At 36.2% G+C, this 121,896-nt stretch overlaps 7 protein-coding genes and 1 long non-coding RNA gene across 12 annotated transcripts in view; 4 read left to right on the top strand and 4 right to left on the bottom strand.

Moving 5' to 3' along the window:
* The first annotated feature begins 218 nt into the window (after positions 1-218).
* LOC139977093 (sushi domain-containing protein 2-like) lies at positions 219-25,301 on the top strand. 2 transcript variants are annotated; one of them, XM_071986134.1, is made up of 20 exons: positions 220-437; positions 1,464-1,588; positions 2,600-2,683; positions 3,918-4,048; positions 7,107-7,203; positions 8,324-8,461; positions 10,220-10,388; positions 10,972-11,235; positions 12,039-12,336; positions 13,434-13,745; positions 14,726-14,991; positions 15,484-15,633; positions 16,186-16,341; positions 16,846-16,994; positions 18,284-18,410; positions 18,720-18,983; positions 19,961-20,149; positions 21,257-21,445; positions 22,225-22,366; positions 23,043-25,301. In XM_071986134.1, exons 1-20 carry the CDS (start codon positions 368-370, stop codon positions 23,197-23,199), a joined length of 3,477 nt encoding a protein of 1,158 aa, XP_071842235.1. In that variant the 5' UTR covers positions 220-367; the 3' UTR covers positions 23,200-25,301. The 2 variants fall into 2 exon arrangements, with proteins under 2 accessions (XP_071842236.1, XP_071842235.1); XM_071986135.1 differs by lacking the exon at positions 22,225-22,366 and having other exon boundaries at positions 219-437; positions 23,043-23,214.
* A 6,442-nt stretch (positions 25,302-31,743) lies between these two features.
* Positions 31,744-35,020, bottom strand: LOC139977627 (uncharacterized). Its single transcript, XR_011796613.1, has 3 exons — positions 34,510-35,020; positions 33,670-33,966; positions 31,744-32,513 (listed from the first exon to the last, which is right to left on the bottom strand). It is a non-coding gene; the product is annotated as an uncharacterized lncRNA (long non-coding RNA).
* Positions 35,021-35,335: 315 nt separating this feature from the next.
* LOC139977092 (sushi domain-containing protein 2-like) lies at positions 35,336-57,469 on the top strand. Of its 2 annotated transcripts, none has more exons than XM_071986132.1 (20): positions 35,336-35,552; positions 38,831-38,955; positions 39,269-39,352; positions 41,081-41,214; positions 41,834-41,930; positions 42,640-42,777; positions 43,651-43,819; positions 44,400-44,663; positions 45,809-46,106; positions 46,457-46,768; positions 47,512-47,777; positions 48,636-48,785; positions 49,549-49,704; positions 50,243-50,391; positions 52,795-52,921; positions 53,427-53,690; positions 54,270-54,458; positions 54,771-54,959; positions 55,586-55,727; positions 56,527-57,469. In XM_071986132.1, the coding sequence occupies exons 1-20, from the start codon at positions 35,483-35,485 to the stop codon at positions 56,681-56,683; spliced, it is 3,480 nt and encodes a 1,159-aa protein (XP_071842233.1). In that variant the 5' UTR covers positions 35,336-35,482; the 3' UTR covers positions 56,684-57,469. The 2 variants fall into 2 exon arrangements, with proteins under 2 accessions (XP_071842233.1, XP_071842234.1); XM_071986133.1 differs by lacking the exon at positions 35,336-35,552 and adding an exon at positions 38,082-38,156.
* A 146-nt stretch (positions 57,470-57,615) lies between these two features.
* On the bottom strand, positions 57,616-69,084 carry LOC139977094 (carbohydrate sulfotransferase 15-like). 2 transcript variants are annotated; one of them, XM_071986136.1, is made up of 9 exons: positions 68,897-69,084; positions 67,368-67,459; positions 66,739-66,969; positions 65,590-65,827; positions 64,375-64,491; positions 63,575-63,731; positions 62,576-62,744; positions 61,583-61,727; positions 57,616-58,640 (listed from the first exon to the last, which is right to left on the bottom strand). In XM_071986136.1, exons 2-9 carry the CDS (start codon positions 67,377-67,379, stop codon positions 58,453-58,455), a joined length of 1,257 nt encoding a protein of 418 aa, XP_071842237.1. In that variant the 5' UTR covers positions 67,380-67,459; positions 68,897-69,084; the 3' UTR covers positions 57,616-58,452. The 2 variants fall into 2 exon arrangements, with proteins under 2 accessions (XP_071842237.1, XP_071842238.1); XM_071986137.1 differs by lacking the exon at positions 67,368-67,459.
* Positions 69,085-71,789: 2,705 nt separating this feature from the next.
* LOC139977095 (uncharacterized) lies at positions 71,790-83,604 on the top strand. Its single transcript, XM_071986139.1, has 7 exons — positions 71,790-72,043; positions 73,603-73,716; positions 76,163-76,582; positions 77,337-77,431; positions 79,534-79,684; positions 81,386-81,607; positions 82,702-83,604. Exons 1-7 carry the CDS (start codon positions 72,019-72,021, stop codon positions 82,878-82,880), a joined length of 1,206 nt encoding a protein of 401 aa, XP_071842240.1. The 5' UTR covers positions 71,790-72,018; the 3' UTR covers positions 82,881-83,604.
* A 2,687-nt stretch (positions 83,605-86,291) lies between these two features.
* On the top strand, positions 86,292-93,414 carry LOC139977096 (alpha-N-acetylgalactosamine-specific lectin-like). 2 transcript variants are annotated; one of them, XM_071986141.1, is made up of 5 exons: positions 86,292-86,457; positions 87,614-87,727; positions 89,026-89,205; positions 90,537-90,761; positions 91,645-93,414. In XM_071986141.1, exons 1-5 carry the CDS (start codon positions 86,433-86,435, stop codon positions 91,824-91,826), a joined length of 726 nt encoding a protein of 241 aa, XP_071842242.1. In that variant the 5' UTR covers positions 86,292-86,432; the 3' UTR covers positions 91,827-93,414. The 2 variants fall into 2 exon arrangements, with proteins under 2 accessions (XP_071842242.1, XP_071842241.1); XM_071986140.1 differs by having other exon boundaries at positions 88,996-89,205.
* A 16,137-nt stretch (positions 93,415-109,551) lies between these two features.
* LOC139976970 (uncharacterized) lies at positions 109,552-115,461 on the bottom strand. Its single transcript, XM_071985889.1, has 6 exons — positions 115,260-115,461; positions 114,603-114,746; positions 113,011-113,091; positions 112,357-112,560; positions 110,578-110,802; positions 109,552-109,759 (listed from the first exon to the last, which is right to left on the bottom strand). The coding sequence occupies exons 1-6, from the start codon at positions 115,330-115,332 to the stop codon at positions 109,578-109,580; spliced, it is 909 nt and encodes a 302-aa protein (XP_071841990.1). The 5' UTR covers positions 115,333-115,461; the 3' UTR covers positions 109,552-109,577.
* A 1,092-nt stretch (positions 115,462-116,553) lies between these two features.
* LOC139977472 (uncharacterized) overlaps positions 116,554-121,896 on the bottom strand; it is an 8,090-nt gene continuing 2,747 nt past the window's right edge. The window contains exons 4-6 of the mRNA XM_071986819.1: positions 121,516-121,788; positions 119,811-120,035; positions 116,554-119,053 (exon numbers count right to left, since the gene is read on the bottom strand). Of these exons, the coding sequence (XP_071842920.1) occupies positions 118,872-119,053; positions 119,811-120,035; positions 121,516-121,788 (680 nt within the window). The 3' untranslated portion in view covers positions 116,554-118,871. The remainder of the gene's footprint in view (positions 119,054-119,810; positions 120,036-121,515; positions 121,789-121,896) is intronic.

Here is a 121,896-nt window from a genome sequence, read left to right as displayed (position 1 = left end):
CGCAATGTCTGGATTTGTTTGCTGCAGAGCGATGACTCGCTAGCGCGCAGTGTTTATTCTCTAGTTAATCATTAAACGACGCGCAAACTTGAGCCAATTGCTTGCAAGCTCTAGCGGTGACATAAGGTAAAAGGAATGAACATGTTTTTGCCAAAACAAAAGTTCGAAGTCCATTTTCAAGCTTTATGATACTAGTTAGCTTTATTAGACTGTGGTGTCGATTTGTTTAATAGTTCAGTAACGGATTTCTGCGTTATCTCCATAGGAGAATTCTAAACTGTGGTGTACGAGAGGGGAAAAAAAGGCGCGTTCGAAAACGGACAGACATTTTCTGATGCATTTAAAGTTTTCGTCTTTTTGAGTCAAAATGGAGAGGCCTGGAGTGGCCATTACTTTTCTAATACTTTCATTTTTTCTCGGTGCAATTACAGCTGTTGGTGAGTATATACAACTTTTGAAACGATCTCACGAACTATATATACTTCAATTAATATGGCGTCATCAATGCATGCGGTGTATGTTAACGATCGTGTTTAATTGGGCGGGAGTGTATATTTCATAATCGTAACTGCATTTGTGCCTGCAATTACTCACCGTTTCGTATATAGGCCTACTGCATATATAATAAATGCTCTAATGGGTGGACCTAGAGGGCTGGGAGGGTTGCATACTGTCCCCTTCTGACGTATTTGGCACTAAATATTATAGCTATACATCCATGGACCTATATAGGCCTAATTTGAAATATAAAATAGATCACAATCCTAGTTATAGTGGACACAGCGTAAAAGCTTTCACGCGTGTTTTTTAAAGTTTAAATTGATGTTTTCTTATATATACACGTCTATTTTGGAAGTTCTCTCGGTATTTAACGATGTTGTAATATATATGAAATATAAGTATAGCCTAACACAGTCTTGTATATGAATTGGAGGTTTGCACGTAGGCCTATACATAGTCTCGTCCAGACGACATCATAAATTTAAATAGGGGCCTATATATGTGAAACTATATATAACGGCTCCCTGATAATTAAACAAATATTTTCAATATAGGGGGAGATTTTTTTCTCCATTGCTTACTACTTCCATACCATTATAATAAAATGCCGAATGAAGTAGATAACGATTTCAATCTAATATTTTTTTCCATTGAATTACACGCGATAACTAGGCTACAATGGATCTTATTGTTATCGGTACACACGAATGGCAGTTACTAGCTTTTTGTCAGCATGTATTTGAAGGCGCGGGGGGGGGGGTTATGACAGGGCGGTCAGGGGGGTGGGGTGGAGCCAGATGGATTAAATCGTCACAATCAATTGACACAAGAAACAAAAATGTTACACAAGTTTGGTAATTGAGCTAAGAATCGATTTTCTGAACACTTAGGCTGAGTTCAGCTGTGTTGCCTGATATATTCTGTAAGTTTTACTTTTGTTTTTTTGTTGGTCTTATTTTCAGAGTTTTATCGATATGGTGAAGATAATCGAGATCGGTATTTACCAAACCAGGATGACACATACTCGAATGAAATATTTCTCAGATTTGGGATGCCATTTTATGACACCAAATATTGGACAGCTTATGTAAGATCAATTCTATACTTTTTTGTAAAACTTGAGAGAATTATCTTTTGATAACTTTGATAACAGTCTCATCTTTGTATTGCCATATCTTCTTTCATTTTCTTCTACATATTATTTCGGTTGCTTCCGTTTCTCTCCCCACCCTTCTCCCCACCCCTCTCCCCACCCCTCTCTCCCACCCCTTGCCATATTTTCTCTTAAGGTTGCACTTGGCATAACCAGAATTGATACCCCTATTTTTAAACGTTTTCTCTGATTACCTTTTCATATCAGTGACAATGTTATGCTTCTGGTATCTCTACATGTTATCTTTTCTATAATTATTATAATATGAATTATTTTTATATATCTTCTATATTGTTTCACCATGTATGCATATTTGTACTGCAACATGCACTGTCTTGCTAAATAAATGCATCGAGTCGAATTCAGTGATGTAACGAGTCCTGAATGGATTTACTAAATTTCATAAGTCAACTGGCTCGAAGAAGTTTATGAAACATTTCCACATAGAGATAATACAGTAACCCAGAGTCAGTAAGTTAACTCGAGGCAGGAAAGTCACTGTTAAATGAATCGAATAGACCTTAAACTGAACTGACGCGTTACCACTCTGCATGTTGAACTCCAAAACTATTTCAGCGAGAGAGTATATGTTGCTGTTTTATGGATGTAACTTTACACTTGATGCAGTTTACTGCGTTGGAACCGTACGTTATTTTTAGAGGGGGCAAAGCCCCTTTAACCCTTCGTAAGGCATTCTTAGTATGCCACGAACATATTTTAAAGTGTGACATTTAATGTAGCTATGACGTATTATCTTTATATATATATATATATATATATGTATGTATATATATATATATATATATATATATATATATATATATATATCTATATATTTATTTATTTATTTATATTTATATGATGCATGTTTCTGGTCTCATCAATATGGTAGAAACCATTTTAATTCCAAATATAAATATTATCCTATTCTAACTTCAAATACAGGTGAACGAGAACGGTATTCTCTCCTTCAAGAATCCAGTTAATACGTTTGAGGAAACCCAGCCAAACTTTCCACTTGGCCCAGACGTAAGTGTCCTCGTTTAATATGAATCAGTCGCTTTGACTGTTTAATATTGTTCTATCGTTGGGTAGAGTATGTACAAGCGGATTAGCCATAACGTTGTCATGGTGATCAGGAGACGAGATGGGGCTAGGGTTAGGGGCATGTGCACCACAGTCTTGATAACAAAATACATGAAAAGTGATTCTTTAGATGTCTCCTGTTTGGTTAATGAACAGTGCCATTTACCATCTATATATATTTTTAAAAGAAAGTGCCCCTTTCCGTATTTGACAACTTTGCGCCTATTGTTGAGAAATGAGTAAAATACAATTAAGAAGTACCCTGTTGTGGAAAAAGCATTCAAATATTACAGGTTGTGTATACATGAATACACAGATGATCCATTTTTGTCAGGTATTTTTGAGATGATTTTGTGGTGTTCCCGCTCGAAATAAAGTCAACTGTCCCGCTGTCCCTTGAAGTCCTACCCCCCCCCCTTCCAGAAAGTTAACCGCACGTGTACGTCATTATATAGAGAAGACTGTGAAAGACTTGAAATATGATCTATTAAATTTATCTAAACCAAAGAGGAAGTAAACATACTCTAGTATGATTAGTGTAGTTTTGATTATAGAAGTATGATTAGTGTTTTGTACCAATTTCTGTCCCGACAGTGGAGTCAAGTTAGCGTGGAGGGGGAGGGGGAGGGGGGGTTACTACTGCCCCCTTTAATCCATAACAGTTGATTTGAGGTACAACAAGCAGTAGCAGGCCCCTCATACGGATCAGATGCCTTATACCAGTTAGTAGAATTAATTTGTGGAAGTGCAACCAACTATTTTGTCTTTTAGACACTCATAACGTAATTATACATGATAAAGTTATCAAGTTGAGGCAACAATAATTAGGTACGAAACGAAATCGAAAGCGAAAGGTTTTTGCTCATAAATAGTATTGAAATGATTGAAGTGGGATGTTCACCCCCGGAAGAGTGTCCCCTACTGAACCATTTTAACCCGACTACGATGAAGGTCCACCCTTGCGCACGCCACTCCCCTTTCCCACCCCCCCCCGAACTCTCAGTGATAACTTGCCTCACTCTTTAAACATGATATTGATATTTATGATATTTATGATATTGGTGTATAAGTGCCTACCTATTGCATAATTATATCATGTTTTGATTTGCTTTCTTCACGTCCTGCCAAATATGAATCCATTTTCAAACTTTTGACTTTTCTATTTATCTGTATTTAGGAGGATGGATCTGACCGGATCTTCATAGCGCCATTCTGGGCGAACGTTGACCTCGATAACCAGGGATATGTTTACTACAGACAATCGACAGAACAGGATCTTTTAGAAAGGGCGAAGGATGAAATTCATCTGTAAGTCGAAATGTTATATGTATATATGTTACTTCGTTTCAAAGTCACCACCATGCATGGGAAATGTGCAAAAAAGGTAACTTATTAGTAAGTCGGATAAGACATTCGCGATGGTAGGGAACATTAATGTGATGTAAGTGCGTTTTGTTGTCTTTATCCCTCTCCCCCACCACTCCCCTGTCCACACCCACCACACGTTACTAAACTTCCTATTCTTTACTCCTGTCCTATACCGATATTACCTTCGCCTATTCTCTTACCTCTTTCTTACCTAAACAACTCTTCACTGCGACGATAAAGAGGGTGACATTCCTATGCAATCTTACCTCTTTTATTATATTTTTTTTATCAAATTGCAACAGTAAGGGCATCGTACTCCATTCATTCGTTCATCCAGGTATTCATTTCCAGCAAGTTACAACTTATACAGCATTATAATAGAACAAAGACTATAGTGTGTTCATATATAACTGGTATTACCTGTTTTACGTGCTGCTGTTACCTTTTATTGTTGTTGAACAGAACTAATAATAAACTAATGGCATGCTGTCAAACTTGGTCTGTAACAATCTTGTAACAAAACTAACCACAGCCGTCATAATATTCTTAACAATCGCTACAAGTGATATTTCTGTTAAGATGTGTCACACCCAGTTGGGACGATGTTTTTTTTTCTATACTGTAGTGTTATGTCCCGCTTTCAGAGCACTTGTATTGTCAGTACGAGCAGTATGAATATCATGTTTCTATCAGATCAAGGTTAGGAACTGTTTATACTGACAATACCAGTGCTTTGGGAGCATGGTCTTGTAGTACAGTTTAGATAGGTATTACTATTAGCATTAGGACATTGTCCCAACTGGATGTGTCAATTAGGCAATATGAATATTGATCGGTTTATGCTTGTTAGTAATGGGGTGCGCGATGGGCTATTCACTTAACTGCTAAATGAAATAAACTTATTGAGAATTCATCACTGAAATAACATCCAGGGGCGTAGCGAAGGGGTTTTTGTTGGGGGCGTGTGGAGAATTTGATTTGCCGACGGATCTGGAAGTGGTGACTGAAATGGGGGAGGGGTCTAAGGGTAGGGGGTCTACCCCTCCCCTTTAGAAAATTTTTAGTTTTGAAACGTCCTTAGATGTAATCTGGTGCATATTTTAAGTCAAATTTGGCACAGAAGAAGCTCCCGTTCTCCTTTTCTCTATTCAGCTTTCCTTCTTTCTTCCCCTTCCGCTCTCTTCACCTTTTCTCCTTTTGCCGACAGACCCAAAATTTGCCGACAGCGACCAAATTATTGGGGGGGTGTGACACCCCCCCACACCCCCCCCCGCTCGCTACGCCCCTGATAACATCTTAAAGTTGTGTTTCACTTGATATCATAATCTCACTCAAGTATAGACATTTCGTGTGAACAGAATGAACGTTAACATTTTCTCACAACAGAACGATTAGTAATATCCTCATATTATGCACAACTATAGGCCTTGTGCTCGACAATTATCAAAGTTATAATTTGGCTTCCGGGTAAACATAAGTTGTTACTCTCTGTACAGTGGACCTGAAAAGAAAGCTGATAAGTTTATGTCTTTGTGTGTTCCTATTGCCAGATTTCGTCGGACTGCATACTTAGATATAACCAATATGTTCAAAGGAATAACAATACACGTTGCATTTTTATTACATATAAACATGCATGGTGAAAGATACGTTGATATGCTGCACAAACAGACGGTTGCTGTGGGCAATTACACCTAATGAACATACACACATATACATGTATACATATATTGTGTAAAGTCACTCGAGATATGGTGATAAGGAATACGTGGTAGTGTGTTATTAAACGATCAAGGCTGTGTCTAGTGTAAAAGCTACAACATATTAAAGCAATATACCATTAAACTTGATCAATCAAAATACACCACTTCCGTATCTACAAACAGTGGCGTGCGCAAGGGGGTTGTGGGGAGGGGTGGGGGGGGGTCTCCCTCACCTCCCATCTTCATCCGGAGAATATATTTTAAATTCAGCCGGTGAATAGTTAGATCATTGCTATACGGATGTACACCACCTTTTCAACCAAATACAAAACATCAAAAGTGGGAAAAAACACAAGAGTATTTATTAGCCCAACCCAGCATTTAGAATTAACTAGATATATATTGTAGTCCAAATATGCCTCATATTGCATCATTTGACGTTCAAAATTAGAAATGTAATATCTTTGGAAGGAATAACTATACATACACGTTATACTTCTATTACATATTTACATGGTGAGCGATACGTGTGGACAATCACTCGAGATTTGGTGATAAGGAACATGCGGTAGTGCGTTATAAAACGATCAAGGCTGTGTACATAAAGCTATAGCATATTAAAGTAATATGACATTGAGATTGATCAATAAATATGCACCGCTTCCATATCTACATACAGTGGCGTGCGCAAGTGGGGGGGGGGAGGGTGGGGGGTTGTGTCCCGCACATTCCACCGTCAGCCGAGAGATATATTTTACATTCAGCCGGTGAATAATTAGATCACTGCTATACGAATTTACACCACCTTTTCAACCAAATGCAAATGCAAATGCAAAAATAAAAAAAATCAAGAGTATTATTAGCCCAGTCTTGCATTAAGAACTCATTAGCTCTATTTTTAGTCCAAATATGCCTCATATTGCATCATTTGACGTTCAAAATGTAAATGTAATTTGTATGGGGGTGGGGGAGGGGGAGTGGAGGACGCAAGACACTCCACATATTAGTCGGTATCAACGATTACAGGGCTATACTCCTCCTCCTTAAATTCCTTCATTCGTCTGTGGATATTCCATATTGGTTCAGCACCTATTTAAAGCTAAATCAATCGGTGCAATTTAGAACTTGCCCCCTCTCTTTGTTAAACTTTTAAGACGTCAGTTTATTGTATTCCTGTATAATTAAACGTGCATTTCATCCTACGTGTTGGGCTCTTTAAAGAATGACTAAGAATTATTAGAACTTCAAATTCCTTTCCTATTCCTTTAAACATTCTTTTCCATGCTACTCGACAGAGCCTTTGTAGAGAGGATGGACTTTGAACCCAAATATTTGCTGATAGCTACTTGGTTGGAGACTGGCTTTTACGGAGAAGCGGGTAGTAACCATCCTGTGAGTCATTACACTAACTTTGATTTTTTTTGGCTTATTGCAAAGAATGACTCAACAATAATTATAATAAAAATAATAATAATTAAAAAAATGGATATTTGAATGTGGCTAAACAATAACTAAATGCAGTGCTTTTCTATATGTGAATGAGTAATGGAGAAAAACATTATATATATATATATATATATATATATATATATATATATATATATATATATATATACATATATATATATATATATATATATATATATATATATATATATATATATATATATATATATATATATATATATATATATATATATATATAAATGCACATACAGATATACACAAACTTTGTTCGTTTCAAAGAGGATCGTGTGTAAGTGAGTAAATGAAGTTCCTTTCTTGGGAAATTTGTTACAACATCGAAGCACCAAATCAGCACCCGCGTTTGACTATGAATGTTACATGGTATTGATAACATAACTTTTGCAGAACCTCGCATGTGTTATGCATGGTTTCTTCTTGATAAAAGTTTGACAATAAAACTGGCTTCTTAGAGTTATTGAATTTATAATACAATGTATTAAGACTACTAGTATTACTCTTGGTCAGAACTATAAAGACACTACCACCCACCCCTATTTACAGCAGCTTATACATTTCGCAAAGTTGGAAGCTTGATTCTTTAAATTAATAGTGGAATTTAGGGACATATTTTTGTATTACAACCTTTATATTATTATGTATGCAAATCAGTTCTGTTAATTACCTATGCAAATATGCAAATCTATGAGCATTCCAGACATTGAACGTAGTGTAAATTAATTGATCTTGAAAACTGGGATATTAGCTGCACCTGCTCCCCTCCTATCCCATAATATTCATATTCCCTGTCACCTATCCCATAATTACCATGCCCTGTACGGTCATACGTCATCAACACTACCGACCATACCCAAATAAGGCTAAAATCGTACCCTCACAAAAAACAAAGGGAATACAATGCGAATCTACTTACATCATTAATTACGAAAACCACATAAGTATATTTCTCCCCTGAATTGATAAAGACTCTAATAGGAGTATATGCCTATATGTGGATGTCTGACTCTACCATTATTTCCTATTGCAGCAAAACAGCTTTCAGCTGGTTTTGGTTACCGATGAATTTGAAACGTTCGCCATCTTTTTGTATGATCGTATCGAGTGGACCACGGGTATCGAGAGTGGTGGCGATAAATTCAACGGTATTGGAGGCACACCGGCTCAGGTATGATAACCACTGTTTTTATTTTTTATTTTATTTATTTTATTTCTCCCTTACAATGCTCCTGTCAAATCCTGCGATTTTCCATCTACCAAATTGCAGAAATTGGTATCGTTTTAGCATTGCGCCCTCGTACGCGTACTCATATCCTTCGGGGTTAGGGGTTGGGGGAAGGAGGTGGTGTCTGGGTATACATGAGGGGTTGTATAGGTGAATAGGCAAATTCCACCAATGCACGGGCTCACTTTGTTCAATGTTACTTTGAGTACTAGGAACCCAGGCAAACGTGACGTGAGCGGGTGGAAGGGAATGAGGGCATGTCCAGGGGGCGATTTTCTTTCCCCAAACAGGTTTGCAAGTGTGCGTAAATAGTCGTTCATGATTGGTCAGAAAAGTTACGTCACCACCATAGAAACCTTCACTTCGAGGTTCTGCATCCATTTGTTGCAACGAAGATAAGACCGGTCAAAATTACCCGTAGCTTTTCGTACATATATTAAGATATGTTTGGAATTGGTTTAGACATATTTAGCACACTAGTATTGTATGATCTACTTTGATCGAAGTTTTCTGGGAAGGCATTAATCGATAACATCGCACAGTGAATGTTTCGTACAGGGTGCATCACACATGAGCTGTAGGCCTATATGTATTATAACTCTGTACACAGTGCAGTGACGGAAATATATCATATTATACAACACCTAATTATATTCCGGCCATTTGATTGGTCAATTGCTCGTCGATTGCATGCAAAATCCGCTCTATTGCACTCTATGAAATAGAACCATGTGTTATACTTTTTTGATAGCACCTTTTTCAATGGTAAGAGAGCAGAGAAACCTGTCTGTTCAAAACAATATGTTGCATGAGTGCATTTTACATCCAATTATATCCAAATTTGAAGGTGTTGTATAAAACAAATAATGAATGGTTTCTATTCGTGCAATAGTGCAAATATTTCATTCGTTGTGAGATGTAATTTGTTCCATTCAACTCGGCTGCGCCTCGTTGAATGGAACATTCCATCTTTTAACTCATGAAATATTTACACTATTGCACGAATGGAAACCATTCATTATTTGTATACTATACACTATACTGTTTTGCGTATATTCACTCAAGACTCGTGAAGTTGCTTTTAGTGTAGGCCTACCCATTCCACGAAACGAATTCTGATTTCAATAGAACGGCTCACGAATCGTGGATCACGTAAACACGAACCAAATAGAATGTAGCGTATGTATCATATAAGTGAGGTCAACATGTAATCCAAGCATTAAAAGTAAAGTTAGGGCGTTTGAAGGGAAACCCCTTAACTAGACTCAATCAAGTGTCAGTGTGTAACTCAGTATATGTCTTCGAACTTCCAAGCGATGGTCATTATTGATGCTGACGTCACGAGCAATCTAATTGAGCTGAAAACTCCGTAATTGCAAACCTGTTTGGGAAAAAAAATTCGCGTCCAGGGTTTCATTTAGGAAGCCCGGGGAAATATAATAATGCTTACGGAAATTTGATGGTTTCAAGAAGGGGCCCGCGACTTATTTTTCCCTTGGGCCGGGCCTGGCTTTCGAGGCCACTGGAACAAGGAGAAGTAGGAGCACTGTATTTTAGGTGATGATGGTACGTGAGACTATAGCCTGCATAAACAACAAGTCAACTCTAAGAATAAAATACCTAAATGTTCGTCGAAAAAAAAAACAATTGATATTTCTTTCCTTATTGTTATCAATATTGTTTTCTTACTCTCATTTTTAGGTCGGGTTTAATGCAGGAGACGGACACCGATTTTTCCCTCATATTTACTCCAGAAACCAAAACAACCTCTTCCGTCTACCAACTGAATCAAACGTCGAAATTATCGGTGAATGGATTTATCACATTAGTCGCAGAACTGGTGTAGATGATGGAGGCTGTACTGGAGCAGGTGAAGTTTCTTTTTTTTGGGGGGGGGGGGGGTTTCTTATTTGGTAGGGGAAGCATTGGCGAGTCTACCGAGGAAAGGGGTTGGGTAGCACCTATTTGAGGCCTAGCCTCAAGACCGTTCAGTTACATACCACTGGCTACTGGCCACCTTTTCCTTGTTTCCAACTTGCTTCCCTTTGATTTTGGAGGTCTCTTGTAAAACCGGGGCCCTGAGCCTGTGTTCAGCTGGCCAAAGTTTAAATTCGACCCTTGGTATATGTTATGTGGTGTGAGTGTCTTTATTTGTTGAAACGGTACTGCCAAAACTATGAAATTTATATTGAACATATGTATTTGTTAGGTGAAAAACGAAAAAAAAAAATCCATTAAAAAAACAAACTACGATGTAAATATAATGCAAATATTTTATTAACAGGAGTGATCAAAATTAAACTTGCTATCGGCCAAAAAGTAAAAAAAAAAATCTAATATTTCTTTTAATGACAATGTTCATAACAAACCTATCTGTTGCACCACCCCTCCACTGTCTCCCCCATTCTTTACTTGTGACTAAATTGGTGTGACGTCATCGGTCTGATTCGCAGGTAATGTTAAAACGTACCCCAGATACGATTCCATGTTGGGTCGTAGTTGGTTATACATTGGTGGACCCTGTTTCCAAGGTGATGACGAAATCTGGCTGAGATATGGCACAGAGGAGGACCAAATTGCTCTTACTAACTGTACCTTCTTGAGCGCACAGAAGGCCTACTGCGTAACTCCTACCTTCTTTCAAGTGGGGAGAGTACCCATCTCACTGACGCGTAACTGGGGGTATACTTACCCCTACACGGGACTATTTGACATTGGTAAGTCAAATGTTTATATAAAATGGTAGATTGTTGGTATTCACTGTTAGTTTTATCGACATAAGTTTTACAATGCAACACATGTGGAATTTGTACTTGGTTAACTGATAACTATAGAAATGGAAGGATGACCGATATTTGGTTGTTTTCGGTTTCTATGTCCACCTTCTTTTCGGCCAAATGTCATAAATCAAGCATTTTTAACAATAAATAGCCCCGAATAATGAAAGTATATCGTCGAAGTTGAAGTAAACTGGTCAGAAGAGAGAAAAAAGAACAAACATGAAACATTTGAATCTGTCAAATGTCCGGGTGATTGTGTTCTCTCACGTGTACAAGTTTTGTTCTAAAAAAAAAATAAAAATAAAAAAACAACTTATCCTGCACCTTGTAGCCTATATCGTGTTTAGATTTCCACATAACCTGCTGTGTTGTTGGTATAGAAAAATCCAAATTATGAAGATGTTTAAAGCCTTCAAGTGATACAAGAATGAAAACATATAATACTTTCAACTGATCTCGTAACACTGAAATACAACAAGAATTATGTGCCAGACTTGAATTACGAGTAGGCTACAAACACATGAATGCGAAGAGTACATGATAATTCCCATGGGTGTGATGATTACGAGTGCAATGAATATTCATGAATGTACTGTATACATATAATCACTTAGAATGTCTCATTAATGAGCTATATGGCTGTGGGAATTAAATTATATGTAATTATTATTAATACTTTAAACATTGAAATTTCTTATCTTTGTGGACTCGTTGGGGTTTTCACTCTTTTATTTTTGTAGTAAACATCGACTCGGTTCCTCCCCGAACTACTCGGTTAAACCCTGACAGTGATAGTTGGTTGAGGGCGGACTTCCCCCTCGTCATCGAATGGGATAATTCACTCATCAACAATACAGAGGTTAGAGTTGACATATTGGTCTACCAGGAGAAGAATGGTTACCCAGAATGGAAGGAGATCGAAGAGGTGGACTTCATTGCCCCCAACACCGGCCGATACGAGTGGATCGGTAGGGCCGATAATGACGTTGTGGAAGACAACGCTGTTGGTGTTATCAGGATAACCAGACGATTTAAACGGTACGAATTAATCAAGAGATTTACCGCAAAGGATCATGGGATTGTAGACAGAGTGATTCAGTTCTCATAATTGTAACATGTAAATGTTTATCATATAGAGTGATTGATGTCCTGGGGTACAAAGTGAATATATGCATGTTGTATCCTTACCGTATACCCAACAATAAAAATAACATAAAATCTGTTATGACACGACGAAAGTTTAAGCGTGATGTTGAACTGATATCGACCCTTGAACCTCAACAGAGCCACCTTTGGTCCCATTCCACCCATTACAGTTAATCCCCATACCCAATACAAGAAATCCTACGTAGACCTACATGTGTGAAATGTAATACCAAACATGCAGAGCTCCCAACTGACCCGCAAGTCGCAGGTTGGACCCGCATTCTAACACTCAAACCCGCTGACCCGCGCAAGCGTCCGAAAAACCCGCAGTGTAATTGTCGAGTTAACATAAAAAATTGCATCAAATTTTGACTTAGCAACCATCATTTCTGGAGCATTTAGCATAATAGAGTATAAAACCTCCTTTACAGCATCATTTGAACCTCAAATTAGCCAATATTTTTTTCATTGGGGCGAGCAGCGAACATTTTCATGCCACGGGAAAGAATGAATTATCACCTACTATTCATTTATTGATGTTACACACACAAAAATGCATATTTCTCAGAAAATTTTGGGTGACAAAAGCCTTTCTAAGTGCCACCATTTTACATGTAGGCATCACCAGGATTCCAAAAGAATTCAAAAGGGGAGGGGGACACCCCCTCCCCTTATTCCCCCTACCACAGGACGGCGATTCGTGGCATGGACCAGCATTTGCCTTCTCAAGAGTTGGGAGCTATGAGCATGGCCACCCTCAGAGCGTTAATAATCTTCACCTCTATATCAAAAAGTTATTAATTTATCTCATATTGATCATTCTATAATGAATATGAAGAGACTCAGTATCACTCAATTCATTTGAATTAATTGAAGCGTCAGTACATCCGTTGGAAATACATGTAGACCGGTTGCACGAAACAAAAATACACTATAATGATGCATATTATCATAGAGATTCTTTTCTTTTTTCTTTTGGTGTATAACAGAGAACAGATCGCACTTTGGAGTGACGTCCATATCCTTGGTTATATGTTGAACGACAAGTACCAGCGAGACCCAGTAGCATGGTCAAACCTTCAGTGTGAGAGATGGTATGAGGAACGCCAAAAAGAACCACTCTATGATTTCGAACAGGACCTGTACCCATGCCCATGTAATCTCTCACAAGCTATCGCTGACAGAGGACGTTGGAAACCAGCACCATTTTGTGACATCAGCAAAGCTGGAATGCAAGACCGGAATGATTACTGCCGATACAGAGAAGATATACTACATTGTGTTATTAACATCATCCACAGGTGAATATTGTTTTATGTTCTTCAGCCAGGGTCGTTGACAGTGTGGTCTGGCGGGCCAGTGGCGGAGCGTCCATACAGTCAGACCCCTGACGGACTCAAATGGACTGCTGGCGCCCTTTTCAGCTTTTTACCACTTTTTACTTATTCTCAATTATTGACTTTTTTATTGCGCTCTCATCTACCTATTGACATTTGTCACATTATCTGCAAATTAGCAAGGTCCGGAAAGGGTCATTTCCCGGCGATCTAGGGAGTATCTTTACTCAAAAAATGTCTGTACGCTCAGCGCCAACCTGGGTGGCGCTCCGCTTAGATAATGTCGAAAGCGCCCCTACAGACCATTCTCGCCCCCCTGACCAATACCCCTATCTTGACCCTGGCCCATGCAAAATGGGTGTTGGGAGGGGGGGGGGGTTATGTGAAGACGTCAGCTTTTCTTTACGTATACTGTATGAAAATAAGAAATCATTATTATTTGTCCTATATTTCCAAGGCCCTCTTAATTCACCCTACTTGAAACCATGGCCGCCTTATTGAACCCGGACCCGGGATTTAACTCTTTCCCGTCCTGCCCTATTGTAGTCATTCACTTACAAAAAGATTTCGTAGTAAATCTAAAAGTGAAATGTTATATTATTTAACAAAATCAGGCCTTTTAAAGTCTTCTTAATTTTTATACTTCGGGATTTAATAAAGTGACAAACAACAAACAAACAAACGAGCACTACATATAGAAAAAGAAGGAAAGAAAGAAAGTTAAAGCAGAAGCAAAAACTAATTACAAAACAAAAGACAAAACCAAAAATAAGACATCGCACATAGCCTTCGCAATTCACTATACAAATTGAGTTAGTACCACTATGGGGAATCACATGGTATAATATCATCAATGAAAAAAACAAACAAACGTTCAACGATAACAACAAAAAACATGCATGATATGCTTTTTATCATTTGCCGATCTTTGTTCTCACTTACAGTCCGCAAGGCGCAGATTCAGTGTGTTGCTACGACAAGTTCGAGAACCTCGTATATGCAGGAGATAGTTGGGAGGGTAGCTTCACACATCGAGTTACTGTTAACGGTATCGCTCCTTATCGAGAGAATAAAAAGGTCCCAACCCTCTCCTCCTGGATCCATGATGGCATACCCTTCTTTACCTGTTGTATCTGGGGAGATCGATGTGAATACTACCAAGAATTCAGACAAACTCGCGATTGTAGAATGTACGACCCACCAAGAATAGGTAAGTAATACACTAGCCTAACGTACTATACATCCCTGCTTCCGACGGAGCGGATCCAGTGGTCTTGGTGGGGTGTGGGGCTGTACACGTGCTTCTTTTCAGCTCCACACACACTCACGCGCGTGCGCGCGCCCACACACGCAATGGCACATAGTTATTAGCACAACTTTACGTTCACACCTATTTATAGATCTAATTATAGCCTATAATCTAAGTATGCCTCCGAACCCATCCTCATTTCACTTCGCTGCCTGAAGGCGGATTCAACGACCACAGGGTCAAAATATCTCCTTTATAACGTCCTGGATCCGACCGCCCCATTGTTGATCTCTTTTCTTTGCACAAACCTTCGTTGGCATGTTGATCGGAGAAATAACATTATAAAGCAAATAAACTTTTAGACGTTTCGATATTATTTGTTTTCCTTTTCAATATGTTGATATTTAAATCGATTGTGACTGCATATGTGCATTTTTAAACTTTGTTACCTAGCAACTATTTTTGGTGATCCCCATGTGATCACTTTCGATGGATTGGAATACACCTTCAACGGTAAAGGAGAATACATCCTCATGCAAACACTGGACGCATTGACAGAATTTGAACTACACGCGAGATTTGAACAAGTAGTCGATTACGCGGGTAAGTTGGTACTTAAACAGTGTTGGCCAACAGGCGTGGAAACACATACATAATATGATGATGATGATGATGATGATGATGGTGGTGATGATGATGATGATGATGATGATGATGATGATGATGATGATGATGATGATGATGATGATGGTGATGATGATGATGATGATGATGATGATGATGATGATTATGGTGGTGGTGATGATGATGATGATGATGATGATGATGATGATGATGATGATGATGATGATGATGATGATGATGATGATGACGATGACGATGACGATGACGATGACGATGACGATGACGATGACGATGACGATGACGATGACGATGATGATGCCGATGATGATAAATTCCTAGTATTTCAAAGCAGGAAGAAACCAGAAGTATGATTGATTTTACTTGAATGGATTAATATTCATGGAGTAGAAGTGAATAATATGCCGTAAAAGGTTAATAAAAACATTGAGGTTTTCGCATAACTGGTTAATATATCCCTTATTTCATTACTCAATAAAATCATTTGCTTTTTCCCCTCTCTATTAATTAAAGGAAACAAGATGCCTGCCACTATTTTGACGTCCATAGCGATGAAAGAAGAAGATCTGGACATCATTAGGATTCTACATAGTGAAAGAACCATTCTAGAGGTCATGGTACAGTCAGAAATATTAGATATACAGACACAGCAAGAACTTCAACTGGATAGTGAGTACCATTAATAACGCATAAACTACGGTTAATCTCCTCCAATATATTACAAATAACAAGACAGAAAAATAAACTCACACACATTTAAAACAAGCAATTACGATGTATAGGCAGCTGTATGGATAATCCTGTATACCATGAGGTAATGTTAATGTTACCTATTACCTATCATCCAACATCCTCGCGTTGTTACTAGCCTATATCAAGTTCTCCACAATCCTACCTTGAGGTAACGTATGTTAGTATAGCCTGTTCCCTTTCATCCGCTTGCATCCGGCACCGAAGATTTCAACCCACCCACGTCCTGGCTTTGGGTTTAGGGAGTTGTTGCAGTAGCAGTGTGTCTTAATATCAGGAACTATATAGACTACACCGTTATGCCACAGGTTTCAGTATGCAGCCGGGACATTGAACTCTTTGGAAATGAATGCAAAACGTTTTGTATTGTTCGCCAGATTGGAAAACAAACAATTATAATTTTTAATATTCCCCCATTTTCAGACGGTGTGTTCATCACATTCCCAACGAAGTATGAGGATGGTAACACCACTCAAGTCGTGATTACGTTCCAGGACTCCAAGATTGGTATTATAGTGAACGGAACTGCAGAAAACATGGTGATTCGAGTAATCATACCAAAGGAATTTAAGGTAAATAAAGTACACTCAATACGTTGCTAAATTGTTGAATTACAATGGAGAAGGGGCAATTCCTCTTAATTTTGGACACATTTTACACAAGAATATGAGAAGTAATGCAAAACTATATGATATAAAAAAAATCAGAGTCAGCGGCAGTCTTTCAACAATTGATATTAATCATTTTTTTATAAAACAAAAATCTGCCTACATCTATTCCCTCCCTGCTTTCCATCTTCCTTTCTATATTATCGTCGTCACTCATGACTGGTAATTGATGACACAGCTCCGACAGACGTTTGATTTGGATTAATAATTAGAACATGCAGTGTTTACATAGTGTAATGAAGTAGCGCCATCATATCCTGATCACACAATTTACGCGGCATGTTCTGTTAGTGTTTGTGATCGTCGGTTTTTCGACTTTTGTCAATTATCACCTGCAGCTACACATACCACCTGTAGCTACACATACCACCTGCAGCTACACATACCACCTGTAGCTACACATACCACCTGCATATACACATACCACCTGCAGCTACACATACCACCTGTAGCTACACATACCACATGTAGCTACACATACCACCTGCAGCTACACATACCACCTGCAGCTACACATACCACCTGCAGCTACACATACCACCTGCAGCTACACACACCACCTGCAGCTACACATACCACCTGCAGCTACACATACCACCTGCAGCTACACATACCACCTGCAGCTACACATACCACCTGCAGCTACACATACCACCTGCAGCTACACATACCACCTGTAGCTACACATACCACCTGCATCTACACATACCACCTGCAGCTTCACATATACCACCTGTAGCCAGGGGCGTCGGAGCCGATTTTCAATAATTATGACAGCAAGTAGGCTAAATGTGACTACTCTGGCATGGCAGGGGTCTTGTTTTCAAGCTCGGGAAGTGCCATTTCCTGCAATCTGGGAGGCATTTTTTCAAAATTTTCTCCATTACGCTACGCGCCAACCATGGTGACGCGTAGCGTAGTTTGACCTACCAAACGTTCCCCCCGATAATTATGATAGATGGCCACACTCTGATCTGCCGTACCAATCCCCAAATAGCTTCCGACACCCCTGGTAGCTACACATACCACCTGCAGCTACACATACCACCAGAGCTGGCAAGCCAGAACTCCCTTTCCACGTGGTACGTTTAGTTAAGGAAGATTGGCCAACGGCTGGAAACTCAAGCAAAGCGTTTGAGTTTTATTATTTAAAAAAAATAAAAACACGAGCCTATTTTCCTTTTTCTTGTTAGGGACAAGTGGAAGGTATCCTTGGAAACTGGAATGACGACTACAGAGACGATCTGACGACATCTGGAGGGACAAGAGTTGATTACGATAGTGACGACAACGAAATATACGACAGATTTGGAAAATCTTGTAAGAGAATTTTCGAATGGGTTTTGTAAATATTCTTTATGATATAATGCAATAAACTAAATGTGGTTACACTTTTGTCTATTTATACAAACAGAATAATTTGCGATCAAATATTAAACGCGACGATCAAACTTTAAAAATTAAAAATAAATATATATGACAAACGTTCGGTTCTAGTCTTAAATCGGTGGTTTTGAACATTACCAGATCATTTCGTTAACGCAGCAACCACTCTTTTCTTGAGCATTTTACATTACGAACGCTGTTTTGCAAATTATGTCAACACGATTGGCTTTTGCTTCTTCACAGGGGAGATTAAAGCTGAAGACAGTTTGCTATATTACGATCAAGGGAAAACTCACGACTATTACCAGGACAATCAATTCGTACCAAACTTCGAGGCACCGCCCGGGAATCTCCCTCCTGGGCTGACGGCGAGTGACGTCGAACGAGTTTGCGGTGGAAATGCGCTTTGCGAATATGACGTCAGAACCACGGGCAGATTAAACATCGGGAGATCGACTATGCAGGCTTATGAAGACTACTGGTTTGCTCATAACAATCTTGTCCCAGGTAAGTATACTATGTTACAACAATTTTCATATGATATTAGTAACATGATAAAAACGCGAGTATATATAAGAATGAAAACAGGCCGTGATGAGAATGCTGGTTGCTTGTATTGAAATAGCTGCAGGGGAAACAATTGTGCAGAGGGGAGAAGTAATATAGAGTGTTATCAATGAAGGTTAAAAGGGACGCAAACCTTGCAACCATCATCTTTGTGATATGACAGAAATCTTTGTGAAGAACAACTCCATTCCACCAGCTAAAGAAATCTTACTCCGTTAGGGAGATATAGCAGTTCAAAAGCCGTGTCTGGGAGCTGTAATTTATGTAAATCTGTGACGTCATAGTGGCACTTTAGGAAATGAGACCTTTGTCTTTCTCGGTGTTTTTGCTGTCCTTTTCATATTTTGAAGGTAGAAAAGATAGAATGTCAATAGTGTTGTCACTGAAACCTATGCCAAACTAGGTCATGAAAACAACGTCAATATTTTAGATTCATTTGCCAAGCCGACCTCCTTTTACAGCAAAAAAAAAAAAAAGAAGAAACGTCAAATCAAAATCTAATCACATGTGTTTCGATGATGTCATCTTTAGACTTGATCAAGTCTTCAACATTGTGTGTAATAGAACATGTTACATCGGTGACATCTCCCAAAAACGGAATAAAAAATGTTCTTACCTGTTGGGGATGTTTGTTCATGACAGGTATCTCAATCACATAGACCGATCATTATATAGTTGGGGTTATGTCTCCTTTAAGTAGAGAATGGAGAAAGGCAGACAAAAGCGACATAAGGACGAAAATACAACAAACCTGGGACTGTGTTTGAACATAGAAGTGGAAAGGGAAGGGGAAGGGGGGAGGGTAGAGACAATGTGTGAGTCGTTGCTTGCTTTGATTTCATCGTATGTGGTTCGTTATGAGATGAACGGAAGACTTCCGCTCTACATTCACACCATAATTTGTTTTGTTTTTTTAGTAACCACCTGTCGATATTTCAAGACACCCAAGAATGGTACCAAAACCTTCTATAGGGAACGGAATCACAATGTAGGATCCGAAATCGAATACAGCTGCGACGAAGATTTCATTCTCCTTGGTTCCAATTATAGAATTTGTCAACCAAACGGAGAATGGACTGGAGATGCTGTTATAAATGATTGCGTGGGTGAGTACAATAATGTACTAATGCCTTTTATACATGCAGTCCAGGGTATGTGACACATATTCGAGTTCAATACAATCATGAGCGCTAGCTCGTGTGTTAGCTCAGGAGTGTTAGCTCAGTGGTTAACGCCGGTGCCTTTCAGTCATAAGGTCCCGAGTTCGAGTCACTCCTAAATTAATGTATATATGTCGTCCAGTTACAGAGTTGTTGACAATTGACAATTCATAATCATGAACGTTTAATATGAATCTAAGAGACTGACTTCGGTCAGCTTGCGGCATTGATAAGGCAATGATAGCTTCTTCGTGAGTTCTTGCTTGCAGGAGGATCTAAAATACATACATACATACATACATAAATACATACATATTTGAGCGTGCGCAGGGAAACAGGGCAAGCGATGGGGGACTCATTCCCCTGGAAAATCAAAACTAAAACATTGTGCTCTTTCTTTAATAAAAATATAGCCACCTTCTATATCGCTTCATAGAGATACATAATTGTATATGGTGAGTTAATGATCAATTTATAAATAAATATAGTTAATAATTAATGGATAACCCAGGAAAAAGGACAGCTCTCAAATAAGATTGATTCTGTTTATTGGTTACCCGGTTATTTCTTTGAACGGTTGGAAATTGGTATCGCCCCAGCCCCGCTGTTCTATTTTTCTTTGTGTTTTTTAATCGGAACAGAAGGTCATGCTGTTTGCTGCAGTTACGCGATATATGTTACTTACAAGTCAATTAGCTGCAAATATTGGGAAAGTTTCCTTCCAGGTTCTCCGATTCTCCTTACAATTGCTTCCAGACAGAGATAATAGGCCCCCACATACATGTTTTAGGGAGATGGGTCGGTGTGGGGGGGGGGTAGGTGGGGAGTGAAGACAGGAGTCTGGAGAGTTCTTTAGAAAGTTAAATGCAATACTTAACTCCTTAAAACATAACAAAGACGAAAAATATGTTTAGAATTCAATAGTTGCTCTTTCATTGAAGTAAACTTTGGATTACTTTTGTTTCAACATTCCAAAGGGGGTATTGAGTGGTTTAATATAGACAACCAAAACTTCGAACCAACACTTTTAATGTTTGATTTTTTTTTCGACAGAGAGTTTGATATGTGGTGGGTTAGACTCACCCGAGCACTCTGCCATTGATGTAGTTAGACCATACTCACCAGAGAATATGAAGGTCAGGTACAGTTGCGATGAAGGATATAAAATCTTTGGTCCGGAGGAGAGACGATGCGACGTCGAATATGAAAAATGGCGACCAGTTAGGGCACCCGGGTGCTACCGTAAGTTTTGTTACTCATTGCCTTTTGTCTTTCAAAAATATAAAGATTGCAAATTTCAATTTCAACTTCGATTGAAACACCTTGTATCATTTTATATAGTTATTAGTATGTCATCATTGTAATAATTATTTCATCGGCGACGTAATAAACCACGGGTGTAAGTATCTGGTATTATCTGACGCTTTGAATAATTAAGTCACGTTTATTTCTCATTAATTGATTTATTTATTACATCAATGTATACCTTATTATTCTATGTATATTCAAAATATTTAAATCAAAATTTAATTCAACGTAAACCTCTCAGTATGTGATACTACTCTGTACAGAAAAAAAACAAAAAAAACAACAACATTAAGTCACATTTTATATATCATAATAAGTTAATTGATGTATTGATTTGATTACATCCAATAGAAGCTAGCTGAGGTTAATATTTAGATGCATGTTGTAATACGTGAAAGGTTCAGAATGGTTAGACTGGATGTTAATGCAACTAAAGATTTCAATCTGATGAAATTAAAAAAATCACCATAAATCTAAAGTTTGAAACAAATTTCAATGAGAAAAATGGATCCAAAGAAAAACTCCATTGTGGCATGGGGAACTTACGTAAAAAAAAAATCGCTCCTATATATATATATTTATATATATATATATATATATATATATATATATATATATATATATATATATATATATATATATATATATATATATATATATATATATATATATATATATATATATATATATATATATATATTTGTTTCCACCAGGTAACCTCAGTCCTGTCGAGATCTCCATGACAATAGTCGGCGCCATGTTGGGTGTGGTTATTATCGTAGCGCTTGTTATTCTGATATTGTTCTCTGCGAATAGGAGAGACAATAAGAAGAAAGAAACCAAAGATAACAAAATGTAAGTCTAGTCATTGACTTTATGAAGGATGCCTTTAGGCAGACTTTTAGTTCTGATATATAATATTCTACGGAAATATGAGAAAAAATTGTGCTAGAAATGCTGCGATCTATCTATCGATCGATCGATCGATCCCTCCCTCCCTTCCTCCCTCCCTCCCTCCCTTCCTTCCCATCTAACCATTCTAATGGTCTGTATGTTAGCCTATGTATGTATTCCAGCCCCTGAATTTGACTAATTGGTTTGCGATGTTAGGGATCATTTGCCCCAAAATTAAAAGTGGTATAGAAATACAAAATTGACTGATAGCAGCGAATATTCAAACATATCACACTTAATTATGTTACTTAATATCATATTTCAAGCATCTTATAATATTTGGATGGACAATTTCCTCAAAAACGTAGAAATATTTCTCAAATGGGGCCAACTACGACAACTACTTAATTTGTTTAGCAAACGGAAGGATAATAAAGATTATGTGTCTATCCGGTTCCCGAAATTTATTGGCCGAGACACTTTTTCGTATAAATATTAGTCGATTGTAAACAGAACCAAGTTGGACAATTCTGGGCCGCTAAACTTTGGTAAACAACAGTGAATTGTTTCACTGTCATTGTGATTGTCTTTTCACTGCCATTGTTTCTCACTCCAATATATAACATTCTTGCGACAGGTTTGAAGAAATCACCATGAAAGGAGCCAGTCCAGACTTTATTCCAGGGGTCGATGACGTTGGAGCTCAACCACATGTCTCCCTCAGAGAAGAACAATACTCACCGCCTAGAGATAGCAAAGTGACACCCTCTGACTACGCAGAGAGCTGGGCTTGATCAAGTCGTTTTTTACATATCTTTCGTTTGTCGTTTGGACAAAAGTTTTCAATATTTTCTGATAAGCGTTTCAGTTTCATCTCTTTCTATGGTCTTCTTTTATTGCTTATAAATGACTTCTTGTACCAGACCATTGTCTGCCTTTTAAAATTTAGCTTTTATATTACTCTAGCAGAAACACCCATTATTTTTCGAAAATGGGTTCTAATGTTTAGACTTGATATTTTCTGGTTTACAAAAATGTAGTTCATTACAAACCGTTTCAACTTGTTTTTGCCTTCTGGATATACATATGCAATTCATTCAACAAGTATTAATTGTTTTAATTAGGCTATATGATGTATTGCTTTAATTGATTTAATTTCATGTATATAGAATGGATCAGGATTTAATATGTGGATCACATTCTTAATAAATAAATTTCAATGTTTTCTTAAAGAAAACCAAAAAGAGACAGAGATGCGCTTTTTCTAATGCACAAGCAATACACTGCTATAGTCGAAAATAATGCTTCGATGTTATTGTGTATAAAGAAATTCCTTACTACTTTTCCATAATTTACTGCGTATTCTTTACACTACCTTTACATTACCTATACTTATTCTAATCAGAAAGTTAAAACGCAAAAGAGAAACTTTGGATGTTTTGATATTAACACACAGACTACGAAATGTTTAACCTCGTTAGTGAGTTCACTTGCTAAAGTTCACACTTTTAACCTATTCCACGCGTTCAACTATATGTGACCTGTTGTCAGCCTATCCATCATTGGCATAACGTGTGTTAGCTTGTTTGTCATGTTGCAGTATGTAATAAGGCCACATTTTGTCTTAATGTTATCTTAATACTGTTCTGATCTGATTTCTCAACGCGAAAAAGCTTCTGTATGAAAAGATTTTACTCAAGAAAACTGAGTAAAATCTTAAAAAAAAATATTAATAATGTTAACATGGCGAGGGTTGCATTGGGGAAAAGCGCTTTTGTATTTCTTTCACGTGTGTCTTATCAGATAGAGAAAATTGTAGTAATTATTAAAGAAGATCTCAGTTATATGTATATTAAATTGTGATTAATTATGTTTCTAGCATAATTTAATATTCTTAATAGTTTATCAGTTGACAAAAGGCGTTTTGTATTCATTTATAAAGTATATTATCAGATATATACAAACTTGTGATAATAATTCAATTAGTCATTAAAAAGTTTTCAGTTTTCAGTAAATTAATTTAATTGTAATGAAAAGTAGTGATTATTACATAATTTAACATTCTAAATAATATAGATATCATTGGCAAAAGAGGTCTTTGGACTTCTTCTATAAATTTCGTCTAAAATACACCATAATAGTATCTTTCCATTTGTTTCAAAATACTCAATTATTGATAATAATATTTCAGTTACTGTGTAAATAATGTGAGATTATCACGCATTGATTGTTTGCTATAACGTTCGCATGGCAGTGTAACCTATACACCATCGTTGTTCACCTTCTTAGCAGAGGGAAGAATGTTAAGTTTCCGTATATGAGGTTTGCATATTGGTTTATCGACACAGGCGGAGATATGAGCATGATAAAGCAGAATAAATAAACTATATCTACAGATGAGCAGATGACTGCTTGAAATCACGTGTAACCATTGCAAGGTCTACATTCACCCGATTTTCAGTTACAGCCTCATTTTGTGGGCAGAATTCCAAATTCCAAATCAACTTGTCAAAGTTGGTGTAGAAGGAGAGGGTGGTTGTTCGTGGTGGTTGGAATAAGGGGGAGGAGTGGGCCATCTCCATCACTTCCCATCATATGGTTGTTTCTTTGAAGTTGACATGAACTATCTCTTTCAGCAAGAGCGAGATATATATCTTCTTAAGTTAATCTGCATTGGATGCAGCTTACAACGTATAGATGTCATACCGTTTACATGGTTAAACTCATGAATATATGTCTAGAGATGAACGTATCTGGAAATCACCTCGTATGTAGATATGGTCACAGTGTCATTCTTCTTCGCCAGTTATGAACCACCACTCCATAGTGTGAATTATGTACTCATGATAAGGATGTATAACATGGAAATAATAACATCTAGATGGAAAAATAACAACAGCTTCGTTTGGACTTTTCTGTTAAGCTTGTTGTGATTTCTTAGTTTGCATATGGATATAAACCTCGTTTAGCCTACAACAAATTCTAGCTCTGATCTCCTCTCCTTTTCTTCATAGCGCCATGGTTCTCTTTCCTTCATCATATTAAATCTACCATGTCTGCAGACCTCCCCCCCCCAAAAAAAAAAAAAAAAAATTCAAATTATGTTTTGGTTTGCAAAATCAATGTTACATCTTCTCTGGGTTTGTTTGTCTGTTTCCAAGCGCCTCAAGCAGATAACTATTTCTGGATAGTAGCGCTTGATTTGTTTCAGTTTATTTATTATTATTATTATTGTTGTTGTTGTTGCTATGAACCATATGCACGGAACGCGTTTCGGGATTGTCCTCGGCATGAATTTTCCTGCCGTTCTTAAAGTCTGCTCTATCAAAAAGCTTGCAAAGAATTTTCTTTGTGCCATTTGTAAGGAGTTTACTTGAATTTGAGACTAACTGCATAGACGATAAATATGAGCCCCACAACTCCATCGCAGATAAAAGCAAGGAATATGCAAGTTTAGAGATGTTTTAGAGTTTATTAATATATATATATATATATATATATATATATATATATATATATATATATATATATTTGTAGTATTTGTCGCAAAACCATTCACGAACTTAGCCAGCAAATTGATTCTAAAACCAGAAAACTGCAAAAAGAACTCCCCAAGAACGAGTTCGAAAGAAAGCTTGACTCCATCTCCAAAATTTGCTTGAACCTCTCGCATACCCTAGCTTCAAGACAATGTGACAAATTGAAGAGGGATAATGTCACCCAAAGAGTTAATTCTTCTGGTGAAACTCAACTTGAAACCTCAAAAAGAACCAGGTCTCGCAGATTCCGTCGGAAAGAGATACATACCGCATGCAACACCACCAAAAGTGCAGTTGTTACCATTGATTGCCAACTCTCGGCAGGAGAAACAAACCTACTCTCCAAAGGTCTAAAGTTTTGCCCTAAACCACGGCAAGTTAACGCTCAGAAACTTTCTCTTGACCTAAATCTGTTCTATCGACGCTTACGTCTCCGTGAATTTTTTGCCGACGAAAATGGCAATAACACCACGCAACAAATCAACGACTTGCATTCCAATTTTAAGCCAAAAAGCTCGTGGAATCCACCCAAGGCCCATTGTGCGCCTCTTGAATAATTTATTTCGGCCATTGAAGAGGATGTTAAAACACAGACCTCCGCCCCAGACTTCCGCGACAATCTCAACAAAACTGAGAGACAGGCCATTCACGAACTCCGGAAGCGCGATGACATTGTCATCAAGCCAGCCGACAAGGGTTCTGCAATTGTCGCTATGGGCAAACAATTCTACAGAGAGGAAGCCAACAGACTACTCGGCAACCCTCAACACTACAAACTCCTAGATTCTGATCCTACTCAAGAAATCACACAAAACGTGAAAAGAGTCATCCAAAAGATAGTCTCTAACGGTTCCATTGACCGCAAGTTAGGCAAAAACCTCCTGGATAACGACCCAAAAACTGGTCGCTTTTATTTTTTGCTTAAAATTCACAAAGAAGGCAATCCCGGGAGGCCCATAATATCGGGTAATGGTACAGCGACTGAAAAAATTTCCAAATTCGTGGATCTCCTCATCCAACCTCTTGTTTCGGCCCTTCCGTCCTATGTGCAGGACACTACGGATTTCATCCGAAAAATTGGGGAAATAAAAAATCTTCCCTTTTCAACTCTGCTAGTTACCTTGGATGTGTCTTCGTTATACACAAATATCCCTAACGAAGAGGGCATTTCGGCCTGCACAAAAGCATTCAAACCGAAACGTGGCAAAACCCCCACGAAGAAAGAATTGGCCGAATTACTGCAACTTATCTTGACCAACAATAATCTGGTATTTGGCAACAAACACTACCTCAAAATTCATGGCACCGCAATGGGTACCAAAATGGCACCGTCTTTTGCCAACATCTTTATGGGAAACCTCGAGAAAGAATTTCTATCTCGACAAAACTTGAAACCACACACGTGGTTACGTTACATTGACGATATCTTTATGATATGGACCCATGGTGAGGCAAATCTAAAACTCTTCATTGATGACATAAACTCGTTTCATCACACTATCAAATTCACTGCTGATTTTTCTGGACATGGCGATCACTTCCTGGACACCACTGTGACCCTACAAAATGGTTCACTCAAAACAGACTTGTTCAATAAACCCACGAACAAGCACAACTACCTCTTACCAAGCAGTTGCCATCCACGACACTGTACCAAAAATATTCCGTACAGTCAAGCGTTGCGCATTCGACGCATTTGCTCCTCTGAAGTCGATTTTGTTTCATGCACTAAAGAACTGTCACAACACCTCCTAAACAGACAGTATTTTCGGGGTACTATTGAAAATGCCATCAAAAAGGCTAAAAGCAAACCCCGTACCGAAACATTGACGTACAAAACTCGTCAAACCAGTTCCAAAAGGGTACCATTGGTTACTGAATACCACCCTGGTCTCCCACCACTGGCCAATATCATTCAGAAGAATTTTCACCTACTTCAAGGCACCGAACGCCTGAAATCAGTTTTCCCAGAATTACCTGTCATCGCTTTTAAAAGACCCAGCAACCTACGGGATATCTTAGTTCGGGCATCCTTTTGGGATGACACCCCATTAGGGGAAAGCAAAACAGAAACCACAGGATCATCGCCCTGTACACAAAATTGCAAAACGTGCTTACTTGTCGATTCGACCGGGGCCTTTCAGAGCAACCAAACCAAACGCACGTTCCAAATTCGGCACAAAATTAACTGCCTATCCAAAAATGTCATTTACCTCATCTACTGCAATATTTGTAACTTACAATACATTGGAGAGTCAAAAAACACTCTCAGAATGAGAATGACACAACATAGATCGGCGATTAAAACAAAAAAGATCTACCAACCTGTTGCAAATCACTTAAATCTCCAAAATCATTCAATTGAGAATTTGCGTGTTATTGCCATTGACCAGAACGATTCTTAGACAGATAAATCTAGGAAAACGAAAGAAAATTTCTGGGAACTAAACCTACAGACCACGGCACCTTTCGGTTTAAACATCAGAAACGATTTGCCGTTCCAGATAAACCAAAACAATTCCTTTACAATTACGACGGAATCGGATTAAAATAATCCGACGCGGATTAAAATAATCCGAATTTCTAAAACTTCTGCTCAATTCAGCAGAAATCTGTATGTCGCTTTGCCTTTACAACCATGCCGACATCTTCTCTATAAATTAGTTTCAATTCCTGCTACTCCTTGTCACTTTCGGTGATCATGCACTGAAGAAGAGCTAGTTTTGCTCGAAAGCTCTGCAAAAACCAAACATTGGCTGTTTTACTTCCAATCACTTACCTAATTCAATTATTGCATCTCACTCGAGATCCAGCCTTTCTCTAAATGCAGCATAACAGTTTAACAGTTTTTCCGTTATTCCTATATATATATAAATATATATATATATATATATATATATATATATATATATATATATATATATGCGTGACTCTAAAGTACGTTATCAAAGTTCATAGTACGCCATCTTTTCCAGAAATCGGACGTGAAAAAAGCGGCAAGTAATATCGGTTATCTATAACGTTATATCCTTTGAGTATGTTAACGGCTCTGAAATAATACAACAAAGCTTGACGAGGGATGGAAGGGGAGGGAGAGGGGGTGGGTCAGGAGTTCTACATTATGGGGCCTGGAATCACTTAGAGGACTAGGGGAAATTTGAACGGGTCTTGGGCATAATATTTTCATAAAAAAGACGCCGATTGGACATGATAACATGCCCGCTGGTGTCGTACTCTTTGACAAAAAATGTCAAAGCTTCTTTAAACAATTATAAATAAAAATTATTAATAAAATAAAATTTATAATATAGAACGTTTTAGTAAAAATGTTTGTGAACCTATTTATATATTTATTCCCTCTTACGAATAGAAATGAAATTCACGTTTAAAATTGACCCAAATGGTACATAATTTGAAGCAGGTGATCGGCCATAGTGAATCGACCTTGTTTTGTTGCATACTGTAGATTGCTTGGTGTTTGATTAAATTAAATTAAAAATTATTCATATGTGTAAGTGAAAATTGGCTGGGAAATTTGAAACAACATTCACAAAGAAAAATTATCATTTTTTCTTAACTATAAAAAGGAATTCCAGCGAGTAACATCATGCTTACAATCAAACTTCACACCAATCTAACCAACTAACATCTATTTTTCTATTTTGCATAACATAAAGACGATATCAAACACCTCTGGCCCATACGATAAAATAATACAACAAATATGAAAAAACCCCAAATAGATATATATTTTCAACGAAAAAGTGCTTTCGGTTTTCAAAGCAATTGCTTGAGCATAGAATTGAATAATTATTTTATTGTTTTAAAGTCATATCCAACCCCATTGATTGATACGCTATATACTTCTGCTTTAACAATATGAAATGTGGGCAATAATTGGTCAGTTACATATCGAAATAAGATTAGATTTTTTTCTCCATTGGGGTAAAAAATTGAACAAAATGAATCCCCCCTTTTCATTTAGACAAATACAACTTTACGTTTATAAGCTATGCGGGCGGCAATGTTTGCACACCCAACAATTTCAAATCATTACGTACTAAGTACTTTAAAGGTTGTGTGCATTCATCTTATCTTAATCTTCTCCGTAACGTCTGTTGCATAAGGTCAAGATGCTCTCTTTTAGGCCGTCTTCCATGTGCCAAAAAAGTGCTTAGTTTTTGGATTTTGCTCAATTTTTTAGGGAATACTTGATTTGAGTGAAAATGAGTACAATTTGATATAAAGTTTGGTTTTCTGTTTGTTGGCAGCGACCAAATGTGCACACGGCTGTGCCAAGAACCAAAATGGCGGCTAGCTGCCCATATATGGCTATGATGAATTTGGAAGTTTTTTTTAATAGCCAGGGTGGAAGATTAGAGTAATATAAAACAATCCCTATGAAGGGTCTTCTGGAGAACAAAAAGCCCACCAAATTTGAAATTTGTCCGATGCTGACTGGGGGAACAATTAACAGAAAACCAAATAGAGGGCGCCCTTTACTAGTTGATTAGACTTTTTAAGAAAATCTACCGACCTGTTTAAGAAACAATACAGAGGTTGTATGTAATAACTTATGACTGAAAGTTACATACACATGTGAAATATGGTATCATAGAATATTCAATGCTATTATGATGACTTCAGAAAGTCTTGCTGTTGCCAAGGTAACCAAACATTTTGTTGTTTTTGAGGATTGACCAGAATGAATGTTAGCAGCTGTGATATCTCTATTTCTACATGAGCTAGTGACCTCGAAACTTGGTAGGAATGTGTTTTTCTTGATTGAGACCAGTTTCATTACAACTTTACTTTGTTTTCTGTGGTACAAAGAGATATCTGGTGGTCAGGAATTAATGATCAATACACATTATAGAGCATATGTTCTCAAGCTGAAACACATCAAGGCTGCCCCTGGTGGAAATTTCAGTTGAACTTTTGAACTGGGTTCAACTGGAATTTTCTATACGGAAATTGGCCCAAATTTGAACTAGGTTGAAATGGGTGAACTGGGGTTCCCAACTGGTTCAACTATGTTTTACTGGATCCAACTGTTTCAACTATGTTTTACTGGTTCAACTATGTTTTACTGGGTTCAACTATGTTTTACTGGGTCAACTATGTGTTACTGAACTTACTGGGGGTCAACTATGTTTTGCTGGGTTAAACTGGGTGAACTATGTTTTACTGCTTATATTTTTAAATAGTTTGAACTGGGATTCTCAACTGGTGTTATCTACACTTATATAACACCACACTATAAGAAGTTTTCATTTTTTGTAACAGTAGATCTATATTGTATGTAAGGGTGTTAGCCACTGAAAATAAATGTTTGTTCTTGATCAGGGAACTCTGGGTTTGGTGTGATGACCTAACACAGAGCAAGACACATAAAAAATGGAGAACTCAACTGGACTGGATCAAAAGATATTATAATTATGAATAACAACAATGTACAGTTGATCTGGGCCCAGTCAAAGAATTTAATGAAACAACTTACAGTTGTGAGGTGCGCACCCCAAAAAAAAAAGAAATACACTTAATTTAAAAGTCTGTTCTGGTGAGTTGGCCTGCTGGTGACATCAAGTAATCTATGACCTCAGATCCTCTACGACATCAGATATTCTACGACATCAGTATAGTTGAACCCAATGAATGGTATTATGAAAGTGGGATTCCAACAAAAAAGTATCCTTTAATTAATATGAAAAAGTGTTCCAGGGTATCCTTTCAGTAAAATACTGTCAATATCCTTTGTAGTAAAATAATGTCCTTTATAAGTGATGGTGTCATGGATATCCTTTATTGTAAAATAATATCCTTTATAGTAAATAGTATCCTTATAATAAATAGTGTCCCAGACTGTCAGTTGAATATCACAACTTCCATAAAATAATAAGGCCTACAGTAACTTGAACTATGTAAATTAAGGTTTAAAACAAACTACTGTATCCAGCCAATAAACTATCTTTCTCTTCTTTTACAACTGCCTTGCTCAGATACTAATAGCCAACTCCCTATACCCTCACAAAACTCCTTTTGTTCCTAAAATATATATACACACAGACCCCATTTCCTGTGAGAACTAATTTCCAGGAAGAACAAGATAGTTGCCTTGCAACCCAGAAGAGAGAGTTGTTATTAAATCAACCCTTTTGCTGCCACAAGACAACATACAAATATACTGTACAAATGTGTAGCCCTCTGTACAGTGAGCACTGCACAATGCACTAATAAACAAGTAAAACTATGGTACAAAACAAAACTTTATGTAAGAGCTGACCATCTTACACTGTACAAATGAAGCCTCACTTGAAATAAGATTGATAGTTTAATCATATGTTCATAATGTTCAGTGTAGGGCATCCTCACATTTGTAGCATATACGTGTATGCTGTACACTACACCAGGCTAATGACTTTTGCAAAATATGTTATTATATGCCGGTAGAACATTCTGTAACCTAGACCTTGTATCAGATGAGGAAGAAGCCAACTTTGATGATCGGAGAAGTATTTTTCCCAGAGGTTCATCAATTTCTGTTTGGTGATCTTCTTCAATAGAGGTATCTAGATTTGAAATCAAATTAAAAAAATGTAAAACTATTAAAATCCCTCAGGATACCTCCTCTACCTGAGAGTGACATACAGTTGCTTTGTTGGGTTGATATGTTTTTTGTGTATGACATTCCTATGTTGAGTTGGAACAATTCCTTTTCAGAGATGTCTGTGAGTGACAGCTTTTCTCACATTTTATGTGGGCCCAACAGACACTGACTATTCGTTGCACAGAAAATTATTTATGTCTTAGAAATGACAGCATGACACATAGCACAGTGAAGGCTCACTCAATTTAGAAAACATACAAATGATCTTTATCAATTTCAAATTATGCCATCCTGCTAACAGATTAAAGCTAAAATAATGATTGAACATCCTTTTTGTTGATAGTCATAACAAACTAGCCTCATTTTAAAATTCATAAATGATAACAAGATGTCAAATGGTCTTATCTTCCTTCATTTCACCTAATGTTTTCAAAATTCATATCAAACTGCACTGTAGGTTTTCTAACAATTCTTCAATTAATTCCTAATTTCATGTGTAGTCAGATAAACTCATTTAACAAAATCATGCCTTAGAGGCAACTACCTTCAAGACATGATATCTAAATACCAGGATAAAGCATAAAAAGAACATTTGGGAATAAAACAATAAAAGGCCCTTTTTGCTCACACTAAATCTTCTAGAAATCTGCAATACTAATTGACCACGTATTCACATACCAATGTAAATTCAAGCAGTTCAATTACATTGTATGCAAGGGAAATGAGCTTTTAAAGTTCCAACAAGTGAATTGATCCAAGAGGTGTTACATCACATCATTAAAACAATTTGTTTGTGTTTATTGACATGTTTCTGTATTTCATTACTGTTTAATGGTAGTCTGTATTAGCCCCAAATTATAGCATGCTATAATTTAGAACTACAAGTTTTCAAAAAATCCTTCCCTGTGGGTCTTTACTTTCCAATTTGTTCTTAGACATACTACATGAGCACACAAGATGACTGAATGTCCTGGTGAGGTAAATTTCTTCCAGGGTGGTAATAAAAAAAAGTTAAAGAATTTTGACCAAAAGTTACCATATTTGAAAATGAGGCTTATTTGTGATCAATACAGCATACCTTTAACTCATAATAAAATGCATTTTGACAAACTTCCTACCTTCAACTGCTTTATGTTGAGGTAATTTCATCTGTCGTTTCTTTGCTCTGATAATATCTGTTTTGTTGGTAAAACCCGCCTAGCATTCACGATGGTAGAAGATGTCCTCAGAGCTGTCAGGCTGTTCTTTGCAGGGGGATAGAACTTCGTGAGCAACATCACACTGTGGGCCAGATAATTTGCACCATTCCTCAGCACAGGCAATAACTTTAGACCAACTGATTGGGGTGAACCTTGTTAATGGCCCAATCTTCCCAGCACAATGGACTGCACATTTTGTGAGAAGTCATCATCAAACTGTTAGAGAAAATAGCAAAATAAAACATAAAGCTGGAACTTTACTAGTTCACGCATTCATAACCATAGCTAGTCGATATGGAGTAGTGAGGCACAGTGGCTGCTTTCCTGGTCCATGGGATAGAGGTTAGGCCAAGTGCAATCCACTTGAACAGATCCTAGTGTTATGATACTTTGCAAAACCTTGGTTGTTTTATCAAAACGTCTTTGTCTCTTATTGACTTGTGCAGATCCTTGCCCTTTTGCATCTAATGTACAGTTACAGTAATATCCGTACTATAAGGACATCATAAACTAGGCCAAGCATAGGCATAGCCTATATTGTTTGCTAAGTCTAACGTCAACGAAGACTTTGGTCAGGCAGATATATAATGTAGGCTAATGCAATATCGCAATCCCAACTGGCGTTAGGCGTTACAACTTTGCAGCGTAGGCCTACGTACTTAATCAACAGAAATTTCGACCTCATTTGCCTACAATATCATACATGTGTACACATATATTTTACGACTTTTTTGGCGTCTACAGTTATTCTATTCTTACCTTTGTCAAAAAGTTTTCTGATCATTTGGACTGCCATCTCCAATAGATTGGAGCAATGGATGGGCTACGGGCTCTATATGCAGACAGTGCGTGATCTAGGCTAGCTACAGTAGAGGTAAACAAAATAAGTTCGGGCCGGGTCAAAAGGTCACGAGAAGCAGCCCTATGATTGGTCAGTTGCCCAAAATCAGGCATGTCCCATAATCAATTGAAATACTCTAGTTTTACTGCATTTTTATAGTAATGTGCAACAATCGTGTTGTTGGCATAGCAAATTATGAATCTCGTGATTATTCTCCGCATTTTAAGCTACAGTAACACCATTCCCCTAAAAAATTGAGCAAAGGAAGCGAAAAGCAAGCCATGGAAGACGGCCTATTTCCACCCCTGTCGATCTTCTGCAGCTCTTCTCACATCGGACCAGCTTCTCCAGCCATTCTTGTCTCTCTCTTTAGTTGCTGTCCTTCTCCAAGTCGTCTTGGGTCTGCCAACCTTCCTCCTTCCTTCTGGTGCCCATTTTTGAATAAAACAGATCTTGTTGGTCCAAGTTATAAACGTAGGAGATTATCGGCTCTCTCGTTCTTTGGCGCGACTACGCTACAGTTAGGAAAACTATAGTGTTTAACCTTTTAGTTAATGATTGACCAAACTATAGAAATTAATCAAATTGTTTTGCGATCTCTGCATTGCTGACATAAGGGGAGGTATATTTATCATATATGGTGTAGTGGTTTTGTCTAAACAAATTCGAAGTCCATTTCCCAAGCTAAATGATACCCGTTAGCTTATTTTTTTGTTTCCTTTATGATATGGTGTTTGATTGTTTTATAGTTCTTAAACGGACGGATATCTGTTCTTTGTCTCTGCTTACGCAAGGACACCAGGTCTATGCTGATAAAGATAAAGGACGCGTTCATATATAGCAAACTATAATTTGTCACCGCAGTCCAAGTTTTCTCTTCATTTAGTCAAGATGGCGCGACCTGTATCAGTCATTGCTTTTCTTCTCGTTACATCTTTTTTCGGTGAAATAAAAGCTGTTGGTGAGTATCATAATGTGGATTACAAAGCATTCTTTGGTCAAATGGAAGTATTGGGTACTTTTTCAGGGAGATTATTTTACCATCGAGTTATTTCCAAAGTTATGGACGGTTCTTGATTTGGCGGAATTATGATCTCGTATCTACTTTGGAGGCTGTCTGCACACTGTTCGTGCTGCCTGCAACGTAAAGGGTAGTCTTTGGTATTATTTAAATTGTTATGCCATAAAAGTATATCATAGGAAAACTGGATAATTCTTCGAAGAAATCTTCTCTCAACTTCATTATAAAACTTGACGCGAGTTGCAAGAACTCGTTAAAATTTAACCTTGCATAGGTTCATTTTCAGCTGTACACTTTTGTAAACCAATTTTGTTCTTTGGCAGTCTTTTTGCAAAGCCACAGGGAGGGGATAGGGGGGAAGGTTAATATAACCGAATATTATTGTGATGTATTTCATAACTATAATATAAATTTAACACATTGTCAAAGTTGCACAATTAACGATTGAACGCTACAAAACGTTTGGCTGGGTATAAAAAACGTCCGGAAACAGAAAGACTTGTACCTGTTTAATGCAAATGAGATTATATATATGTTAGACGGAAACATCCTTCGAAAGTAGAAAGTAGAAACCTTCTACATGTTTGTCAAGCGAGAAGTTCACTTACTCATTTTGATTTAAACGTTCCGTCGACTACTGTAGAGAGAAAGGTAAGTCGAACTGAGGATAACTTTCGGTTTATTACATTCTGTATTGTGTGTCCGCCTTTCCCTCACTGCCCTGTTGTATCACCATTTCAACGGCACATACAAAACAGATACCCAAAGATACAAAAGAAATATTTAATGTACGCATCAAATACAAAACAGATACCAAAGATAGAAAGCGACTTTCACAATATGCATAAAATACAAAGGAATGAAGACCGATGCGTGACAAGAGTAATATACCATGGATGGTTGTAGATACAATCTGTAACAATATGATATTAAACACCGAATGATATATATATATATATATATATATATATATATATATAGTAGAAAAGATAAGGACGAAATGTAATGCCTATAAATCCAACATAATATTTAGAATAGAATAGATATAACTACACGCTACACACATTTTCGGACACCCTGGTCCTTCGTCAGGTGTAAAAAGAGGGATTGAAAACACGTTAGTCTACCGTAAGCCCCAGACTGCTCAAAGTTCTTGAACCCGGAAAGAAAAGCCATATCCCTATTGAGACCATGACAGTGTGAACGTACTGCAAGGATCAATTCGACTTCCTTCAAGTTTCTTTTATTATGGTCAGACAAATTACCCAGGATTATGGCAAACTTAAGACAGTCGATATTGTGTTGTGGAAGATTAAAATGTTCAGCCACTGGAAAACTGGTTTTGTTGAGTCTGATTGTGCTTTTGTGCTTATTAAATCGTAAACGAAAGGGAGTGGAGGTTTGGCCAATGTATTGTATATCAGGGCAGAGAACAGATATATCACAAAGGGAGTATTTGTATTTGTATATTTATTTGTTTCATCACAATTTACAGTGTGACGGGAAGTCTCCTATAAAGCCTGCAAGGCTTAACAAAGTAGGAGACTCCCCCTCCCCCCCCCAAAAAAAATAAAAAATCTGTGTCGCAATGAGTGTCGCAATTGTATGGACCTGGATGTAAACACACCCCTGAAGGAGTGGGCTGAATGTCAGGGTCCGTGATCATGTGATGACAGACCTTACACCGGGGTTTACCACATTTAATATTCCCCTTGGGTCGGGGAGTTTCAGGTAACAGGTGACAAACGCCTACAGTGGAATTATGACCTTCCTTACCGGTTTCGAACCACTGGACATACAATCAGCGTCCATGGCCTAGTGGTTAGGGTGTCCGCATATAAAGCGGGGTCCCGGGTTCGAATCCCGATGGAGGCTGGAAGTTTTTTTTTCACTGTTCTTGACTTTCCAACTCATTACGATTTTAATTATATATATTCATATGCCTTGTCTTAAACCTCCATTTCATTAACATAAAGTCTGTTCAAAGTATCTCTTTCGAGATTCGGCTTGAGGAATCACAAATGATTTCGAGTTGGTTAGCATCATGTTTGGAGGGTCACGGTCATCATTTACAGGTTAAAACGTCTATTTACTTCTGAACTATTTCTTATCAAAGTGTTTGTAGCATATATTGTTTATACTTGTTTGCACTAAGTAAGTACGCATATTATATGTCCACATCACTGACAGGTATTCTAAAATGTATTAATAAATCGTTTTTTGTTCAAATATCGCTCTCTCGTTAATGATCGGTTTAACGGTTTATTGCTTGTCATTATGGAGCCTGTGCCAATGTAGTATCCCTTAGTCACACAAGTGGATGTCGTCTAACGTATTGGAACGTTATGTGGACAAACCTGAAGTGTCTGTGTTTGCAAGTCAAGTACAGCATCCAATGTTTAACCTGCCGGGATAAATGAATAACAGTCAAACTGAAACAAAAGCGATTCTTTAGAATACTCCGAGAACCTGTTTCAGAAGGCATTGTCTCAACGGTAATAGCCTTTTTATCAGTGCCGGATTTAGACTTGGTGAGGCTCTAAGGTATGTAAAGCTTGGCGGCCGGTTATCAGAAAATTACACCAAAAGGTCTAAAAAAAAACTTGGAAATATATTTGCCTATTACAAAAATCTAAACTCACAGTATGTCATACTGGTATATATTATTAAAGTGTTAAAAAGGTCTCCATACTATATAAATACCTTTCGATAGTTCAGCGTCTATGAATCTGGAGTTCTAAGAATGCCATTGAATTATTGACTAATTGAAACAACGAACATATCTCTCATTTTAAAGAAGACAATCATGATTCATTATTGACATATAAAAACTGTGCACTAATACAATATATTACGACAAAGAGAAGAAAAGAAAAAAAATAAAGGAAAGAAAGAAAAAAAAAGAGTATATTTATTTTATTCACTACATCATGAATTAATATCTCGACAGTCACGTCTATGCTAGTAGCACAAACAACTATTTTCAGGCTTTAACTGATCCCACAAATTCCTCCCTTTACATCTTGGAACAATTGTAAGGGGGTAGAAAGTCTACTGAAATTAATTTCAGAAAATGTATTAATGCTTAAGATATGAGAAAGATAATGTTGACCTTTATTGAAAAAAAATATTCATGAAACAAATTGGCATAATGTAATATTTAGCATGCCCTTTGATCTGAAACCTAGGCTATTTTTTTTATTTCCCTGTATTTTCAGAGTTTTATCGATACGGCGAAGAGAATCGAGATAGATATTTACCAAACCAGGATGACACTTACTCAAATGAAATATTTCTAAGATTTGGGATGCCATTTTATGACACCAAATATTGGACAGCTTATGTAAGTTTCTTTATTTGTTGTTTGAAAATATTTCCTACGTTGCGACGGTCGAGTCGACTCGCGTTCCAGGTGAACATTGTGCGGACGGGATTGTATTGAAACACTCCCCCCCCCCCAAACAAATCTCGCCATTAATATTCTGTTTAACAACCATGTCGAAATGGAACTTATATATAATGTCGTACGGTTAAAGAATGCGAATTCATTTCTTTGTATGGATTATCGATTATACCCAACAAACGTTTCAATTATTTTCTTGGCAGTTAAATTTATTGTTGTTTCCCTGTTGAACTAAATCGTATAAATCTTGCAGGTAAATGAAAATGGTATCGTGTCCTTCAAGAATCCAGTCAATAAGTTTGAGGATAACCAACCAAACTTTCCACTTGGTCCAGACGTAAGTTTTGCCTTTTTACTTGTTTAATTTTTTTTCAATTTATTTAACACTTCCGGAAGTGAGGTGGGGTTTACCCCAACTAAAATTGAGGGGTGGGGGAGGGGTGTGCGGCTATGCATGCACATGTATGTGAGTTACATCCCGTGAGTAGAAGATTTCTTCGACATTACTTCAAACGTTTCAAAATAGAGAATCATTTTGCATCTAAGAACTCTCCATTTTACCAGTGTCTCCAATGAAGGGGGAGGGGGCGATGGAGCACATGTGTTCATAAATGCCCCTGTTGAACATAATCGTGCATGATTGCACATGCTTAAATACATGTGTGTATGACTGTATGTCATTATACATGCTTGTAAATGGTTTTTAAACACGATTGCACAAGACTTTGCACATATAAGTATACTTCTGCTTCATTATTAACCAATGTTCTCATGTACTGATGTTCATGTTAGCGGTAAAGGTTTACTTTGTACTTCAAAAGAAAAGAAAATACACAACAATACAGAGAAAAATAGATTAATAGCATACCATAAGGTGCACTATTTGTTTATTTGGCGATGAAGGGAATGTTGTTTGTTTATGTCTAGACGATACTCCAGAATCAACATGATACAAATAATATTTTCTTGAATCCAAAGAAGATAAGAAGTTATTTAACCAAAAGTCATACGTCAGAAAATGGCTAAAGTAAACAGAATAAGTTTAGTAAGATGAACAACGTAGAAGAATGTGTATATTTTTATGTTTAAAGTAACTATATAGTCAACAATAACTTCTATATATCAGCAATACTTGTGCAAGACCGATGTTGTACAGACAATGGAACGTGACTGATGATTTTGACACTGTGAATATCTCTATTTCTTAAGAAAAATACGCAATATATATAATGTAAGATTTAAGAATCATAAATCTCGTCTCCAATACAGGTACCCCCCCCCAAAAAAAAAGGGAAGAAAAAGAAAACTGTCAACTTCACCGAATTTAAATCTTCATTTCATATCTGGTTTTCCAATTATGCTAAGGACTTTTGTAGACTTTCTCTTATATAAGTCACTGTATTATTATACATTACCCCCGCCCTCCCAACCTCCATACCACATGTGCCTATTCCTACCAAAGGCACAAATCACGCAAAGAATAGGTTGCCAGCTTGAGGAGGTACACCTCGATTTTTACAAATGAAGGGAGTGACACCCGGAACATTGCTATGTTGGGCTGTAATATCAAATGATTTCACTAAGAAGGCATGACCGTGTCGCAACAGCGTTACAAAGTAACGACCCAAACCAAGGGGGGGGGGGTGGGGTGCATGGGCTGGAAGTTAGGGGAGCTGCAAACGTACAATTGTCTAATATGACGTCATTCGGTTAAAGAAATATTTCATTCTTGGTCAAGTTATTCCATACGTACTTTATGAGCAAATTAAGCCTATCTAGTTAGTAGAGATGAATTAGTGCACTTTGTAACCTGCTCGTGCCTCGTCAGGGGAATTTGAATTCAGTATCGTGTCTATAAGAAAGCTACAGTGCACCGGGCCTAAAAGAAGGGAGAGCAGAGGGTATAGCATAGGGTTAAATTAAACAAAAATATTCTCAAAACGAGCATGGTGTAAAACAAACTATCAGCATACCCATTTATTTGTAACTCTTTCCCGTCTTTTTTTTTTGTAAATTTCATTCAGACATAACTAATTTGAATAACCGTCTTTGTGTACTTTATTAGGAGGAGGATGGCTCCGACCGAATCTTCATCGCTCCATTCTGGGCGAACATTGACCTCGATAACCAGGGATATGTTTACTACAGACAATCAACGGAACAGGATCTTTTAAAAAGGGCGAAGGATGAAATTCACATGTTAGTTCCATTTCCCCCCTTTTGGGGGTTTATTTCTCGTTGTTTCGTAGTGATGTCACCGGTAACTCGATATACTGGCAGCCCGCTGTTTTTGATTAATTTGTTTAGAATTCAATGCCTCCCCTACACCTTCGGGACACCTGTAAAATACCTTACCCATTACCTGACTCCTGCTCTAACTTAATCTGTTTCAGCTTTTCTTCTTACCCTCCTCTACTCACTCCACCCTATTCTATCTCTCTTTCCCCCACCCCATTCTCTGCTGACTAACGTGGTGTTCTTTTGATAGTATATAAGTAGGTAGGTAATTGTGGAGCTCTCCTACACAAACTTGTAACAATCCATACTAGATTTGTGGTACAGAGTGCACAAAGGATCTCTTTTGTCGGGATGTTGAGTTAACCTTTGTGTTTTTGGATCAAAGTCGCATGTCTCGATCTTTGCGTCCCACTCCAGACCCCCCCCACTCACCCTTCCTTTGGAATTCTGTTTTAGGTATGTCCAGTTCTTTCACGTGGAAAGAGAATATTTTGTGGTTAACAAAATTGAAGAAAGACTGCGTAGAACAGAATGTCTAGGATTCAAACCTGAATATTTCTTTAACTTTGTTTATAAATAGAGCTTTTGTGGAAAAAATGGACTTTCTGCCGAAATATTTACTGATAGCTACTTGGGTCGACACTGGTTTCTTCGGAGAAGCAGGAAGTAACCACCCCGTGAGTAAATGATCTCTGCAACTAATCGTTTAAGAAAAAGAGAGAGTGGTAAAACATTGACATAATTAAATTCTTCTCTCCATCCCTTGACTACTAATCCCCTTTCATCCATCTCTTTGTGTTCACCATGCTCATTAACCTGTCTGCATTTTGTGCGTGTTTTTGTCCCTTCTCATTTAGCCTTTGAAGAAGATCCTGCTAGGATCGAAATGTCAGGCCAACTTACTTTTACACATAATTAAATGATATCACATCCAGTTAAAAGGAATTATAATGTTAACGAGATAAGGTAGTTGATATTTTGCGTTAGAGATGAGAACCTTTCAAACCAAGGGATATAATACTTACCTAGATGATTAATTAAATTGACTTGAAGAGATCGTAACCGGCGAAAAGTATTATAAAGTACTTACCGCAACAAAGATAGGAACAACACGTGCGTGAACCTCACATGGCTGAACCTGACATTTCTTCTCAATTTTCATGAGTCGTATATAATAATACTTCACTGTTCAAATGGATTTACTTCTCCAGCTCCTCTAAAATGCACGCGACATATGGCAGCTCATTTAATGAGGCAACATTTTGTGTCAGCAACATTCTTCTAACGAGGTAATTCCAACTTTAAGAAGTTAGGTACAACTTTAACGTACACAAAATTTTACGCATGTGATAAGAATTTTTGAACTTTACACCATTGCCATTGCAGCAAAACAGTTTCCAGCTTGTTCTTGCCACAAATGAAGTTGAAACGTTCGCCATCTTTTTGTATGATCGTATCGAGTGGACCACAGGTGTCGAAAGTGGTGGCGATAAATTCAATGGCATAGGAGGAACACCAGCACAGGTATGTATACTAGTGTTGTGAAATATTGCATTGGTAAGCTAAATATCCAGCCGACTCAACACAGAGATTACAGTAACTACCGTAAATCGTAAAGTGTACGACAGTAAAAAATGCTGGATTGTGCTGACATATCTGATAAATCGGTAGCATATGTGCTATCGGGTTTACAGTAACAACTGAGGATATCTGTTATCCCAACAACTGCATGTGTTGGAGTGACACATATCTTCAGTGCTTACTGTAATCCAATAGAATCACGTGCTACCGATTTATAGCATGGTTCAGTTCTTACTATGGTACAAAACCTTAAGATTTACAGTAGTATCTGTGTTCTCTGTGTGTATCGGGTGCAATATCATATAATTCAAGTGCAACTCTACGATTTAAAAAACACGGAATGGTAATGGCCGAGAGCTATGATTTTCACCAATTTTCCAGCCATACTTCGTCTTCGAAGGGTAAGGCCTAACGTCTCTATTGTCGAGAAGAGGAAGTTTGGGATGTTGTATTCCTCTTTGGCAAAGAAGGCAGCGGGAAATCCCGTAAACAGGCATTTGAGGTGGGGGGGGGGGGGAGAGGGAGGGACAGTGAGATTCAAACTAGGCAAAATATTCATTGCATTATTCAGTGCATACCTCCCCGCGGGAACGTATAACCTTTGGCCAACGAAATGAAACGGTCTCACAATGATTAACCATCACGAAAAGACAAAAGCCATATATATATATATATATATATATATATATATATATATATATATATATATATATATATATATATTTATATATATATATATATAAATAAATAATTCTGTTTTGTTCCATGCTTTCTGTTTCGAAATGTTTTTTTCTTGTCTTCATGTAAACTTCTAAGGTCGGTTTTAATGCTGGAGATGGACACCGGTTTTTCCCTCATATATACTCCAGAAACCAAAACAACCTCTTCCGTCTACCAACTGAATCAAACGTCGATATTATTGGTGAATGGATTTATCACATAAGTAGCAGAACTGGTGTAGATGATGGAGGCTGTACCGGAGCAGGTAATAAATATATAAGATATCAATTAGTTCTTTTGAGAGTAAAATAGTAAGCTAAAAAGTAAACGGCTCCAATTATTAGAAAGATTTCTTGATAGTTCTCATAATTAAATATGACTAATACGACAATTCATTTGAATAGATAAGGAATTAGCGATCAACTTATTATGAATCGTCCATACAAATTGATAACGTTTTCTTCAATGTCATCAAATCAATGAAAACACATATCGTATTACTAGTAATTTTTATTGCAACAAAATCAGAAAACGTGATTGCCTATTTTGCGATGGCTAACTAGGAGAACGAATTCCATTGAAATGATTGATGAAAGGTACCGGTATTTGTCGCGTTAATAGATGAAATCGGCTTATGTATTAAGAGTATTGAGAGTTAAACGGATAAACTGAATAAAAATATAAGCCTACAACAAATAATTACATACATATATAGTTAAAGGAAAAAGATATTTGAAATATCATAATTAAAAATGAACTAACTTCAAACAGTTATTCCAGTAATCTAATTATTGTTGGTTCCGTATATTGAACAAAACAACAAGCTTCCTTGACTTATTTTACAGGAAACGTGAAAACCTATCCACGATATGATTCCATGTTGGGTCGTAGTTGGTTATACATTGGTGGACCCTGTTTCCAAGGTGATGACGACATATGGCTAAGATATGGCACGGAGGAAGACCAAATTGCTTTAACCAATTGTTCCTTCTTGAGTGCACAGAGGGCCTACTGTGTGACTCCTACTTTTTTCCAAGTTGGGAGGGTTCCAATATTCTTGACGCGTAACTGGGGACAAACCTACCCTTACACAGGAACATTTGATATTGGTAAGTTAACCACATACAGCCCTATTCATAGCATACATTAATTGGATATTCTTTTTCAGTCTATTAAATTTGGCGCGAAACATTTGCAATTGTGTCCAAGGTAATTGCGGAATGAGCCAAATACGCAAATGGCTGAGTGTGATAAGAAATTACTTTAGGAAAGAGAAATAGTTAAGGTCCGTGGAATTTCTAGAACTGGTCTAAATTATCATATTCGGGTGCAAAGTCAGAAACGTCTACATTCAAATTTCCCTTCGATATTACTGCTACCCAGCAAACACAAAAAAGTTTTTAAACGTTATTAAAACGTTTCGTCTTTTGTTTTGATATCGTTATTTGTGGTGTAATAAATATGTCACGAAAACGTTTTCAGGCTATTATTTCAAAACATTTTTTTCGTTAAAACATTGATATAACATTAAAATAACATTAATATCTCACCAAAACGTTATGCCGACGTTTTTATAACACCACATTTAATGTTATAACACATATTTTAGTGGCTCTTTAGGACGTTTTGTGTTTGCTGGGTAGATACTACTTAGCCATATGCGACATATTGGAAACGTATGCAGAATAGAATGGCTAATACGAGTAATTTTTATCATGTTGGGATATCAGAATGCGGTAATATGAGTCAATGATGTTCATTGTTCTTAATGGATGTTCTGGTACGTTCTACACAAATACAGAGTATCTCTAATGAAGGCAGCTTGCTCATTTAATGCTTACACTGTTAACTGATTAATATGCAATTAAATTGCCAACAAAGGCATCAAAAAGCAAAAAACAAAGTTATCCCTCTCTCCATTACAAAAACCAAAATCAAAACAAAACACAAAAAAAAAACCCCATGGAGATTGAAATATCTCACTTTACGAGTTAAGACTTGGTTTCTACTGTACAAAGCAAAACGAATTATTTTGTTTATGAAATTGCTTTTTATCACTTTGTAAATTTTTGTAACATCCATTGCATTTAAAATGTTACGACAATTAACTTGGCAAGGCTAAGTGGCAACCTTCGTGATTCGTAATCAACCCGTTGGTGTTTGATAAATTGGATTCATTAAATCATATAACACTTCATGGATCCCCTTGTTCTTCTTGTATTGCCTATTAATGATTTCACTTTGTTTTTGGTAGTAAATATTGACTCTGTCCCTCCTCGTACTACTCGGTTAAACCCCGACAGTGATAGTTGGTTGAAAGCTGACTTGCCTCTTGTCATCGAATGGGACAGTTCACTGATCAACAACACCGAGATCAGAGTTGACATACTAGCCTACCAAGAGATGAATGGATACCCAGAATTGACAGAGGTCGAAGAACTCGATTTTGTTGCGCCTAACACTGGCCGTTATGAGTGGTTCGGCAGGGGCAATACAGGCGTTACGGAGGAGAACGCTGTTGGCGTTATCAGGATTACTAGACGTTTCAAACGGTGAGGAAAAACCTCAAGGTTTTCTCAAACGATAAAAGCGTTTTTTCAAGGTTCTGTGGAACCCAAAATCGTGATTGTGGTGGTCACGAATTATATGTCTCAAAGCATGTTTTATTTGGAGGTTCACAATGTGTTTGTATCCTGTCGATGAAACACACATTGAACTGTTCGAGCTGATAAAATACATGTTTAATTTTTACTTCTCTCTACTTAAGTTTTACTTCTCTTAATTTAAGTACTATTCCAAATCTGCTAGCACCAGATATAACAGTCGACTTAAACCAATTAATTTTATAACTGAAACAGCAATTCACCGTGAAGTTGAATTTCATAATTCTTTTTAAATACAGGGACGAGATAGCACTTTGGAGTGACTTACATATCCTTGGTTACTTATTGAACGAAAAATACCAGCGAGACCCTATAGCATGGTCAAACATTCAGTGCGAGAAGTGGTACGAGCAACGCCAACAGGAACCCCTCTATGATTACGAACAGGATCTCTACCCATGCCCATGCAACCTTTCGCAAGCTATCGCTGACAGAGGACGTTGGAGACCAGCGCCATTTTGTGACATCAACAAAGCAGGCATGGAAGACAGAAATGATTACTGTAGATACAGAGAAGATATCGTACACTGTGTCATTAACATCATCCACAGGTATGGTACTTGTATTTGTCTGAGCAAGGATGGCACGATTGCTCAATCAATAATTATTGGGATGATAGGTCGGGGGGATAGACGACATAAAGTGAGTAAGATTGTAACGGTTGATTGAAAAACATGGCGTCCACTTGGTTACGGGTTGGGTAGGAGGAATAGTAGCAATATTCCATTATACAGATACTAGCCCCCTTCTTCGTTGGAGATTCCAACCTTTCAATTATACAATTCCATTCATGTTAAAGTTAAAAATGAAATAGTTAAGAATGAAGATTTGATAGTTCAATTTCATTGCAAAAATGCAATGTCCTAACAAGTAATTCAAAGTAATTTTGTTTAATATCCCCTTAAAGTTTTCTAAATCAATGGACTTAATGTGGATCGATGTTACTATTAATATTACCTTCAAACGATGGATACAAAATGTTTCTTTCTAAGCATTTTGTCAGGGAGCATTATCTGTAGCACCGTGGTCCAATACACGGCGTTGAATATCTCAAGAATTTTCTTCCAGCACATATACCAATTTGTAGCCTGGGCCTTTACCACACCTCATTTGACATACATTTGTAGGCTTCCCCTACTTTGGAAATGTGTTTGTACGAATATATAATTTAGTGGTTAGGCGCATTATAGGTCAATGGAGTGAATACGATAAAGAAAACTAAATAATTTGGAACCTACGTGGGTGATGGAAGAACATTTTTTTCTATACTTGTGTGCCTGCTCTTGTTCTATAGTCCGCAAGGCGCCGATTCAGTGTGTTGCTACGACAAGTTCGAGAATCTCGTATATGCAGGAGATAGTTGGGAGGGTAGCTTCACACATCGAGTAACTGTTAACGGTATCTATCCTTATCGAGAGAATAAAAAGGTACCAACCCTCTCCTCCTGGCTCCATGATGGCATACCCTTCTTTACCTGTTGTATCTGGGGAGATCGATGTGAATACTACCAAGAATTCAGACAAACTCGAGATTGTAGAATGTACGACCCACCAAGAATAGGTTAGTAAGGGAAAATACAAATTTCAAATTGCCAGAATCATTTATGATAACCATTAGGTTCCATCTCGTTTTCGACTTTGATAAACTTGTTACGATGGACCAAACCCCGGATCTGGTTTTAGTTTACGATTGATAAATACAGGGTATTTAATTCTCTTTTGTTTCGATAATTATGACTAGTTTATGAGCTGAAAGTACAAGTTGGCCGTAGATGTAATATTTAAATGACGCTTACATGTTAAAATATGCATTTGTCGGGGACATATCAATGGAATCTTGGCATATCATCTGCGATATTTTTTATGGCAGAATGACTCACAGTAGTTCTCTCTTGAACTTATTTGACTTTTTTTGTAATATCATGTGGAGTAGAATCATATGCAATATAACTGTTATCTACCATGGAACCTCGTCAACATATCCCATTTCCTTGGGACTACAACAAAAGGCTACAAAGAAGTATTATTCTTGATTGTCATTCAGTGAAGAAGTTTGGTCAGTTTATATCATTCCCCATGAAAGTTTACAATGCTATGTCATTAGAAATATTGTCACATTGTTATGTATACAATACAATCAACTTTTTTTAAAGTGTTAAGTGTCAACAATTGTGTTGTTTTTGAAACTTCGTGACAATTATTTCTGCATATCTATCGATTTCTTTGTAACCACATAATTTCTTGAATAACCTGTATTTGTAATTGTAGACACTGCATGTGAAGAGAGGTTTGAGGTAGGGGGCAGATGGTGACGACCAGTTCGGCAATATTTACGCAATTACAATGACAGGATTTCGTTAACCTTCCGCTTTCTCTCTACCTCTGCATATTCTGCTTTCATATTCTTGCATATACTTAGCAACTATTTTTGGTGATCCCCATGTGATCACTTTCGATGGATTGGAATACACCTTCAACGGTAAAGGAGAATACATCCTCATGCAAACACTAGACGCATTGACAGAATTTGAACTACACGCAAGATTTGAACAAGTAGTAGATTACGCGGGTAAGTTGGTATAAAACAGTGTTGATTAGCAAACGGGAAAAAACACATATAATAAATAAATCAACAATAACAAAAATGATGCCGATGATGATAGTGATCACGATTACGCGGGTAAGTTGGTACTTAAATGCGATGAGAGTATAGCGAATATGAATCCACTCGTTATTTGTCATGAATTAACGTCACTACAGCTTATTGCCTCTAAACAGTCTAGTTCTTAATTAGGTACGGTCTCAGCCATGGTATGAACATGAAATAAGTCACCATTTGTTCATAAGGTTTGTGTAGATTTAGCCTGCTAAATAAATATAACCAAAGTACCCACTTTAGACTGTTACTATTACGTTTATTGAATATTCATATGTGAAATATTGGTCAATAACATTGCTGTACTTAATTTCCCAAACTCAAGATAATAAATTACATCAAATGAAACATATCACAGTAACAAACAGAATACGAAAAAACTGTCGGAATTCAACGAAATCCGAATAATCCCAGTTGATAAATTGATTTATATTAATAGATATGAAGATAGAGCGAAAAAAAACAAATATTTCGAAATTCAGTTTTCTCGTTTTCTACTATCTTCTTACATTTTTCTGATGTCCTAATGTAGTTTTGTTTTACTCTTTGTTCTAGTGGATAAACGTACTCAAGATATTGTAAAAATGAAGGTGCATATTTTAGGCTATATTACCGAATTTTCAGTGATAATGTCATTATTAAAGGCTGTCAAAACCACTCTTTTCGTATTTTGTAGGGAACAAGATGCCTGCCACTATTTTGACGTCTATAGCGATGAAGGAAGAAGATCTGGACATCATTAGGATTCTACATAGTGAAAGAACCGTCTTAGAGGTCATGGTACAGTCAGAAATATTGGATCTTGATACACAGCAAGAAATACAACTAGACAGTAAGCTTAATGCCTTATTTAACAACCAAAAATGATAGAGAAAAAACGGATTAAGACTTGGAAACAAAAATAATGTGGCTTTTAGTTATGGTTATACGTGATGTCAGGAGTATAAGGAAATGGTTAATTTAGAGTAATTATTAAACGCATTGTTTACAAGAAATATATTAAGCGATGTGTTGTAATGGTATATATTAACCATATCTTTTAAATTATTGTTTTGGACACAGGGTTAAAAGATAATTAGAGGTAGAGTAGTCAAAATTATCCAATTTGAGAACAACATATATGATTTAATAATTATATTGCCAGTTATAAAAGAGTGTAAAACTTGCTGGATCAGCATTTGTAATCATCAAGCTTAAAAAAACAATTATGCATATATAATGATAATAAAAAGAAGCAAGGATTCGAAGCACAAAAGTCAGGCAGCAGATAGTAATTTATATTGACATGGCCAAACTTATCATAAAATCTCAAGAATGAAGAGCGATTGGTGGAAGGTAAAAGAATGGTATTATTTTCTTTTCTTTTGCAGACGGAGTCTTCCTTACATTCCCAACAATCTACGAGCATGGTAACATCACCCAAGTCGTGATTACGTTCCAGGACTCCAAGATTGGTATAGTCGTGAACGGAACTGCAGAGGACATGGTGATCCGGGTCTTTATACCAAAGGAATTTAAGGTTTAATATTTTTCTCCACCTTAGACGTTAACAAAGAGATGTATGAAGGGGATAGGGAGGGCAATAAGACAGACTGACTAAAAATTACAGATACTCCGAGTGACTTTAAACATTTTCACCCGATTAAGAAACAGAAGAAAGTTAACGTTTTCTTCTGTTACATATCATAAAATGTAGGTACTTATTAATGTCATTATCTGTTTGCATATATTCTTGGGAGTCATTTATAACCTTACCAAACTAGACGCTTGACGTACACTCTATATAATGGGCATGGGCGGGATGCATTGTAACACTGACCGATTTCTTTGTAGTCAAGTCGGAACGCAGAGTCTCGAAAAATGAGCAATAGAGCTCTGTAAGATCTGACCCCCCCCCCACACCTTTTTTTTAAAAATTACCCATTTCTCTTGTTAGACTGTTGAGGATGTACATCAATTAACCCTCCAAAGACAGATGAAAGACATTAAAAAAATAATTAAATGGTAGCAATAAGCCTTTGAACAGAATACATAGCTTAAATCATTTGCAATACTATTGAAAGAAATAAGCAGTCAAGAAATACAAGTGCAAACCAAAACTCGCAGCCTCGGCCATCTCTGACAATTTCTCGCAATCTGCGCGCGAACCTTAAAAGTCACAATTCTTGCGAGCTGAGCCGTTTATCGCAACTTGCAAGCTGAGCTGTTTCTCGTAATTCCTGCGAGCTGTGATGTTTCTCAAGGTCGTTGCGACTTTAACAGATACCCTAAAATTCGGAGGGGGGGGGGGGGGAGTCTTAAATAACCATATTCACAAAATAGTGAGATAATCGAGCTTCAGCCTCAGGTTACATTTAAGTACTTGTAAGTTAGTCTTTCCCAAACAGAATAATGTTTCAGCCTTGTACATTTTAGGGTAACACCATAAGTAATTCTGGCAATTTTAGTATTTCCTATGGTCTCGATTACTAACAATTCTTTTAACGTTCACTTCACTGACACGGTCATTCAAACATTGATAGATACCAAGGGCTTATTCGTAGCCTTGTCAGTTTCCTAAATGATCTTGACGTTTGAACTTAACGCATAAAAGAAAAACAAATGAAAGCATTACTAAGTGAAATGTCTGGAACCTTTCCAATATTGAGTCACCAATATGTCCCTCCAGGCAGAACCAGGAAACATAATTACCGTTCCTTGATGCACAAATTCACGATTCCTCAAAAAAAATATCACACAAACAAAATACCAACGTTGGCTGTATCGAAGTAAAAGATTGCAGCTCCACGCCGACCAACTACTTTCCCGAACTTTCTGTCTTCCCACTGACACAAACAATCAATTTGCTTTAACCATGGAGGTAAAACATGCTTTAACCATGCAGTTTACATAGCTGAGCGCGGTGAGCCCCTTTTAGAGTTTTGATGTCGGCCGACGCGCGTGTACGCAGGAAGCTGGTTCTTTGGTTGTGGAATAGCTGTATGCACCAGGCGCTGGGAAACGCCGTAGTTTCCTCTGATATAAAGAAAAGGTTAACTGACGAGAAGAAAAAACTACGACTCAAATTCTGAGAAACAACTTAACGAAACAAAATCGGCTAGACTTTTAAGCCAAATTTCTGTAACAGTATGGTGATATTTAAAGACAATGAATGGAATCTAACACCAATGCATTGTAATGAAAATGCACATATGTGAAGCCCATGACAGGGGTAAATCTGCAGATGTATCGGTTACTTACTTCCACACAGTTTAGTAACGATATAGGTACCACGTATGATGGATATCCTCTTCTGTCGTCATTTATTCAAACACTTGTGAACAAGGGGAAAGGGGTTTGTTTATGTTCTTCACAGGGTTTCGAAACAACTGTCTTCGTCATGGCTGCAATGCAGTGGTGTTGAATGGGTGCCTTGGACTACATCAGGTATTTGGGAAAGTGGTCAGATGCTGGGATGTACACTCTCGTCCATCGGATGGGGACGTTAAATGGTGGTCCCGGGAGCAGGTATGGGAGCGAATTCACACCCATGTCTCGTTATCATCTGAACACTTATCGAAAAAGAAGGCTCGAAATAAGCCGGTGTTCATCCACGATCTAACACCGATAGGGTCTCAAATAAGCTACTTATTTAAGGCCTCCTGATCCTTGGGTCTCTAAACTAAATTAAACTAAACTAGGATCAAACGATTTACTTATTAAACATAAGCATGAGACAAAATGTCCTGGTGCTATTTCTGGATTAACCAAGGAAAGGTGTTTATCGTCAGTGGCCTTCTACATAACAGGCACGCGTACAGTTATTGCCTTGTCTGTGTACGGACACGTATTCCAATGTTTGGAATATTTACCAACTGTCGTGGCTTTATTAGTAAACTTATACAGCACTACGAAATAATGTTGGTTCATTTTGTCTTGCTAGGGTCAAGTGGAAGGTCTCCTTGGAAACTGGAATGACGACTACAAAGACGATCTGACGACATCTGGAGGGACAAGGGTTGATTACGATAGTGACGTCAACGAAATATACGACAGATTTGGAAAGTCTTGTAAGAGAATGTTCATAACATGTTGTCTTGTAATTTTTATAACAACATATCATGTATTGTATAAGCATTGGCTGTAGTGAGGAACATGTCCAACTAATTCAATTGAAAGTTTTGTTAGACAAATATGGAAGCGTTTAGAAACAATACAATTTATTGAGAGAGTTACAAGAACAAACTAATTTCGTTTTTTTCACCTCTGATGTGCAGCTTTTGACACATATTATATATAAATATTTATAATGTTAATCTTGAAGAGTTCGAATTGTTTTTGGTGATGTTGTTTTGCTTTTTAAATGAGATTAACATCTGTCATGCAAAGAAGTCCTTTAAAATTGATCTTGTTCATTCAAAGTAAAAATTGATGACGATGTTAACAGGTATATTCGTTTGGCATTACCTGTTGGTATAAAAGTAACCTTTACAAAAGGATAGAACACTTCCTAGGTGTTCATTTCTAAATCCGGAGGCAAACAAATAAAGAGAATTGCCATCTATTATTTGATAGGGGAGATTAAAGCCGAGGACAGTTTGCTTTATTACGATCAAGGGAAAACTCACGACTATTACCAGGACAATCAATTTGTACCAAACTTCGAGGCACCGCCCGGGAATCTCCCTCCTGGGCTGACGGCGAGTGATGTCGAACGAGTTTGCGGTGGAAATGCGCTTTGCGAATATGACGTCAGAACCACGGGCAAATTAAACATCGGGAGATCGACTATGCAAGCTTATGAAGACTACTGGTTTGCTCATAAGAATCTCGTGTATTGTAAGTTGCAACACAACTACTAGTTTTCGTAGATTTGTTAACATCGATGAACCTGAAACTGTTGTATGGATTACAGATAAAGTAAGAGACATGAGAGACAAAGAGATGAAACAGTAAATATATCAGTTTAATAATCATTTTCGCAGTTTTACCGTTGCAGCCAGTTATTAATCAATCCTAATACTGCTATGTTCTGTCCTCACATATTGTGCTTCAAATGAACACGAATCGATAGTACGAACTATATATACATTACCTGTAAATGTGATAATCGGGATATTCATTCTGTCTGTGCAAGTGCTTTGAACCACGCAATGAAAGTATAGCTTTAAAAAAAAAAACGATATTCAGCTGTTGAATATTCACATGTTGAATATGCATCTACACACGAATCGATAGTACAAACTAAACCTAACCTGCAAATGTGATAATCGTGATATTCATTCTGTCTGTGCAAGTGCTTTGAACCACGCCATGAAAGTACAGCTGTTGAATATTCACATGTTGAATATGCATTGCACATTCTTCAGACGTTCAATACTAATTTTCTTTTATTTATTTACTCATTTTTCAATGTAGTGACCACCTGTCGTTATTTCCCAACTCCAAAGAATGGTACCAAAACCTTCTATAGGGAACGGAATCACAATGTAGGATCCGAAATCGAATACAGCTGTGACGAAGATTTCATTCTCCTTGGTTCCAATTATAGAATTTGTCAGCCAAACGGAGAATGGACTGGAGATGCTGTTATAAATTACTGCGTGGGTGAGTACAACGAACTTATATAACCACAGTCCTAATGTTGCATTTAAATCTGAGATTTAATATTTAGGCATATTTCTTCTCTACCTTATTGCGTTTATATAACCCTACCGAGAGAAATGTTATGAATTAAAAACATGAAATGTCATTGACTAATATACAGTACGAATTATCCCATAACAAGGAACCAACGAAGCAACAGTAAATGTGAACAGAGTAGAGAGGGGTAGAGAAAACTAAAGAGAAAATATACAAGAAAGTGGCAAATGAAACAAGAAACGCGAAATTAATTGTTATTCTCTTCTGTTTTTGTAGAGAGCTTGATATGTAGCGGTGTCGACACTATTGAACACGCCGCTGTTGATGTCGTTCGACCGTACTCACCAGAAAACATGAGGATTCGGTACAGTTGTGACGAGGGATATGAAATGTTTGGTCCGGAGGAAAGACGATGCGACGTCGAATATGAAAAATGGCGACCAGTTAGATCGCCGGGATGTTACCGTAAGTGTGTTATCGACTATGTGAAATATTTAAGATGATACGTTGTATGTTAGCTGCTGTGAAGTTACATGCAGAATAATGTGTTATCTGTGCAAGTGTTATATTGGTAGTATGCTCCCTGACATATCGACAAGAAAAATAAAAGCTACAGTAATCGTACCAAGACTGTAAACCTCAAAGCAGGCATTCTCTGTATATTAATACGTATCCCACCTCTGCCACCATTAAACGATGTGATTACAATTAGACGGCACCATGTTGGAGGTTTAATGGTCGTTATAGTTTACCTGTGTCTACATGTCTACCACAACAAGAAATAATGCAGAACCATGGATTTGCAGTTATATGAAAATATGACTTACTAACCCTTATACTGCATATCGTAGAAAGACGACTTTCAGTCGTAGAGATGGGATGTGTGAAATTAATTTCTACCAACGAATAACCTTTAAGGAGATTTTCATCGTAACTTTCCATCTTTAAAATAATTTTATTTTATTATAGAAATACAGGCTGTTACAGCCTGGTAAGAATATATATCAAACATGGTAAATGTTTGCTCTGGGCAGCGACCTCACTTTGCGTTACTGGTCTTGATAACAATATATCTTCTGTATTCTCACCAGGCAACCTCAGTCCTGCTGAAATTTCAATGACAATAATTGGCTCCTTGTTGGGTATGGTTATCATCGTAGCTTTGGTCTCACTGATTCTCTTCTCCGGATTTAGGAGAGATAGAAAGAAAAAAGAGACCAAAGATAACAAGATGTAAGTCTACATAAGAACAAAGAACTCTCTTTACTGCATGTGCATCATCGTCATCATCATCATCATCATCATCATCATCATCATCATCATCATCATCATCATCATCATCATCATCATCATCATCATCATCATCATCATCATCATCATCATCATCATCATCATCATCATCATCATCATCATCATCATCATCATCATCATCATCATCATCATCATCATCATCATCATCATCATCATCATCATCATCATCATCATCATCATCATCATCATCATCATCATCATCATCATCATCATCATCATCATCATCATCATCATCATCATCATCATCATCATCATCATCATCATCATCATCATCATCATCATCATCATCATCATCATCATCATCATCATCATCATCATCATCATCATCACCATCACCACCACCACCACCACCACCACCACCACCACCACCACCACCACCACCACCACCACCACCACCACCACCACCACCACCACCACCACCACCACCACCATCATCATCATCATCATCATCATCATCATCATCATCATCATCATCATCATCATCATCATCATCATCATCATCATCATCATCATCATCAAAAATAGTCACAATGTATTTAACTGAAAGTGTATTTAACTGATTTTGCTATCATCAACGTATCGTCCTCCTCCTTGTCCTCCTCCTCGCCATCCTCCTCCTCATCACCATCATCATAGTCGTCATCGGCTTCCTCTTCGACATTTTTGTCATCATCGTTATCGTCCGTATGTAAACCAATGTCTCCTTTTATTGTTGCGATAGGTTTGAGGAAATGACAGTTAAAGGGGAGAAAACAGATTTCATTCCGGGGGTTGATGACGTTGGAGTTCAACCGCATGTCTCCCTCAGAGAAGAAAAATATTCACCGCGTAGAGAATACAAAGAGACACCTTCAAACTACGCAGAGAGCTGGGCTTGATCAAGTCGATTAAAATGTTTTGATTTTCTCTTCTTGAAGTATTCCTCGTGTTAGTTTGCATCATTTTTAGCACGTTTAACCTTCCTTTTGCTTGTCCTTTTGTTTTTGGTAGATGACTTATATGAATTGAAGTCGTAGTTTCGTTTTAACTTTGCGTTTTATGAATTGAAAAAATGCATCATATCTATAATTTTGGTGCTTCTGGATTCTGCAGTTATTTCACGCAATGATGAGCTACACTAACTATCCACACTGTTGTAAAATTGCGTTCCTTTAGGTGTATGCAATTGTCTTCGACGTTTTGATAACGTATTATGAATTTGTTGACTTATTTGTTGTACACTTTAGCGAAATTTGGTCGAACACGTTTAAAGCAACAGTCTTCCTTTTATAACAAAGAACGCATATTCTACCATTACTGAAGTTCATTCGTTTTCATTGAATCAACAGGGGAACTGCTCATAGTGAAAAATATATATGATTCTTTTTACATCTTTCCCTACCCTCTCCCGAGTCGCGTCAGAAATTAGATCGGTAAACGAGACATCATTCTCACCTGGCCTCACTTTGGATGCCTCAATTTTTAAGCGTATATGACTATTATGAAAACGAGAATATATTTCTTTTCATATCACATAGTTCCATGGACCATCTAATTGCCAAACGCGTTCCGGGGTTGAACCCCATTAACTGTTTTTCAGGCCTCTCTCCATTAAAAAAAAATGCCGAGACAAACACTAGCTGTAAAATTACCTGTTTTGACGTTCATTTCGTAACTCTAACAACTGTCAGTATAGACCATTATTTCGGTATACATGCAGAAGAGGCTTAATGCATTTGTAAAAAAGACCCAATAGGGCGTTTTTTCAAGGTAAGTTAACAAACATTTGTAAGGTTTGACATAAAGATTGTGACATCAATATTACAAGGTAGCAGAATGTGTTCTAATCAAGTGTATTAACATGGCGGATAATAAAACTTTACAATAACAATCTGTTGTTTTAAGCATAAAAGTGATATCCATCTGTATAATTGTTTTCAGAGATAACTCAAGGAAAAGAATATATACAGTTACTAACCAAACCTTAAACTTAGCTGTGGGACATTGGTAGAAAGTGGAAGCATATGAAAAAGCTTCTTCATAAAATGTATGTTTCCAAAATTCGACGTCGAAGATCTAGTTAAAGACTTGAATGTATTATAAGTTTAACTTGGCAAACACGTTAAGGTTTTTGGTGGAAAGTGGAAGCATATGAACAAGCTTCTTGATAAGATGTCTAGGTTTATAAAATTCTACGTCGAAGATTTAAAGACTTGAATGTATTATAAGCTTAACTTGGTAAATACGTTAAGGACATAGGTAGAAAGTGAAAACATAAAAATAAAATGTCTAGGTTTCCAAAATTCTGCGTCGAAGATCTTGTTAAAGACTTGAGTGTATTATAAGTTTAACTTGGCAAAAACTTTTATGACATTGGTAGAAAGTGGAAGCATAAGAACGAGCTTCTTGATAATGTCTAGGTTTCCACAATTATACGTTGAAGATATTGTTAAATGTGCTTTTACGCAGTATCAAAAATATATAAGAGAAGAAAGAACTGTCAAAATGTGGTTTATATTGAGAAAAATAGATACCTTAGATCATGTGACCTTACCTTTACATTTCACTTCATTTCAAGAAACAGAGCACATATCAAGAACGTGTTTCTTCTTTCCTGTATTGTAATTTTGAATCAATTCAATTCCTATCCGTTACATCAATTTAAACTTTAATAACTCCAAGTATATTTCTGATCTTTCAATAATCCAGCGAGGAGTTTGTTCCATGGACGGTAAAAGTCCTGCGCCGTTCGTCGGGTGGATGGTAACATTGTCATATTTTTGCTCTTGGCTTCTTTGTTAACGTTCTTTCTTGCAAGTCCTACTATGGATGCTAATTGCTGATGTGGCAAAGGTGCTGTAAAAAAGGAAAATACACATATCGGACTAGATAACGGATATTTCCATTATTATTTGCTTTAATTTTTAAGATTTAATACAAATTTAGCTTACTTTCCCAATAGATCCATATGTTTCACAGTGAGACTTTACTACTGCTCGTGGACTGGCTACAACATTCACAGCATGACATTGTTCGAATCATAGTGTGTGTTAACGCACCCACTGAGTAGTACTCAAATTGAAGTTATATTTTGCAACATCGATGCAGTATAAATAACCTACACAGGGGTGCACTTTGTACAATCATAACACTTGGGTAATACGCCCTCACTTACAGTTATACAAAGCCAGTTTATACGCATTCGCACACCAGTAGAATCACTGTGGTCGAGTGGTTCGGACTTGGGTCTGTGACACAAGATCAGGGGTTCTATTCCTACCTTGCCTGATGAGTCCCAAAAGGACGAAACCGGCCGTGGTGTGGATGTTTCTGGTGTGTTGTTCTTAATCTATATATATATATATATCTCGAAAGTTCTAATCTTCTATCACTTCTGTACGTACGTTACATTGATGATATCTTTGTTATTTGGTCTCATGGGGAACAGTCTCTCGATGCGTTTGTAGATAGCCTCAATCTGTTCGACCCTCCATTAAATTCACCATGGAGAAATCAAAATCTCATGTTGCCTTTCTTGACACTCTGGTCACTCTATCTAACAGTCGTTTTAACACGTATGTATATTCTAAACCCACTGACCGTCACACATATCTCGACTTTCATATAGTTTTCACCCATTTCATATTAAAGAGTCGATTGTCTTTAGCAAAATGCTTTGCTACAAACGCATCTGTTCTGATCCCCTACAGTTTCGTAGTCAATCAACCACCCTAATAGGTCACTTTCTTGATTGTAATACTCCCTACAAGTTATTGAAGAGAGCCCTTCATAAGGTCTGTAGAATTCCCAGGAGAAACTGCTCCAAAATCAACACAGGGAGGTGAAAGAGCATCGTATTCCATGTGTCGTTACACACAGCGATCAGGTCGATCAATTCATTAGGCTGGTCAAAAATGAATGGAACACATTGATTGTGGGAGACGATATGGGTGACAAGTTTTATTAACCCCCCCCCCCCCCCCTGTCGTTGCTAAAAGACAACCTCCCAGCCTACGCAACATCCTTGTTAGGAATCATTTACCCCACCGACACTTCTCAACCCATGGGGAATATTTAATGTGGTAAACCCGGTGTTTACATCCAGGTCCATACAATTGTGACTCTCCCTTTGTTATATATCTTATCACTTGTGTTCTCTGTTCTGATATACAATACATTGTCCAAACCTCCACTCCTTTTCGTCTACGACTTAATAATCACAAAAGCACAATCAGACTCCACAAAACCAGTTATCCAGAGGCTGAACATTTTAATCTTCCACAACACAATGTCGACTGTCTTAAGTTTGCCATAATCCTGGGTAATTTGTTTGACCATAATAAAAGAAACTTGAAGGAAGTCGAATTGATCCTTAATGTATGTTCACACTGTCATGATCTCAATAGGGATATGGCTTTTCTTTCCGGGTTCAAGCACTTTGAGCAGTCTGGGGCTTACGGTAGACTAACGCAATTTCAATCATTCTTTTTACACCTGACGAAGGTCCAGGGTGTCCGAAAATCTGTGTAGCGTGTAGTTAGTTATATCTATCCTATTCTAAATATCATGTTGGATTTAAAGGCACAACATGTTGACCTTATCTTTTCTACTATTATTTCTATCCAACAAATGGAACATATCATCATGCGTATATATATATATATATATATATATATATATATATATATATATATGTGTCTGTGTGTGTGTGTGTTTGTTTGTTCAACTAGTTTGTTCATTGTTTGTTCAACAAGTCGAACATATCATCATGCGTATATATATATATATATATATATATATATATTTATATATATATATATATATATATATATATATATATATATATATATATATATGTGTTTGTTTGTTTGTTTGTTCAACCATATTTCAACCATCAACGTTATCAACAATTTAAATAATTCAAGTATATACATACAGAATATATGGTTGTGGGGATCCTCGAAAAGTTTATAAGAACTTGTAATTGAGGTATCCCTAAAATACAAACTTATAAAGTATAACAAAGGTACAGAGTATGACAACAATTTTTTTTTACAAAGAATAATGAATAATAATAATAATAAGAAAAAGTGGGGGGGGGGAGAAGAATAAAAAAAAACATTAATTCTTTTGTAGAATATAGAGCTTATTAATAAGACTAGGGTAAGTATAACCCCACACAATGCAACAGTACGATAAAAAATGCAAGATAAAAAAGTGGATAAATATATATATATAACTATCTATATATATATATATATATATATATATATATATATCTATATCTATATCTATATATATATATATATATATACATATGTGTGTGTGTATGTGTGTGTGTGTACATTTTACGTTTTACTTATGTTGTCTTTCAATGATATTAGTTAAGGGTATAAAAGTACGAGCAAAGACACGTATTCGCCATGTGAACAACTTTCGTTTAAGCATTGAATGTAATGCACGGGTTTACAAATTCGAACACATGGCTGGACTAGAGTATACCTTACTTCTTGTCCAGTAATTCCACTAGTGGGGGGGGGGGGGCACTGTAGGCCTAATTTGAAACAATGGCACAGCTGGCGTCTGGGACGAAACTAGCATCTAAGTAGCGGCCAAGAGTAAATCCGCCCTTTAACGCAGAGAAGCCGTCAACGCCTCGGACACGGCGGCGCGCATTGTTCCGAACAGATAAACTGGTAGGCCAATCCTTCGCTGTTCGAATACGCTACAGCTTACACAAATCTGTCCGTTGTTTCCATATTTTATGGGAAAGATGGATGTAAAGAGACCATACAAACCTAATTCGAGATACTTTATCAGTCCCTCGAGTTCACCTATTGGGTCCTCTTTCCAATCTTCCAATCGCATCACATGGATATTCTCAAGACCAAAGACTTCTACCCATTCACGCAGATACAAATAAAATATCCCTTGGTAAATTTTCTGTTAGAAATGAACAGAAATATAAACTTATATGACGTATAAGCCAAACTCTTGTAAGTGTTTTTAAATCATGCACAAATAGCTATAATGTCACACTTTATTTTTTTAATATGTAAAAGAATGACTTAAATCCAATGTACCATGGCAAAATTTGCGTTCAATTTTACTTTTGACCTAATCTGACTTTAATTGTTAAGTCCAACATTAAGTTCACAATAAGCTTCAATTTGTCTCATATATGTAACAATGAAGAGATTAATGACGTCACAACATCGGTACGAGTATAGCTACATTGACTGTCTGTTCCACCTTTGGAACTCTATACGTTGGTCCTTTGTGAGTCCATGATGACATAGAGTTCAAGTTCTGATGCTAAGTGGTGTTAACACTTCTCGTATAGCCCTGACTGACACAGCTAAAGATTAAAATGGCAGCAATACCAAACTTAGGGCGAAAAACGATGGATTTGAAATGAAATGCCTGGAGAAACTAAGCCCACGAAACCAACCTATGAGAGTCAAGTACTTCGTTCAACCGGTTTTTGTGCAGGGGCACCTTCCTTATATGTGTACCATGTACACAACTATGAATTAGTATGTAATCTCTGTCCAAACTCTTCCACAAGAAGGACGACTTTACAAGAGACGCAATTACGGTAACTATAATATTTGCAAAATGGCAAATATCCAGAACAAATGTACGGAAAAGTATAATTCTGTCTGCTTCCATTGTGAAGCAGTTTTTGGTAACTACACTCATGTAACCACTATTTTTTTTATTTACATATTTATAACTTGTTTAATAAAAATAAATAAATTTAGGAATGTTATGATAATGGAATGACTTACATTGCCAAGGCAATAATGTGGCTCCGGTCCGCACATGAACGCACAGTACAATGGATTATGCACCGATTCACAATTCGCGGCTTCTTTGAGATATTTTTTCGTACCAATTTCAAATTTCTCTGGAGTACGATCCCCGTTTTTTATTCCTATCATGTACGAAGTCCATAACCTAGGAAGCAAAGAAAATAGAAGAAAAGAAAATAACAGAAAAGAAAAGAAAAAACAGCGTAAACAAATAACAACAACTGAAGATTGAGAGGACATTAATGGAAAATCCCGAAACAGATTTTTTTTTAACTATATGTCTTGGTATGATGCACCCGCACGACCTATTCCGTACTCGTTCACTGCTTTTTTCATTGTTTTTTAAATTTTATTTTAAGCGTAACTATGCGATAAAAGATTAATGGTGATAATTCAAGGCGCCTGCACAAATGAAATTTGTGGCCATATCGACTTTTTATTTTTATCCAATAAGAGAATACCTTCTGGGAATTATCATTCATTCATTCATTCATTTATTTCTAGTAAGTTAAATCTTTTACATAATGAATTATAATAGATTAAAGACTATAGGGTGTACATATGCAAGTGGTATTTATATTTTAAATACATAGTTATCTTATTGTACCTTTACTGAATGGAAAAAGGAGAACACAAAAGTGCAATACTTATGAAATCGTTTACTCAACGTTTTTCTCAATAATTCTCAGAATATGATTACATCAAGAAATGTTTACTAGGAAACAACAAAATGAGACCAAAAGAAAGAAGACAGAGAAAATAGGCATTAACAATATGCGACAGTAATTAAAGTTCTTTCCAAATAGGGATTAGTTTAGCCAAAAGATGCAATGAAAGTAACATATAAGACAATATGATACCAGAATCATCTGACGGTTACCTTAGAAATGTTTTACCATTTTACCCCATCATAATAGAGAATAAATATATTATATATATGTCTGTGTGTGCTTGAAGGGTGCATGCTAAACTTACAAGTCCACGGGGTCCCTTAGTATAACGACAATTTTCGCCTTTGGCTGAACGGCATGAATTAAATCTGATAGAAAAACTGGTGGGCTAGTCTCATTTGGAAAATGTTCCTCCCAATAGTACATCCCTAGACCCCATAGATTCGTTATCGATGCGTCGCCTGTACAAATGCAAAAGTGTAACGAAATGAATTGAAAAAAAAAGGATTTTCTTAAAATGGATTTTTGCGCGTGCGCAATCCAAGGGTTTGTCAACTGATAGAGAACTATAATTGAAATAAAAATATGTGCACCGAGTTGTGGTAAGTAAACATATTGCGTTATATAACGTCAAACTATGATTTGCTCGTCTTGTCTTCTACAAAGATAAAACCCAAACCAAGCGTCGGGTGATATTGTTGAAAGTGTAGGCGTTTAGGCTATATCGTTTTGTTTAAATATGTATGCTAACGGTGTAATAGCTGGAAGTGTAACACGTCCCTATGGCCTAATCGGGTGAAATAAACTTTAAATTCAAGTTATTTAGTTGCCTTGCTCTATATGAGAGATGTAATATGTTTCGGAGACCACCCATCATCTGGTTAAACCATGCTAAGTATCAGCGACGTTAAAGATATGTGCCACCTTTTACACACACAAAAAAGTGAAAGGAATGCTAGGTAGATTCTACCTAAGTCTGCAAAGTATGCTTCTTGCTAAGGTACACCTTTTCGTGTTTTTGTGCGAGAAAACATAACTCATAAACCATACATGTTTTACACACTTATATTTCTATATGATATATACAAATTGCCAATCACTTACCAAAAATATTAGTCGGGGTTTGTTGAATTTGTTTCACAGCTTGTTGACGGTATAAGTTTAAGTACCATTGAACAGAGCTGTCGTCCTGTTGACCAGTTTTATTACGAATTTCGAGCACTGTAAATGAATAACATGAGACAACACGGGTATTAGGTAATAAAGTTACCATGTTAACACGGCTATTACGTAGTAACGTTACCATGTTAATACGGCTATTACGTAGTAAAGTTACCATGTAAACACTGGTTATATATAGTAACGTTACCATGTAAACACGGGTATTAGGTAATAAAGTTACCATGTAAACACTGGAAATAAGTAGTAAAGTTTCCATGTAAACACGGGTATTAGGAAGCAAAGTTACCATGTAAATACGGGTACTAGGTAGTTAAGTTACCATGTAAACACGGGTATTAGATAGTAAAGTTACCATGTTAACACTGGAATAAGCAGTGAAATTACCATAAAAACACGGGTATTAGGTATTAAAGTTACCATGTAAACACGGGTATTAGGTAGTTAAGTTACCATGTAAACACGGGTATAAGGAAGCAAAGTTACCATGTAAACACAGATATTATGTATTAACGTTACTATATAAACACAGGTAATAGGTATATTACCGTTACCATGTTAACACGGGTATTAGGTATTAAGGTTACCATGTTACCACGGTTATTAGGAAGCAAAGTTACCATGTAAACACAGGTATTAGGTAGTTAAGTTACCAGTTAGGCTGGTCTGAATGTTATCAGAGAACAGTATAGTGGGAAAAGAACATCGGTGATAGAAACAACAGTCTGGCCAAGGTTGCAGTTCAAAGAAAAAAGGAATACTTCATTATTAGTTCAGTTACTTAAATCTAACCACTCTCTGATATTCTGTGTTATATGGAAACTTTCAGAGTAATGCATTTGCAATTAGCAGTGTTGTTCTATACATTTCCTTTCATCCAGATGTAATTTTCGAGTAAATTATATCACTTCCAAGAATGCTCTATACTATCATCAAGTTAAAAAAAGCTAAATCCAAAACAGTACAGCCCCAAAGTGAACAAATTTGCAAGTTTATTAAAGATGTTACCATATGCGTTTTGTGCATAAGGCATGCAATCAAATGAAGTCGGAAAAAAATGTGAAAAGTAAAATAATATGCCTCTTCTGGTCAGTGATTACCTCAAAAGAAGAGGTTAATGCTTGAATGGATTAAACTCACCGAGGTCTCTGTGAATAGGAGTATCAGTGTATCCAAATCTTCTCAAGGCCCACCAGTGCGGTTCCTTAGCAACCGGTAACACATCCGGGTGTTGAATCAACTTGTCCCAAACATCTGTTGTTCCACACTTACATGCGCCCAACTGATAGAAATATGGTACACATTGTAGTTCTGCCCCTTCGTACCAGCAGGGATTTCGAAATTCGTTGGAAAATTCAGCTGGAAAACGTTCCAGCACCTGAAAAGTAAAGCAACTTCTCATCATAACTGGTAAGAACACAAGCGAGAAGGAACAGTAGAACCGTCCACAAACGTGCATGGTTTAACATCCAATAGTTACTTTAACTAAGTAATTACTTAATTACATGACCCGTGTTATTAAAGACTTGCAAGTATTTATAGTTAGCGTATTGTTAAAAAACATGTATATTCAGTCACTCATTTAGTAGTTTCTCCACAACCTTATAATCGTACAGTGTAGTGTAGTTACCATAGTAACAAGAGTATAATAAAAGACAAATATAGAAGCGATAAAGTATATCAGATACAGCGCGGTTACTATATTTAATTATTTTACAGTTGTGAGACGATGAGACGCCTATAGGTATTCAACTGGATGACCTGGCACCTAATTAATTGATATTTTATGAAGATTCCAATGTTCTACCTGACCGCTAAAAATTCTGAATGGATATCATATATGTTTATTTATCATGGATGAAATGATCTCAGCACATTTGTCTAGCTGCTTAATTGTCTCATAGGGGTGGGTGATCAATCACCGAATTGTGTTTTTATATAGATTAATGATTAGATTGAAGTAGTTTAACATTTCAGCTGGAAATATCTACTGCACTTTCAACGATGGTCGGCCAATGAATCTGGACAAACTGAAACGGAAGAGTTTCGTTTTGGATGTTCGTCAGTCGCAGACATGGACAAAACATTCTTGAGAAAAGCTATTAGTATATCCCCAACAACAACACTACCTAATGTTAGCTCGCCGTTGACCATGCTATTGGTTGTGAATTAAATTTTGATTCATACTTCGATGCCTGGGGCTTAATTATAAAATGAAAGAAAATACACAATAACTGAATTTCTTAAACTAAGTTACCTAATTCTTTGTAAGATTATACGTCCACTGACCTCGGGTAAATAAGGCTTCCACTTGGCTTTCGGCATTCTATTTCTCTTGACTGACAATATATTTGCAAGGTGATCTTCTATTCTGAATGCAGAAATGAGAGGATTATTCGCCGATCTACCATCCTCTTTAAAGGTGAAGGATGATGTTGATTCATCCCATATTACAGTGTACGCTACGAAAGTCACAGTCAAAGAGATCAACCCAAGATATTTTAATCTAGCGATCACCAGCTGCGGAAAAGAAATACAGGCAAACTTTTGTGAATTTTTAACAAATTCAATCAAATCGTTTTACACGAAATTTGAAATTGTTTCTTTACTAATGACTTGCAACTCACACGACCCTTGAGCTGTTGAGTATACCATCAACAATAACCCTTCATTATTTTTTTTTTAGTCCAAACTTACATGAATCTCGAAGGAAGCCATTGGGTTTCCGAATTGTGTATATATTGTCTGCTTTTTGAAGTAAAATAATAGACGAGGCAGTCATGCAGGCACTAACCAGGAATACTGATTAAATTAGAGTCTTTGTCTTTATATAGCAAGGCAATTGAACATAGTTTAAATTAATATTAAAAAAAAAAAACTTTTTTGGCATTAACAGAAAAACACATTATGTTACTTACTGACTTGGTCATATCCGTATTGAAATATTCACGTATAGTAGATGCCACCTCCGCCTATCACGACTCGAATTGTATTCACCTCTGCTGCATCTCTTTCAACAGAAGATAAATACGTTGTTTTTTGTATTGTGATTCCTACGTTATATACATTGCCAGTTTTAAAGAAATTCAAAGGAAGTTTAATATCGACTTTCAGCTTTTATAGTCTGTACTTGATTAATGAATTTCCTACCATTAACATTATGTGATTTTTGATTCTCAGTTTAGATAAGAAACATTTCACAGTTTAGATAAGGAACATTTGAATAACTTTTCTTCTGTTCCCCCTCCTTCTCCCCTTGTCCCACCCCCCCCCCGTCATTCTTCTTATCACAGCTCTCTTCCATCCATTTTTTCTCCACACCTTTCTGTTTTTGTCCTTCTCCAGTTTATTCCATACCCCGGTCCTTTAATCCTCTCTTTGTCCCTCCACTGTTTATCTCCAACCTCTCCTCTTCCCCTGTTGCTTTCTTCTCTCCATCCCTCTTCTACTAATCAATCCCCTTACATGTTTCTCATCGTTCTCCGTGCTCATTAACCTGTCTGTATTCTGTGCGTGTTTTTGTCCTTTCTGTTACTGTTATTTGTCATTTAGCCTCTGAAGAAGATCTTGCTAGGATCGAAACGTCAGGCCAACTTATTTTTACACATTCTATTACACAGGCTCTCTAGTGGATAAGCAGTTTGCTAACAGTTTTCCTGAATGTCGGGTATACTGATCGCCATCCTGGGGGAGGGGTCTAAGGGGAAGGGAATGTCCCCCTCCCCTTCGATTTTTGAAGGTGCTCAGATGCCAAATGCTGGTACTTGTGTGGCTTTTTAAGCACATACACAAGTACTAGTTTTGAAAACAATTTACATTTTTTTATTTATATTTAGTGAAATATTTTACTTACCTGGTAAAAGTTATTAGTTTGTTTTAAAGAGATTTTACAAGAGACCGATTGAGAGCCGTAAGTAATGTTTTTCGCATGCGTAACTGATGCATTATTAGTCTGTATGATTTTGGCATAGGCTAGGCCCAATTTATGTTGAATATATTGTTAGGAATGTCGGGATTTTATATGAAAATAGTGCTGGGCGGGATTCACGATTTTTAAGACAGTGCTGTGCGGAATTTTTTAGTGCTGGGCGGGGCCGCCCAGTGCTGCCTAGCGTGGGCACATCCCTGGACATATCTCTTCTGCTTATTATACAGAGATCATAAGAGTTATATGTTTGCGTCTCTCAATCTCCTTAAGTTACCCCGACTTAATCGATGTCCAACTTGCTACTTTTTGCTTATCGTTGTATTAATCGTTTTAATTCCATATATATTCGATGACTTTTTCACGTAAAATAAAGACGTACACAACTATAATACTATAGACAGGCTGACAATATCCTGAAGAGAGCAAGAAAATTAACGACAGAAACGCAAGTGTATATATACTGTAAACTCTAATGCAATAATAATTCTGTAATCGAAAAAAAAGAGAAATGATGACTACCTTTTCCTGCTACGATCAGTGTATACCTCCAGATTAACAAGAAAAGCTCACACATCATATCCACCACTAACACGGTATGGGTCGAATCTGTTTTGAAACGGTACTATAAGTATGCGTAGTTTTACGAAATTGGGCAACGAACACAGTAGAAAACATTTGAAAAGGCTTTCTCACGGATGATTGGCTTCGTCACCGTCTTTGTTCAGTCAAGGTGTTGCGACCACCTTTCATTGTCAGTGCTACTTATTTGGGCTGGTAGACGCAGCATTGTTGCTTTTAAAGCCATTTGCGGATGTAGTGTTGTGTTCCACAGCATGGTAATTATATAGTGTATAAAGCTTCTCGGCCTTTGGCTAAGATCATGTGTAGTATCTGTTCCCTTTCGAGGGGAATGGTGATGCACACCTGACGATGATCACACAGTCACAGTCCCGATGTAAGGGAACTTGGGTTGGAAGCGGATCAGTCGTTCATTAGTTTGGTTTTCTTGCCCAGGTTCTTTCTTGGGAGACTTTTTCTTAAAAAGTATTATATAGTGTAGAAAGCTGTCTAATTGGTGACATGGTTATATTGTGGGAAAACCGTGAAATCATTCACTGTGTTTTGATATTAATATATATATATATATATATATATATATATATATATATATATATATATATATATATATATATATATATATATATATATATATATATATATATTAATGGCCGTTTGTTTTCAACGTGTTCCTATTGATATCGTTAATGTCAGGGTCAAATTTGACAGACATAGAATTACATATAGTTTGAGCAAGATAAAACTATTCCTATATTCGCCAATATCGAATGTGTTACTAGGGATCTGAGATGGCAAAGTAATGCTACATCTGGTCAGAATTTAATAGGCGTTTGATGTCAAGTTGTGTCAGGACAAACTGGGTCGGTTGAACCGGTAGTTGAATATTTCGTACGTAACTTTACATTAGCCAACACTGGATGGATTTGCTGACCAGGGCAGTCTTTTGCTTTTCACTGAATGGTCAAAATATAATGGCTTTGTCATGGCGATGTTTTACGACTTGCTATTGTTTAATTCGGTCACAGTTGTATCGACTTTGACTGAAAAAAACTTAATCATTGTCTTAGACTGACAGACTGACAATATTCATTCAGTTGAGCAATGTCTTTGTGACCTTGCAGGAATGGGTCTATTTTTGACAAATACTCATGTCTTCATGTGTGTTTGAATGCGTGTATTTAACTTCTGTGTGTTTAACAGGATGGCTGGCGGGATTGTCAATAGTGAAAAAGCTATCGGTATTTTTTTTGTCCGTTCGCATCAAGTTTATGTTATCATCATCAAGATCATCATCATCGTTACTATTATTATTATTAGAAAAAATGTCCTGTGTAAAAGTTCGGTCCTAGCAGGAACTTCTTCAGAGGCTTAATGACAAGTTACAGTAACAGAAAGGACAAATACACACACATAATACAGACAGGTTAATGAGCAGGGTGAACACAAAAGAGACAGATGAAAGAGGATTAGCAGACAAGGGATGAGAGAAGAAAGAAACCAACAGGGGGAAGAGCAGCGGTAGGAGATTAACTATAGGGGGACAAAGAGAGGATTAAGGAAAGGTGGTAGGGAGTAAACTAGAGAAGGACAAAGTGTGGAGAAAAAAAGTGGAAGAGATCTACGAGAAGAGGGGTGACAGAGGTGAAAAAAAAGTCATGTGAAACATCCACAATGTTAAACTATAGCCGATTTTTAATATACAGGTGCCTTATAGCTGCACAAAACATAATAACCTCTGTTTTAGTTTAGGAGGTTAGTAGAAAAAAAGGATCAGGAGGGACACTCAAGTCCCCATCAAGGACCCTATAGGAGAGAAAACAAAACTGAAGACACAAACACTCTGACCCGATTACAATGCTTAAAATGCTTGTCCAAAGCATTCTTAAACCCTTTGACACTTCTTGCAAGTACAACTTTCTCAGGCAAACCGTTCCACTCATTCACAACACTATTAGAAAAACAGTTATGCCGAATATTAATCCTACTTAGTGACTTTTGGAGTTCAAGACAATGACCTCTGGTACAACTACTATTAGCAAACATGAAAAAGTCGGTAAAGGATCAATTGTCAAAACCATACACAGTCTTAAGAACCTGAATCAAGTCCCCACGTAACCTCCTAAGCTCCAGTGTGGTGAGATTCAACATTTGTAACCGCCTATAATAAGGAACACTCTTTAAGGAACTAATCATCCTAGTAGCCCTCCTCTGGACCTTTTCAAGTACTTCCTTATCCTTAGCAAAATATGGGTTCAAAGTCTGCACAGCATACTCTAGCCAACTCTAACCAACTGCTTATAAGCCTAAGTACTATCCTCTTTCAGAAAAGCGGTTATTCATATAGAAGCGCATACAGCATCTGTATTGATTTTTTCGGATATTTTTCATCTCAGTTACACTATACTTCAAGCAATTAAATATTCGTTATTAGTATTTTGAAACATAAGAGGTTTAGAAAACGTTCGAACAAATACATAAAACTCGTCCCTGCTATAGTTTAAGCCACTTGTTTGAATACCCCTTTCTTCGCAAAATTTATTACATATTGAGGCAATTGTTCATTAGTTCAAAGAAGGTATAATGGTACACAAAACACCGAAGCTATAAATAATAGCATCTTTTTTTCTCTCAAATCAATAGACTTCACGGGTATATTAAGCTGAGCGTTTAAAATAAGCGTTTAAGTTTAATGAGTTCTGTTCGCTTCAAGATATGACAATAAAAAAAAAATCCTATTCAAGAAGCTTTTTCATAATATTGTCTATCTCGATATTAATAATTATTGAAATCTCAGACGAGATCATTTTATAAGCTGCCAACTCACTGTGTAGTTTCTTCTATCGACGGCCAGGTAGATTTTATTTAATCATATATCAGCTGGAACGAATATCATTGTTTGTTAGCATTGCGTATAAATGTAGCCTACTTGAAAGTTCTTTGGAATATTTCTTGCGACTGTAACGTTTAAGAAATATATTCTGGTTTGGCATAGTTGTGATTTTATGCAGGTAATATAAAACAAAATTTCTACTAGATTAAAGCTACTTTGACCGTGATTGAAGATGATTGTGCTATCGTTTATTTTGGGTAAGTTATACTTTATGTTAATTTAACATTAAACTGTCGTGCCTCCGCTTTTGATAGTCGTATTTTCTGTGAATGAACAGCTCACGTGTAGGTCAGGTCACATGCAAGATGATTTCTCCGTTATTGGTTAGATCAGACTTCAGCCGGGCCAAACATTACCCGACTGACCGCGTACCTAGTTTTCGATAGTACGGTGCTGTGGCCGAGTGGATAAAGGCGGTGGCATTTGAAGCAATGTGGCCTAGCTATAGGAAGGTTCCGGGTTTGACACCCGACCGGGTCGTAGTAAAGTGGGTTTTTCATCAAAGAGAAATCTACGGTTTTCTCATCTGAAATGGCTCTCTAGATTGAAAAGATTCCAAATTTGAGTTAATATGTTGAATTGGAAGCCACCCGACGTGAATGTTGTAATCCATAAGCCCTCGCGGGTGTCTCCCACATTTGTGTTTGCTTAAGCGTCGTAAAAATAACTGCTGATTATTATTATTATTATTATTATTATAATTATTTCCTGTTAACAACCGATGCTCGTTTAGGTCACATGTAAAATGACTTCCCGTGGTTAGTTACATGTTTGTTAATACACATTCCACACACTGCCCAATTGATCACGATAGTACTCAACTTGACCGTAGTGACCTGGTTTTCAAATTGTACAAGACTTACAACTGACTCCCCGCACACTTACTCGTACACAACGACTGTTTCACTGTTAACGACATGAACTCGTTACGGTCACATGCAAATGTATTACCCCGTGATTAGTTACATTTGTGAAAACTGCAGTTGTTAGTTATGTACCCCCGCACACTGACGACTGCCAGTCAGGAAAACCCTTCATGTTGAGTTTTCCCGACTGAAGCCAACGCGACTTAAAACTGGAACACTAACAGTACAAGACTACCCACGATGTTTTTGTTAACGCAACGACGATCGCGTTGGGCCGGGTCGGTAGCAGTTTGGCAGGCTGCGACCGGCTTTCGTAGTGCTAATACCGTAATTCAATTAAATTATTTCGGACAGAACTACTTCTTTCCTCAACCCTTCATCACAAATAAAGCAAGAATAATATGCCGCGTGGAGTGGGCAGGGGAAAGAATTACTGACGCGTCAGTAATAAAACCAGCGGAGCTCTAGTCTTGACCAAGCGGCGCATTTCGTGCATCGCACAAACCTACCCCTAAAAGTTATTCAGCGCCTTAGGAAGCTTCAACTGGCGGCGCCTTCCGCGCATCGTACCCAGCGGCGAACGGGGCCGAGCCAGAGCGTCGGTTGGCTAACCTGAAGGAATTATTTCGTCATCCTCTTAGAAACTGATGTCGAAACTGAATTTAGTACGCTTTGTCATGTTTTAAGAGAACTTTAGCGATGAACCATCTGATTGTTCCAAAATAACAGTGGCTCTTTCTTGTGAAATATAAATTTTAACTACCTAAACAAAAAGATTGTAAATCAACATTGCGGGGTCACTGTTCGCTCTCCGCTCATTGTATATATAAAATGCAAAAAATAAATGATTGCCTGGTACAGGAGGAACGACACACTTTTCCTTCTTCCAGCTTTAGTTTTCTCAGGAGATGTGCTTTCTGCTGAGAGCAAGATAAAAGGAACTTTCAAGTGTCGACCAGGACCAGGACCACTGCCTTCTGAGTCATCAGGACTAAACCCCAAAGGTAAATACGACGAAATATTACAAGTACTCTTATATGAAGAAATGTTTTCTAACTTTGTCTAGTAATTGATTGCAGAAAAAACAAGAAGGCTACGTTTAAAGTCTTCAAAGTACGCATAGATCAATACATTAAGGATTTATTTTTTTTAATTTGACGTCGATATGTGATAGCTCTACTGTATGTGATAGCTCTACTGTATGTGATACCTCGTTTCGTTACTTCATGTAATCAATTGTTTTGTGTGAAATCTGTTTAATTCGTTTTGCAACCACTCTTTGAGGCAGTATATGGAACTAGCTGAAATACAGTATGGCGTACTCTCATACAAATGCAATGAATTATTGTGTACACTGCTATGCAGATAAACTGACAGATTGAGAAACTGATTGCTGATATCATAGTACATTGGAAGCTATACTTGTGGTTGACGGTAGCTCGAATCCACTGATTCCATTTTCTTATTGATTGATTGATTGATTTATTTGTTTCATCACGTGAATATATACAATGTGATAGGCAGTCCTCTAAAAAAAAACTTATTGGGTAGTCATGTAAACACTATCCCGATAACACAATTGTTCTGACGGCTCAACAGTCATACAGAGTACATGGTGACTTAATGCAGGCTAGTATTATTTGTTGTTCGGAATGTAACCTAGACATAAGTTACAGTAGGCTAAAGTATGCATAATGCTATGTTTTGAGGAGTGATGTGTGAATAAACCACTAACTTTAGTGCCAATACCTAACATGTCCAGGGTGCTTTTTGCATTTATATGACTTGCCAAGGCCAAACCTTACAACATACGTTAATTTAGCCTAGGCTAGTTAGTTTACAATGATTGAAGCATGATGAATAAATAACAAAGTTACAGAGGCCAAAGGTCAACTTCCAAAGTAGACAAAATGCATATTCACGGGAGTTGATTAAATTACCAATTTAAATTTAAACATGGTTAGAGAAAGTTGTTTACAACATATTTTTTTTAGAAATTTAAGCACAACTTTTATTTTCCTGTTGAACCATGAAATCGTGTTCACAATCAACCAACCTACAGCCAACGTTGGTCCAGCAGTCTTGCAAAAACCACTTTGCTAATGTTTGACCAACAATGAAAAATGTGTCTTTGTTGCTTGGTTCAAATTTGTTGGTCCAACACGAGAATAGACTGTCTCTCAGGCCCTCGGAAGGAAAGGTCAAAGATCAGAGGTCAAATTAAGTAAAGAGAAATCTTTTGCTATAAACTCCAATGAGAAAAATTGAATACATGCAATCTTCACAGGTAATATGGGAATGTCAAGTTCTATAACATATGTGGTTACCATGGTAACTGAGGGTGACGGTCACATGTTCAAAGGTCAATTTAAGATCATAGAGAACTACATATTAGGTCATAGAGAATATAACTCTGTTCTATGCACACAGATTGGTGAAGCTAGTACACGCACGTGCAAGTTCTCCACAACAGCATTTCTTACAGCGCGTTTGTATGCAAACTAGCGAGTGTACGCACGCGTAATCGTTCGGTATAGCTGATCGCTTTTTGTTGTTTGTGTTAGATGATTTCTTCAAACTTGGTAATAAGGTGCACTGTGATAGGAGTTCATGTTTCAAAATCCTGCAGAAGGAACGGTCAGAGGTCAAATGTCGAATAGTGGATATTGACCTTTGGCTATGAATGCAATAAATGTCGATGAGACGTGCAACGTTCGGGAGGGGGGGGGGGGTTGAAACTAGTTTATGTGACCCACTATGTAAAGCAAATATTCCCTAAGGATGTTTGCGAGGGGTGCGTATATTGCCCTCTTGCTTATGTTGCTCACAGCAAGCAATGATGATGGTCTAGCTGAAAATGTAAGTGGCTGCGTTTATATATTTCAATTAAATAATTTCGGTATTCTTATAAAACTTTCACCAGATTGAATGAATTAAGTATTGTAATGGAAGTTTTGGTGAACATTTTGTTCAAATATTCATCATTCAAACCCAAAATAAAAAGAACGAACGAACAAACAGAAAAACAAGCAAAACAAATTTCACTATAAACAAATTATAATATATTGAAAAAGGAATGGATCCTCTGTGCATTCCTCATCACATATTCCGGTAATTTGCATATTTTTCAACTAAAGGGCCATTCTAATCACTATTTTGATCTTAATTATGCAACAACAGGGCAGCTATTACTTTTGAATATTCAACCAAAGTGTGCTCTTGTTAAATGAGAAATGGGTACTTTTCATCGGAAAATATGCATCTATAAGGGTTTTTACCCTGGGGAAATGGGTGGGAAGGGTTGCGTGTATGCTTGCTTGTGGGTGCGTGTTGGAGGGGCGGGATTGGGTACCCCGCCTCTGTTTTCCATTCTGGTAATTTTGGCATAGATAATAATAACGGAAGACAGGAAGCGGGTTTTGATCGTCGTCAGGTGTTTCTCTTTCACAGTTTGTCCAGATGGGTTCATTTTCTTCAACAAGTCGTGTTACTATTTCTCTGACAAAAAATTGAGACACGGAGATGCCCGCAGCCAATGCGAAGGCAAGACATCGCAACTCGTTTTCATCGAAAGCAAAGAAGAGAGCGATTTCCTCTTTGAGGAAATCGGAATGTATAATTACTGGATAGGAGCTAACGGAGAACCAAGGCCTGCCGGTGCAGAGTACAAGATTTCTGCTAGTAACGTAAGCCAATCATTGTTCTGGGATGACGGAACCGCTGTAACATACATCGATCCTTTTGGAGATTTCGGAGGCAATACTTTCAATGATCCAGACGGTTGCTACGTGATGTTCATCTCTGGCGGTACCAATAAATGGAAAGATTACGATTGTCAACGACCATGTCGTTTTGTGTGCGAATATAAAGGCAAGTAATATGTTTAACAGTTGAAATGCCAAATCAAAGGTATACTACTATTCTTGTCAACGAGAATCCCAACTGGATTTATTTCGTTCCTCAAGAAAACGAATTCGACTTATATTTAAAATTGCGCATGGTATCGATATCTCACTAGCTATATATAAATTACTAACGCTGAAGAAAAGAGATTGAATTACCGAGAAACTTGACAAGTTGTGTAATGTTAGCATACTCCATATTAACAAGTTGTTTAGAGGTCTGATGGTACTCCGCAGTGAACCTTGTCATCGATTATTAATAACCATCGCCATATATGGAGAATTATTATGAATTTGACCAAGCTGGTTCATTTCCTTTTCTCCAGTTTAAATGAAGATAAAACGACTTCCTGTTAAATAATCAAGTTGTAGAAGAGCAGAGAGATTCAAGGCTAAAACGGGATTCGAATCAATGACCTCTAATCACAATCTAATCAAACCCCCGTACTTCGTAGCCAGTCTATTATTCGATTTATTATCGATTACTAATTATAGCTTCTCTACGAAATATGGATATACAATAAGTTTGACAAGCTGTTTCAGTTTCTTTCTCCAAGTCTGAGAAATATAATACAATGTCCCCTTAGCGTACACATGTTATTACCCTGTCTAATGGTACATCGTAGGCACCCTTTTCGATTTATTATCGACTATTAATTATCATCGCCATTAAAGGGAATTGTAATGAATTTGACAAGCTGCATTATTTTCTTTTTTCCTAGGTCAAAACAAGATCAAACAATGTCCTAAAGACGTACATATTATTAAGTTGAAAGATGGTTCTTGGCAGCCACCATTATGGTCTTGGGAGAATTCGGTATGACAAACTTTTAGTTTCTACTTCGAAGTCATTATTATCAGTTTATCTGGACAAATTTTGCTCATTCATATACCCAAAATATCACATCCCTTAGTTGTAGATAGAATAACGTATGGGTTGATCGGTATTTCAAAGTTAAAGTATAGAATGACACTGATATATATGTATATATATATATATATATATATATATATACATATATATATATATATACATATATATATATATATAAATATATATATATATATATATAAATATATATATATATAAATATATATATATATTTATATATATATATGTATATATTAGTGTTTACACGGGTCCAAAAATCGGGAACCGGGTACCCGAGGGCCGTTACCCGTCGGGTATCCGGGTACCCGGAAAAATTGTTTACCCTCGCGTATCACGATTTTTAAGAAATTACATATTGGATGCTGTAATAAATGCATTATATTCTCTACTGACAATGTTTTCATGTTCAAATACGTAGGTATAAGATAAGGTATGAAACCCTCCTCAATAATATTTATTTGCTTTTGTTTCTTTCATTAACTTGTTAATAAATTAATTATTTAATTATAATTAGCATTACTACTAACATCGCACTGCCGCCGCTGCTAATGCTTGCTCGTGCACGTCTATTGGATCAAACCATATAAATATCCAATATAGTTGTTAGTTGTTACTACTACTACTATCTATTATGCAGGCCCAGGGTTCGCATTTGCCGCGATATTGCGCGATTCGCGCAAAGTGATCGCATTTGGAATAAACAATTAGTAAAAAGCCACTTGCGATTTCTGTTTTTTAGTTATCCCGTCTATAATCCATAAAAATCTCGTAAAATTCCTTGTCAGCCTTTCCTTCTATGAAATAAACGAATGAGTAAATAATTATTTCTTCCACATGGTAGCCTAACACCACACTAAGTCAATGAGAAATCTAGCTTAGTCTAACCATCTGTTTATTTGCTGAAGTTGTGACGCAGTTATAGGACATCCATGGAATACTTTCGTTATTGCTGTTATGTTCGACCAAATGGTTGCCTAACACCACACTAAGTCAATGGGGGTAATCTAGCCTACCCATCTGTTTATTAGCTGAAATTGTGACGCAGTTATAAGATATCCATGGAAAACTTTCGTTATTGCTGTTATCTTCGACCACATGGCAGCCTAACAACACACTAAGTCAATGGGAAATCTGCCTAACCATCGGTTTGCAATTTTTTTTTTTTTAAATCACACTTTGCGTAGGATTCAGTGAACCGGGTAGTATCACGTCGGGCGGGTACCTTCGTTATTGCTGTCATCTTCGAACACATTGTAGCCTAACACCACACTAAGTCAATGGGAAATCTGCCTAACCGTCGGTTTGCCAATTTTTTTTATTTTTTTTTTTTAAATCACACTTTGCGTAGGATTCGGGTAATAAATTAGGAACCGGGTAGTATCACGTCGGTCGGGTACCCGGGTACCCGGATAACCCGTGCAAACACTAGTATATATATATATAAATATATATATATATATATATATATATATATATATATATATATATATATATATATATATATAAATATATATATATAATATACATATATATATATTTATATATAAATATGTTTATATTTATATATATATATATATACATATATATATATATATATATATATATATATAAATAAATATATATATATATACATATATATATATATATGTATATATATATATATATATATATATATATATATTTATATGTATATAAATATATATATATATAAATATATATATATATAATATACATATATATATATTTATATATAAATATATATATATATATATATTTATATATATATATATATATATGTATATATATATACATATATATATATATATATATACATATATATATATATATATATATATATATATATATATATATATATATATATATATATATATATATATATATATATTATACACAAAGATTTTCAATCTCTTGGTAATTGGCAATAACATAGATAGTAACATCACTTTAATGCATCACGTCGAACTACATGTATATTTTACTATTTAATATGATATTTAAATTGACAGACACCTGCATTGATGCACAATGCGCAGCTCGATAGCTTTGATAGATATCCTGTCCAGAGTCAAGACACGTTTGGTAACATTTCCATGGGATCCCATCATTTGATTTATCGCTGGGATGACAACAGCAGTTGCAGTCTCCGTATTTTCAGAGGTAAGTTCTCAATATAACTAATAGAAAACATAATTTTCAGGGAGATCCACCCACTCGGGTAAAACGAGAGAAAGGCCTATAATTAACTACGAGTTTTATCATTATTGACGCCCCCTCCCCCCCCCCCAAAAAAAAAAGAAACGAAAAGACAAAAACACTAATGAAACTATTATTACCATGACTTTTTCAGAAAAAGAAATAAAATCGGAAATCATAAAACAAATATTGGGTTGTTATTATAGTAGTGGGTTTTTGAGATTTCTTTTATTCTTTTTCCTTTATTGGGATTTTAAGAATTTGTCAGCGGAAGTTTTGCTTTTTTTTCTCTTACAACTATTAACTAAGTTATCGACTATTTTCAGCACTCGGAAAACTGCAAGAAAAGAAATGTTATCCAAGATCTTATGTCTAACTATATGTCTAACTTAATGACTCCTGCCTGGTGGGATTTTAGTGAACGTTATAGTAACAGTTACAGTTGAAAATATCTTTCCTTTAACTATTACTTATAACACCATGGAGATGCAAGCTGGCCAATCACCATCGTTGGCATATCTTATTATTATTACTATTACTATTATTATTATTATTTATGGTGTTTAGTCTTGTTCATGGCCAAAGCCCACTCACACGATTTTACAGCTTAAGCTTGGTTATTGGTAACTTGTCACACCTACAATCTAAGTGGGCACAATTCAATCAACCTCTCCTGGGGTACCACAGTGCATCACGTCCACGTGTCCCCCGGGGGACTTCCCATAGGGTGCAGCCACAAACCGGGGCACGCAACTATTTTTACAAGTTACCTCGCAAGTCCCGACTTATACACCTGGTGCAAGAGAGGCAATGGAGTGACTTGCCCAAGGATACGACGCAATGATCTGGCCAGGACTCGAACCTGTAATCATTAGATCACAAGTCCACTGTCTTAACCACTTGACCACAGCGCCCCCTATATGTTCCTATGAAACCAGCCAATCACCATCGTTGGAAAATGTGTTGCTATGAAACCGGCCAATCACGATCGTTGGCATATGTGTTGCTATTAAACCGGCCAAGCACGATCGTTGGCTTATATGATGCTATGAAACCGGCCAATAACCATCGTTGGCATATATGATGCTATGGGATACTTAATTTCCAAAGCAGCTTAGAGAACGATGATTGCTCCATTCATGAGATGACAGAAGATTAATATTCCCCCACAAAAGACCGATAACTTGATCAATAAAGTATAGATTGTGTCATGGATCTTCGATGGAATTTCGTATAATAGTTATAGTTTGTAAAATATGGAAGCCGTTAACACGACCTTGGTTTCTGCGAGCCAAGTTTAAAATATGAGGAGAGAAACAACTGGCCACTTGACACAATTGTTAACCCTGATATCTATGATTGTTCATCACAGTAAATCCTTATTTTAAGCTAAATAGTATGCTTGGGTTTGCTTGTCTTTTAGGTTGACGGTGAATAAAACGCGTCAAGCACTACAATCACTTGACTAGGCCAGGTTATATAAAACAAGAACATCCAAAAAAAGTGAAGTCACCAAGCCACAAAATTGAATTCGTTAATGAGAAAAAAAAGAAGACCGAGATTAGCTGATCAGTAATTACGCACCACAGGAGACATGACAAACTACTAAGTCTGGTTCTTCTCACAGGAAACTCTCGAGTTATTCTATTCTTTCTTCGATTTCAGAATGTTGGAAATATATAAATATCACGACGCCACAGCCGCAGGAGCCACATGACATGTATCTCTTACGGAAGCCGCGGGTCACGAGGAATGAAGCGGCTGCTGGATGTCATTTCTTTAACAGTCATCTGATTTCCATCGACAGTATTAATAACGGTTTCAACGGTAGCCTTTTTAATGATCGAAGGAGCTTTTGGATGAACGCACAGTACAACGAAAGTAGAGGTAAGAAGCAAGGGAGAAAATTGACAGCATATATAATAATAAATATTTCTTTGATATTTATATAGTTTTTATTCTTAATGTTATGTTAATTCTCCATTCGCCACACTTGAGCTGTCCTCTTGTTTGGGACGTTCGGTCTATCATCTACCGTCTTCATCATAAATTCATAGTGAATGTTCGTTGACATCACACGCTTTTCAACCAAGAGGTCTTTAAATTACGCCTATCTGAACAGTATTGTGCAAAATATTATCACTGAAACTGTGACTGCTAGAACATTAATGTTTATCTAATGTTCCACGGATATTGACGTTTAAAACTGACTTGTCACCTCAGTAATGTACGTACGCAATAACATGGCAATCAAAAACAATAAATGCATCAATTGAACTCAGAGGGTGTTAAACAAGGGGAAGGGGGGGGGGGTAGGAGGGGGACCACGTGCCTCGAGGTTATGACAACCTTAAACAAAGAACTGTGCTCAACGCCATCCAAGCTTGTTCTGTTGTTCATATGAACACATTTTTGGTTTAAAATTAAAATAAAGGTTTGCACCGAGAAGCCGATTTCAATTTCAGTCTTTGAGGAGCAATTCAGAGTGTAATTTACATATTTTGAAGCTAAGTATAATAACGACATGAATAGCCTAAGTTATCCTGTGTGTTTTAAATGGCATGTGTAATTGATTGTTTAGTTTACTTATTGAAATGGAACATCCAATTATTTGGAAAATTGGGATGAGAGGTTTTAACTCCAAGATGTTCTTCCAAGCAATGTCTTGACCTCTCATAAAATGACCTACCCCCCCCCCTCTTACCAATGATAAGCTGATCATTTGAGGTATATTCTTAAACATAGTTGCTTCTGGCAATTGAGATCAACTAGCCAACGCATTTGTAACATAAACGAGCTGTTGCTTAGGATCTTTCTACATACCTAACTGCAGTAGTTCCTTTTCGTTTTAAAGTAACTTCCCTTTCACTTCATGCAGAGCGATCTCGGAATCAAATGATTTTTGTCAGATTAATATGTCTCATTTATATGAGCGACAACGACAAAGTTAATTTCTTTTCATTATTTTATTTTTATTGCAGGTGTATGGGAAGAGGATGGACAAGAAACAGCCCCCGTAAATCAGACTCGTCCACATGCAGTACACTGTGGGCTTTATAACCGAACGATTGGTCAATGGATTGCTACTGCTTGTAACAGCAAGTTTAGTTACATTTGCCAAAGGCCATCCATACCCTTGGAAATAGGTCAATGTGACTGACCGTTGGCGTTTCAAGGACATATAAGTACTGTAAGTTGAAGAAATGCTACAAAGTAACTCTGTTATCGATGTTGTAGATCTTACCAAATTACAATTATCATTTGAGTAAGATGATCACTGTATCGGATTGGAATGAATAAAAAAAAAAAGAAAAAAAATACAAGTACAATTGTTAGCATGAGAAAGAGACTACTTTGCGAAGTAGGATTTCGACCGAACAAGTGTTAATGTGACATTCTAGTTAATTTATGGTATCTAAAGTCTTATGTATAGCTGGTTGAATGTTTCATATCCACATTTTTTCTTCAATATAGTATACATGTATTTTTAACTTTTGATGTCGTATAGCAATCAACGTTGTATGAAGAAGCTGTTTTTAATAACTTTCCCGTACGGAAATCGCAAATATAAACGTGCTTTAATTTTGTTTACTCGTTTTTATCTTTCTCGTGTGAAATGTATAAATGTCATTGAAATTTATATTCGTAGTCAACATTTTGCTAATAATGCAGTTGAAATTTACCGTCTTCAGATTGTATGTCGCGATGCAAATATGTATAAAAACAATATGATTAAGAAAAAAAAACTTAAGGCTATAAATTTGAAACAGTCAAATTAATTTTCGTTCACTGAATGAATAAAATGTGAACAAAAACAAGCACCGCTTACCGTTTGAATTAAAGAGAAGATATTAACAAAAAACAATTAAAAATCGCCCCTCCCCCAACAAAAAAGAAAACAACTGAAAAGATTAGATATCGTTAAGTTGACTCTACAGATGTACTTATTTAAATAAAGTGTACATTAACATAGTTTTCGCTATAGCGCATGCTGTCTTTGATGCTGCACGTAGTTATTTTTTGCATATGTCTGCTAAAACTTTCCAATACGCATTTGAAATAACCACGTAGGTTATAGTATATTATATTGTAGGGGCGGCGGAGGCATGGAGTACAACGGTCACGCCCTTTATCGCAAATTTTCGTTTTAAATAAAAAAGTGTCCGTTTGTGGCAAACGTCCTAATGTCTATTAAAACCCTCGCGTCCAGCCCAGCCCAGCCCTACCCAACTTCCTCTTTCAACTTACATATTATATTGTACATATTTCATGCAGGTTTGAAAGGGGTCTTACAGATATTTGGAAGGAAAAGAATCCTTGACGGAACCAATCGCCCTAACTTAAGGATTGTTTGCTGTGTTTAGTCAGTGTGGTAGGAGTCAATTGACCAGTAAAAATCAAGAATAAATATTATAAAATCTGGTAAGAAACGTAAATTTCAAGGTAACAAGGTAACAAAGAGATGTTCAGAAAATACTGATCGAATTAATTTCCTGTATTTGTTTTTGTATATAGTGTGTTATTTTGTGTCCAACAGAAACATTTTATTGGATTCTTTGAAATAAACATATATGTTATGTGTGAAATAAATGTAAAACCAAATCATCCCTTTGTTTATGGTTTCATTTTCTATCTTTTACCTTTAGGTAAATCTTTCTGCATTCAGATTCGGCTAATGTTGTTCAACTTGAATACAGTACTATATACACACACACACATATATAAATATATAAATAAATATATATATATATATATATATATATATATATATATATATATATATATATCGTCAGTATTTTAATACATATATCGTAAGTACTATTTTGATTCATAAGAGGTTTAGAAAACGTTCGATCAAAAAATAAATAAGTAAATAAATACAAATAAATAATTTAAAAAACCCCGTCCCTGCTATATTTTGAGCGCTTGATATCATATCCCTCTCTTAAAGGTCAAGAGACACGTTACACATTCCCTTCAAACTTGCACAGATTGAGAAGTTATAGATGAAACCCCTATACTCCAAATTTGGAGTTCCACGATTGTTTCCTTTTGCTGTTTTAATTAAATTAATTACCAAGCTCATCCCGTAAGGTGATAGACCTCATGTGGGAACTACCACGGTGGCCAAAACTGCATAGGCAAAATGTGCTAACAAAGATCCAAGACGTAAACATACGTCACGGACAGTAAACAAAATATCATCTGAATATGGGTGCACAACAGTACAGAGTTTTGCGCAAGTTTCGTGTTCGTCTAACACTGATAGCTCAGTAACACTGTACTCAGCTAGCCTAGCTGCCTAAGACCAAGATTTATTTCCGAGTTATTTCTATCATGGGAAAAGTTAGGTAACATTTATCGGATCTAGGTCTAACAAGTCAGACAACTAACCTATACAGCCTAGGCCTATCGTTACTGTTGTGTTCCATCAAGACGAGCAATTTCGACATCTCTGTCCGATCCGGCCTCCTTTTCGCTGGTCTCTGGGTTGGAACATGTAGGGAAAAATTTACCAACGATTTTCAAACATGTTCTCCATTTCCCGGCTTTCTTTGTTATCGCTATCTGAATCTGAAAACCTATCATCATTATATTTACGGTCAATGCCACCGGCCTCCATTTTGCAATATTTGTGAGCTAGCTATGCTGTGTATACGTACAGTATTAGTGCGTGTATACTAACTGTACGTGGTAGCAGTAAGCAGTGCCCTGCAACGATATCATGCAGTTTCGACTTGGTAAACAAATGATGTCATTTTTTTTCCTATTTTTTCTAACCGAGGCAATTTAGCCGATTTTTGCGTAGTATTTGTTACTTGATAGGAGGAAAATGTAATGAAGTTTTGACAAAAGAAATCATTCTATGTTTTGTTTGATGTCGTATGTACCAAGCCGTGATTTTTCATCTAAATCCCAATCTTAACTTTCTTGTAACAGACTGTTAAGGAAGGTATTATTTTCGCTAGTTTGAGATTTCTACATACCCAACGCACTGCGCAAAACAGTTACATGATTGCATTCAACTACGCTCCCCTGTGACGTAACGAAAACTATTACGTAGTTGTACTTTAATACCAATTTCTACCCTTTTGGAAACGGAACATGGATTTGGAGTTGGGCCTTTTTTAACATTAAAAGTGTGAAGTTTTACATTGTTGAAAGTCAACTCTATATGTCCCTTTTACTCAAACAAACTTTATTGCATATTGAGGTTTATTGTTGCTAAGTTCGAAGAAGGTATATTGGTACACACAACGACGAAGCTTTAAATAATAGCCTCTTTTTCTCTCCAATCAATCGATTTCTCAGCTTTTCATCTGAATGAGTTCTGTTCGCTTTCATGATATGACTATTAAACAATCCTATTCAAGAAACGTTTCAATAATATTGTCCATCTCGATTTTAAAATTATTAAATCTCAGACGAGATTATTTTATATGCTGCCAACTCACTGTGCAGTTTCTTCTATCGACGGCCAGGTAGAGTTTATTTCATATACCAGCAACAATCGTAGCGTGATATTATTGAATGAAGAGCATTGTTTGTAAGCATTGTGTATAAATGTACTTGAAAGTTCTTTTGGAATATTTCTTGCGACTGTAACGTTCAGGAAATTTGTTTCTCCTTCTGGTTTGGCATAGTTGTGATTTTATGCAGGTTATATAAAAAAAAATCCTCTAGATTAAAGCTACTTTGACTGTGATTGAAGATGATCGTGCTATTGTTTCTCATGGGTAAGTTATACTTTACGTCATTTAACATTAGACTGTCGTGCTTTCGCTTTTGATAGTCGTGTTTTCTGTGAATGAACAGTTCACGTGTAGGTCAGGTCACATGCAACATGATTTCTCCGTTACTGGTTAGATCAGTCTTACACCGGGCCGCACATTACCCGACTTACCGAGATCGATCGACCATCGTACCTAGTTTTCGATAGTACTGTGCCGAAGGTCTTACAACTGACCCGAAAAGTAATCGACTGCTCAAGAGGCACAAGGATCATTTTCTGTTAAACAACCGATGCTCGTTTAGGTCACATGTAAAATGACTGTCCCGTGGTTAGTTACATGTTTGTTAAGACACATATCAAACACTGTCCAACTGGTAACGATATTACTCAACCACCCGATACTCGTGGCTCGTACAGTAACTACTCTTCATGTCCTGCAACACAGGTTACGGGGTTAAAAAACAAAGTAGTTCTTACTGATGCACGATTGTGGGACGCGAACAGTAGTTGATGTACCAACCATTTAGTGCGAGTTTTTTAATACACGAATCTAAAATGAAGTGTTATCTAGTCGTTTTATGCTTTCAGTAGGCCTATTGATATAACAGAACAATGCGTAATTTAAAGAGAGATGTGAACTGAAATCAAGCGGTACCGTACCTCCTTTACTTCCTGTCGTAGGCATCCTCATCTCCATAGACTCCTTGTCCAGTCGCATAGTTTTTAGTTACATTAGTGAAAATTGCAGTTTTATTTATGTAGTCAGGCTGCCAGTCAGGAGGACGCTTCTTGTTGAGTTTTCCCGACTGAAGCCAACGCGACTTAAAACTGGAACACTAACAGTACCAGACTATCCACTATTTTTTTTTAACGCAACGACGGTCGCGTTGAGCCGGGTCGGCAGCAGTCATGCTGTTAGAAGCTGATTTCAAAACTGATTATTACGCTTGATCAGCTTGAAAGAGAACTTTAGCGATGAACCATCACATTTAATGTAAATGTTTTAAAAATAACAGTGGCCTTATTTTTGTAAAATTTAAATCTAAACTACCTGAACAAAGAGATTAATGTACACTGGGTCACTGTTCGCTCTTCGCTCATTGTATAAAATGCAGGAAAATAATGGTACAGGAGGTACGACACACTTTTCCTTCTTCCAGCTTTAGTTTTCTCAGGAGGAGTGCTTTCTGCTGAGAGCAAGATAAAGGGAACTTTCAAGTGTCGACCAGGACCAGGACCACTGCCTTCTGAGTCATCAGGACTAAATCCCAAAGGTAAATACGACGAAGTACTCTTATTTGAAGAAATGTTTTCTAACTTTGTCTTGTATAATTGATTGCAGAAAAAACAAGAAAACTACGTTTAACGTCTTAAAAGTATGCATAGATCAACAAATTAAGGATTTATTTTTTGAATTTGATGTCGATATGTGAAAGCTCTACTGTATGTGATGACTCTATTGCATGTGATAGCACTACTGTATGTGATAACCTTACTGTATGTGATAGCTGTACCACATGTGAAAACTCTACTATATGTGATAACTATACTATATGTGATAGCTCTACTGTATGTGATAGTTCTACTGCATGCGAAAGCTCTACACTATGTAATATCTCTACTCAATGTGATAGCTCCATTGATGTGTATACCCTACTAGAAGTGATCACTCTACTGTTTGTGAAAGCTCTGCTGTATGTGATAGTTGTGATAACGTACTGTATGTGATAGCTTTACTCTATGTGATGGCTCTACTCTACGTGATTAATATAATGTATGTAATAGCTCTACTATTAGTGGTACCTCCACTATATGTGATAGATCGACTGTATATTAAAGCTCTATTGTATGTGATAGCTCTACTGTATGTGAGAGCTCTTCTTTATATAATAGCTCTACTGTGTTCGATAGCTCTACTGTATGTGATAGTTATACTGCATGTGTTAGCTCAACTTTATGCGATAGCTCTTCTGTATGTGGTAGCTCTACTGTTTGTGATAACCCTACACTATGTGATAACCCTACTGTATGTGATAACCTTACTGTATGTGATAGCTCTACTGTATGTGATAGCATTACTCTATGTGATAGCTCTACTCTCTGTGATAGCTCTGCTGTGTTTGATAACCCTAATGTATGTGATAGCTATACTTTATGTGCTTGCTCCACTATGTGATAGCTCTACTGTATGTGGTTGCTCTACTGTGTGTGATAACCCTACTGTTTGTGATAACCCTACTGAATGTGATAGCTCTACTGTACGTGGTATCTCTACTGTATGTGATATAATTACTCTATGTGATAGCTCCACTCTCTGTGATAGTTCTACTGGGTTTGATAACCCTTCTGTATATGATAACTCTACTGTTCGTGATAGCTCTACTGTACTGATAGTTATACTGTATGTTATTGCACAATTTCTTTGAAATATTTGTGAGATTCTATCTCGAATATCGTGGCTGTTGTTAAGAAAACCTTAAATTAATAGAAATATATATGTTATCTATATATGTTATCTTTCTTAATATGTTTTCTTTGCAAGTGGCATCTTCACCATTGTTTCCATTAAAAGGAATCACCAGCGGTGTGACAACATCTAAGAAGACCACACATTGGGTTACCCAAAATATTACTACGCCAAAACTAACAACGCCCAAAATATCAACACCAAAAATACCAACATTCGAAACAAACACGCCCAAAATAACAACGCCCATCATGACAGTGCCTCTGTTACCTGTCATTGATTCCAGTGAGTAAATGGATTCTTTTGGGCTATTGTTTGAAGGACTGTTTCTATAATATGTTAACAGAACTTACCAATATACATCGTTTAAGTGTGCATACTTTATTGTAAGCAATCATACTATCATTCACTCTCTAGATCTCATCACTTATAACGAAATGAGTAGCGACATATTTCAACAATTTTGATTACACCAATGCCGCATCTCTTGAATCTTGTCAGAATAATTGGGAAATACTTAAGCAACTTACCAATATAGAACAATTGTATTTAAAGTGGGCTTGTACCCAAAATTATGAAAACGACTGATCTGTCTTTTCATTATCTTTACTGTGTTTCTACTACTTTACTATGTTTCTATTTAAAAAGACAAATTATTTACGTGACAGCTAGATATATTCCATTTTAGATTTATACCATCCTTAGGATTAAAAGCTACATCGAGTTTTGAAAGTTTCTTTAGCACTCAAATTTCGTAGCAAATTTTAATTACTAGAGCTTTCTCTCCGATTTCATTTGATAATTGTCGCCATTGATTGTGAAGTTAATCCATACATTGAAAATTGATTTTTTTGTTTTACTTTTTTTACTGACATATTGTCATATAGTCACGTGGTCGTTCTTTTACAATCGATTTACCGATCTATAATATATTATTATATATATCATTTATATGCGGGCATTTTGTCAAAGCCAATTTTGGCCTTTGGTTACGAATGTCATTGATAATACTTCCAGCGTGCAAGAAAATCATGAGCAATGTTAATATAATACCGAAGCTTTAAAGTCCAGGGGAGATTTAGGTTTGAATGATGACAAACGAAAACAATATTTCTAAACATCCAGTTCATTATATAACTCTCTACACAGAGTTTTCCTGAGATTAAAAAGGGTTTTAAGCTCATTTAATGGGATGTGAAGTCAAACATTCATAGCATTGTCTGCAGGCTGTTCATATTGACATATGACCCAACTTTAAGGAAAATGGATGTACATAGCTTCAAGTTCCCTTTTGGTTTGAAATTGATCACGTGACACATCGTTACTAACATAATTATTTGGTAAAGACGGTACCCTAGAAATTCAAATCAAGTTTAACCACGATGTTTAAAAATTATTTCCTTTTCATCAATAACAAATCCATTTTCATTTGGAAAAATAGCAGTTTCAAGATTTCACCGCTTGATCGCCATCAAGTTTCAGATGTTTGCTACCATTCGGGTACTTTGTAACTATTTAGTCGTATCGACACACCCATTTCTTCTATATCTATTATTTGCCGACGATTACTGAATCGTCACAACAGTGACTTCGTCTTTTGCTTATCATTGAAACAGGATGTTCCGAATGGGTAGCCTATGGAGGGAGTCAGTACTGTTATATGGAAGGGCTCGAAACCTACCAAGCTGCAGCGTCTTATTGCAGACAGTACACCCAGTACTCATATTTAGTAACGGTGGACTCAATAGAAGAAAATACCTTCCTCAACGATCTTGTACAGGAACGGAACACAGATGGTTTCAGTGACACTTGGATTGGTCTCAATGATTTGGAAGTGGATTGTAAGTATTGTAGTTTCTACTATACTTAGCGCATCGCTGTGGTCCTTTGCAATATCGGTAGATGGGAGGTATGTAGGTACACCAATAGAAGAGCATTGCCGTAATCAAGCCTACTCCAGAGAACAGCATAAATGTGTTTCTCAGTGACAGGCGTAGTAAGATAATTCTTAAGTTGCCCCACCCGCCTAATATGAAGCATTGTGAACGTACATATGTGGTTAACTTGCTGATCCATAGAAACGTGAGTGAAAACTTGTCAGAGAACACGAACACGCCAAAGCGTTTAGTTTTTGATGGCCAAAGAAATCCGTGTCTTTAGTACGGTATCGGCAAGATTTACACCATGCGAATCATATTGCCAATTAGCTAATACCATATGGAGATATAAACGAAAGAAGTAATATATCAACATATATATATATATATATATATATATATATATATATATATATATATATATATATATACATATATATATATATATATACATATATATATATATATATATATATATATATATATATATATATATATATATATATATATATATATATATATATATATATATAAACGAATAAGAAATATGCATTTTGTTTTCTTAATAAGGCCATCCATCCCTATTCCATGTTTAGTCTAATTGAAAACGATGTGAGGGCCTACTAGATGTTGATGCGGTTGATATGGTGGGGAGTGCTAAAAGAACATCATGAAATAAATACATATATGGTACGTTTACCTGTTGTATTCACGAGAGTGACAAAATAAAACGAGTCACCATATGACTATATTGTTAAATTCATTAGACTGAAAAATATAATTATCACGAGCCAGTTACTATCCTTCGTCAATTACGGTTACCTTCCCCTTCCGAATTTTATTCCAGTTGAATGGATAACGGAATCTGGCGAGCCAGCAACTTTCTTCAACTGGGAAACTAAACATGGAGATCCACAAGGCGATACTCCCGGGGAGAGTTGTGTTCACATGACTATTGTATACGATGGTAGATGGCTCGATGGTGAATGCGGGGATGTTAAGCATTACATATGCGAACACAGGTTATAAATATTGACCTTTTACTGGCTGGTATTGAAGGGATTCTCAGCCGACATTTAGATTTCAGTCTTGAGCATTTTGATTCCGTCAGAATCATCGTGATCAATGGATGCCTTAGTCTTTTTAAAGACACTTGATTATATAGAAAGGTTTCTTTTGGATGAAAATATTTTAATTTTCTCGGCCCCTAATTATCAAAATATCTTTACCATGTCGCTTTTGCAAATTGACGAAGACATGATTGTAAATATTAATGATACATTGGAGTTAATCCAACCTGCGACACATGGATCTTGAGACATAGGTTGGAGCAATGGCCATATTAAAACCTTTTGGGACTTTTGTTAAGAATGTTTACATGAATCCGTCATCGGTGGCTGTGGTATGGTTACGTTGACCGTTGTCTATCTGACTTCGTTGTCATATCTGAGCATGGTTTCTATTGATAATATAGTATATGTTGGTTAGTACATCGATATTTTACTTGCAACGATAGAAACGACATCAGTAACTAAATACTTGTAACTAACGTTTTGATCACATCATAATAGTAGTGTATACAATTCCGACTTTCCGTGTGTCTGCACAAATTTTGTGTAATTATGTAAAGCTTAAAGAGCATGCAACACGAACTATTTGTGATTTTGAAAATTAAAGCTTGTACATTAGTATTAAAAGTTTTGATACATAATTGCACGAAGTAACGGATTATATAGACCTTGAACCTCTGTGTTATAGCCGTTGAGGGTGATATCTGTAAGTGTTTTGATTTATGCAAGTGTTTATGGTGATAATTAGAAAGTTGTAAAGAGCATGTAACACGAACTATTTGTGATTTTGAAAATTAAAACTTGTCATTAGTATTAACAGTTTTGATACATAATTGCACGAAGTAACGGATTATATAGACCTTGTACCTCTGTGTTGTAACCGTTGAGGGTGATATCTGTAAGTGTTTTGATTTATGTAAGTGTTTATGGTGATAATTTAAAAGTTGTAAAGACATGAAACGTTTGGCACTACCATTTTTGATAGCACGTACAAATTAGTTGTGTAAAAGTTATCCTTTTACCACAAGATCTACATATTTTTTTCCAACTTTGTATGTAACGATAACCACAGGGTGTTCTTTAACCTACGCAGGCCATGGATACCAAGAATCTTAAAACGACGATCATACGTTCAGATTTTACTAATAAAACATTCGAGCTATTCATTGCTAAGCTACCAATGCTCTATGTATCTCAAATTTCATCTGTATGCATATTTTTTTGTAGATCAAATACTTCCTCTTTAAACGAAAAGCAAAGGTATACTATTAGTTGAATGGCTCTGATGACATTTGTTTTTGTAAATTTGTACAAAGTAAACAACGTAAAGCATCTCACACAGTGTTTAGGCTCCCAATATATTGATTTGCTTGCGTTTTGTTTTGTGATATTTTGTTACGATTACCTTAAATTAAATGATATTTTCTTCTTAACATATGGCAAGCTGCTTTTCAACAAGTCCTTACCAATGAACAATAAAAGCTGAGACTAAGGATGAATTAACCAGTGAAGTGCTGACAGGTGTTAATTGTAACTCCTTCCCACCATTTCATTGTTGTTAGGCTTTGTGTGTTGGGGGGGGGGTATGGTGGGGAGGTTATTGGGAAGGATTAAGTAGTGCACATTTACGAAAGATCCTAAAACTGTGCTTGATCTTGGTAGACGGTGTGGTAGAAGAGTACTTTTGCAACTTTTTTTATTCGTAGTTACAGTGGTGTTTACATGTTTACGTGTTTTTATGGATTACAAACAACATAGTACATTATAAATGTAAAAACTACAAGACGAGTTTCGTCAGTATCATTCCACATAAGAATGACGTTATGACTATAATTCAATATATTAACTATAATTTATAAATAATTTATAACTTGTAAATATTGATATTTATATATATAATTCTATATATATTATTCATTCGCTCTCGTTGTTGACAAGCAAATCTGGCAATATATATGTATAAATATATATTTATATATATATATATATTTGGTTAAATGTGTAACCTTCTTTCTTTGTTAAGAAGATGTAGCTTGTCAACAATGGCAGCAAGTGAACGCACAACATTACATAAATCATATTACGATTCACTCAAAGACTCCAGATTTGTTGGTTTCATTAGTTCTGTGTTAAATTTTTTTTTTCTATGATTATGGAGGTCTTTTAGAGATAACGCGGTAAACTTGGTAAAGTTTGAATGACTAAGCCAAGTTTAATATTTGTATGTTACAGCTACAGTTTGTGTGTGGGTGTTTTGTACGTAAGTACGTGTTTGTATGCATGTGTGCCTATGTATTTGTATGTGTATTTAGTTGTGTGTGGGTGTATGTGTGTGTATGTACATATATGCGTGTGTGTATGCGTGAGTTTTGTATTCTCTGAAGGTGTGTTTTTTATGGATGTGTATATGTGTTTATCGGCATAAGAAGAGCAGAAGAAATACTCAATTCAGAATCAATTTTCGGAATAAGGCAATAATTCCTACAGATGACATACCTATGTTGTCATCGGAACTCCAAATATTACCGGTGTACCATATACATGTATAATAATCGTGAATAAATGAGATGGAAAAAAAAAACAAGTTAGGGAGAAACGATGAGTGCTGGCAACATATTTCTAAATATTATAAAAGTCCTATGGTTTCCCATTGAGATATGTGGTCCTTCTGAGGAAATGACCTGTCTTCGTATTAGACTTTATAATCCAGTCTCTTCAATCGATGAACCTTAGCTGGTTAGTGGGTTATCTCTCGTAAATTAAAAGGGTTATAGAGAATAAAACCGGGATTGATCCCTTTTTAACAGTGTAAAACATATGAAAATTAATTCTGTGCCTAAGGTTATCCTTTACCTCCTTTAGAAGTTGATTCCATTTTTGTATGCGCATTTGTAAATGTAGATGAACATATATGTTTAGAAACAAGGATAATCCTATAAGGAATACAACCCATCAGAAGGGGCTGAACTCCTCAGCTATTTCATATGTGCTAATGACCAACACAGAGAACCATGACTCAATAAGAAACGTGAACAACGTAACGGTAGGAAAGACAACTCTTCTGTAGGAGTGTATATAATAGAAATCACAACAACTTTTAACTTTAATTTAAGAAAACTTACAACGAAGGTTTGAAACGGTGACGTTATGTATTGAGATGATCAAATAACGAGAGTCCACGTTATTGGGAATATCAATTGATTTCAGCCACCTTGCTAGAAAACAAGGCTCACCAGCTGAGCAAAAGCCCACTATGACAGAAACTGTAAATTATTCCTAAACCAGATTATTAATATGTTGTTGTCGGGCAGGGACACGAACCAAAGTCTCCAAAATGTTCGTTTGGGATGGGGGGGGGGGCGCTTGAAAATTGGAGCTATAAAGATAACAAAAAGATAACCTAAAGTCTATTTGAGTTCTATGATCAATGTAAAAAATCTTAATAACATATTTATGTTTTAGAACTATAAAAAGTATTTTTAAATTGTAACGCCTCCAAAATAACATATTTCTTATGATATTTCTCTTCAAAGCATAAAAACATACGAATACATTCTTTCAAGATAATTTCTTTCCAGTTCTTAGTTTATGATTAAAACATTAATATCAATATGTAGATGATGTAAACTAGTTTTTTCCTTCACTACGATGGTGAAAGGAAACGCCACGGCAGTGCTTGATAAGTAACCCATTAACGGTACCGCTGGACATAGCACAACAGACAAGACTTTTCACTTTCACTTGTGATAAACGGTAATCTTACAATGTCGGTCCGACATTCTATAAGCCTGAGAGGTTATATTATCCTCATATCATCTGTGTTTCAGCAAGGTCATACAACTTGGAAAGGACCGCTGAATCTTTTAAATACGATCGTGTGGATTGTGTCTTCTTTCAAAAGATAATACTGAAATGAACTGATGTCTGAACTGGACAGCCACAACCACAAACTTCCAAAGGAGACGAATGATCATATACAATCATTTTTAACTATAGCATATAACATAGAAAGCCACGCTTTTCAACACTTACTTGTTACTGATTAAATATGTTTCATGCTGTTAGAATACAGGGGAAAACAATACAAAACAAAGTTGCGTCCCTCTATTTGAATTTTTAGACCAATGTAGGTTGAGTATTCCCTTTCATAATCCCATCAATGAGTTAAAGGGTGTCAGTACCAATATATTTTAGTCTGAGTGTATTTATGTTCCATGAAATTCTAAATAAAAAACAACAATATATATAATCTTCCGCCATCGTCCAATATCAACATATTGATTACAATATTATTTAATATTGATGAACTTTGCTCAAATATTGTTTCGAATGATCAAACAAGATTTCCAAGAAGGTAATAAAACGTATTGTTGAAAGAAAGAAAAGTAAAACCAAGGTACCACATATTGATAATAACTAGAATACTATACGGCTCAATATTATAAGATAAATACTAAGTTCGAAACAGGATGATTTTTTTTAATATGCAATAGTTCTACAAACGTAAAACGTAGATCGATGCAGGTATTGAGGTACAATGAAAAGCATCTTATTTTTACGTCATCATTTGAATTGAAATGAATTTAGTCAAGTCTAGCATTAATAAGATACATTGTTTATTGAACATACATACCAATTCAAAAGTGTGCTTGAAAACTTGGTGACTCTTGACATTTTAATCGAAGAATGAGTTAAAAAGACAAATTTTCGTAGAGGTATACCAAAAATTATCTTTCGTATCTTAGCATGAGCCTACCAATAGAATACGTCATGATAATTAGAGAGAACATTGAATGACATCCCACTTTTATTAGGCACATTCTAATTTGCAAAATACATCAATGATGTCAAGTGATCAACGAATAATCTTGCCTTCGTTTTTCTTGTGACATATTAAAGTACATATTCAAAGCCTATTGATACATCCGAGGCAAGAATGGTTAATTTTGGGTGTAGAATTTTAAATAGCAGCGAGTATAAATCATCGCATATGATATACAAATTCCTTAGGGCTGTCCACGATCAAAATATTTATGTCATTTTGTAAAGTAAAGTTTAAACTATTCTTGACATAGCCGGTGCCGTATGTGTGGAACCTATCGTACGAGGGTAGCCAAGTTCATTATTCTTCTGACCTTATTATCCCAAGCATGGTTAAGTAGAGCAATTAAGTTAAGACTAGGTGACATGTCTAAACAGGAGTGGCTTGCCGATGTAAATAGTAATTCGCATTGTAAAGTGTATAGAATGTTCAAGACCAACCTTGAATTCGAAAAGTATTGGAAAACCCTCGATTTCCGGAACCGTAACTAATTGAGTAAATCTGCAATACTAATATTCCGAAGATTTCTGGAAGATACCGAGATATTGTGTTTCATGATCGGATAGGTCATTTATGTAACAGTAATAAATTAAATGATGAATTTCATTACATTTTCGAGTGCCCAGCCTTTAAGAAAGAAAAAAATCTTTACTTTAAACCGTATTTCAGAACAAAACCCTGTTCGATTAAGATGTATGATCTTTTTCAATCGAATCTAAAGTTAATATTTCCAATTTAAGTCAGTTTTGGGCTAAGATAATATAAACCTCGTCATTTTTTGTCACATCAATTGCTAGAGCTTACTGTAGTGCTGGTGCCACACTTTCAGAACTTCTATCTGTAATCTTATACTTCTTTTTTTTTGTCTTGTATATCTCTTGTGACTGCCATCTGAATTATGTTATGTGTTATCTCTATTTTTTATTGTATTTTTGTCTCCTGTACCTCCTTGAATGATACATTGAGAAAATAAACTGTGGTTATTCTACTCAACTATACTCAATTCTTGAAGTGGAGGGCCCTATGTCAGTAAAGCTAAGTTTTATTTTGTTTTTGTAATACCTGCCGCAGATTGTACCTCCTCAATGACATTTTACCACGTCATCACATTTTTGGTGAAAGATGGAAGCTTATCCCAGTATATATTACATCAAATATGCAGAGAGGGGTTAGATTTATACAACTTGGTTCAGTAAGTGATCCCGTTCGAGTTGTGCATAGCATAACTATTTCAAAATGGAAGTAGTAGATAACGATTGCGAAAAATGTACTATATATGGGATGGATAGGATACAGAACTTTTATATTAACATCGCTAAATGTAGTATCCGGTATGTAAGAACATGTAAGAACATAGAAATAAAGGAGAATAAATATGGGAGCTGACGCAGACGCGGCAAACAACACCCTTCACGGGAAACTTCCCCTACAACCCACCGGAATTGTGCTCTTCACCTTGAACGGACCTTGACTCGCAAGCCGTCTAGCAATGGAATCCCTACCATGAAGACCCCTCCCCCACTCACAGTAAACACCCTCTGCCAGATCCGAGATCTCCTCTTGACTCGCAAGCCGTCTAGCAATGTGATCCCTGAAGACCCCCCCCCCTCACACACACAAACACCCTCTGCCAGAACCGAGACCTCCTCTAAAGTAAATTATTTTGATCATAGCGCACAAGTGTTTGTGACCAGGCTCCGGAGAAGGAGATATTTAGTGTGGGTTCTTTAAATTCTCCTATATATATTAGGTCTAAAATTAATGTTAAATAACATTAGCCGAATCTGAATAAAGAAGAATATTCAGATAGAAAACGAAACCAAGAAGAAAAGGATGATTTGATTTTCACAATTTATTTCACATATTAAATTTCTTTATTTAAAAGAGTCCAATAAAATGTTTCCGTTCGATACAAATTTACACAATATATACAAAAACAAATACAGCAAGGGAATTAGTCCGAAAGGTATTTCCTGAATGTCTCTTTGACTACCTTGATTACCCAGATGTTATAAATATAAAGTGTCTGATATTTTGATTTTCTTGATATTTACTGGTCTATTGACTCCTGCCACACTGACTTAACACAGCAAACAAACACAAAGTTAGATCGATCGGTTCCGTTGAATATTATGTTGCTTCCAGTGAATTGATTATAATGTAACGGATGATCATGAAATATTTGCAATTCTACCTAAATACTGCTTCCCTTTTCTCTTACAAACCTGATAATTCCATTAGCGATTTTAGTATAAACATTGTGTGGCTTATGTATCCCAAATTTTCCCATTAATAGTACATTTTATACAATCGGTATCTACTACTTCCATTCGGAACAGGATCACATACTGAACCAAGTTGTATAAAACTATCCCTCTTTGCAAATGTACCATATACTAGGATAAGCTCTCATCATTCACCAAAAATGCGAAGACGAGGTAAAATAAAAATAATTTAGGATGTATGCGCTGTCATGTTATCCCACACTGGTGTCTCACTTACCCCAAAGTGTTAGGATAATGGGACAAAGAAATATTATCTTTTTCACCTCCCTTCTTTTAAAATATTATGCATAAGGAAAATAAAATTATGGGTACTCAAGCTAAATATGTTGTATTTTCGAATATAAATTTGTTTTATTCAAAGGAATCTTTCGTGTATACCTTTATAAAACATGTATGTGGTGTCCCACTAACCCCATCTTATCCTATGCTCTGCACAACTCGAAAAGGTTCACATCACTTACTAAATAAAGTTGTAAAAAACTAACCGCTCTTTGCAAATTTGATCTACTATGTAAGGGGATGGCGGTACAATCTGCGTCCTAACTGCAAAAAAAAACCCCACTTAGCTTTACTGACATAGCGTCCTCTACTTCAAGAATTAAGTAAATTTATAAGCAGTAAAAAAAAAAAAATTTGGTCAGTACTTACATAATTTAATACAAATTATTCCAAATAACTGTCAGCTGCTCTCAGATTGTAAAAACTTGGTAACGAAAGATTGACATTTTTATCTAACTCCTAACGAGTTTGTGTAAAATGGGAATCGCGGACAATGGATAGGTTTATAAGGATGGACATGGTGGGGGTGTATATGGCAGAAAACAGAGGAGAGGGGATAGATGGGTGAGGGGAGGAGGTTGCTCATTTGCATCTGATATTTTGGGAACATGAGGATGAACGCTAAGGCTCTAATTCCTAGAGACGTTATCATTTGTTGTTATATGGTTTATCTGTTCAAAACTGAAAATAAACTAGGTTTATTCTGCTCATTTGCTGAGCAAAGAAGACTTAAGTAGAATAATCTTAAGTATGACATAAAGTATTAGATAAAAAATAAAAACAACGTACATTGTTGATGATTATCTCATGTTTTTTGAGTTGATCACTAGACACCATTGAAGTATTTTGCAAATTAGAAAGTGCCTTATTAAAGAGGGATATTATTCGATATTCCCTCCATTTAGATTGACATGTACTACTGGTAGGTTCATGCCAACATTTGAATGACATTTTGTGGTATACCTGTAAGAACTTTGTCTCTTTAACTCATTCTTTGATTAAAATGTCAAGAGTTACCAATTGTCCAAAGCATGCTTTTGATTTGGTATGTAAGATCCTTGAACAATGTAGCTTATTGTAGCTAGACTTGACAAAGCCATTTCATTTCGAATGATGACATAAATAATGTTACTATATTGAACCTCAATAACTGCACCGATCTAAGTCTAACGTTTGTAGAACTACTGCATATTAAAAAAAAAAAACCTTTTCATTCTGTTTCAAACTTAGTATTGAATAATATTGAACCGTATGGCAGGCAATTTCTTTACATCTAGTTATTATCAATATGTGGTACCGTGATTTCACTTTGCTCAACAATATGTTTTACTGTCGTCTTGGAAATTTTGTTTTAGGCCTTTATATCATTCGATACGAAATTGAGAAAAATTTAGAAAAGTTCATCAATATTAAATCATATTGTAATAAATATGTTGATATTGGACGATGGCGGCAGATAATAGACTATATACTGGTGAGGATGCAGCAGGCAGAATAAACATCATTCCAAAGAGTTTCTGTTTCACAACTGGTCTGGCGGTGACATAAAATAGGGTCATTGGGAATCATCGTGATTGTTTTTATGGTGATGCTGCACATCACTGTCGGTCAAAAAATAAGCCAGACCCCTGCAAGGATGTTCCTTTCGGTATCGTGTAGGATTTCGTACTAAATGTAAGAGATTCATTAAATTCAACCGAGCCCTCGTCCGCCCTTTGTTGTAAAGGAAACACTTTTTCACACTGTCCATGACGCTTGTGAAGCCCCCTTTTCCGCCCCTTTCGATTGAATATATTCTGTTATCTCTTGTTAGTCTTTATCATATTAAGTATAAATGACCATCCAAACGACATGGTAATCGTGTTTTATTTCTTAGTAACAATCAAAAATTTCCCCTTTGTATTCTCTCTATTGAGATAAATTCAACTCAAAAGAATCAATCAGGAAGACCTAGTTTACATAAACTATGTGATGCGTGTTAAGAGAGACAACTTTGAATCATTGATAAACTTAAATTTAAATTTATGACCCTTACCTGCTCCGACTAAATATGTTATAACTGTAGATAGAATACAGAGAAAGACGCAATTTGGGTTACAATAATCCATAGATGAATGTATTAGCGGTATTCTGTTTGAAAATATGAACAACGAACGAACAACCCCTGTTCAAATCATGTATAATCAATCGTGCATCGCACTTCATTATTATCTTCATTTACACAATTTAAGGGTGATGGACTTTGCTCAAATTCGCCAACGAACCACGAGGTGTTACACGCTTATAAACACAATTTCCAGGACATTTATTAAAATTATAATGTTTGAACGTGAACTTCCCTACATCACATATTAACAATAACCCTTGATGAAGCTGAGTACTATATCGATCAATATGTACAGTCTAATTAAAAAACCCAGACGAACGTGCGCGATAAGGAGATCAACATGATTTTATTTTGATAAAGATTGTGTCACGATCGATACTTCGACTCCAGTATCTGTTCTAGAAAGGAAGTAAAAAAAAAACAACAACTGAATGCTTGTTTATGTATACGTGCGCGATGAATAGATAAAAAATAAAATCTGAATCGATGTAGTCGAGATTGATGAGAAAGATGATGGTATAGCTAAACTAAAGTCATAAAGTAAAGATACTAATTTTTCTATCCGTCTGAAAAGTGAAACATAGTATAAGACGTTGGTCTCAAACATTTTTCATGAAATAAGAAATGTTTATGTGTCTCCGTTCCATTACAAAGAAACGGAGCGTTCATCTGACTCCGAGTCATCGTTTTTATTCCATAGCGTCCAGGTAGTACGCTGACATTGTATTGTTTTGGTCTAAACGTTAGATACAATTAACATGTCTTAACAACACAAAGGGTTGGATTTGTCAGGACTTGGTATTGCCATACACCGTTTACATTACACATTTTTCCTATAAAAATGGTAAAAAGGCCTAAATTATATGATTTGTGGATCACATCATTCTTACTTTTGTTAGAGTGACTTTAATTGAGAAGTACTGCCATAGGTAATAAGATATTGTCTTGTTCAATTTGTTATCATCTGTGTTGGAATCTTTTTGTTTTCCGTTTGCAATCATGGCTGTATGTTACACTTCAAAGGTAGTTGGAATCGTTACCTTCATAGCACTTTATGTATTGTTATAATTATATGCTTAACATATTTCTTAAACACTAATATTAGTCTTAGCCGGAACTTTGAAACCTTGTCTGCTGGTCCTTGTAATCGATGTGATATTTAAGGCATATGATATCACTGGATCGAAAAATCTTATGTTTTCACCAATTACAGCTGGTTGAAAACAGTATTCTCAATTAGATTGTTGAATACAAAATAAAGAAGTTTGAAACTTTATATAGGTCTTCCCTATAAGAAGCAAGAATTCAAATTGTCGCTTGTGAACTCTTGCCTGGCTAAGATAAATGAGCACCATGGCAACATATAGCAAAGTGTTTCTTAATCTGTAGTGAAATTTCGACTTTCATTTCTGTTTGATGATAACAACAATAGAATCAGAACATGATGCCTTTGATGAAACATAATCATATGAGTTTCATACATCGATTTGTTTTAATTTCATTTTAAAACTCACTCTCAGAATATGGACTTATAATTGAACAAATGGTTACAGCGAAAGAGAGTTAGTGATGTGGAAGAAATGAAGGTCTTATCGACTCGTAGGGAGAGTATATTGGTCAATTTTCTAAGGCAATGAACTTGCGAACGAGAGCTTTCGTGTTCAAGGCACATCTAGTTCATTACGATGCTTCCATGGGCATGCAAATGTTTGAATCGTGCCCAGTTGGGTATGTGGTTTGACAAGTTACTAATTAACAGGGGTGTAAAGTCCGTGTTAGAAGGTATTGCCTTGATACAAGACTGTACACCTTGAAACTTTAGCTTTAACTTTGAAGGCCAGGACCTTGTAACACAATGTCTAGATATAAGACTAAAATGAACCATTACGAATGTAGTCCTCTATATAAGTTCATCAGTGTTCTTAACAAGATACACTTGATTCTCAAGTGACCGGGTCCTGCTACAGTTACCACATTTGATAAGCTTAGCAGTTTGACTTGATATTAAACATTTTGATTTCATGTTGTATCGATCGATGTGAACTCGACTGAATGGTGTGAAGGAGATGCGTAACAACATGAAAAAGCGAGTAGATTTACAAGGAATCGACAGCAAGTAAATGAAGGCGTTATTGTATTCACGCTAACTGTGAATCATCAGTTCATTTACTTCACCTACCCGTTTATATCTTGCAGAGCTTATGTCTCTTTCTACATTTTAGTTAGGCCAATATGAAAAATCATGAAATAAAAGTTTGAAGGTCTCTACTGGCGTATAAAGATTTCTTGAAAATAAATTTTGATGGTAAATGTAATATATCGTACCATTTCGGATTTAATATCACTCTTCTTAATTAAAAAATGTAAACACATGTATAACCCTTTTCCAGTGGACTTCATCACTACCCCATCGGAAGCCCAGGGTCGCTGGTGGTTTTTGTTATCGCTACCTTTAGGCTCCAGACTGATCCTAAATTTAACCTTCCCGAGGCTACTTAGCTTTTCTTTTCCACAAAAGTGCATTAAAGTCGGATTATTTTCGAGCAACCAGGTCCCAATACGTGACAGGTTGAAAGCAAAAATTGTGCATCTAAGTGTTTACCTTACCTCACTTTCAAAATGAAGGAGTGACGTGAATAATCACAAACAAATTATTTCATAACTTTACATGATATATATGTTCAGAAATGGATTCAAGATAAATCATCTAGAGTCTAAAGAAAGTACTTATGTAGTTGGTGTTCCGGTTACACCACCTACGGATACTTCCACTGAGACGGACAATTTTTTACATTGTGTTATGAGAGGGCGTGCACTACTGATTGTATCAAATTATGTTATACGTCACTGTTTGCACATAAATAGAAAGTGTGCTAGTACACGCAATTGACTATATAATGTGGTCTTTATTTAAGGTGCCTTTGTATTTGGAAGTTAGTGATTACTCGAATATATGCGCTGTACATAAAAACTGTGTTCCATAGGGTTTATTTCAATTATGAAACAAATCAGTGAAGCAACTTCTGTGGCTTCTCTTCCTGATATATTGAACTTCAAGTGACTTAATTAACATTTAATTTTAAACAACAATGCTGAAGGGTAAATAAAAAACACAATGAAAATAATCGCTTTCTCGATAAACAAAATTAGTCTCACAAAATACGGTAGTTAAATTTTGTTTCATAAACATCACCTTTGTCTATATGGATGATAGATCGTTTAAGTACCTACTTAAGAAACCCATTACGTGACAATTTCGGTTTTATTCTTTTATAATTTCTTATAGAAGGCCCATGTGCTGTTAGAATAAGGCAGTAACGCATAATATGTTAACAACTCTTGTAATCCTTACCTCTTTACTGTTGACTTTTCACTTCATGTAGGCCGCAACTGTTTGCCATAATCTTGGAGGCTATGTTATACGATATAACCCCATCTGATTCATATGTTATTCTAATGAAGTATTGGCTTATCAGCAACTTTTTACCTTTTAATTATTCAAATTGCAACTGTAATATTCGAGAGTTATTCAGATCTTTGGTTAACTGAGGTCCTCAGTAGTCAGTGATATCAACATGCAAATACAAGAAGTGGAGATATTAACAATAGAAGACATAGAACATTGACATAAAAGTACCATAGATATATATTTAGAATTTTTATAAAAGTTAAGTCTAATATTTATATATGAAACTAATAAAACAACATTGTAGCAAGTGACAATGTAAAGCTATGAATATAATTAAAAGGAAAATGAGAAAAACAATATCAAATACACTGTACTGTAGAAGTAAATGTCATTTCTGCAAAACATGTTTTTCTATCGCAAATAGTTCCAGTGCTTATCTGCTACAGGTAGTTGTTAGGAAATTAGCCTGACTCAGACGATGAGGCAAAGCTTGAGTAACATATCGAAAATTTTAATTTATCCATTTGAATAAGCATGATATGATGATGTAATTTACTATCATCCTTAGAAACTTTGTTCAATTGTTATAGAATCTACATCTGAACATTTGAGCTGATAACAACTAGTGTATATACGCCACACACATTAACGTATTTAGATATATTACAACCAAATAAATGATCGTATATTGCCAAACGTTTCATGCCTTTCTTACTTTCTAATTATCTTCTATATCATAAACACTACATAAACCAAAACACTTACAGATATCACGTTCAACAGTTACAACACAGAGGTTCTTGGTATATACAATACGTTACTTCTTGCAATTATGTATTAAAACTCTTGAAAATAATGACAAATTTTTACTTTTCAAAATCACAAATAGCCTAGTCCTTGTCGCATGTTTTTTAAACTTTACCCAATTGAACAAAAAACACGGAATGTCCGAAATGTATACACAACTATTATGCTGGGATCATAACGACAGTTACAAATTTTAATTTAACTCATGTCTGTTCTATCGTTGTAAGTAAAATATCGATATACTAACCAACATATACTACAACATAAATAGAAACCATGCTCGGATATGACAACAAAGTCAGAGAGACAACGGTCAATGTAACCGTACCACAGCCACCCAAGATGGTTTCATGTAAGCATTCTTAACAAATCGTTTAGTGACAATTGTAAACAACTGATTGTCATTATCATTTCTCAAGCGGTACAAGTAGAGAAATTGGGTGGTTCTGGGTTCTGGGTGGCGTGGCTGCCTATATTGAGCATGGAAGGCCGTTTCTTAGACATCCTGAGTATGAAGTTGACGTAATTGAAGCAATTTGGATTGAACTCATATTACCCCATATTAGAAATGTTCTGCTATGCATCATGTATCGCCCACCAGATTCCAATACGCAATGGTATGAATGTTTTCACGATATGCTTCTAGCACCTTTTAAAGATTTTAGTGATATTATAATTGTCGGTGATTTTAATATTAACCTCTTAGATAAAAAGGTGAATAGGAGATGGCAGCTTGAACTTCGAATATTTAATCTGACTCAAATGGTAACAGTAGCTACGCGGCAAACTGAGAGTACAATGACTCTAATTGATCATGTTTATACCACAAATGAAAGTCGATTGATGAACACAATCGTGCCCCAAATACGTCTGAGTGATCATTTCCCTATTTTCTTCACTTGGCGACTGAACAATAAAGTAATAACAAATAAATCACATCGAAGCTTTAAGTATAGAGCCATAGATCGAATTGATACTGCTGCTTTCAAATCAGATTTGAGAAACATGTTACCAATAGGACCCCTCCCCCATGAATGTGATGTTGATAAATCTCTGTCATGCTGGCATGAGAACTTCATTAATGTTTTGAATTTACATGCTCCCAAGAAAGCAAAAAGGGTCAAACGTGAGAAACAACCGAGGTGGTTCAATAAAGATATTAACAATGCAATTAAAATGAGGGACCGAACAAAGATCAAGGATCCTACTGCGTATTGATTTTGGCGCAATAAAGTGACTTGTATGATACGTGCAGCCAAACAAAACTATTTCAAAGAAGCTATAACTTCCAAAAAGGCGATTCCAAAGCCATCTGGAAAGTTCTGAGAGATGCGCAATCGAACAACACTGGAATGGTTATTAACCACAGTCCCAATATTTTAAAAGTGGATGGAAAAATAATAACAGACACGCGTGATATTGTGGAAGCCTTCAATAAATATTTTATTGAAGTGTGTCAAACTTACCTAGTTAACAACCAGCACAACAACTGTGATACTTTCCCTGAGGTTAGGAAGTATGTAAACGCCAAATTACCACAAGGGGAGACATTTAATATCCCAAGAGTAACTGAACAGTATGTTTTGAAGTATCTGCAGTCGCTTGACCCTAACAAAGCGACCGGTCTCGATGAAATAAGTGCGCATGTATTAAAGATAAGTGCAATTGAAATTACTCCCAGTATTACACGAATAATAAATCAAAGCATTGATACTGATGTATTTCCATGTAACTGGAAGGAAGCTAAGGTTATCCCGAGTTTTAAAACGGAATCCCGCCATGATTTATCGAACTACAGACCGATTGCAATTTTACCAATTCTCTCAAAAATAATTGAAAAACATGTCCACCTAGCCCTCAGTAAGCATTTGAATAAGTTTGACCTTTTACGTAATACACAGTCGGGTTTCAGGGAAAAGCATTCATGCGAAACGGCGCTATTGAAGGTTGTAGATCAGTGGTTGGAATCTATTGATAAGGGGTATATTTTGGGAACTATTTTCTTAGACTTCAGTAAGGCATTCGATTTGGTAAACCACGAGATTATGGTAACGAAACTACGTATTTATGGTGTATCGAGTAAAGCGATTAATTGGTTCAAATCCTATTTAGTTAATAGAAGTCAATGCACATACTTAAATGGTGTTTTATCGAGTTCAAGACGAATTGCATGTGGTGTACCCCAGGGAAGCATTCTTGGTCCACTTCTGTTCTTAATTTATATTAATGATATGGATCTCACTTTGGAATATTGTTCAGCGGATATGTATGCTGACGACACAACATTTTATGCCAGTGATACATCTACCATTAACTTGAATAACAAATTGCAAAGAGACATGGAAAAAGTTAGTGCCTGGTGGGACCGAAATAAAATGGCAATCAACACCACTAAAACGAAGGTATTATTGATGGGATCTGGTCAGAGACTGGCTTCATTACCTGACAATGCAAATACTCTTTCTGTGACATTCGGGGGCAAAATTCTCAAGACTGTCAAATATGAAGAACCATTAGGTGTAAAAATTGATAACAATTTATCCTGGCATATTCAGGTTGACAACGTTTGTAAAACAGTTTCAAATCGCCTTGCCTTACTGAGACGCATACAACCGTATATTGATTTAAATACGAAAATTATCTTCTATAATGGGTATGTACGACCCATTCTAGATTATTGTAGTATAGTCTGGGGTACGTGTGGAGCAAACGATTTACAAAAGTTGTTACATATGCAAAAAGCAGCAGCGCGTATTATTACGAACTTGGGAAGATATGAAAGCTCGACAGAATTATTTAAAATGCTAAAGTGGCACCCTGTCGATACGCAAATACGTATACGACGATTGATCATGATGTACAAGACCATGAATGGCCTCTCCCCAAATTATCTAACCCAGTTATTCAACTTTACACACGAAATTCATAATCACAATTTGAGATCCACGACCCAAAGTAACTTATACCTGAAAGATGGTAAAACGGAATATCACAAGCGTAGATTTTCCTTCATAGCTGCCAAAGAATGGAATAGTTTGCCAGCTGAATGCAAGCAAGCCAAATCTTTACCTATTTTTAAACGTTTAGTCAATGAATTTTTCAAGTCTTAATCATCTCAGTACGCTTTTATGTTCTATACCCATTTTTACAGTTTTGTGATTTACTGTTGTATATTTGTATGTTAAATAGTCTTACTCTTTGTTTATTGTTTTATAATATTATTCTTTTTATATTGATTGTATTTTAGGGCCTCGGCGAAGATTAGCTCTGGCTAACCGAGTCACCCTTTTAAAGGTTAATAATAATAATAATAATAATGATACCCGGCCGGGTCATAGTAGGGTGGGTTTTTCATCCAAGAGCAATGTACGGTTCTCCCATCTGAGATGAGCTTCCAAATTTAAGTTAAAATGTTGAATTGGAAGCCACGCGACGTGTAAGTTGTAATAAATTAGCCCGTGTGGGATTCCCCCAAATTTGTGGTCGCTCACTCAAATACATATGGTATGAGATAATAAAACTCCATATCGCCTAATTACAGCAAAAAAAGATGAAGAGATAGTTGCACTTGCAAATGGTTTGATTCTCTGCAATGATATTTGTATCCTTTTAAGTTTAATGTTGAAAGCTTTCGCGGTCTATGAAGTCACCATCTCTTCCGTTGTATGTTTTTCAATCTCTCAAAAATATGACACGATCATTAATGACTGTCCAAGGGCAAAATGTACTACCGGCATACGGAGAAATTACCATGCGCCCTTTTTTTCCAAGCACTGAAAGGCCCTCGTTGGTGGTGCTCAATGTATATGTATCATCTTGGTCCCAAAAGAATTAAGTAAGGCCATTGCCAAAATACAACCTTTGTCTCAAAATCCAAGCATTTTTATTTCAAAAAAAATGTTTCTATATAACGAAGATTCTGACGGGATCAAAATGCTCAAGTCTGAAATCTGAATGTCGGCTGAGAATCGCTTACATACCAGCCAGTAAAAGGTTAATATTTATAACCTGTTTTCGCATATGTAACGCTTAATATCCTCGCATTCACCATCGAGCCATCTACCATCGTATAAAGTAGTCATGAAAACACAACTCTCCCCGGGAGTATTGCCTTGTGGATCACCATTTTTAGTTTCCCAGTTGAAGAAAGTTGCTGGCCCACCAGATTCCGTTTTCCATTCAACTGGAATAAAATTCGAAAGGAGAAGGTTACCGTTATTGACGAAGGATAGTAACTGGCTGGTGATAATTATATTTTTCAGTCTGATGAATTTAACAATATAGTCATATGGTGAATCGTTTTATTTTGTCACTCTGTCTGGAATTTTCACAATACAATATGAAAAAGGTGAATTACATTACAATATCATGTGACGTAACCATGGATAAAGTATCATGTCAAGTTATCCAATAATACACCAGGAAAACGAATGATTCATGTATTTATTTCATAATGTTCTATTAACCCTCCCCACCATATCAACCGCATCGACATCTAGTAGGCCCTCACATCGTATTCAATTACAATATATATGGAATGGGGATGGATGGCCTTATTTAGAAAACCGATGCATTTTTCTTATTCGTATATATATATATATATATATATATATATATATATATATATATATATATATATATATATATATATATATATACATACATACATACAAATATTCGATACTGAAGACACGGATTTCTATTTGGATCTCAAAAACTAAATGCATTGGCGTGTTCGTGTTCTCTGACAAGTTTTCACTCACCTTTCTATGGATCAGCAAGTTAGCCACATATGTATGTCGACAATGCTTCATATTAGGCGGGTGGGGCAACTTAGAAATTATCTTACTACGCCTGCCACTGAGAAACATATTCATGCTGTTCTCTGGAGTAGGCTTGATTACGGCAATGCTCTACCTTTTCGTATAACTTCAACTCAACTACCGAGATTGCAAAGGATAAAAGCGATGCGCTTAGTATAGTAGAAGCTAAAAAACTCACAATCTACTTCCAAATCATTGAGACCAATCCAAGTGTCCCTGAAACCATCCGTGTTCCTTTCCTGTACAAGATCGTTGAGGAAGGTATTTTCTTCTATTGATTCCACCGCTACTAAATATGAGTACTGGGTGTACTGTCTGCAATAAGATGCTGCATTTTGCCAGGTTTCGCGCCCTTCCATATAACAGTACAGACTCCCTCCATAGGCTACCCATTCAGGACATCCTATTACAATGATAAACAAAAGACGAAGTCACTGTTGTGACGATTCAGTAAATCGTTGGCGAATAATAGATGAAATGGGTGTATACATACGACTAAATAGTTACAAAGTACCCGAATGGTAGCAAACATCAGAAACTTGATGGTCATCAAGCGGTGAAATCTTGGAACTGCTATTTTTCCAAATGAAAATGGATTTTTTTTATTGATGAAAAGAGAATATTAGTAAACATCGTGGTTAAATTGATTTGAATTTCCAGGGTACCGTCTCTACCATATAATTATGTTAGCAACAATGTGTCACGTGATCAATGTCATACCAAAAGTGAACTTGAAGTAATGTACATCCATTTTCCTTAAAGTTTGGTCAATGTGAACAGCCTGCAGTCAATGGTATGAATGTTAAACTTCACATCCCATGAAATAAGCTTAAAACCCTATTAAATCTTAGGTTAAATCATTAAAGTACAAAAAGTGAACTTGAAGTAATGTACATCCATTTTCCTTAAAGTTGGGTCAATATCAACAGCCTGCAGTCAATGGTATGAATGTTTAACTTCACATCCCATGAAATGAGCTTAAAACCGTATTTAATCTCAGGTTAAATCATTAAAGTACAATTGAAAGCAAAGCGAAATGATTTGCTATCTGTGTGCAACTTTGCCTGCATGATATCATATTTGTTGGCTTCCAGTTATTTTATGGTGCAAACTGCAATAATTTTAATCACCAGCATCCTCGAAAACTCTGTGTAGAGAGTTATATAATAAACTTGATGTTTAGAAATATTTTTTTCGTTTGTCATCATTCAAAAATAAATCTCCCCTGGACTTTAAAGCATCGGCATTATATTAACATTGCTCATGATTTTCTTGCATGCAGGAAGTATGATCAATGACGTTCATAACCAAAGGCCAATATTGGCTTTGACAAACTGCCTGCATAGAAATAATTTATATCATGATATATTATAGATCGGTTAATCGATTGTAAGAAAAAATCAATTTCCATGTATGGATTAACTTCACAATCAATAGCGACAATTATCAAATGAAATCGAAGAAAAAGCTCTAGTAATTTAAAATGTGCTACGAAATGTGAGTGCTAAAGCAACTTTCAAAAATCGGTGTACCTTTTAATCCTAAGAATGGTATAAATGTAAAACAGAATATGTCTAGCTGTCACGTAAATTTTATTTTTAGATATAAACATAGAAAAGTAGTAGAAACATGGTAAAGATAATGAAAAGACAGATCAATCGTTTTCATAATTTTGGGTACTAGCCCACTTTATGTTACAATTGTACTATATTGGTAAGTTGCTAAAGTATTTCCCAATTATTCTGACAAGATTCAAGAGATGCGGCATTGGTGTAATCAAAATTATTGAAATATTTCGCTATTCATTTCGTTATAAGTGATGGGATCTAAAGAGTGAATAATATCACGATTGCTTACAATGAAGTATGCACACTGAAGCCATATATATTGGTAAGTCCTAACAAATTACAGAGACAGTCCTTTCAAACAATAGCCCAAAATGAATCCATTTACTCACTGGAATCATTGACAGGTAACAGGGACACTGTCATGATGGGCGTTGTTATTTTGGGCGTATTTCTTTCGGATGTTGGTATTCTTGGCGTTGATATTTTGTGCTGTATTAGTTTTGGCGTAGTAATATTTTGAGTAACCGAATGTGTTGTCTTCTTGGATGTTGTCACACCGCTGGTGATTCCGTTTAACGGAAACAAAGATGCCACTTGCAAAGAAAACATATATAGAGAAAAAACATTTATATATAGCATATATATTTCTATAAGTTAAGGTTTTCTTTAGAATAGCAACAAATTATCGAGATAGAATAAAACAAATATTTCAAAGAAAGTGCGCAACGTTTAAAGAGAACAAGACAAACAATGTCAGTAAAGTTTGCTGTTTATGAGAAACAGTAATTCCCCCTCAAAAAAAAAGGTTTTTATGTTAGGCGACCCATCACGATGAATGGACAGTGCGATGTTACTGCGAATGTGTCGTCAGAGTGAATTCTATTCCAGGTTCACTTGAAACGGTAATCAAGAAGTGATCTTGATTAACTGAACTGGAAGCTGTACTGGAACATGTCATGTTTGTTCTAATTACAGCGGTAATATAATGATGTTTAGCATGTTTCCGAAAACGTTATACCTTAGAAAGTCAGCCTTAGGCTTACCAGAAGAACTAGATTCCTTTACTATGTTGTTGACATCCTTATTATCCACAGCTCTTGTTGAGAGCAATTCATTTGCTTTTGCTGTTGACAAATCAAATACTCAACGTAAATATATTACCATCATAACATGTTCTGTTCTGCAAAAATATATATTCACAAAACTTCTCTTGAAATCCCTTCCTGTGGCTTTCTGGGTTCTATCAAATCATCCTACATTGTGGTAAATATCACTGTGTCATGGCATGCATGTTGCTGTGTATTCCGACGACATCCTCCTGACAAAGACATGATTATATCGGAATGGCCAGTGTTTGAAGTGCTGGAATACTCAGTTGGTGGAGCAAAGGTTTTCGTACCTCTGGCGTCACTACTTTGAATTATGTTCAAGCCAAACATTTACTTCTGCTAGTTAATAATAATATAATATATAATAATAATAAATAAAATGGCTTTAAAAAATTATGATAGCTCCTAATTATTGGAAATGGAATGTGCAATAATTCCTTCCGATTAGGTAACCAATCAAAGGAAAATGGCCAGAGAGCCCCGGTATGACAAAAAGGAAATAGTATCATAATTATTGACCACGCAAGTCTCCTCGGTGTATAAAGTGTCCATCATGAGTCAAGATTTAGTGCAAGTAATTGATTGCAAGTGAACATTTTAATAGTGCACTAGGTCGGTGAGTAGATATCCTTACAGAGTGAAAATAAAAGTGTTTGTTTTCTCTTTACAAAAGCTTAAAAGCAAAAGTCTGTTCTCAGAGCTGCGAATATAATTTCGGTGACTATAATCGGAGGAAGTCTCACTTGATCTGCTATGATTAGGGATGTCTATGAAATACGATATATGAATAATTAATGGAAAACGTTCTAAGTTTGCTATAATTTCTGTAGATCATGACCCAATTTTATGCGGGAACAAATTAATATTACATAAAAGAAAGTTTAAGAGCCTCTTATAGATGGCAACTAACACATATGGTACCAGAGGAATTTGACGATTCACATTCTTTCTGACCAACCGACTAGCTCCGGCTTCGAACATGAACCTACTTTCCCTAACTGAACAAAAGGTTACTTGAATATAATATAATTTGACCTGGTAAACCTTCCCCTACCCCAGAAGGAACTCCTACAGCTGGTGATGCCATACGAGTATATATTGTTCAACAGCTATTCTTGACACCTGAATAAGTTGGATATTTGGCCTATCTGACAACGTTATATTTCTTAGAATTTCATATAATTGCAACTCTTATTTTCTTTGCGGGTATATGAATGAAGTATCATAAAGAAAAAGACATTTCCAGTTCATTTGCTCTGATGACAACATTGGTTCTGCTGTTGCCAGATTCAATGTCACAAAAATCACCACATTTGGAGAAACAAATAATGCCTTGTATCTTTGCGACTGATCCTGTTATTTGGTAAATGTGGTTTTCAGCAAAAGATAGAGAAAACTGTCAGGAATCTTATTAGGTAATCAAATTTAGCCAGGTCCATGTTCAATTGATAGTTTAATATCATACGTGAACAAATTGTTAATATATGAGTGCTTGCAAGTAGAGCTGTCGATTTCAATCAACTTACCAAGAAGGGTCATAACGGTGACGTTATGCGTTGGGATGTATATAATATTAGAGTCCACGTCGTCGGGACAATCAATGGACTTCAGTACAACATGACGTCGTGCATTCAACTCGCTGGAATAGCAAGCCACGCCATCTGAATGTACTGAGAAGCATAGTGTGATCATAAAGTACTGTCATTAAAAACCATCTTGGTTGTTATTGTTATTGCTGCTGCACAACATTTTCGGTTGGCAAATTGAAGCAAGACCCCTATCATATTAAGTATATACAACAATCCCAACGATATGGTAATACTGTTTTATTTCTTAGTTACGAACGAAAATCTCCCGTTTTTTTTTCTGTCTATTGAGATAAAATTTACCCCAAAAGAACCAATCAACAAGACCTAGTTTACTTAAACTGTGTGATGCGTGTTGAGACTTTTAAGCATCGACAAGCTTACATTTGAATATATATATTTCTCAAAAGAATGGTTACCGTAGTTGTAACCTACGTGTATAGTTCCCTCAGAAGAACTGCAGATATTATGGTAATAATACCAAATATGACTGAAGTAAATAACAAATGTATCTCTGAGAATAATATCACCCTTCATACTTTCTGGTCAATTGTGAAAACATAATAACAAGTTTGACATCCTACATTTGACACTTACCTGCTCCGACTAAATATGTTATAACGGTAGATAGAATACAGAGAAAGATGAAATTTGGGTTACAGCACTCCATTTCCGAATGTATTGGATGTGTTCAGTTTGAAAATGTGAAAAACGAATATCCTCTGTACAAATTATATATAATCAATCGTCAACCGCATTCGGTAATATTATTTGTTCATGCCGAGCTCGGTTCCCTTGATTCTTGGTCCTGCAACAGTTACTATATTTAATAAGTAGGCTCACTAGTTTGACGTGATATTACATTTCTGATTTCATGTCGTATCGATCGATGTGAACTCGACTGAATGGTGTGAATGAGATCGCGAGGCAATATGAAAAGGCGAGTAGATTTACAAGGAATCGACAGCAAGTTAGTGGAGGCGTTATTGTATTCACGCTTACTGTGAATCATAAGTTCATATACTTCACCTTCCCGTTTATATCTTGCAGAGCTTTCGTCTCTTTTTTTTACATATTAGATAGGCCAATATGACAAATCATGAAATAAAAGTTTGTAGTTCTCTACTGGCGTATTAGGATTTCATGAAAATAAATTGTGTTTGTAAATTATCATACTATTTTGCATGTAATAAATCTTGTTAATTCAAAAATTGTAAACACCTGTGTACTTCCATTTCCAGAGGACTTCATCACTACCCTCGTGGAAGCCAATTGTGGCTGGTGGTTTCGTTGTCGCTACCTTTAGGCTCCAGACTGATCCTGAATTTAACTTTTCACATGGCTACTTAGCTTTTTTTCCCACAAAAGTCGGATCCTTTTCGAAGAACCAGGTCCCAATACGTTACAGGTTGAAAGCATAAAATGTGCATTTAAGCGTTTTCTTTACCTCACTTGCAAAGGAAGGAGTGACGTGAATAATCACAAACACATTCTTTCATAACTTTACATGATATTTATGTTAGCAAAAGGATTCAAGATAAAGCATGCATTGTCTAAAGAAAGTATTTATGTAGTTGGTGTTCCGGTTACACCACCTACGGATACTTCCACTGAGACGGACAAATTGTTACATTGTGTTATGAGAGGGTGGGCTCCAATAATTACAGATGTCTTGTCACCGTGCGCCACTGCTTGTATCAGTTTATTGTATACGTCACTGCTTGCACATAAACAGAAAGTTTGCTAGTACACACAACTGACTATTAAAAGTGGTCTTTATTTAAAGTGCCTTTGTATATGAATGTTAGTAATTACGCGAATAAAATGCGCTGAACATAAAAACTGTGTTTCCTAGAGCTCATTTCATTTATGAAACAAATCAGTGAAGCAATTTCCGTTGTCTGATATATTGAACTTCAAGTGACTTAATTAACATTTAATTTTAAACAACAATGCTGAAGGGTAAATAAAAAACACAATGAAAATAATCGCTTTCTCGATAAACAAAATTAGTCTCACAAAATACGGTAGTTAAATTTTGTTTCATAAACATCACCTTTGTCTATATGGATGATAGATCGTTTAAGTACCTACTTAAGAAACCCATTACGTGACAATTTCGGTTTAATTCTTTTATAATTTCTTATAAAAGGCCCATGTGCTGTTAGAATAAGGCAGTAACGCATAACATGTTAACAACTCTTGTAATCCTTACCATTTTACTGTTGACTTTTTACTTCATGGAGGCCGCAACTGTTTGCCATAATCTTGGAGGCTATGTTATACGATATAACCCAATCTGATTCATATGATATTCAAATGAAGTATTGGCTAATCAGCAACTTTTTACTTTTTACTTATTCAACTTGCAACTGTAATAGTCGAGAGTTATTCAGGTCTTTTATTAACTGAGGTCCTCAGTAGTCAGTTAAATCAACAAACCAATACAAAAAGTAGAGAAATTAACACAGAATACATAGAACATTGACATAAAAGTACCATAGATATATATTTAGAATTATTATAAAAGTTACGTCTAATATTTATATATGAAACTAATAAAACACCATTGTAGCAAGTGACATTGTAAAGCTATGAATATAATTAAAAGGAAAATGAGAAAAACAATATCAAATACACTGTACTGTAGAAGTAAATGTCATTTCTGCAAAACATGTTTCTACCGCAAATAGTTCCAGTGCTTATCTGCTACAGGTAGTTGTTAGGAAATTAGACTCAGACGATGAGGCAAAGCTTGAGTACCATATCGAAAATTTTAATTAATCCATTTGAATAAGCATGATATGATGATGTAATTTACTATCATCCTTAGAAACTTTGTTCAATTGTTATAGAATCTACTTCTGAACATTTGGGCTGATAACAACTAGTGTATATACGCCACACACATTAACGCATTTACATATGTTACAACCAAATAAATTATCGCATATTGCCAAACGTTTCATGCCTTTATTACTTTCTAATTATCACCATAAGCACTACATAAACCAAAACACTAACAGATATCACGTTCAACGGTTACAACACAGAGGTTCCTGGTATATACAATACGTTACTTCTTGCAATTATGTATTAAAACTCTTAAAAATAATGACAAATTTTTACTTTTCAAAATCACAAATAGTCTAGTCCTTATCGCATGTTCTTTAAACTTTACCTAATTGAACAAAAAACACGGAAAGTCCGAAATGTATACACAACTATTATGCTGGGATTATAACGACAGTTACAAATTTAATTTTACTGATTTCTTTTCTATCGTTGTAAGTAAAATATCGATATAATAACTAACATATACTACAACACAAATACAAACCATGCTCGGATATGACAACAAAGTCAGAGAGACAACGGTCAATGTAACCATACCACAGCCACCCAAGACGGTTTCATGTAAGCATTCTTAACAAATCGTTTAGTGACAATTGTAAACAACTGATTGTCATTATCATTTCTCAAGCGGTACAAGTAGAGAAATTGGGTGGTTCTGGGTTCGATACCGGGCCGGGTCATAGTAGGGTGGGTTTTTCATCCAAGAGCAATGTACGGTTCTCCCATCTGAAATGACCTTCCAAATTTAAGTTAAAATGTTGAATTGAAAGCCACGCGACGTGTAAGTTGTAATAAATTAGCCCGTGTGGGATTCCCCCAAATTTGTGGTCGCTCACACAAATACATATGGTATGAGATAATAAAACTCCATATCGTTTAATAACAGCAAATACAAAGATGAAGAGATATTTCTACGTGCAAATGGTTTGATTCTCTGTAATGATATTTGTATTCTGTTAAGTTTAATGTTGAAAGCTTTCGCGGTCTATGGAGTTTCCATCTCTACATTTGTATGTTTCTCTATCTTTCCAAAAAATGACATGACCATTAATCACTGTCCAAAGGCAAAATGTACTACCGGCATACGGAGAAATTACCATGCGCCCCTATTTTTCCAAGCACCGAAAGGCCCTCGTTGGTGGTGCTCAATGTATATGTTTCATCTTGGTCCCAAAAGGATTAAGTAAGGCCTTGCCCAAATACAACCTTTGTCTCAAAATCCAAGCATTTTTATCTTCAAAAGAAATCATCTTTCTATATAACGAAGATTCTGACGGGATCAAAATGCTCAAGACTGAAATCTGAATGTCGGCCGAGAATCGCTTCAAATCCAGCCAGTAAAAAGGTCAATATTTATAACCTGTTTTCGCATATGTAATGCTTAACACTCCCGCATTCACCATCGAGCCATCTACCATCGTATAAAATAGTCATGAAAACACAACTCTCCCCGGGAGTATTGCCTTGTGGATCTCCATGTTGAGTTTCCCAGTTGAAGAAAGTTGCTGGCTCGCCAGATTCCGTTATCCATTCAACTGGAATAAAATTCGAAAGGAGAAGGTTACCGTTATTGACGAAGGATAGTAACTGGCTGGTGATAATTATATTTTTCAGTCTGATGAATTTAACAAAATAGTCATATTGTGAATCGTTTTATTTTGTCACTCTGTCTGAACTTTTCACAATACAATACGAACAAGGTGAATTACAGTACAATATCATGTGACGTAAAAATGGATAAAGTATCATGTCAAGTTACCCAGTAATACACCAGGTAAACGAATGATTCATGTATTTATTTCATAATGTTCTATTAACCCTCCCCACCATATCAACCGCATCGACATCTAGTAGGCCCTCACATCGTATTCAATTACAATATACATGGAATGGGGATGGATGGCCTTATTAAGAAAACCAATGCATTTTTCTTATTCGTATATATATATATATATACATACATATATTCGATAATGAAGACACGGATTTCTATTTGGATCTCAAAAACTAAATGCATTGGCGTGTTCGTGTTCTCTGACAAGTTTTCACTCACCTTTCTATTGATCAGCAAGTTAGCCACATATGTACGTCGACAATGCTTCATATTAGGCGGGTGGGGCAACTTAGAAATTATCTTACTACGCCTGCCACTGAGAAACGTATTCATGCTGTTCTCTGGAGTAGGCTTGATTACGGCAATGCTCTACCTTTTCGTATAACTTCAACTCAACTACCGAGATTGCAAAGGATAAAAGCGATGCGCTTAGTATAGTAGAAGCTAAAAAAACTCACAATCCACTTCCAAATCATTGAGACCAATCCAAGTGTCCCTGAAACCATCCGTGTTCCTTTCCTGTACAAGATCGTTGAGGAAGGTATTTTCTTCTATTGATTCCACCGTTACTAAATATGAGTACTGGGTGTACTGTCTGCAATAAGATGTTGCATTTTGCCAGGTTTCGCGCCCTTCCATATAACAGTACTGACTCCCTCCATAGGCTACCCATTCAGAACATCCTATTACAATGATAAACAAAAGACGAAGTCACTGTTGTGACGATTCAGTAAATCGTTGGCGAATAATAGATATAGATGAAATGGGTGTATACATACGACTAAATTGTTACAAAATACCCGAATGGTAGCAAACATGAGAAACTTGATGGTCATCAAGCGGTGAAATCTTGGAACTGCTATTTTTCCAAATGAAAATGGATTTTTTTATTGATGAAAAGAGAATAATATGTAAACATCGTGGTTAAATTGATTTGAATTTCCAGGGTAAAGTCTCTACCATATAATTATGTTAGCAACAATGCAGTCAATGGTATGAATGTTTAACTTCACATCCCATGAAATGAGCTTAAAACCGTATTTAATCTCAGGTTAAATCATTAAAGTACAAAAAGTGAACTTGAAGTAATGTACATCCATTTTCCTTAAAGCTGGGTCAATGTGAACAGCCTGCAGTCAATGGTATGAATGTTTAACTTCACATCCCATGAAATGAGCTTAAAACCGTATTTAATCTCAGGTTAAATCATTAAAGTACAATTGAAAGCAAAGCGAAATGATTTGCTATCCGTGTGTAACTTTGCCTGCATGATATCATATTTGTTGGCTTCCAGTTATTTTATGGTACAAACTGCAATAATTTTAATCACCAGCATCCTCGAAAACTCTGTGTAGAGAGTTATATAATAAACTTAATGATGTTTAGAAATATTTTTTTCGTTTGTCATCATTCGAAAATAAATCTCCCCTGGACTTTAAAGCATCGGCATTATATTAACATTGCTCATGATTTTCTTGCATGCAGGAAGTATGATCAATGACGTTCATAACCAAAGGCCAATATTAGCTTTGACAAAATGCCTGCATAGAAATAATTTATATCATGATATATTCTAGATCGGTTAATCGATTGTAAGAAAAAATCAATTTCCATGTATGGATTAACTTCACAATCAATAGCGACAAATATCAAATGAAATCGACAAAAAAGCTCTAGTAATTTAAAATGTGCTACGAAATGTGAGTGCTAAAGAATCTTTCAAAAATCGATGTACCTTTTAATCCTAAGGATGGTATAAATGTAAAACAGAATATGTCTAGCTGTCACGTAAATAATATGTCTTTTTAGATAGAAACATAGTAAAGTAGTAGAAACATGGTAAAGATAATGAAAAGACAGATCAATCGTTTTCATAATTTTGGGTACTAGCCCACTTTATGTTACAATTTTACTATGTTGGTAGGTTGCTAAAGTATTTCCCAATTATTCTGACAAGATTCAAGAGATGCGACATTGGTGTAATCAAAATTGTTGAAATATTTCGCTATTCATTTCGTTATAAGTGATGGGATCTAAAGAGTGAATAATATCACGATTGCTTACAATGAAGTAGGCACACAGAAACCATATATATTGGTAAGTCCTAACAAATTACAGAAACAGTCCTTCAAACAATAGCCCAAAATGAATCCATTTACTCACTGGAATCATTGACAGGTAACAGGGGCACTGTCATGATGGGCGTTGTTATTTTGGGCGTATTTCTTTCGGATGTTGGTATTTTTGGCGTTGATATTTTGTGCTTTATTAGTTTTGGCGTAGTAATATTTTGAGTAACCGAATGTGTTGTCTTCTTGGATGTTGTCACACCGCTGGTGATTCCGTTTAACGGAAACTTTTGAGTAACCGAATGTGTTGTCTTCTTGGATGTTGTCACACCGCTGGTGATTCCGTTTAACGGAAACAAAGATGCCACTTGCAAAGAAAACATATATAGAGAAAAAACATTTATATATAGCATATATATTTCTATTAATTTAAGGTTTTCTTTACAATAGCAACAAATTATCGAGATAGAATAAA

This window comes from Apostichopus japonicus, chromosome 12 (genome assembly GCF_037975245.1).
Source record: "Apostichopus japonicus isolate 1M-3 chromosome 12, ASM3797524v1, whole genome shotgun sequence".
In the NCBI taxonomy this organism is placed as follows: domain Eukaryota; kingdom Metazoa; phylum Echinodermata; class Holothuroidea; order Aspidochirotida; family Stichopodidae; genus Apostichopus; species Apostichopus japonicus.
Note: the sequence above shows the minus strand (reverse complement) of the source record. Positions and strands in the feature narration are given on the sequence as shown.

Bases quoted from the DNA above. Each gene is read 5' to 3' on its own strand.
- LOC139977094 (XM_071986136.1), bottom strand. The intron at 63,732-64,374 runs GTAAGTGATTGG...GCATTTGTACAG, and splicing joins AACCCCGACTAATATTTTTG to GCGACGCATCGATAACGAAT. The intron at 62,745-63,574 runs GTAAGTTTAGCA...TTTGCTTCCTAG, and splicing joins CTAAGGGACCCCGTGGACTT to GTTATGGACTTCGTACATGA.
- LOC139977096 (XM_071986140.1), top strand. From the start codon at position 86,433: ATGATCGTGCTATTGTTTCTCATGG. The intron at 87,728-88,995 runs GTAAATACGACG...TTTCTTTGCAAG, and splicing joins ATCAGGACTAAATCCCAAAG to TGGCATCTTCACCATTGTTT. The intron at 89,206-90,536 runs GTGAGTAAATGG...TCATTGAAACAG, and splicing joins GTTACCTGTCATTGATTCCA to GATGTTCCGAATGGGTAGCC.
- LOC139977093 (XM_071986134.1), top strand. From the start codon at position 368: ATGGAGAGGCCTGGAGTGGCCATTACTTTTCTAATACTTTCATTTTTT. The intron at 4,049-7,106 runs GTAAGTCGAAAT...GCTACTCGACAG, and splicing joins GCGAAGGATGAAATTCATCT to AGCCTTTGTAGAGAGGATGG. The intron at 13,746-14,725 runs GTGAATATTGTT...TCTCACTTACAG, and splicing joins GTTATTAACATCATCCACAG to TCCGCAAGGCGCAGATTCAG.
- LOC139977092 (XM_071986132.1), top strand. From the start codon at position 35,483: ATGGCGCGACCTGTATCAGTCATTGCTTTTCTTCTCGTTACATCTTTT. The intron at 43,820-44,399 runs GTAATAAATATA...CTTATTTTACAG, and splicing joins TGGAGGCTGTACCGGAGCAG to GAAACGTGAAAACCTATCCA. The intron at 55,728-56,526 runs GTAAGTCTACAT...TTGTTGCGATAG, and splicing joins GAGACCAAAGATAACAAGAT to GTTTGAGGAAATGACAGTTA.
- LOC139977095 (XM_071986139.1), top strand. From the start codon at position 72,019: ATGATTGTGCTATCGTTTATTTTGG. The intron at 72,044-73,602 runs GTAAGTTATACT...TCCTTCTTCCAG, and splicing joins TGTGCTATCGTTTATTTTGG to CTTTAGTTTTCTCAGGAGAT. The intron at 79,685-81,385 runs GTAAGTTCTCAA...CTTCGATTTCAG, and splicing joins CAGTCTCCGTATTTTCAGAG to AATGTTGGAAATATATAAAT.
- LOC139976970 (XM_071985889.1), bottom strand. From the start codon at position 115,332: ATGGAGTGCTGTAACCCAAATTTCATCTTTCTCTGTATTCTATCTACC. The intron at 114,747-115,259 runs GTAAGTGTCAAA...TATGCTTCTCAG, and splicing joins AACATATTTAGTCGGAGCAG to TACATTCAGATGGCGTGGCT. The intron at 109,760-110,577 runs GTGAGTTTTTTA...ATTTTATTCCAG, and splicing joins CAATGATTTGGAAGTAGATT to TTGAATGGAAAACGGAATCT.